The following is a 140,290-nucleotide window of genomic DNA, read 5'->3' as shown; positions in this document are numbered from 1 at the left end:
GGGACCTAATTTCACAAAGCGGAGAAAAAAAAATAAAGAAGAAATATAATGTTTCTTCTTATAGGAGATCCCATCAAGCTACCCTAAAAACAAGATACAATCTTGTTATCGATGCGCAGACATCCGTCTGCCATACACATACCCAAGAAGCATTATCATTAGTAAAAGGTTTATTCCCATTCTGGAACTGTGGCCCTCACGCCCACACATTAGGTCGAAGAACCAGCCACACTTTTTCTGTACTTATGCATGCCACCAGCACATGTAAGAGAAAGGAATACAGGAGCCCATATTGAGGACATAGAGTTGATCTTGTAAGGAGTGCGAGCTGGTCCCCTTTAGCGCGTACTATTGTAAATCGAGCAAAGAAAGTCTCAATGATGCTCGCAGTATGGGGCATTCGTAGGGTCTGGAGTATGCAATACATGAAGGGAGCTAGGTGACGCCTGCAGGTCTCTTCGATCCCTAATATACCGGATAATGCTTGACCTTAGCTTTTCTTCTCGTATTTTCAATTTTCTTTCTCTAAACCTCTTCCGAAAGAGCAATGTGGTTTCTTTCGGACATTAGAAAAATTTAATGAAAAAAAAAAAAAAAAAAAAAAAAAAAAAAAAAAAAAAAAATATATGATTTTATTAAATGATGTAACAATTACTGAATAGCTCGTTGTTAATTGGATATGTTCGATTCATGAGAAAATTTTGTTATCAATTATAAATCATTTCATACTCACATTTGGGACAAAAGCGCATACTTAATTATTATATAAAAAAAAAAAAAAAAAAAATATGTTTGATATTATTTTAATAATTAATTTATTGTCTACCTATTCTGTGTAACTACTCTGTTTATAACATTGGTCGTGCGATCCTTTAATATGGTTTATTCTTAACAATAAGCAACTGACAATATTATCTTGTATAAGTTTTTGGTATTATCATTTTGTTTGTTTGTTTTTTTTTTTTTTTTTTTTTTTTTTTTTTTTTTTTTTTTTTGTTTGTTTGTTTTAGTTTACCTTTGTCTAGAAATTGAAAAAATTTTTTTTTTTTTTTAATGTTATTTTAATTATTTATTTAGATCATTACATTTATTACGAAACCACATTATATCTTATCTTTTTTACGGTATTGTAATTCTGCATGCAATTGGCTGCAAATATTTCTTCCGAAATACGTCGGACCATACGCTGTTAGATTGTATCAAGCGAAAATCAGAATAGACATTAACGGTTATAACGGACAGAAAGTCTTTTTTGGGATAAATGTAGTAAATTATTTTAGGGTATCGTAATGTTTTAAATGTAATAATTTTTTTTTTTTTTTTTTTTAAATATTTAAATAAACAAGAAGAAATTATAGAAGTAGGTCAGACCTATATTTAATTTTGTACATTTGTTATACTTTAAATAGTTTTTCTTCCAAAATTTTTAGTATTATGCACTTACTTCTCAAACGATATGCCTATTCCTATTAACTCGTACATCATCTATTAATTTATTTAAGTCTAGTTAAATCATATCCGTGGGAGCCATATTCATGTTTCATAACCGATACTTAGTATTTTTCTATTTATTTTGTCAGCTATCATTAAAAGCATATTCAAAAATACGGGTCAGAGTATTTTATTCAATATAATGTCTGTGAGTGTTTCTTTTTTTTTTTAAATTCGACCGCATCCTTTTGTTTAAAGTAAAGTTATATGCATGATTGTGGGTATGCCCAGATATGGATGACAACATACATAACCGACATATATACTTTATTTTGATCATTTCTGGTTTCTTTCAATCACAATTTGCCTTCTTTACACTAATAATATTTGGTCTTGGATATAGAAAAAGGTTTCACCTTCGAAGAATACATTCATGGTTATAGTGGTGTTCAACCCTTGGTAAAATGTGATCTTGTGCAGAAGGTTTAGATGAATACACTATACGCGTCATTTGACAGGTCCTTTTAAAAATTTAATATAACTTTTTTTAAAGTCCATAATAAATAAACACCGGGTTTTTTATGCTTGATAAATTAAGGTATAACATCTCTATTGGGATTTTCTAGGGTTAGTCTGTGGTTCCACTATGTAGGTTCAGTATCTTATTAATGGTGGCAATTTTTATATATAATTATGTTTTAAATACTTCCAGTAAGAAATATTAAACAAAAAAAAAAAAAAAAAAAAAAAAATAAAATAGTAAAAAAATCGTAAGACCTTCTGAATCGTTTAAAAAGACAATAATATTTTTTAAATATGTTATATAAAATAAAGATTTTTTTTTTTTTTTTTTTTTTTTTTTTTTTTTTTTTTTTTTTTTCAGAAATTATTAGGGATATTATATTATGTATTTAAAAAAAAAAAAAAAATTAATAATTATAATAAAATATAGTTTTTTTATGTTTTTTATATATTATCTCTATTGTTATATCTCTATAATATTATTATACAGGTATTTAAGTTTTAAAAAAAAAAAAAAAAAAAAAAAAAAAAAAAAAAATTTATTTACCTTTTTTTTTTTTTTTTTTTTTTTTTTTTTTTTTTTGTTAATAATATTATAATGATATTTTTCATCGTTGTCATAAATTAATTAATCCTCATTATAAATAAAGTTTATTCCTATCAATCAAATTTCCTCTTATTTTAACTTATCTTTCTTTTATAGGCTGGAAAATATTCTACCCTTATTATTTCGTCTTTTCCAAATTTGTCGTTTGTTCTTTATTGTATTAGTAATATCCTATCCGATTATCAGAAACGTCAAATTATATTTATGGACCCATTCGCTTAATTTTATTAATATAAGATTTGTATTTGTATTAATATTTTTTTGATTTTAGAAGAAAAAGTGTTATTTGTGATTATCGAGTTAAATTATACAGAAAATATTTAATTACTGTATTATCTCGTGTTTGTTTTGTTATAAAGTGAAACTTTTAATTCATTCTCTTAACAGTAGATTTTGTCAGGAGTATTATGCAAAATCAAAAGTCACGTTTCTTATTTTTTTTATTTTATAAAGTATATTGCAGTAAAAGCAATATTATTTACTTATTTTAATACTACTAAATAACTCATCATTTAAGTTACAATGAAATAATGTACATAATCCTATATAATCTCTCTCTTTGATATTAATTCTTTTAACTCTTCTATTTATTTTCTTACTACTATATTATCACAATTTGCCAGCCTCGGAGCATTCATCTTTAGAAATGTAACAATTTTAATTGTTTTAACTTTTGTGCAAAAAAAAAAAAAAAAAACCAAATTATTTTTTTTATATTCATAATTTTTTTTTGTTTAAAGTTTATTATATAATCACACACTAAGTCTATCATGATAAGCCAGCTAAACCAAAGTTCTGAATAAGCCAAGAGTCTAAATATAAAAAATTTAGAAGGACTTATATTCACGTTATTTAAATAGGATTCTATACTATAAATTATAATGGACTTCTATTATTTTGTTGTTAATAATCGTTGTTCTTTATTATCTCAACAATTGTACAATTCAGCTCTATAAAGAAAATTGATTATAATATAAAGGTAGAATTTTAAAAATAATCTGGTTGGTTAAAAATAAATTTATAAGGATTGCAAGCTGCTGCACTACAATACACAACCAAACACTTTGTCAAGCCAGGAACAACGACACGAAAACCAATAGACATTTTAACAATATATTATTTTTTTACTTTTATTTATAATATATATGATAATTATATGATTATTTTTGATATTTTCGATTAAAAACAATGTAAATAAATATATGTTTGTTTTATCACCACCACGCCAATGTTTGACAAATCTCAAGAGATCTTTAGACAAAAGTATTCATATTTGGAGTGCAGATTAGATATAATTTAAAAAAAAAAAAAAAAAAAAAAAAAAAAAAAAAAAAAAAAAATTAATAAAATTCAAAAAGATTGAACGCAATGAATATGAGTATGACCACCATAATCAGAATTTCAGAGTATATTTGATATTTTTCTATATCGAATATAAAATAACATTAAATCAACCTTACCACCGAGGGTGCCATATAGCTTTACCCATAAATCAAAAAAAAGCCATTAGTAAATAATGTAATATCACTTGAGGTTGATTTACATCTATTTGGGGACAGTAGAATAATCGACAACCGAAATAACTAAATGAAATGACATCAAAATATATCAATCCTAAATCTTTTATTCATCGAAGGGCAATTAAATCTAACATTAAACCACGGAGAACGGGCTGCGGTTAAATGGATTGTTTTATCAGAAAAGAAAAAAATAATAACAAGTTTAAAGGCCGCAGACCACCACTCTTGAGATACAAAACTACCTCTATAAAAGATAAAAATAAATTATAGGGAAATAAAAGAGGAGATCACTTATTCCAATATTTGTACATCTGACATTTCAAAATCATATAAGATGAACCATGCTGGGGCTTTTTATTTCAATTTTAACGCAATAAAATTTTTAAATTTTTTTTAGAAAAAAACATAATTGACATCTCTATTTATGTATTACGTACCTTTATTGTGCCCCCCTTTCTTGAGTTGTAACTCATCATACAGTATACAGTCTCAGGGATTTTGGCGTTTTTCCACTTTCCTCACAGAGTCTGCATTCGCTGTTGTTTCTTAGTTTCAATCTTACTACTTACTTGATTCAAGGACAATCTGTGATTTTTCCAGGTCGTATTGATCCGGTCATATTGAGCAACTTTGCCAACTTTGGGACACTGTGTATACATTTAAAATAATAATTTTAGAATAAACTTTAGTAATTTTAACAAATAACTTTCAAGGTAAATTGTTATTTTAACTGTAATTATTTTAATTATTATGTATATGCTATGATAATGATTAATAGGACAATTTTAGAAGATAAAATATTGTTAGTGTATTATTATAAATATTTTTTATGAGCATTTGAAAAAGTCTTTTAATGGAATAAATTTCTATTTTCAATCTCTTATAATTTTTTTATAACCAAGAAAGCTCAAAATTTTAAGTACAGGGTGTTCCATTTTCGTGTGTTTTATGAGATTTCTCGTTAATGAGTAGAGATACAAAGATGCGGTTTTCACATCACTATATGCTATTTTTTTATGAAACTAAAGATGCTACACAGAACCTTGTCCTAGCCTTTTTGGATCCTGAATTTCGGGGCGAATTTTAAAATGTTGCAGGTTTGAGCCTCTTTGTAACTTGGTTATCTTATACCTTATCAAAAAAGGGTGAAAGAGTAGAGTTTTTCACGTAGAATCTAGACTGTAATAAATTTAAGAATAGTTAATATCATTTGTTCTTCGTAAATACTCTTCTATTAGCTCGTTCGTTAGTGTCATTTTACAGTTATTATACAGGTTGAGTCTTAAATAAGTGCAAATCTCTTAAGGAGTAGTATATTTCGACACCAGAAAACACGTCTAGGAGATTTTAACGAAAACATTTTTTGAAAAAAATTTTTGGATTTTTTTAAAATTTTTAGTTAAAAACATATTTATCGATAATATGAGAACATAGGTAATAGATTAAATTTACAAGAAACAAAACATTTTTTTTAATTTTGAAAATAAAATAACTCGGTTATTTTGGACTAATTTCAAAAACGGAGAAAAATAAATAAAGAAAAATATGATGTTTCTTTTATCGAGATCTACCAGCCCTAAAAATATTTGTACGTGTAAGACTCACCCTATATAGCATTTTATTATTAAATTTATTCCATCTGACTGGCTCACCCCCTATAACTTTTTTATTTTTTCAGATAAAAAAAAACGAGATTTGGTATGTTATATGACATAAATTATTAGGATTGATTGACGTATTCAATTTTTTTGTCACTTCCTGTTTCACCGGAAATGACTACAACTTTTGATTTTTCAATGGCACCCTCGGTATTTTTTTACTGTATTAGATAGAAAATGACACTCTGAATAGAATGGCATATCACATGTCAACTTTTGGCATATTCGCTTAAAAAAATTGTATTTAAAATTTCAATCTAGAGTGCCATGGCTATGTTAAAAACACTAATTTTTAATCAAGGACTCTTGGAAAAATAGATTTGATCGTCTAGTGTTTTTCGTGCCTTGTCCTGGGGCGGGTTAAAAGATTCCCAAATCTAATATTTAATCATATCTCAATTTTATCAAATGGAACAATGTAGAGCTCATTAGCATATTTGGAAAAAGCATTTTTTTACGAATAATTTGGTACCACACACTTGGTATTTTCTAATGACATTGTCGTTATGATCCGCATGTTACAATTCCAAATATCCCATAGGAGAAAATGTCAAAAGTTGACATATGATATGTTATTCTGCTGAGTGTCATTTTCTAACCAATCAAGTAAAAAAATACAGAGGGTTTAAAAATCAAAAGTTGTTGTCATTACCGGTAAAACAGGAAGTGATAAACAAAATTGAATACGTCAATCAATCCTAATTTATGTCATATACTAACATACCAAATCTCGTTTTTTATCTGAATTTTGAGACGCATCCGGTATAAAATAAAATTAATAATAAAAAATTATTTTTTGATATAGCTGCCGTTAGTTATTTCTTCTCTCTTGGCATCAAAACTTTTTCTTTTTGGCCGCGTGAAACTGACGGTACTACTTTCGGACGTTTCGGGTGGTACCGTTAAAAAATGGAACCGCACACCGGACAAAATAGAAAGCGACGAATTTCGTGGCCAAAAAAACCATTTCGTTAACCTTGAAAGTGAAATGTGCGTCTGTCGAAGATTAATTGGAAATTTAAAAAAAACGTGACATGTAAATCGTTGACCTAGAATTCGATGGTACCTATTTAGGTAGTACTTTGAGAAAAAAAATATTGTTGATATTATTAATGAGATGAGAAGTAATTTTGTCAAAATGAACACAATTACTGTTAACAAAATATTATTCTTAAAATAGTTTTTTTTATTGCCAATGTCTAAAAATGTAAAGACCATAATATTAATTTTTCCCATAGCAACTGATGTATTATAGTACATAGTAGTAGTACTGTATTCGTCAGTTTCTATTTCCAAATCAGATATATTTGATATATCATCTGGTTCTGATTATGAAGGATGGACGTCTACCTCCACGAGTTCTGGTGGTTCTGGAGGAATTTCATGTTGTTGAATATCATGCTCCATATCCACTTTTTGTTTTTGTAGTAATCATTTATTGTTATGAGCTACGAACATTATTTTACCGGCTTTTTGTGCAGTTAAACGATTCCTTTTTTAGTATGGATTAGTAGTGGGAACTATCGAATGAATACTATCGAAACATTCGATAGTTGCAATTCATTCGAATAATTCGATAGCTGGTAAGAAAACATTCGTTGAAAACTATTCGAATAAAAATTATCGAATAGATGCGTCATCTGCCTTGAAATATTGTATTCTAGTAATGCGGCAGCAAAAACCATTCATTTATAAAATTCATTCATTTATGAAATTCATTTATTCGTCAGGATCGATTATAATAAAATATTAACTGGATTTTAGTTGTCGCCCGGCGACGTAGGTTTCTTGCCGAGAAACCCGACAGCGGTCGGTGGCAATGCCACAGGCAATGCTATGAAAGAAGCCGGCATCTTTGATTTTTTGCGGAGTCATATAAAGATAAGGACACATTATTTTTTTTATTGAGGTGCTAGTATTTACACCGAAAATACATTATGAAGGGCGCTGTTGCCATATATTGGTATTAGTTGATATTAGCAAAAAATATTATTGTTTGGCTTTAGTTAGTTAGGGATAGTATGTCTATATATTTTGCATTTTTTTTATTAATATTCTGTTGTTACACTGCAATAATACTTGTTATTTTGGATGTAGGAAAATGATTTTTAATGTTTTTAAGCAAAGACTGGTATAATAAAAATAATAATAACAGTAATAATTTGTTATACCTATTGTTAAGGTCAAGGTGTATTACTGGTTGCATAACTGCATTACTGCTACATGCAACCAGAAAGTAAAAGAAAATTACAGAATTCTTTAGAAAATTCCAGAAACCATCGCCAGGGGTATATAAGGCCCGCGCTTTGACAGTTGGACAAGTCTGAAGATAGTCTGAAGTCTGAAGTTTGATAATACCGCGAAATACCGTTAGAGTAATAGTAGTTGCATAATTTGTGTTGTAAATAGTATAAGTTGTGTGTACACAGTGAGACAACAACACTATTAACATTTTTTTTACGTAGTAGCAAAATATAAACAACAAATTAGATGTCAAAATTATTTATATTAGATCCTATTTAAAAATAATATAGTCTTTAAATTTTTTGGCAACGTTGGTTTATTAAATAATAATAATTACAGAACTAATTTGTTATATTAACAACAAACAAATTGGAATTTAAAATCATGAAATATAAATATTTATTAATTTTCTAAGCATGCAGTGTAATGGAAGGAAAATATAAATAAAAAATTAGAAATCAAAATTATTTATATTAGGTACTTTATATTACTTTTTAACAATAATATTTACTTTTACTGGCATTTACTTTAAAAAATAAATGAAATATTTCTTTGCAAAAAACTACATGCAAGAGAATTAGCATAAACAAAATACAAACATCGTTAACTTTTTTTTTAAATTGGAACGTGTAAAACTTTCAATTTAATTTTTTCACCCCATAGTTTGAGTTCGATAACCATTTACTTAACCACATTACTTAAATATAATATTAAGTTCAACTAATTCATATTATTAAAACATCTAAAATACAAATATGTATTTTTAAAATTAATTCATCTCATCTCTCTTAAAAATTGCTGCTTTTAAAAATTTCCCATTAAAAAATAGACCATATACCATATAAAATAAAATAATTGAAAGATCGGGCTCCGGAAAATCACACAAATTTTCGGAAAAATTTTGACACCTGCACACGCACACAATCGTCAATTAAAAAAAAACTACTATTTTAGTATTTTAAATATTTTAATAAATGCAAAAATAGCACAGTATTTATAAGGCGAAGTTATAAAAATTTGGAAGAACTAATAATGCACTGACGCACACAAAAATCAAACGAATACTAAATTTACTAAATTTCATTTATCAAAAGCATTCGATAGTCGTGGCTCAACGATAACCATTTAGTCGCACGGCGAGGTTGTCACATATGCTTTAGTATACAAATGAATGAATGATTTTATTCGAATAAAACCATTCGATAGATGAAATCATTCATTCAGTAACCATGCGATAGTCTAATTCATTCGATAGTTCCCATCGTTAGTATGGATAAAACTGTAAGTACTGAAACTTCTCTCTGTGGCTGCAGATGACGTTGGTAAAGACAGCAGAGCAACAGCTAAATATTTCAACTGAGTATTTTTACACATTGCTTGCCACCAACATATGGGAGGGGGTTAAAAATTTAAAAAATCGTAACTACAAAATTACAGTAGCTAGCGAAACGCGGTTTTCAATTTAAGATTAGGAATAATATTGGCAATAAAATTTGTAATAACATCAAAATCAGTCAAAGTCGCAGTTTTTGAGATAAAAAAATTGAAAAAATTCCTTTGCTTTGAAACTAAAAGAACTGCCTACCAACTTTTTGTTAACATATTTTAGTATGGGCGGCTATACGTGCCTTCCGGCGCCAGGAAACAGGGGTCCAAGAGATTCGCGGCAAAGTGCATTGGTTGTGATTAGAGCTATAGGTTTTTTATTTTGGAAGGCGGAGAAGCATTCTTTTTCTTCTGACTTAAGAATCGGCATACTTGATACACTTTCGTTAAATTTTTGCTCAATGTCTTGAATTTTGAAAAGAAATTTCTTGCAAAATTCGGATTTTTGCGAATATTCGCGATTTTGGGATCGAATATTTCGGAAATTTCTGAAATTTCCTGCAAAATTCGAATGGAAATATTCGCTACCAACATCACTATATATACTACATATACATTTGTATATATTTATTTGTACAATATTTTTTCTGCTCGTAATAAATTCCTTGAAATATTAATTTCTGAATATTTTTTAAAACGTAACTCGCTATGGAAAAAATATTGTTATATACACGACGATAAAATTGCATTATCGTCTCTCGATATTATATTAGATTATATATAATCTTTTCGGTCGACGATGAAATACCATTTTATCGTCTATAAATAACCTAAATACAAAATATTTTCATGGTGTCTGTCTGTCTGTCCGTCTGTAACACGATAACTCAAAAACCGCTAAACCGATTTTAACCAAATTTGACTCAAAAATACTGTGGCACCCGAGAATCTGGCCATTACTTTTTGGTGGGAGTGGGGGATTAGTAAGGGGGTATGGGAGGGCGTTAAAAATTTTAAAAAATCGTAACTACAAAATTACAGTAGCTAGCGAAACGCGGTTTTCAATTTAAGATTAGGAATAATATTTGCAACAAAATTTGTAATAACATCAAAATCGGTCAAAGTCGCAGTTTTTGAGATAAAAAAATTGAAAAAATTCCTTTGCTTTGAAACTAAAAGTATTAATGACATATTTTAGTATGGGCGGCCATACGTGCCTCCCGGCGCCAATTTTTTCTTCTAAAATGCAATTACTAAAATCGAAGTGTATTGCAGAAAAGTTATATAAATAAAACATCTAAAAAAAGTCTTTAAAAGACTAAATTAAATATTTGAAAAGGAATCTTGTTTTAAGCTGAAATAATTAAGTAATTTAAAAAACGACTCCAGTCGAATTGTTTGACTAGATTTCAAGGTCTGGGCAAATATATTTTTTCTAGATTTATTTTTTAACAAATAAAAAAAAATCTGTAAAGGTCAATACTTATTGTTTGGTTAACAGATATTACGTATTATTTTTGTAAAAGTATTTTTTGTGAAATCAGTTTTATAAAGGAGGAGACAGGGTGACGCGATATCCCCAAAGCTGTTTACAGCAACATTGGAAGAAATTTTCCGTCAACTGCACTGGGCCAACAAAGCATCAAAGCATTAAAGCAATAAAACACTAAATAGGTAAATTTCTGAAATGACAACTTCATTTGACAGTTATCTTTTACCTTGACTGGTAAGTAAATACAGGGCCATAAGGAAGGAAAAATATTTAAAAAGAAATCGGCGATAATTCGTAAACGAGCTAATCAAAAATATCTAAAGTTATTCTTTTGAATGTGGGTTTTAGTGCTCTTCAATAAACCTAAATAGAATTATTCTCTAAAATTCGACGATGCAACACCCGGTATAACTTGGTAATATTTGAGGGGTAGTTTTATCTCGTTGAAATTTGACTTTCGAAAAATCTGTTTGCCAAAAATAAGCTTTTTACGTCAAGCAGTTTAAGCAGGATCGTGATTAATCAATGACCAGATTTTTCGAAGAACCCTTTATACATTTTTAAAAAATCTTAAAATATGTAAAAAAAACAAAATAAAATATACGTGTTTAAGCGTTTTTTCGGAAACTTGACCGTTTTTTAAATAAGAAATATTGTGATATTTGAGGGGTGGTTTCACCCCCTTGGAACTGGAGATTCGAAAAATCCCTTCTTATCGAACCTCTGCACCCTAGAATCAACCTGTCTGCCAAAATTGAGCTTCTTACGTTGAGTGATTTGAGCAGGATCGTGATTCATCAGTGAGTCAGTCACTTAAGGATTTAGGATTTTATATATTAGTATAAATTTAGCAGCTGAAAAGCCTACTGTAACACTGTTTTTTATTCCATCACATGATACGTTATTTTTAGACCCCTACATATCCTGATGAACTACTATTTTTGTTTATCGTTCTTATGTTTCGAGAATTGTACTATTTGTTTGTCTTCTTTCAAAACGAGTCTAACCCAATCAAATATTTGACGAAATAATAGCAAATCCGTCCTGTTTTCCAAAAATTCAGAAATTACGAGATTATTTTAGCTGGCTAGATTTAAGTAGATTTCAAGGTGTACAAACATTCGTTTTATTTTTATACTTATTACATATTGAGAAAATTCGCTGTAGAGGTCAATGCCTATTGTTTGATCTACAGAGGTGCTATGTTTGTTTTTTTCTCAACAATTGTGAGAAATATTTTGAGAAATAGGGTTAAAGTAAATTTATAGGTATTTCGACATGTTCCACAGTAAATTTGTATCAAAGCCCCACCCAATGATTTTTCTCTCGTATTTTACCGTTGAGAGAGCAATATGAAATAATACCGCGAGTATCTGCGAAACCGTTAAAAATTTTGAAATACTCTAAATACAAAAAATGTTCATTTTTTATTTATCTATCTATTAAAAAAATAATATACAGGGTGTCCCATTTAAAAAAAAACGAAGAAAAATTATTTTATATTTTAGAAAATTTGACGTAGAATTTTGAACACCCTGTATGATTTAAGATTACGATATTTATACAAAGTAAGTACAGATCATCCTTACTAGCCTTACATCTATGGAAAAGAAAATGTAACGGAATGGGTATAGAACTAAATGACATATGCCTATACACCTTCCAATTTGCAGATGACCAGGCCTTAATTGCAAACGACAAAGATGACATGGAATATATGGTGCCGAAAATAATTGAAGAATATGCTAAATGGGGTCTCACAGTAAATACAGAAAAAAACGAAATACCTTCCAATTGGAGCTAATACAGAAAATCTTATTTTAGACAATAATATGGAAATTAGGGCATGTGAAGATTACAGGTACCTGGGATCGATATTTACAGGAGATGGAACGGACGATAGAGAAATAAACAACAGAGTAATGCAGGCACGAACAGTTATCAGATGCATAAATGGCATTCTATGGAGCACTGAAATTACAAAAAACAGGAAATATAATATATACGAGACACTAGTTAAAAGCATATTACTCTATGGATGTGAAACATGGCGACTCACTGAAAGGAATAAAAGGAAATTAGAGACAACAGAAATGGACGCGATTAGAAGAGCAATGAGAATTTCAAGGAGGGATAAGATCAGAAATGAAGACATTAGACAACAGATGGGAATAGAGAGAGCAATAGTAAATGATATAGAACAAAAATAATTAATATGGTACGGCCACGTTCAGAGAATGCACAATGAAAGAATTCCAAAACAAGTCATTCATTAGATACCACCTGGTAAACGAAAGAGAGGACGTCCCAAGAAAACATGGATGGAAGGAATAAGAAGGTCGATGAGCGAGAAAAATCTGACCGAAGATCGATGGGAAAATCGCACAGGGTGGAAGTTAGGCATCGGACAACGTCGTAGGACGTTCTGACCCGAATTTATATATATAAGTACAGATCATCTAAAGTAAATAATAAATAAAAAAATAACCCTTTATTGTACAAAAAGCCAAAATAGCTTCATTGACAAAGCATTTAAAAAACAAACAAAAGCACAACAAATCGAAGTTATCGAAGTCGAAGTATTTCAAAAAGTTCAATTTTGGCCCCAAAATGATTTTGAAATCTTGCTTTTTAAAACTCTTTTTCAAATTTTTAAATCTACTTCCATTGACTGAAACTAATTATGTATGTTTTGATAGAGGGTTTATGGCGCTCTTCTGTGGCGGTTTTTTATTTCTTAATAATTATATATGGGGTGTTTTAGAACTCGAACCAAAGTCGAAATTTTGCAAAATCTGAAAAAAGAAAATCTCTCGAAAATAATAAATAGTGAAATGACATTTACCCTCTATAGATAGAACCCTACCTACTGTCCCATATAAACTGTATTACTAAAATAAATAGCTTTGACATATAACATTTTTAATTGTCGCTTTTCTTGATATACTCTCCTGATTTTATTTTATTTTTCCAGAGCACTAATACTCTCTTTATATGTTATTTTTTATTCCTATAGAAGGATGATTTGAAGAAGAAATATTTTGTTCATATTATTAAATAAACCCTTGTATAAAATGTTATACTTCTAAATGTTATAGTAATGCATTTTCGTACAGCAAACTTTTATTCCCTATTCTACTCCCTAAGGGTATGAATTTCATAAATTCCTATATCCAAATAATTAACTCATGATCCTTTGTGCAAATTTTTATGTGTATAATCCAGAGGTCACGAAGGTTTATATCATTTTTTACTAACATTACCCATTTGGTTGATGAATTTAAAAAATCTCTTCTTATTCTTTCTGTAGAATTTCATTCTTCTAGACCAGATAGTAAAGGATTTTCATACAACAAATCGTTCGACATAATTTTACACTCTAAGAGGACGAATTTTCTAAAATCGCTTTGCATAACTAATTCACTAATCACTAATGTCCTTTAAACGAACCTTTGTGCTGATATTGATGTATCTAACGCCCTAAAATATCTAAAAACTTGATATATAATCTAACTGACACACCACTGACAATGACAAATAATTGATTTCTGGAGGTATTGTATGTAGGCGTTTTTCAGGTATGTTTTAATATTTATTCGTTTTACATAAAGAAATAGCGATTAAACGATATAAAAATACTTCATAACAAATCTAGACATATATACCTTTCATTTAAAAAAAGAATCATCAAGATTGGTGAGGCGGTTTCGGCGGGATGGATGTAACAAAAAAAAACCTTTGAGCTTTTATATATGTATGGATTAAAAAAAAAACATGAAAATATAGCCCTAAAAACGCGTTTCTATTGTAATATAATTTCGTTTGAATTCTATGATACATTGTTATTGATAGAATTTTAATTAACGTCATATTTTTTGTTGTTTTAAAATTTTAATGAAGCACAAAATTTATTTAGTTCAATGCTACGGAAAGGGTGATAATAGTTAGCGGGAAATATGATACTTTAACAACAGCAAAAAATATGACGTTAATCATAATTAACAATAACCATCTATTAAAGAATGAAATCGAAATGATATTACCATAGAAACGCCTTTTGATTTTTAAGACTTGTTTTTTTAATTTTCTCTAAAACGGTGCGGAAATTTGGAAAAGAACAAACAGGATTAACCATTTTAGAACAAGCAATTTTTTTTATGAAGAATGCATTTTCGTCAAAATTTCAATAATAAAAAATATTTTCCTCCTGTAAAAAAAATCCGGGGACATATACTGTAAATCCACTTTTTTATAAAATTTTAATGAAACATTTTATTTAATTTATATTTTTATAGACTGTTTTGATGTGGATTGTATAAAAATAGAAGACCCAAACGAAAACAAACAAATACTAATTATGTATACAATTTTTCTAATAATAAACGTTTAATTACTAAATGTTGCTATAAAAATTTTAATTAATTTTATAGTAGTGAATTAAAACGTGTAATGCGTACCCGCACGAAAGCAATGTTTATGATTTTTTTATTAATAATTCTATTTATAATTATAAAGTTTGTATTGCAGTGCACAAACCTAGGGATATTTTAATTTTATTTACAAATTAAATAATAATTTAGTGTGTGACAATAATCAATTAAAGTACTGTTATCTAGCTTATTTTAATAATATTGTTTTTTATACAAAAATGCATTTTTTAATTAATATATTTTTAGTAATTATTTACTTAATTGAGGGCATTAATACAGGGCATTTAAACTCACGATAAAAACCAAACTAAACAAAAACAAAACATGTTTCTTCATTCGTTTTTTTATACAAATAACTGTGGAGTAACAGTTTCTGTTTACCCTGTTCAATGATAACAAATTCGACTTCCATTCTACGTGTTTATGCTGGATGATGATAGGCACAATAAATAACATTTTCCAAAAATTGGCAGGGATGACAATGCCAATAGCCTGACAATGATAATGAGATAAAATTTATTGTATTTTTCGGGCAAGTTTTTGGTTCGCTAAAATGTTCTTAGAGAAATTATGATTTCGGGAAATTTTCCATTAGGGCAATTTTAGTTTCGTTGTTTTGCTTTCGATCAAAATTTTCCTTTTATTCGGGCATTTATTCTCGGACAATCTTTTGCATACCCGATACAGCTATGTGCAAAGTCTAGAATGAGCTAGACTTGGTACAATGGTTTTTGGCAAAAAACAGACTCTAAAATCACACTGTAAAAGAGAGCTGCTGCCATGATAGAAGTTTTATTTTGTCCCAAGCAATCGTTAGAAAATAATTAGATAGAATGGTGTGATTTTCTTTAGCATGCATTTTCATAACTTGTCAAACAATTGTCAAACAAAGATTTTTTTGTCGTTGAAAAAAAATGTTTAATAGGCATTTAATATTTATTTTGTTATTATCTTTTGTTTTACGTATTTTTTTATATTTATTTCATACTAATTCCTTAGCAACTGTTAAAATTGCCTATTTATATATTATTATCTATCAAAAATAGTAGATAAAATAGTACTTTAACCGCAAAGGTCGACGATATAATACCATTTTATCGTCTTGTATAAAAAATAACTAAAAGTGCTTAAAATAAATAAAAATCCGTTGATGTAAATCACGATTTAAATCCTCATTTAAATCATTGCACTCTGCTTAAAATGCTTTAAGTTAATCCTATAAAATATTATGTTCTAATGAATTAAGATTTTTTTTAGTTAATCATAATATGTTGACAACTTAAAATGTGTTGGCATTTGCCTTGATTTGCATTGTTGCCTGTTTTAATTTAAAATGATTTGTATTAAAATTGGTTTGTCCAAAATTGTTCAAATTTGGCATGTGTATTCAGTATATGCAGATCTTTAAAAAACCTATTCACGACTTTGCTGTAAAACCCACAAAAAAGCCAATATTTTGACAGTTCAAAATTTGGGACACCATGGATATACCTAATAATTTTTATTTTTTTTTATTTAAGTATTTGATATTATTTTCTATAATTTTTCAGTTTATTTTTTTTATTTATTAGAATTTTTAATGTACTTTTTACGAAATTGAAAACAAAAATTCAGTTTCAAAAAATTGAAAGTACTTTAAATATACACAAACCTGATATAGTAATCTAGAAAAAAAATGAACCACACAATTTTCAACAACACTGATTTAAACTAATTAAAAATACACTTTTTAAAATTTTCAATATTTTTTTTCGAAAATAAAAATGATTCAACTGAAAAACGAACCCCGAAAAACAAGCCCGGTACTGATCGACGCCGTTTTTTTTTTTTCAAATCACCGCTATCTGAAAAATTCGGAAAACGGTTCAGTACCTTGCAATCGGAACCCGTCAGCGCGACTGAACCCCGTGCCGTAGTACTCCTACCAGACGTTTCTTTCAGCAGTCCCGCATGGTTCCTCAAGGCTATCAGTCAGTGAGGCAAAGGCCGACTACCTTTTTGTTTTGGTGGTACCCGATTCGACCGGAGTAGTAGTAGTACTATATCTTCTGCATGTAGCAAGTACCATACAAAAAAAGTGAAATGGACGTGGTTGCGGCGGTAATTTTAACGTCTGTCTTTTGATTCTCTATATTGTGATTTTTATTTTCTGTCCACCAGTTCGTTGTGCATTATTTTAGTTTTTGCTAAATTTATTTTGAGACTTACTTTATTGCTGGTTGAAATTAGTTCGTTAATTTGTGCTTATAGTCCTTCAGGACTACTGGGAATTAGGCACAGAATAAATTTTAATAACGCCAAAATTATAATGAACGAAGCGATAGTTTCTAAAAGAAAAATAAAAGAGGCTTTTTTAATTTAGTCTAATAAAAATAAACGTATTGCTCATGCGTCTGTAGATGTTCGTAATGTACGGCAATCGCTTCTTTGATTTTAAAGAACATAACATAAATAAACATAACATACGTAAAAATTAAAAATAATCATACAGAAAGTTTGGGGCTTTTTGGTTTTACCTTATTACGTAATTGTTATCAGCTGGTAATTGTTAATTTTGAAGTTTACTTGATATAATGTCATTTTAACAGAACGTCAACGGTTTTCTTGTAGACGTATCTGTTTTAAATAAAAAATCGGTAAAAAAACTTTTAAGTTAAACGGTTTTATCTTATGTGCACTGAAAACTAGAAAATAATAATAACAATTAGGTGTTTTGAACTTCTAGTTCAGAAATATTTTAGCACTAGGCAGAATAGCTTTTAGGCATATTAGACTAAAATAAAAACGTGGGGCTCATTAACTATTGCTGTAATACTTTCTTCTATACTAAGTGTGGATTGCATCGACTTACTATAATCGTAACTGGAGATTTTGACAATCAATAACCAGCCGTGGCGGCTTCACCAGCGAACGCCGAGCTCATGATCTACCAAAGTATAAAGTTATGCTTTGCCATAGGTAGGATTTCAGAGGGGCCCCACGTTTTTATTTTAGTCTAATATGCCTAAAAGCTATTCTGCCTAGTACTAAAATATTTCTGAACTAGAAGTTCAAAATACCTAATTGTTATTATTATTTTCTAGTTTTCAGTGCATATAAGATAAAACCGTTTAACTTAAAAGTTTTTTTACCGATTTTTTATTTTCTAGTTTTTAGTATTTAACGGAAATGCCTACCGAATATTCCTCATTCTATTTAATTCATTTAGTGCATCATTATTACATGGTTTTTTACCTGATAATTTATTACAATCTGACGCTCAGGTGTTTCTGACGCTAACAACTCTCTTTGTCTCTCTCGTTGTGATGCCAGCCTAGACTCATGACGCTCAGGTGTTTCTGCCGCTAACAACTCTCTCTGTCTGTCACGTTGTGATGCTAGCCTGGACTCATGACGCTCAGGTGTTTCTGACCCTACCAGCTGCCTTTGTCTCTCACGTTGTGCTATTAACCTGGCATCATGTTGCTCAGGTGTTTCTGTTGCTAACCGTTCTCTTCGTTTCTGTAGTCGACTATAGGTTTCATTTTCATTTTCTTTTGCACGTTTCGTTCTATACTTTTCTTTCGCCTTTTCGAGCCTTCTTTTTCGTTGTGTAGCAGTTTCGTTTTTATTCTTGTTTGTTTTTTTTATTTATTGTTTCCATGTTGTTCCCACGAGTAATGGACATTTTAACGGTCGACCCCCACAGAGGTCCAGTAGAGGGGCAAGGCTATAATATACAAGAGGCGCCCAATCTTGAGGGGAAAACGCTTGCGACATTACATTTTTAGCCACCCTAATGCCATACAGTCCTCAGCACGTTTTAACCTATTACCTTAACTTGGGTGGTAAAGCTACCGCTAACTACGTAGGTACATCTAATCACCTTTTTTTTTATCTGTCCTTCTAACGTCACACAATCTTGGACACAACTGTTCTGGACACGACTACTCATGCCCTCACCTAATACGCCATTTTGTAACGACGTCCATCTTGGATTTTAAATTTTGTCATAATCACAGTATTCTACTAGTGTAGCCCTTTTTCATTTGATACCCATATTGAGGGGGTTGTGGAAAAATATGAAATCCGCCATTTTGTACCGGCGGCCATCTTAGATTTACAATGTTATTGATATTACTATATTGTATTGTCATCGGAACTAAAGGTGTGTACCAAATTTCAGATCAATCTGACAACAGGAAGGTACTTAAATTTCAATTTCTAATTTTGACCCAAATAAACAAACAAATAAATAAATACCGTACGGGTCGAGCTAAATAAAACCGTTTAAAAATGTTCGTATTTTCTTTTCTCAAAAAAACCTTATGGGCGTATTTCTGGGGTCGAACAATTCTACCAATTAAAATACTTGCACTTATTTCTGGTACACTCTGTATATTCCTCCTCTTTCTTATTTTTTTCTGATATCCTTGTCTCCCCGAAATATATTTTTTTGATATGTTAGTCTAAACACAGAAAAATAGAACCATAATTCGTCGGCTTTATGATGAAAAGGCGTATCTCGATTTTTGGCGATTTTGAGATATCAACGTCATGACATGCCCAATGGGTCATATTTTAACATAGCGAATTTGCGCATCTCAATATTGGACCTTTTTCATTTTTGTTTAAAAATTTGCCCCATCTCAAATACTACAATTCTTCGTTATGACGAAGAGACGTATGTTGAGATAGGGCTCTTTGTTATATCAATTATTGTTATACCAATTGTTATACTACAAGAAAGATGGAATTTGAGATAGGTTCTTTTGTTTTAAGTTATGAAAATGCATGCGAAAGAAAATCAGACCATTCTATCTAATTATTTTCTAACGATTGCTTGGGACAAAATAAAACTTCTATCATGGCAGCAGCTCTCTTTTACAGTGTGATTTTAGAGTCCGTTTTTTGCCAAAAACCATTGTTAGAATGAGCTAGACTCTGCACATAGCTGTATAGGGTATGCAAAAGATTGTCCGAGAATAAATGACCGAATAAAAGGAAAATTTTGATCGAAAGCAAAACAACGAAACTAAAATTGCCCTAATGGAAAATTTCCCCAAATCATAATTTCTCTAAGAACATTTTAGCGAACCAAAAACTTGCCCGAAAAATACAATAATTTTTATCTCATTATCATTGTCAGGCTATTGGCATTGTCATCCCTGCCAATTTTTGGAAAATTTTATTTATTGTGCCTATCATCATCCAGCATAAACGCGTAGAATGGAAGTCGAATTTGTTATCATTGAACAGGGAAAACAGAAACTGTTACTCCACAGTTATTTGTATAAAAAAAACGAATGAAGAAACATGTTTTGTTTTTGTTTAGTTTGGTTTTTATCGTGAGTTTAAATGCCCTGTATTAATGCCCTCAATTAAGTAAATAATTACTAAAAATATATTAATTAAAAAATGCATTTTTGTATAAAAAACAATATTATTAAAATAAGCTAGATAACAGTACTTTAATTGATTATTGTCTTTACTTCTGGAATGAAAATTGTCTTTGTTTTCAGTTGATCTAATCCAACGCGGATAGAAGTATTTAAAAATATTTGTTTCTGATTTTTTGGTGATTTTCAGATTTTTTCTTGTATGATTTGTATTTTCTTGTAAGTATTCCATAATGTGAAAATATTGTATTATTTTTTTTCTTATTAAGAACACTTTACCGTCATTTTTAAATTGATTTTACATGGGCGTATGTATACTATTCGTTCGGAAATAAATTTATTATCATAACAAAAAGGTCTATCTCTATTAAACAACTAAAAATAAATTATTTATTAGAATTTACGCTCAATTTATCTTCAGAGCGTTTCCTCAATGTCTCCGTTTAAGTGTTAATACAAAAACACTATTAAAAAATTAAAGACTTTACATTTATTGGCCAAATATAGTAAGTGATTTTCTTTAAATTGCTCTCCTGAAAAGTAGCAAAAATCGAGATACGCCTTTTCGTCATAAAGCCGACGAAATAACAAAAAACTAATAATTGAATTTAACTAATTTGGCAAAAAAATAATTATTAATTTTTCTATAATTAATTATATCGAACCGTGACACCGTATTAAATAAAAACAGTCGAAAAAATGGAAGAGCATTGACCTAGAAATGATTAGTACTGTTTTAATCGCTAGTACTACTCTAAACTAGGCAAAAACGAAACTAATAAGGTACGATTTCCCTAATTATTAGAAAAAATCCACGTCACATAATTTACTGTTTAAATTAATAAAGCGAGCGGACTTTCTATAATTATGTTTTAATATAAAAAAAGGTAAATTTGGGTTATTAAGACGTAAACGTTTTTGTTCGTGTGCGTTTTTTCTCTGGAATTGTACAAATCGGTTTGTTATTTGATATTAGTCTGTTAATTGTATTATAATTTATTTGATTTTGTTCGATGCATTAAATCATAGATTCCGTTCGAATAATTTTGATTACACGTGTTTTTGAAATGAATTTTATTATAATTAATAATTAAATTTAGAAATGTTCCGGCACAAAATTCCGCCACCCTAAAATTTTGACTAAGTTTGATAATAATAATAATAATAAATAAATAATGTTTATTCAAACTGATCCAATTACAAAGTATATACAAGACTTATACATAACTTACGAATACAAAATAGTGAATTGAATAAACATAATATCCTCTTAAGGTAGAACCTTTTCTGAGGAATTTCATTTCTACAATAATAACTACAATATTTTATTCTAAATTCTTAAACTATATCTAAATATATCAAATTAATTTATTTCATTCAACAACACTTAAGCACGCTAAAAAACAAGTTATTACACAGTGGTCAGATATTGACATAGGGTAAATTGTAAGTTCTAAAGGTGCGTATTCATTATCCGAACGAACGAACGAACGAATGTTCGCTAGTGGTATGGACGGGGACCGTACGATAGAGCCGCACGAGAAGACCGGAGGCATTTGTTGGCGAACGCCTTTGATGTACCGACTCGAAACGGATGGTCGAGCGAACGAACGAACGAACGGCCGCATGCGTTCGGTCCCCGTCTAAATATACCGCACTTCCATTCGTTCGTTTGCCTTAAGGTGCGTATTCATTATCCGAACGAACGAACGAACGAATGTTCGCTAGTGGTATGGACGGACCGTACGATAGAGCCGCACGAGAAGACCGGAGGCATTTGTTGGCGAACGCCTTTGATGTACCGACTCGAAACGGATGGTCGAGCGAACGAACGAACGAACGGCCGCATGCGTTCGGTCCCCGTCTAAATATACCGCACTTCCATTCGTTCGTTTGTCTTAAGGTGCGTATTCATTATCCGAACGAACGAACGAACGAATGTTTGCTAGTGATATGGACGGGGACCGTACGATAGAGCCGCACGAGAAGACCGGAGGCATTTGTTGGCGAACGCCTTTGATGTACCGACTCGAAACGGATGGTCGAGCGAACGAACGAACCAACGGCCGCATGCGTTCGGTCCCCGTAGATGGGTGCGTGGACGTACTGGGATGAGTACGAGGACAGTTAAGGAACCCTTTTCCATGGAGTAACATGCGTTGAGACGCCATCTTGTCTTGGAAGGTCCTCATGGTGGGAATGTATTTTACTATGTCCAAACTAGAACGTGTCACTAAAATAGATCACATTTTAGGGTTCTTGTTCCTTGGCTATTACTCCTTAGTGATGATTACGGTTTAGCTTAAGATTTTTATCAATTTTTTTTGTACTGGATTTGGTACTGCAACTAATGCCATTGTGACGTGAATGCCACTGTGACGAGGAATGCCACTGGGATACTGAAGACCAGACACCTGGATTTTCTCATGGACTGACTGGAACGACCACTGGACGACAGATAAGACTTTAATCATCTCTTATTTTATTGCGTTTATGATTGATTAAAATTTATTACATTAAATATACGATCGTATGTGAACTTGGTATACCAGGGGATTTTTACCTCTAAATTTCATTTTATTCTTTACAGTCATTTAATCATAATCACAAATACGCATCAGGGTTGTTCACAGTTTAGTCACAACAATATTTTGTGATACTATTCATGATTTAATTTATTTTACGGATAGTTCATTTTACTAGTATATATATATTTCATTATTTCGTATTTAAATATTTGCTACATTTTATGATAGATCTTGGTAATTTGTTGTAACTTTAAATTTAATATTTATTAAACGAATCCAGTACATTTTAGACTTTTCAATCAGTACACTTTTTCCATACACCTCTCTTTTGATATCTCTTGTTCTGTGCATATATATTTTACTTAATTATTTACTGAGCTAGCTGGAACCTATTTGTAACGGAACCTGGTGAATCTGAGTTCCCATTATAAACTTTTTCACCCAAGGAGGCGTTATACTGTGCTGAATTTCAGAGTCGATATTGGCCGTTTCCGAATTCAAACTGCCGATGCCGAGATAATTGAATTCCGCTACATATTCCAATAGTTCTCCGATTTTTCTAGCATTGTTGTGATCTTCCGGGGAGTGCACATAAGTGAGTCTCAGATACTGGATTTTTCTTGGCCCTTCCAATTATTTAAATATACTGATAAGCATGTGAAAAATGGCAATTGTTTATATTTGATTCAAATCAAAATGATTTTATTTATCAACCTAATATAATGCTAACAGGTAGGAGTCATCGATGCGTCAGTTTTAGAGGATTTTCATTGAAATGGTACAAGATTGTAGGTGTTTTTACAACTAAAAATATACGGGAAATATTACTGAAAGGACATGAAACATGACAATAAATAAATTGACATAAAATTTGAAGAAAAATCGAAGACATTGGCCTACAATAGTTGAACGTTTTATGTACATATTTAGAGGAGTTAATGTTATTATTTTTGATAAAAGTGTTTGAAGGCAATTGAAAAATCCATCTAGTCAAGGAACGAACAATGAACAGTCGTTATTTTCTTTAAAAAAAATAGTTAAAAAAATATTTTTTTGAAAATACCACTGGTTTAGAATTTTTTAGAATTTAGAATGAGTGGGAGGGGGGTTAATCACTTCGACCTTACAGATCCATTGTGTCCCCCTTTCTTGAATCATAACTCATCATACAGTCCCAGGGCTTTGACAAAAGCCAGTATCTGGGACGGTTTTATAGAGGGTAGTTCTCCATCTCCAATATCAGTCGTACCAAAATTCATGGCACGAATGGTTGTCGTCTCGGCGCACTCAGTGATGAGGTGTACTGGTGTTTCCCCATCTTCCCCACAGAATCTGCATTCGCCGTTTCTTCTTAGTTTCAATCTACTAAGGTGTTCATTGAGGAGACAGTGTCCTGTTAAAAACCCCGTGACAATCCGAAGATTGTTCTTACTCAGACCCAGGAAGATCTGTGATTTTTCTTGATCATAAGCCCTCAGAAACTTCTTCGAGTGTCTTAGACCATTGCAAGATTTCCATTCCAGGTTGCGGATGGAATCTTCCAAGTTCTTGAGTTCCGCCTTGAGTTGGTTACCACTTGGAAAGCAGAACGGTTCTGATCCAGTTAGTGGAGTGTTCGCTCCTTTCCTAGCTAGATTATTTGCTTTTTCATTGCCTTCTATCCCTTGGTGAGCAGGCACCCAGTGTAGAAGGACTTTGTTTTCTTTGCCTAATTTATTCAGCTTCTCTATGCATTTTTTGACCAATTTCGAATTGATTGATACTGAGTTGATCGCCTTTAACGCTGCTTGACTATCAGATAAGATGGCTATTTCTTGTTTCCGATAGTTCCTATCTAAGATAAGTTGTACGCATCTCTCGATAGCGTAGATTTCTGCCTGTAGGATACTAGGGTAAGTGCCCATTGGTTCGGAGTAATTAGCTCTCGGCCCAAACACTCCGATCCCTGTTCCCGTATTGGTTTTGGAAGCATCAGTATACCAAGTTATGGTATGGTCTTTTAACTGCTGGGCAAGCGTTTCATACCACTGGTTCTTTTCTGAGTTTTCCGTCTTCTAAATTTAATCTACTACCTATGTTGCCATATCATCAAGATATTATATTTTTTACCTAAACATTTTTTTAACAAAAATTTCCAAAAAAAAAATCAAAAAATTCCGAATTTTCGATTTTTTTTATAAAACAAAACTCATAGACGTGTTTCTGGGATCGAAATATAATACCCCTAAAATATTTGAACTTATTTAAGACTCCTGTATAATTGCTTACAAGGTGATACTTTTAACTCTTTTTATGTTATTTGCAACGTTTGAAATTGTTTAAAAAATGATTTGCTCGATTATTTATAACGTTTGAAAAAAATGCGAAGTAAAAATGACTTTCTTTTCCAGGACAAATTTTTACAAAATTTTACAAATTTTTTCGTTAAAGTTAAGTTACTTTTTGCACTATATTGTAAAAAATTTGACTTTTAATACAGTAGATAGTGTAAAAAATAGTTACTTTTTGCATGATCGTATTAAAAAGTCATTTTTACTCCGAATAGAACATGCTATTTTTTTCAAAAGCCACAAATAAATTTTTTAAGCAGTTTCAAACATTCCAAATAATATAAAATGGTGTAAAAGTAATACCTTGTCTGTAATTATGTATCGAGAAACTATGGTTACGCTCGTTGAATTTGACACTTTATATCAGTTTAATAATATATTTTTGTACTTTTGTGCCTAGGAAATGTGCTTTACTTTTATGCTTAGGCGTTAAAATGATGTTTTTGTATTGTCAATCACGTCGCAAAAATTAATACTTCTGTGACGTTTGAAAAAAAATTATTTGTTTATTAAGTACCAAAAATAATTTTATTAAGTTACAGTACTTAACAAATAATTCGAAAAAAAAATCACACTAATTTAAATTTAGCAATTTGGCAAGGTATAATATAATTTTATTATTATTAATTACAATTAATATACTGGAACAAATTAAATGGTTTAGTTTTTTAATTTGTATTTGTATGATTTGTGGTCGTAGAAAAAGGTACAATGTACAACACGTGCGTTGATTCTTTTGTATATCGGTACCACATTCGTAAAACAAATTTTTTAACTTAATTTTCATAAATTTGCTACATTATAGTTATTATTTTTTGACACTAAACCACTAAGGGTTTTTATAAACGCTCGTAGTTACTTTTTGACATTTCTTTAAGTCCTAACTAATATTTCGACAAATTAAGATAATTTTAATAGTAGGTAGGTATAATTTACACACAGGGTGTAAAAAATAGAGTGTCAAACTTATCTGGGTGATAAATAAGAGAGAAGGTTCCTATGAAAATATATACAGGGTTGTTCACCTCATACGATACGGAGTATTGTAGCTAAACGATTAGATTTTTACAAATTGTAAGTTTTGGGTTCGTTGAAGGACTATTAGAGCTACAATTTAAAAATATTTTTACAAGATACAGAGTGTCCCAAATAAGTAAAAAATATTATAGTTGAATTTTTTTAAATGGAAAACACTGTGTATTATTCTATTTTTAGATTCTACGTTTGAAATAAAGGTAAATTTGATTAAGGTATATCACACTTAAACCTTACGGTTTTTGAAATATTTTCATTTTTATGAAATTGCAGTAAAAATGTTAAGGCTTCATTTCTCCAAGGGTATCAAAGTTTTTAATACTAATTATTTACTGAAGTTTATTTATTGATCAGTTATTGTGTTGCAATAATAAAAATAATACTACCTTATACAGAGTGTCTAAAAATTTATTTTATATTATTTCTAGCTTTAAACGGCAATAACTTGTTTAATTTAAATGGAACACCCTGTATATTTTAGGAGAATCAGATGCACAATATAATTGTCTATTAAATTGTATTATACCATTTTTTACCTATCCGTTCAAGTTTTCGTAGAAAATGCATTTTCTTATAATTTAGACCTCATTTATCAATATATCCATGGAATATTGACATTTTAGATTGTTTTTAAAGCAACAAATGTACAAAATGTACAGACTAGTAATATTATCGTTTTTAGCAAAACGATAATATTACTAGCCCATTTGTATGCAAAAAGAAAACTATTTAAATCTTTATCAAAGAGTATACCATTAATTAAATATAACACCATTATTTCCGCCCATATACTAATTAATTACATACTTAATTGTGTTCGTTAATAAATTATTATAAATAAATGTGGATTTGAGTCAGAAATCAATATAATAATAAGTTATCAAATTAAAGTCTCTGTTGTTATAAATAAGCATTTATTAAAAAATGAAATATCATTTTTAAGGTGTTACTTTTTATCACACTGTCTAATGCCCATACAAAATTCAGTTTTTTAGTATTTGGAGCAATTATTATTAATCAACGCAAACAGTCGGTTAATGTAGTAATACAGGTAATACAGGAATCATATTAATTGGTCCTCTTTAACAAATATTTAAACAGTTTTTTTTTATTTTTTAATGAAATAAACGAATTATATCGACAATATTAGTATCTGTACTCTTTAAAAATTTGGTACATCTTTAAAAATAATCTAAAATGTCAATATTCCATGGGTATATTGATAAATAAGTTCTAAATTACAAGAAAATGCATTTTCTACGGAAACTTAAAGAAATAGGTAAAAAATGGTATAATATAATTTGATAGACAATTAAATTGTGCATCTGATTCTCGTAAAATATACAGGGTGTTCCATTTAAATTAAACAAGTTATTGCCGTTTGAAGCTAATAATTATTTAAAATAAATTTTTAGACACTCTTGTATAAGATAGTATAATTTTTATTATTGCAACACAATATCTGATCAATAAATAATCTTCAGTAAATATTTAGTATTAAAAATTTGATACCCTTGGAGAAATGAAGCCTAAAATTTTTTACTGCAATTTCACAAAATTGAAAATATTTCAAAAACGGTAAGATTTAGGTGTGACACACCTTAGTCAAATTTTCCTTTATTTCAATCGTAGAATCTAAAAATAGAATAATATACAGGATGTTCCATTTAAAAAAATACAACTATAATATTTTTTTAATTTATTTGGGACACTCTGTACTCTGTATCTTGTAAAAGTATACTCTCTATAAAACCGTCTCAGATACTGGGCATTTGTCAAAGCCCCGAGACTGTATGATGAGTTATAACTCAAGAAAAGGGGACACAATAGATCTGTAAGGTCCCTCACATTCAATCTACATTCTAGACCCTGTATACTATCCGTTCAACAAATTTAAAAAATAAATTTTTGTCTGTATATTTCTAAGTGGAACATTATGTCTGTGTTTATTTTAAATTAAATCCAACGAAATACTAAAATCGCACTTAAATATGCACACTAAAAAGCCAAAATTTCCAAATAGTCACTTGCAATATGTGTAGAGACGAAAAAAATGCAATTAAGGACTGGGGATTTGTAAATGTATGCGCACACATATATAATAAATATTAGCAACATTAATAAACCGGTTATATATGTGTTTGGCAGCCCCCAGTAATCATTATGAAACAATACTTCTAAAATCATTATAAATTGGTTTATTTTTCGTCACCAACACAATGGAAAAAAATGCAAAAATCTTTATTGAATACTTAATTAATATAGGCTCTTGTGGGGAGATTCCTGATGTAAAAATAAGATTTATTTTTCATCTCAACGTAGATCCGATTCTGCTTTGTTTCGTAGCTACAGGGTGTTAAGTTACTAAGTCTTAATAATCTTTCGATTTATTATAATTTTCTTCCAAGTAGTTTTAGTGATTTGAATGAAATTTTGGGGGTAAAAGTTACTAAAAGTGCTACGTATTTTAATGCCAAAAAAGTGTAGATAAATTAATCAGGGACGTGCCAATGGGTTATCACTGGAATATTTTTCAAAGAAAATACATGTGCGCTACTGGCTTTCATTATTATTTTATTAATATTTTTTTTAGATATTTTTAGAAGCGTAATTCCGATTTGAATTAGTTTTTGGGTATCTATTTTTTGCTAATTGCTTTAACCGTATTTGACTTTCACAAAAATTAAGAAAACGTACGGGAAGGATGAAAACTACCCCCACCCCGAGGGGCAAGCCGCTGGTGGTATTTATTGTACAGGGTGGGTCAAATTCGACGCTTTTAAATGGAAACACCCTTTTCTATAGGAGATAGACGAAAACTAATATCGGTGTCTGGAGCTCAATTTTCATCAAAAACATGATGGTATGTTACCGTTTCGGAGTTACGGGGTGTTTTTCAAAAATGTGTATTTTTAACAAATCGCTGTAACTTTTTTGCTATGGGAAGTTTTGTATTTCTATGAAAACATTTCCAACGCACCTTTTTACGTAGAATTTAATGGTTTAAGTATACTTTTTTTAAAATTAATAATTTAAGAGTTATCAACAGAAAAATTGATTCTTTATTTGGGACACCCTCTATATTTTTAATTAACTGAAAAGAATTTAAAATTGCCTTTCCAAAAATATAGCACGCTTGATATTTTGTTATAATCCCCTTCGAAATGCAGAATGTTTATAAGTTCGCCACTTTTAACTAGTAGGCTTTGGACCCCTTATTGATGATATGCCCTTAATGGAACGCGAAAACATATTTTTCAGCAAGACGACGCACCGCCTCTGAACGCTGAAGTTATCAGCAAATTTTTCCAGCCAATTTCAAGAATAATTGAATAGCTAACCAAGATCCCAGCCGTTGGCCGTCGAGGCCGCCTGACTTAGTGCTTATGGATTTAATCCTATGGATATATTTGCCGGAGAATAAAGGTTCCTTATTCTTCCGTATAATCTAAACAAGAATTAGAAATACTTAGCAGTTATGAGAAGGTATCTTTCACCTCCATTGAGATGAATTCCGCGAGAAATGTTCAAAAACTGCTCCGTCTGTCCATTACAGAAGACGGTCGTTATGTCGAACATCTGTATGTAGCAAAATCTCATGTCTTGGTTTGCTATTTATTCTTATTGTTATTAGATATACGAGGCATGTTTTTTAAGTAAGTACCGTTTTGGAATTTAAAAAAAACGTGCAAAGATATCGCAATAATTTTATTTTTACATGAAAGCCTGTACCTTAATCTACTTTTCTACATAATTTCCGTGAATATTGAGGCACTTGTCATAACGTGGCACCAGTTTTTCAATACCCTCCTCATAAAATTCTGCCGCCTGACTGGTTAACCACTGTATCACAACTGTTTTGACTTCGTTATCGTCTTGAAGACGCTGACCGCCCAGGTGTTTCTTCAAGTGCAGGAATAAATGGTAGTCACTGGGCGCCAGATCAGGGCTGTATGGAGGATGATCTAGAGTTTCCCATTTAAAAGATTTGATGAGATCTTTGGTCCGATTAGCCACATGTGGACGGGCATTGTCATGCAGCAAAACAATACCCTTACTCAACTTGCCACGTCTTTTGTTTTGGATTGCACGGCGCAGATTGTTCAATGTCTCAAATAAGATGCTGCATTGATTGTCTCATTCGAGGCAGAAACTCCACTAGCAATACTCCTTTTCTGTCCCAAAAAACTGTGCACAATGTTTTCCCGGCAGAAATTGTTTGCTTAAACTTCACTGTTTTGGGTGATGATGAATGTCGCCATTCCTTGGACTGTTGTTTCGATTCTGGTGTGACGTAGGCCACCCATGTTTCGTCACCAGTAACAATTTTGTCTAAAAAATCTTCACCTTCATTGTGGTACTGCTCAAGGAAAGTCAATGCACTGCCTAAACGTTGGGTTTTGTGCAAATCCGTCAACATTTTCGGAACCCAACGTGAACACAATTTCCAGTAATTCAAGTTCTCGGTCACAATGCGATACAAAACACTACGAGAACATTGAGGAAAGTAGTCGCACAATGATGAAATTGTAAAGCGTCTGTTTTCTTTCACCTTTTCGTCCACTTTCTGCACCAAATCTTCATTAACGACCGAAGGACGCCCACTCCGTTCTTCATCATGCACATTTGTGCGGCCATCTTTAAATGCTCTCACCCATTTCCTTACCATTCCATCACTCATAATGTTTTGTCCGTAAACTTCACAGAGCTCACGATGAATATCGATCGGTTTTACGCCTTTAGCACTAAGAAATTGTATGACAGCCCGTACTTCACAATCGGCGGGGCTCACGATTGTCGGAGGCATCTTAAACACTCAATAAACAACGTATACAATGAAGAATCAGACTGTACTGGCGTCTGTGCATAGACAAGAGATGTAGGTAACCAGCGCGCATGCGCGGAACGCCGACCGTAGCGCTGCGGCGGCGGAATCGCAAAACGGTACTTACTTAAAAAACATGCCTCGTAGTTTAAATGTGTTGATGTTGGTTATATATATATTAAATTGTTATAAAATTCTGCATCTCTCATAGCAAATATTATTTTCGTTTTAACTGATGCTCACAGCTAGAATTTTTTTTCATTACAGCCGGTGCCGTTCAAAGCCTACTTATTTAAAGCTGGCGAATTTTTATATACTCTATATTTCGAAGAGGAATCGAGCAAAATATCAAGTGTGTTATATTTTTGAAAAGGTAATTTTAAATTATTTTCAATAAATTAAAAATATACAGGGTATCCCATATAAAAAAATCAAATTTTCTGTTGATAATTCTTAAATTATTAATTTTAAAAAAATTATACTTAAACCATCAAATTCTACGTAAAAAGGTGCTTTGGAAATGTTTTCATGGAAATACAAAATTTTCCATAGTAAAAAAGTTACAGTGATCTGTTAAAAATGCACATTTTTGAGAAACACCCCGTAACTCCGAAATGGTAACAGATATTAATGTGCGGTTTTCACCATCATGTTTTTGATAAAAATTGAGCTCCAGACACCGATATTAGTTTTCGCCTATCTCCTATAGAAAAGGGTGTGTCTACTAAAAGGGTGTTCGTTTCCATTTAAAAGCGTGGAATTTGGCCCACCCTGTACACCATTTTTGGCAGCGGTTTGCCCCTCGCCCCACCCCCACATAAATATATGTATATGATCTAGATTTTGATATAAAATCACACTGTATAATTACTTAAAACACAAAATTACTTAAAGTAAAAAATATTCTACCAATCCTGTTAAAGTAATTACATATTAAGTAATTGAATGAGATCATAATATCTAATTATAACAACAGAAATAAGTATCTATGTCACAATCCTGATTTTTTTCTGATAGGACTAAGTACTATCTATAGTTAAATACAACGCGCAGTCAAACTATATTACAGTATATGCATCGTTCAAAAAAATTACCGACATATTAGCCATTTACAGTAATATATGTTAAATATGGCACACGTATGGAGCGGTACCTTTTTGCGGACTTTCATTTTGAAATCATTAACGCTGGTTCCAATTTTTTTAGAGACATATTCGTACAAGTGAAATTATTCAAATTTTCAAAACTTGTTTTTTGGTCAATATGCTAAATTATTCGTTAGTCAACGATAGTAAATAAAAATGGCTTTTACTCTTGTTTAGGTATTTGATATGAAAGTGTGCCTATTATAAGACTTTTTTATAAAAATATAATAACATTATTCAATGAATATTTTGGGATGTAAAATGTGTGGAAGGAGGGTTGATCACCGCGACTATAAAAATCTATTGTGTCTCCCTTTACATCATACATGGGGATCTTCCTGTTATAGGGTGTACAGGGTATTTCCCATCTTCCTCAGGCAATAGCTGCTCGTCCTCCGGGGAGTGGACATCTACCTCCTACGAGGATATACACCCTTTCACGGTTGGGGTTTTGCTCTCCGTGTCTTTCACAGTCGGGGATCTTGTCTTCGGCCGGGGTACTTTTGAGGTGGAGACTGGAAGATCTGTCTCCATTTTTTCCACCTCTTTAACTTGGTCTCTCCCTAGACCCGATATCGGTTTTGTCCCGGATCTATAATAGAGGAGATAATCTTTCTTTCTCTATTGCCTCCTTGCATTTCATGTCTTTTTTACTGTTTCTTTTGCTGTTTTTGTTATCTGTTTTACTGTTTTTATGCTGTCAACTTTTATTCTCCTATAAATAGAGACAAAACAGTAAAACAGATAGTAAAAACAACAAAAGAAACAGTAAAACGGACATCAAAAAATGTGAAACGGTCAGTAAAAACAGTAAAAGTTTCCAAAAGTCAGCTTTTTACGTCAAGGGCTTTAAGCAGGATCGTGATTAATTAATGATCAGATTTTTCGAAACACCCTGTATACATTTTTAAAAAATCTTAAAATATGTAAATGAACAAAATAAAATATACGTGTTTAAGCGTTTTTTCGGAAACTTGATCGTTTTTTAAATAAAAAATATTGTAATATTTGAGGGGTGGTTTCACCCTCTTGGAACTGGAATTTCGAAAAAACCCTTCTTGTCGAACCTCTACACCCTAGAATCAATCTGTATGCCAAAATTGAGCTTCTTACGTTGAGTGGTTTGTGCAGGATCGTGATTAATCAGTATGTCGGATTTTATATAGATATCTGCATATTATTGTCATGAAATTTTTGTAATACCTATTAATAAATTATTGTTTTCTTTGTTGTTATAATAATATGCGCTGTTAGAATAAACCACAAATATTTTTATATACTTGTTTACAGATGTTTTTCGAATTCTGCGACAAGTGCGTTTGACACTAAATCACTTTTATGCATAATAACTAACAGCAATATGTTCAAACGTATATGGAGAAAATCATACTAGGCCAAAATAAAAATAAAAATTTTGAACATATATGTATACCGAGAGAATTTGTAGATTTTTATTTTGTTTCAAATTTGAGTGCCAAAGAGAATATACAGAGTGATCAACAATGATTGGAATTGTTGGATATTCATATAGTTTATTAGTAACTGAAGCAGAAATATGCGTGGGTACAGATGGTTATTTTGAAAGAAATGAGACTATATGTAATGAACACCTTCTTTAAAAAACATCCAAATCGAAAATGGACCTGGGCAAGTCCGGACAGAATTACCAAGAACAAGATAGATTTCATCATGACTGATAAAAAATGGATAATTAGAGATGTACAAGTATTGGGCGAATTCTCCATAGGAAGTGACCACCGAATAGTTCGAACTAGAATTGAATTCAACCTTAAATCTGAACGACGAAAAATGATAAGGAAGAGGACCATGAGAAAATGGGTAACACTAGAAAAGCCAGAAGAATATAGAGCAATGGCAGCTGAAAATTTAGGAAATCTGGAAAGAATGGAAAATATGGAAATTGAAGATATAAATAATCACATTGTAACTATTTTAACGCAAGCTATTAAAGAAAATTGTCCTAAAAAGGATAATCAGGGAAACACAAAACTAACCCAAAACACTAAAGATCTGATAAAGCAACGTAGAGTTATGATAAACAAACTCTCAGATGATTATAGGAAACTTAACAAGAAGATATCAAAAGAGATAAGGAAAGACATCAGAACCCACAAAACCAACAAAATAACGCAACTCATTGAGAGAAATCAAGGATTAAAAGTTTTCAAAAAAGAGGCAAGCATAGGGAGAGCACTAATTCATAAATTGCAAAATGCAGAAGGACAGATAACATCAAATAGAGCAGATATTCTGCGTGTTACGGAAAATTTCTACCAGCAGTTATATGACAACCCAAACCCTAGAAACTCGTATAGTACATACCAACTGTGATGAATCAAGGCTCAGAAGAAATCCCAGATATTACTTTAGATGAAATATCGGCGGCATTAAACTTTATGAAAAATAATAGGTCTCCCGGTGACGACAATATAGCTATTGAAGCCATTAAAGAAGGAGGAGAAAAGGTTCTCAAGGCTTTGCAAATATTATTCAACAAATGTCTTGTCGAAGGAAGAACGCCATCAGAATGGGATAATGCCAATATAATCCTATTACATAAAAAAGGGGACAAAACAAACCTTACCAACTATCGGCCTATTAGTTTACTGAGCCACACATACAAATTATTCACAAAAATCCTCACAAATCGTCTCTCCCTAAAACTAGAACAATATCAACCAAGAGAACAGGCTGGATTTAGATCGAACTTCGGTACAAATGACCATCTGTTGGTGGTGAAGTCCCTAATAGAAAAATGTGTTGAGTATAATAAACCCCTCATTTTAATATTTGTCGACTACGAAAAGGCATTCGACTCTATCGATCAACACAAATTATTCAAGGCCCTAGCCGAATGTCGTATAGACACCCGTTATACTAACCTTTTAAAATATATATACGACCATGCAACAGCATCTGTATCGCTACACGAAAACACAAATAAATTCCGTATTAAAAGAGGAGTACGGCAAGGCGATACAATTTCCCCCAAATTGTTCATAGCACTATTAGAATATATGTTCAAAAGACTAAACTGGGAGGAAATGGGCATTAATGTTAACGGGGAAATGCTCAATAACCTGCGTTTTGCTGATGACTTGGTGCTGATTACAGACAAAATACACGAAGCTCAAAATATGCTAAAAACACTTAAACGGGCGTCAGATAAATTGGACTACGCATAAATTATTCAAAAACCAAACTAATGACTAATCTTGTTATTAGTGGAAATGTCTCGGTAGACGGAGCAAATATAGAACAAGTATATTCATATAAATATCTGGGGCACGAAATAACAATTGGCCGCGATAACCAGACGCACGAGATACAAAGAAGAGTAGGACTAACATGGGCAGCATTCGGCAAACTAAGATATGTGTTAAAATCAGATCTACCAATGTGCTTAAAGAGGAAGGTGTTCCATCAGTGCGTTATGCCAGTACTTACATATGGCGCAGAGACACTTACACTGACGAAAAAGTCCATAGAAAAAATCCGTGTAGCCCAACGAGCTATGGAAAGAGCAATGCTTGGTGTATCTCTAAGAGACAAGATACCCAGTACAGTTATAAAACAGCGTACACGAATAACAGATGCTATATATCTGCTTAAAAAACTCAAATGGAACTGGGCTGGGCATATTGCCAGAAGAACGGATGATAGATGGACCAAGCTAATACTAGAATGGCGGCCAAGACAAGATGCTCTCAGAAACAGAGGCAGACCTCCGACAAGATGGTCAGATGACTTGAAGAGATTTAGGGGAAACTGGATCCAAGTGGCACAGGACCGAGAAGAGTGGAAGGATTTGAGGGAGGCCTACGTCCAGCAGTGGACACTTCAGGCTGGTTGATGATGATAATGATGATTAGTAACTATTTATTAACTATAAAGTACACAAATTTCCATGTAATGTACAAATTTTTCATGTATTTTAAAATTTTATATATTGTGTTCTAGTAGACACATTTTGATGATTCTTCAAGCAATTTGTAGCTAAGTTTCATTATAAGTTCATTTGACACTGACATAAGATATTATCAGAAACAAGTCTGGCTGATTTACGAAATTGGCAAATGAGTCTGACGGTATCTTGAAAATTATAAAAATTGGGGGGGGACGGATTTTTTTGAAAATAAAATTCATTTTCAAAAAAATCCGTTTTTTCCAAAAAAACTCAGCAATCCTTGAAATTTTTAAAACTTTTTTGATGGCATCTTGGTAAACATCCCAAAGGCGCAACTCGTTCGTATCTATTACGGTTACCGAGATACCAATGCTGGTACCTCGAATTGGTAGCATTGAGTATAGTTAGTTCAATCACTGTTTTCGTCTTGTTTTTCAGCACATTGTACTGAATATTCGGCCTTAGAAACGAATTCTCTCTTTACGTGGTAAACAGATATTGCACATTAATTTACTGTGTCCTATACCCATTTACATAATACCATTATAAAATTGTAGTAGGAATGTGAATGTGAACGAGACTTGTTTAACAAACGCACGGCGATTTTTTTTCTATGGGACTTTATTTACGAACCAATGCCAACCGAGAGTGACTGATATTTATGTAATTGGTAAATTTTTCGAAAAATTGTGAATTATTCAAAACGTGTTTTTTACAGAAACTTTCCATGCGCAAGTTTGGTGACAAAGAAAACAAATAAATAATTCATTTGAGATATAAATTATTTAGTTTTATACCTAATTTCAATAATCAGCTACATTTTTCTTCTCTACTATTTTACTTATTATACAGGGTGGTCCAAAAACACACCCATTAGGTTTTTTGCGAAAAAAATATTTAAAAATTCTATATTTTTTCTTGATATTTTCCGGAAAATATTGAAAAACTTTTGAGTGCCGCTTGTCCAGTTTCCGGAAATTTGTTTATAGTGCATTCGAGGGAATGCAATGATGCCAGCTCCTACGTTATCCACATTCTTTATGTTTATAAGTTTACAAGTTCACATTTTTAAATTTCTATAAAAATATACTTAAACTAGCGTGTACCAGCGACTTCGCTCGCGTCGAATTAATCTTAATCATTTGTAATGGTGATAATAAAGCAAAGCAAGAATTTCCATTAACATAAAAACTGGATAAAATTTTCTCACATTTATGTCAGCATGAGAAAAAACAATATGGCGATATTATTATATAACTTGGTAATATTTGAGGGGTAGTTTCATCTCGTTGGAATGTGACTTTCGAAAAATCCGTTTACCAAAATTAAGCTTTTTACGTCAAGCAGTTTAACACCCTGTATGATTTTTTAAAAAATTTCAAAATATGTAAAAAAACCAAATAAATTATGCTTGTCCAAGCGTTTTTCCGAAAGACTAACCGTTTTTTAAATAAAAAATATTGTAATATTTGAGGGGCGTTTTCACCCTCTTGGAATTTGAGATTTGAGAAACCCCTCCTTATCGAACCTCTACACCCCACAGTCAGTCCGTTTGCCAAAAATCAGCTTTAAACGTCAAGCAGTTTAGGCAGAATCGTGATTACTCAATGGTCATATTTTATAAAACACCCTGTATAAATTTATAAAAAATCTTAAAATATGTAAAACAACAAAATAAAATATACGTGTTTAAGAGTTTTTCAGAAACACTCACCGGTTTTTGAATAAAAAAATATTTTAATATTTGAGGGATAGTTTCACCCCCTTAGAATTCGAGTTTCGAAAAATGCCTTCTTATCGAACCTCTACATCGTAAAGTCAATCTGTTTTCCAAAAATCAGCTTTTTACGTCAAGTGCTTTAAGCAGGATCGCGATTAATCAATGACCAGATACATTTTTAAAAAATCTTAAAATATGTGGAAAAAGAAAATAAAATATACTTGTTTAAGCGTTTTTTTTGGAAACTTGACCGTTTTTTAAATAAAAAATATTGTAATATTTGAGGGGTGGTTTCACCCTCTTGGAACTGGAATTTCGAAAAATCCCTTCTTATCGAACCTCTACACCCTAGAATCAACCAGTATGCCAAAATTGAGCTTCTTACGTTGAGTGGTTTGAGCAGGATCGTGATTAATCAGTATTTTATATATTAGTATAGATTTTACACAAAATTAATACGACACAACACTTTCTATAATTTTGGAAATACATCTAGTTCTAACACGCATGCCTATAATGCCTCGGGACAGGACAAATCTCAAAATAAAACACTAAATCCCCACAATACACCAAAACACTTTTACTTTTGCACTGAATAAAAGTGTTTTGGTGTATTGAGGTGATTTAGTGTTTTATTTTGCTGTTGTAACACACCCTAGGTTATAACCCCACTGTAATAAGGACAAATCTATCGAATGCATCATAATGAGCATATCGTGATGATGAAGACAAATTTATTCGATAACATTGAACATTATGAACTAATTTGAGCATAAATATCTTTAACAAGATCTATATACATAAAGTAAAGCAATTACATCTATTGTTTTGCGGGAATCTTCGATGTTGACAAAATTGTTTATTGTTTATGTCACTGACGTTTGTTTAAAATTGCCGTTCTCATTTGTTATTCTAATTTATTCTCGAACAATACCGGTTAACTTTGTTGTTTCCGCACTGGTTTATGAATGTATAATTTAATTTATAATGTTCGCGTTATGTTTGGTCAGTGATGTTGTAGACAAATAATCAGATTATTATCAAAATCTTGGAATTAAGTATATAATGCTATCCATGTATTCATGCATCAGAGACAGACCATCCCCCATTTTTGACAGTTTCGTATTTGACATTTGAATTTGATTTGAAATTTTGTTGAATTCTACAATTGTCTTTTTAGAGTTAGTTAATCTAAAAGGATCATTTTTCATATTATTGCGGTCAAATTTAGAATTTTTAGAATTTAGAATGAGTGTGAGGGGGGTTAATCACTTCGACCTTACAGATCCATTGTGTCCCCCTTTCTCGAATCATAACTCATCATACAGTCCCAGGGCTTTGACAAAAGCCAGTATCTGGGACGGTTTTATAGAGGGTAGTTCTCCATCTCCAATATCAGTCGTACCAAAATTCATGGCACGAATGGTTGTCGTCTCGGCGCACTCAGTGATGAGGTGTACTGGTGTTTCCCCATCTTCCCCACAGAATCTGCATTCGCCGTTTCTTCTTAGTTTCAATCTACTGAGGTGTTCATTGAGGAGACAGTGTCCTGTTAAAAACCCCGTGACAATCCGAAGATTGTTCTTACTCAGACCCACGAAGATCTGTGATTTTTCTTGGTCATAAGCCCTCAGAAACTTCTTCGAGTGTCTTAGACCATTGCAAGATTTCCATTCCAGGTTGCGGATGGAATCTTCCAAGTTCTTGAGTTCCGCCTTGAGTTGGTTACCACTTGGAAAGCAGAACGGTTCTGGTCCAGTTAGTGGAGTGTTCGCTCCTTTCCTAGCTAGATTATTTGCTTTCATTGCCTTCTATCCCTTGGTGAGCAGGCACCCAGATTAGGAGGACTTTGTTTTCTTTGCCTAATTTATTCAGCTTCTCTATGCATTCTTTGACCAATTTCGAATTGATTGATACTGAGTTGATCGCTTTTAACGCTACTTGGCTATCAGACAAGATGGCTATTTCTTGTTTCGGATAGTTCCTATCTAATATAAGTTGTACGCATCTTTCGATAGCGTAGATTTCTGCCTGTAGGATACTAGGGTAAGTGCCCATTGGTTCGGAGTATTTAGCTCTCGGCCCAAACACTCCGATCCCTGTTCCCGTATTGGTTTAGGAAGCATCAGTATACCAAGTTATGGTATGGTCTTTTAACTGCTGGGCAAGCGTTTTGCTCTTCCAATCCTTTTTATTGCCCAATACTACATTGAGATGTTTCTCAAAGTTGTAGGTTCTTGGCATATCGTCCACTGGGAGTTGCAGGAGTGGTATTTCCTTTATGAGGGTGTTCCAAGCCCCTGATCTGACAATTCTCCCAGTACTAATTCCGTTAGTGACCATTCTAATCATTGTCGCATTGGCATATATGCAATGACAATGTGCAGTGGTGTTAGATCTAGAATGACCTCCATTGCTGCTGTTGGACAGGTTCTCATGGCTCCTGTGATGCAAACGCATGCTAGTCTCTGGACTTTGCATAAGTTTAGCCTTGCCGTCCGTTGCTCTAGTTTTGTGTACCAGGCAACTGCTCCAGAAGTAATCATGGGTCTTACTATCATGGTATACATCCAGCGCAAAATGTTAGGGGAGCAGCCCCATCTATTTCCGGCCAGTCTTCTGCATATCATGAGAGCCTTTATGGCTTTGCTGGTGGTGTTCTTAATATGCCTGTTCCACAGGAGTTACTGTCCAGGGTTATTCCCAGGTATTTAACTTCCTGTGTTGGCAGTATTTCCTTTCCATCTAGTTGGATTCTTTTCAAGTTTTTCAGACTTCGCCTTCTGGTGAATGGCACAATCGCGGTTTTGTCTGAGTTGATACTCAGCCCGACAGTCCTACACCATCTCTCAGTGATACGGAGTCCTCTTTGGATAATATCATGCGGTCAAATAAAAATTGCTTATTTTTATTTGACTTTTGGGTCTTTCAACAAGCCCATGGCCAGCAGCTTCACCAGACTTTAGTCCCATTGAAAACATATGAGGAATAATGAAGACTGAAAAAAATGAGCAGCTCCGTGAAATAAACAAGATTTGATTCGCTCAGTTTTACAGGCCTGGACTGCCGCCACTGAACATTATGGTGTGGACCTAGTTTCGGGTGTACCGTGTACCGGGGTAGGACGTTTAGTTAAGTGTTTGGAGTTAAATGGAGGTTGTATAAGTAAATAAAATTAATAATTTGTTATAATTTTTTTTTGTCCCAAAAATATATATCGATAATTGTAATTTTGCTTTCTTTTTTCCAGATATTTTCTAGACGGACTATACATTTTTTATTCGTTAATATCTCTGAAATTAGCGAAATATATTTACTCATATCTTAGGATTACGTAAAGTGATATCAAAGGAAGCTAAAAATGCAATAATATACAGGGTGTTCCACCTGAAATACATCCTCGTACATACTTTAGGTTTGTACTTAAACAAAATTCCCAAGTTTTTTATTCTAGTGAGCTACAGAGGCCCGACGCACTTTTGCCGGACCCTGTATAATCTTTTAAAGTCTCTATTAGTTGGCAAGATTTTTAATGCCATATTCTTTCAAAGCGGTTACGCTTTCCTCTTTCAATATTTGAGCAAAAAAATCCCAATTAGAGATAATTATATCTTCGTTCTGTATATGGCGCTGTAATTTGGCAATATGAATGATTATTAATACTTCTTAATATTTCTTATTTCTCTTATTAGCCAAATTATACAATGGCAACAGTTTTTTGCTAATATATAAAAAATTATAATAGGTTTAGCAGTCTAGACGTGTTCAAGTCTAAAAATAAAACGCAAATTCGAATTATTTTGTTTTGTTACTTTATTTTTTTTGTACTTTTAGTTATTTTTTTTTTAATTTTTATTTCGTATATTTGTTGGTCACTATACTTCTTTTGTTTGTGTTGTAATTTCGTTTATATGCACCCACGCGACGCGCTACAGTGGTTTTAATAAGAAAATAGTAATCAAAACGTAGAATAACAACACACAGTGGCGGTCCACACTAATCAAAACGTACAGGGTGAGTCAATGATAGAGTAAAGTCGATTATCTCGAGGTTTACAAAAAATGTTAAATACAAAATTTATAGGAACGGTTAAGATACACATTTTAAAATTATTATGGAGTGTACAGGGTGCTGCAAAAAAGTGTGGCGAGTATAACATATTTTTTTTTAAATACGACACTCTCTCTCTCTTTTTAAATACGACACTATTTTTTATTTTATCTTTAGATTCTGCGTAAAATTTCATAACTTTTTTTATATACAGGGTTGTTCACCACATACGACACGGAGTATTGTAGCTAAACGATCAGATTTTTACAAATTGTAAGTTGGGGTTCGTTGAAGGACTATTAGAGCTACAATTTAAAAATATTTTTACAAGATACAGAGTGTCCCAAATAAATAAAAAATACCAAAGTTGTATTTTTTTAAATGGAACACCCTGTATATTATTACATTTTTAGTTTTTACGATTAAAATAAAGGTAAATTTGATTAAGGTTTATTATACTTAAACCTTACCGTTTTTGAAATATTTTCAATTCCAAGGGTATCAATGTTTTTAATACTAAATATTTAATGAAGTTTATTTATTGATCAGTTATTGTGTTGCAATAATAAAAATAATACTACCTTATACAGAGTATCTAAAAATTTATTTTAAATAATTATTAGCTTCAAACGGCAATAACTTCTTTAATTTAAATGGAATGCCCTGTATATTTTAGGAGAATCAGATGCACAATTAAATTGTCTATCAAATTGTATTATACCATTTTTTACCTATCCCTTCAAGTTTTCGCAGAAAATGCATTTTCTTATAATTTAGACCTCATTTATCAATATATCCATGGAATATTGACATTTTAGATTGTTTTTAAAACAACAAATGTACAAAATGTACAGACTAGTAATATTATCGTTTTAGCAAAACGATAATATTACTAGCCCATTTGTATGCAAAAAAGAAAACTATTTAAATCTTTATAAAAGAGTATACCATTAATTAAATATAACACCATTATTTCCGCCCATATACTAATTAATGACATACTTAATTGTGTTCGTTAATAAATTATTATAAATAAATGTGGATTTTTGAGTCAGAAATCAATATAATAATAAGTTATCAAATTAAAGTCTTTGTTGTTATAAATAAGCATTTATTAAAAAATGAAATATCATTTTTAAGGTGTTACTTTTTATCACACTGTCTAATGCCCATACAAAATTCAGTTTTTTGGTATTTGGAGCAATTATTATTAATCAACGCAAACAGTCAGTTAATGTAGTTTGAATACTGGAATCATATTAATTGGTCCTCTTTAACAAATATTTAAACAGTTTTTTTTTATTTTTTAATGAAATAAACGAATTATATCGACAACATTAGTATCTGTACTCTTTAAAAATTTGGTACATCTTTAAAAATAATCTAAAATGTCAATAGTCCATGGGTATATTGATAAATAAGTTCTAAATTACAAGAAAATGCATTTTCTACGGAAACTTAAAGAGATAGGTAAAAAATGGTATAATATAATTTGATAGACAATTAAATTAAACTAAAAATATACAGGGTGTTCCATTTAAATTAAACAAGTTATTGCCGTTTGAAGCTAATAATTATTTAAAATAAATTTTTAGACACTCTGTATAAGGTAGTATTATTTTTATTATTGCAGCACAATAACTGATCAGTAGATAAACTTCAGTAAATATTTAGTATTAAAAACTTTGATACCCTTGGAGAAATGAAGCCTTAAAATTTTTACTGCAATTTCACAAAATTGAAGATATTTCAAAAACGGTAAGGTTTAAGTATAATAAATCTTAATCAAATTTACCTTTATTTTAATCGTAGAAACTAAAAATGTAATAATATACAGGGTGTTCCATTTAAAAAAATACAACTTTGATATTTTTTACTTATTTGGGACACGCTGTATCTTGTAAAATTATTTTTAAATTGTAGCTTTAATAGTCCTTCATCGAACCCAAAACTTACAATTTGTAAAAATCTCATCGTTTAGCTACAATACTCCGTGTCGTATGTGGTGAACAACCCTGTATATTCTTCTGCTATTTTCAGTGTTTTGTTATACTCCCTAAATTATTTTGTCTTGAAATAAAATAACTCCATTAAGTTTTTTTGAGTATTATACAGTTTATTTTTCATAATATTTTAAAGCAATAATTTGTCATTAAAATTTTTTATTTATTAATTTCCCGTTTTGTATTCAAATTGTTCCATTTCCTTTCTTTGTTAGTAACATATCTACTTTGAAATTAAAAGGACATAAGAAAATAAGATCCTTTAATTTGAATCCTTAGATCAAATTATTGAACCATGCACGCGGCGCCACTGATAACAAACATATACAGGGCACGTGCTAACTATTATTTTGGTAATTTAAATATCTAAATAAAGTTCGGAGACCACACGCTTAGACACTGTGTCGCTTAGAAGCATGATACTAGTCATTTGAATAGCTCATTAACACTATTAAATCAGTCGATATTTAAGCACAACGTAGCTTGTGTTGTTTTTGCAATATTTTTGTAATAACTTCTGAAGACATTTAGGAATTTCGGGTTGAAATAAATAAATTTCATTGTTCTAATGACCTTAACTAGCTAGATTTAGCAATTTTTGGTTCTCTAAATAGTATAATGATGTTTTAACTATTGTTCAAGTCATTATTTTATTTGGTGTAATAAATATAAAGCTACTAGCGTGTACCCGTTTAGACAGCAATAATTATTCCTCTGCATAAAGGAGGAGATAAAGATCAAGCTTCGAACTATCGCCCAATTGCTCTCCAGCCCACATTATCTAAGATCATTGAATGATTGGTTAAAAAAAGGCTTCTATCTTTTCTCCTTAAATATAAAGTACTTTCTACCCATCAATTTGGATTTCTAAGTAACAGTTGCACAAATGATGCTATGTTCGACGTTTTTTAATAATGTATACTCTAGCCTGAATAACCATCACTCTACAGCTACAATTTTCTGTGATTTCTCTAAGGCTTTCGACTGTGTAAATCATAATATCTTAATTAACAAATTGCAAAACTATGGATTCAGGGGAGTGCCGCTCGAATGGCTTAAGTCGTATCTTGGCAACAGACGGCAGCTTGTGAGGATTGATACGTCTATGTCTTCTTGTAAGCCTATAGAATGTGGTGTCCCTCAGGGTTCAGTACTTGGCCCTATTTTATTTCTGGTGTTTATCAACGACATTGCAAATCTAGACATTAGCGGTAAAATCTGCCTCTTTGCGGACGATACTAGTTTCACTTGGAGCGGCCCAGATGTTACGGCACTATATGATACTATATCCAGTGATTTACGCACCATTAAATCTTGGTGCGATTCTAATCTCCTATGCCTCAACCTTTCAAAAACTAAAGTTTTGTCATATAAAAGTACTATACAACCTTTTGTACTTAATAACACCACTATTGACGTCGTGGACTGTTGTGGACAACTCTTTAAAATGGGACTTGCACATCGAAGCCTTATCAAAGAAACTAAGCTCTGCCTGTTTTGCGCTAAGATCAGTGTCTAAGGAACTTAACTCATCAACCTCTAGAATGGTATATTATGCCCTTTTTGAGTCGCATCTTCGTTATTCCCTTCCATTCTGGGGTACTTGCTGCGCGACAAAATTTGATCGTATTTTCAAACTTCAAAAGAGAGCAGTTCGATACTTATTGGGACTAAACAGTAGAACTCACTGCCAGAATTTCTTTAAAAATTTCAAAATACTGACTCTTCCTTCCTTATTCATTTTTGAATCCGTTTGCTTAATCTGCAAGCACATATTCTCTATTCCGGAAAGGCCTTCTCACAACTATCCACTTAGGAATGCGGAGCACGATATTTATCTGCCAACCCCGAGCTCAGAACTAGTTAAGGGCTCAATACTGTACAATGCCAAGAAAATGTACAATCATTTGCCTTCGAATATCAAGTCACTTTCAATCTTTCCCGCATTTCGCAAAGCTCTGAAATCATACTTACTGGAGAGAGCCCTATATGCGGTCAACGACTTTTTGTTGATGTTTAATCATGAACAATTTAGAATTTTAATTTTAATATTTTGATACTCTCACACACTGGTTAAAGGTCTAGTATTTAATATTTTATAACTCTTGTTTTTATGTTATTATAACATGATTTTATCCATTTACAGTTTTTGCTTTTGTAAAATTTTCTAGATACGCCTGTGTTCTGCAATGTCCATATATGTTTTATTTGTAATTTTATGACGTAATTTTTTTTTGAATTGATTTGTATTGTATGACATTTTTTGTATTATTTGTATATTTGTTTTTGTGCTTTTTTTGTTTTGCTTTGTCAATGAAGCTGTTTTGGCTTTTTGTACAATAAACGTTTGTTTTTTTTTTACCCGCGACTTCGTTCGCGTCGAATTAATCATTTCTGATGATGATGATAAAGCAAAGCAAGAATTTCCATTAACATACAAACTGGATAAAATTTTCTCACATTTATGTCAGCATGAGAAAAAACAATATGGCGATATTATTATATAATTTGGTAATATTTGAGGGGTAGTTTCATCTCGTTGAAATTTGACTTTCGAATAATCCGTTTGCCAAAAATAAGCTTTTTACATCAAGCAGTTTAAGCAGAATCGTGGTTAATCAATTACCCAACTTTTTGGAACTTAATGGTAATATTTGAGGGTTAGTTTCATCTCGTTGGAATGTGACTTTCGAAAAACCCGTTTACCAAAATTAAGCTTTTTACGTCAAGCAGTTTAACACCCTGTATGATTTTTTAAAAAAATTCAAAATATGTAAAAAAATCAAATAAATTATGTTTGTTCAAGCGTTTTCCTGAAAGACTAACCGTTTTTAAAATAACAAATATTGTAATATATGAGGGGCGTTTTCACCCTCTTGGAATTTGAGATTCGAGAAACCCCTACCTCTACACCCCACAGTCAATCCGTTCGCCAAAAATCAGCTTTAAACGTCAAGCAGTTTAAGCAGAATCGTGATTACTCAATGGTCATATTTTATGAAACACCCTAAATAAATTTTAAAATATGTAAAAAAACAAAATAAGATATACGTGTTTAAGCGTTTTTTTGGAAACTTGGCCGTTTTTTAAATACAAAATATTGTAATATTTGAGGGGTGGTTTCACCCCCTTGGAACTGGAATTTCGAAAAATCCCTTCTTATCGAACCTCTACACCCTAGGATCAACCTGTATGCCAAAATTGAGCTTCTTACGTTGAGTGGTTTGAGCAAGATCGTGATTAATCAGTATTGATTTTATATATTAGTATAGATTAGTATAGATACTACGAGTCCTAACACCTATATATTGGGACAAGGTCTTTTTTGCAATAAAAATAGTAATTTGTTAAAACGACTCAATCTATTTTGTTTATTATTCTAAATTCAAACATTACAATATGATCTAGACAATTTTACTATATTTTTATAACTTTGCAAACAAATCACTTTTGATAATAGCTTATTTTGCCAGAATCAAGCCAAATTTCCTGACAACTATATATTGGGACAGCACAACAAGAAATTTGTTTAATACGGAGTTACATCACCTTTCGCCTTAACAACTGCCTGAACTCTTAATGGCATTGTATTTACCAAAGATTGGCACATTTGAGGAGAAAAATTATCAGAAATTTCCTGCAGTTTTGTCCGCAAATCAAAAATTGTTCGTTGAGGGTGGTTTCTTAAATATTGCTTCATTTTATGGCCACACAGTTTCTATAACATTGAGGTCCGCACTACTTGCAGGATAGGATAGAACTTTTATATTATTATTACCGAACCAATTTTTAGTTGATTTTGCTGAATGGCACGATGCTCCATCTTGTTGAAAAGTATTGTCTTCGTTTGGAAAGAATTCTTGAACACTAGGCAAAAGTGAGGTCTCAAGTATATGTTGATATTTTTGGGCGTTAACAGTGCCATCTATAAAATTTAATTTGCCCAAACCTCTTGCTGACATGGAACCCCAAACCATAATCCTCTTAGGAAATTTAACAACCATTAAGCAATCTTTATGAAAGGCTTCTGCTTTATTTCGTATTATTCTTTTTCGATGATCTCCAACGCAAACATCAAATTTAGACTCATCGCTAAATATGACCTTATTCCAATCATTTTGTGTCCACGATAATTTAGATTTTGCCCAATTGTAGCGATTTTTCTTCTGAATTTCTGTCAGTAGCGGTTTTCTTTGACCTAAATAAGAATTTGTATCAATAATCTTCAGGTAATTAATTATCCACACAAAATAAAGTTTACCTTGTAAAACCCCAGACCGCATTTATGGATATATTTTCGGCAACATTCTCTTGATATATTTAATCCAGTTACAGTATTCCATTTAACTGTTACTTCGCGAAGAGTACTTCTTCTCGCAGACTTGCAAATTTTTACTAAATTTCGTAAATCTCTCTGAGATACAACTTTTGGCCTTTCCGAACTTTTACCTCTAACGCCTACATTGGCAGATTCGCCGTATTTTTTTATTATATTAAAGACCGTGGTTCTTGGAATACTTAAATCATCAGAAATTTTTCGAATTGTTTTTCCCGTACAGTATTGACGAATGATAATTTCGCGTAGTTTTTGATTTGTAGCTTTTCCACGGACCATTACTTTGGATTATGTTAACAAAATTGAAAATTAAAAAAAATAAAATTACTTACAGTAAGTCTCGCTACTCAAAGTATCGAGTCACTTACAAGCTGTCAATGCTGAAGTAAACAGTTTGCGACATTTGTGACGTTTATAACAAAGCCGCCTATGATATTAATTAATTAAAAATACTTGTCCCAACATTTAGTTGTCAGGCAAATTTGTCCTTTTATTAACAAAATCCGCTACTGTAAATATGGATTGATTTACAAATTCATAAAAATATTGTCAAGTTGTTTAGGATATATGGCTATGTTTATATTTAAAAAATGAAACATATATTTTTTAGTCGTTTTGAAAAACCAGGGCAATAATTCCAAAATATGACCTTGTCCCAACATATTATAGTTGTTAGGGCTCGTACAATCAGCATATAAATTTAAATCAAGTATTTCACAAAAAAATATTTAAATAAACTATCACAAGAATATTAATATTGTTGCTATGTTTCTCATGATGATTAGTTTAAGAAATAAGGTTAAAACTATCGTTCTTATTCAAGTGTGATCAAAAATGGTACTTTTGCAGAATACTAACCTAACGTTTAGCGACAATAAGTACTAGGAGAACCATTAATTTTCTAATGACGTAGAAAAATCAACGCGTGATTATACAAGGACTATTGTTACATTGACATAATTAAGGAAGAAGAATATAACAATAAAATTATTGATATTTGAACAAAGGAGGAATAATTACAACTGATATTGTACGACCGAAACTATCAAAGCGAATGTAAACGTAAATAAATAGCCATATCTATCGTAGCGTTATTAACAAAATAATGCAAACAGCAAAACCAAACAAAATGTTTTAAAATAGATTAATTAAAATGATATTTACGCCAACACAGGGCTTAAAATACACACAGAACATTGCATATCGACTCGAAAATCCCCAAAAATATTGTAATTAAAAATAAATTAATTCTACATAAAGTGTTTAATGGTAGGTCATAATAATATGACGTAATAAATAAAAACTTCTTAACGCGCGCTGGGAGTAACAAATTAAGGCCTTGACACACGAGCTAGCGAGACGAAAAGTGGTAAGGATCGCACAAAAAATACTTGATTTAAAGCTAAGAAAATCTATACTAATACAGGCAGTCCTCGTACTTACGGCAGGTTAGGTTCTTCAAAACAGCGCCTTCAGTCGAAACGACGTAAGTCGAATCTTATTTTGTGATAAGATCCTATAGAAAATTGGGAAGTTACGTACGGTACGACCCGTACGGTATTTATTTATTTGTTTGTTTATTTGGGTCAAAATTAGAAATTGAAATTTAAGTACCTTCCTGTTGTCAGATTGATCTGAAATTTGGTACACACCTTTAGTTCCGATGACAATACAATATAGTGATATCAATAACATTGTAAATCTAGGATGGCCGCCGGTACAAAATGGCGGATTTCATATTTTTCCACAACCCCCTCAATATGGGTATCAAATGAAAGGGCTACACTAGTAGAATACTGTGATTATGACAAAATTTAAAATCCAAGATGGACGTCGTTACAAAATGGCGTATTAGGTGAGGGCATGAGTAGTCGTCTCCAGAACAGTTGTATCCAAGATTGTGTGACGTTAGAAGGACAGATAAAAAATAGGTGATTAGATGTACCTACGTAGTTAGCGGTAACTTTACCACCCAAGTTAAGGTAATAGGTTAAAAACGATGCTGAGAGGACTGCCGCTGGCATTAGGGTGGCTAAATGTAATGTCGCAAGCGTTTTCCCCTCAAGATTGGGCGCCTCTTGTTGTATATTATAGCCTTGCCCTCTACTACTGAACCTCTGGGGGGGGTCGACCGTTAAAATGTCCATTACTCGTGGGAACAACTTGGAAACAATAAATAAAAAAAACAAACAAAAATAAAAACAGAAACTGCTACACAACGAAGAGAGCTCAAAAGGCGAAAAAGAAAAATATAGAACAAGAAACGTGCAAAGAAAGTGAAAATGAAACCTATAGTCGACTACAGAAACGAAGAGAACGGTTAGCAACAGAAACACCTACCAGAGCAACATGATGCCAGGTTAATAGCACAACGGCGTGAGAGACAAAAGGCAGCTGATAGAGTCAGAAACACCTGAAGGCGTCATGAGGTCAGGCTGGCATCACAACGAGAGAGACAAAGAGTTGTTAGCGTCAGAAACACCTGAGCGTCATGAGTCTAGGCTAGCATCAGAACGCGACAGACAGAGAGAGAGTTGTTAGCGTCAAGAAACACCTGAGCGTCAGATTGTAATAAATTATCAGGTAAAAACCATGTAATAATGATGCCACTAAATGAATTAAATAGAATGAGGAATATACGGTAGAGCATTTCCGTTAAATACTAAAAAACTAGAAAATAAAAAAATCGGCAAAAAAACTTTTTAAGTTAAACGGTTTTATCTTATGTGCACTGAAAACAAGAAAACTAATAACAATTAGGTATTTGGTTTGGTTTGGCATAGTAGACTAAAATAAAAACATGATGGGGCCCCTCTGAAATCCTACTATGGCCAAGCATATCTTTATACTTTTGGTAGATCATGAGCTCGGCGTTCGCTGGTGAAGCCGCCACGGCTGGTTATTGATTGTCAAAATCTCCAGTTACGATTATAATAAGTCGATGCAATCCGCACTTAGTATAGAAGAAGTATTACAGCAATAGTTAATGGGCCCCCACGTTTTTGCATTTTAGTCTAATATGCCTAAAAACTATTCTGCCTAGTACTAAAATATGTTCTGAGATTAGAAGTTCAAAAATACCTAATTGTTATTATTATTTTCTAGTTTTCAGTGCACATAAGATAATAAAACCGTTTGAATTTAAAAAATTTTTTTTTATTCACTATCTGATCATAAAAGTATTTTTAACTATCCATAATAGTAAACATAATACTATGTAGCAACCAAAACAAAAACAAACAAAACGTTTTAAAATAGATTAATTAAAATGATATTTACGCCAACACAGGGCTTAAAATACACACAGAACATTGCATATGGACTCGAAAATCCCCAAAAATATTGTAATTAAAAATAAATTAATTCTACATAAAGTGCTTTAATTTTAATGGTAAGTCATAATAATATGACGTAATAAATAAAAAGTTCTTAAGGCGCGCCGGGAGTAACAAATTAAGGCCTTGACACACGAGCTAGCGAGACGAAAAGTGGTAAGGATCGCACAAAAAATATTTGATTTAAAACTAAGAAAATCTATATACCAATACTAATATATAAAATCAAGTGACTGACCTACTGATTAATCACGATCCTGCTCAAACCACTCAACGTAAGAAGCTCAATTTTGACATACAGGTTGATTCTAGGATGTAGAGGTTCGATAAGAAGGGATTTTTCGAAATTCCAGTTCCCAGGGGGTGAAACCACCCCTCAAATATTACAATATTTTTTATTTAAAAAACGGTCAAGTTTCCGAAAAAACGCTTAAACACGTATATTTTATTTTGTTTTTTTACATATTTTAAGATTTTTTAAAAATGTATTTAGGATGTTTCGAAAAATCTGGTCATTGATTAATCACCATCCTGCTTAAAGCGCTTGACGTAAAAAGCTGATTTTTGGAAAACAGATTGACTTTAGGGTGTAGAGGTTCGATAAGAAGGGATTTTTCGAAACTCGAATTCTAAGGGGGTGAAACTATACTTCGAATATTTTTTTGTAATTTTAAAGACTTAAATTTTTTTGAATTGTATTATTTGTATTGTGTATTTTTTGTTGTTTGTATTTTTTTGTGATTTTGTTGTTTGTGAGTGCTTTGTCGATGAAGCTGTTTTGGCTTTTTGCACAATAAAGCGTTGTTTGTTTGTTTGTTTGTTTAATAAAATATTTTTTATTTAAAAACTGGTGAGTTTTTCGGAAAAACTCTTAAACACGTATATTTTATTTTGTTGTTTTACATATTTTAAGATTTTTTATAAATTTATAGAGGGTGTTTCATAAAATATGACCATTGAGTAATCACGATTCTGCTTAAACTGCTTGACGTTTAAAGCTGATTTTTGGCAAACGGATTGACTGTGGAATGTAGAGGTTCGATAAGGAGGGGTTTCTCGAATCTCAAATTCCAAGAGGGTGAAAACGCCCCTCAAATATTACAATATTTGTTATATTATTGTTGTTTATTTAAAAAACGGTTAGTCTTTCGGGAAAACGCTGGGACAAGCATAATTTATTTGTTTTTTACATATTTTGAAATTTTTAAAAAATCATACAGGGTGTTTCAAAAAGTTGGGAATTTCTTAACCACGATTCTGCTTAAACTGCTTGACGTAAAAAGCTTATTTTTGGCAAACGGATTTTTCGAAAATCAAATTCCAACAAGATGAAACTACCCCTCAAATATTACCAAGTTATATAATAATATCGCCATATTGTTTTTTCTCATGCTGACATAAATGTGAGAAAATTTTATCCAGTTTGTATGTTAATAGAAATTCTTGCTTTGCTTTATCATCACCATTACAAATTATTAATTCGGCGCGAACGAAGTGGCTGGTACACGCTAGTTGAAAATAATATTAATATTAAAACGGCATTATATGTCACTTTTTCAAACATGTTCTGCAAATCTTTCAAATTAATAGCTCTTATTAAGAATTACAGTTGGGGGTCCGAACCTTTGGTGTTACACAGCAAAATAAAACACTAAATCATCACAATACACCAAAAAAGAGTCTTGATTATCTGCTGATGATGCTAACATGGTTAGCGAAACGCACCTCCAGTGTAACAGTAAAAGTGTTTTGGTGTATTGTGGTGATTTAGTGTTTTATTTTGCTGTTAGTAAGAAGTTTTACTTCAAATATGCGCATATAGTGCACACACTGTTTTTTTAAATTTTAGAATACTTTTGTATGAAACTTTTTAAAGAATTCATTGATATGAAGCAAATTTCTGATATATTTACCAAACTTTTCTTTCTTATTTTATATATTTAACTATTATTATAATATAATAATAATAATAATAATATTGTATTAAACTTTTATTTTCTTATTTTATTTCTTATTTTATATATTATGTCAAATTGTAAAAATGTTTTATGGCGAATTGCATTAACATTGTTGCAAGTTTTACCGCCTTTACATGTAACGACCCGTAGCGATAACAAAGACATTAAAAACGGGAAATGAATTTCAAATTTAATACAACCGTAAGACTTGAGATTCTGATCTTTGCAACTAAAGTATTTCTTTGTATAACTTTTATTAAAGAGCGGGGAAATTTTGTTTTGTGATGTCAAAAAATCCAATAAAAAATACACAAACTTGGAGAAAAATTATATGCTAGTTACTTAGAAGTGGTGTTAATATACATTGGTGGTGCTTTTGTAGCTTACCCCTATAATTTTGTGTACCTACAGGCTGTTCTAGGCTGATCGTGCATTAGAAGTTTCTATAGAACCACAATATCTAGATTGAAGAATCTTTGCACATCATTGTTTTACAACGAGATCTATCGATTAAAAATATTTTCAATATGACCCCAAGTAGCATTTGGACGTTATCTAACGTCGGGTATACGTCGCGTTCAATAAACCCGACGTCGGGTACCAACGTCGGTCGGTTCGACCGCCTGACGACCCTTATTTGCACCTAAATGGGGAATACAGATTCGGGTCGCCTCGACGTCGGTATCTGACCTAATAGGGAATGTAATTCTACCAATAACCAACGTCATATTAAGTTGGATTTTAGTCACTTAAAATTCGTCGCTAAACACTTACGTTACGTTTGGTTTCATATTCGCTACCAAGAATACATAAAAACCTAACCAAACTACCTAATTACAAATGGATTCATAATCACTCCTCGAATATAACTATAAGTGCCTATCTAATTCATATTATAATAATTCTGAATCATTAATCCAGACATCAGTTTTGTCAACGGAAGTCACTTTCTTGATATATCTGACTAAAATACTCCGGAAAACAACGAGCGCCTTCAAAATTAGGTAGATTTATGAAATAAAAATATCTATAAAAAAGTAACTCGCAAAATATTTTTTTTTAATTTTCTAGCTGGTTTAATCATAAAACTGTACTGTGGTTCCCCCCAAACTGAACCTTATCAATATTATTCTACTAGAAATCGAAATGTGAATATAAATTTTAAAAACAAAAAACGATTTTAAAATGGCTGACAATCGGATATGTGTTAAGAATGGCGGATTTCTGTGTCCGACTTAATATGAACTACCAATATACCAATTCCGACCGGGTCTCCAACATTAGTCGTCTCACACGACCGAAGTCATCAAACCGGACGACCGGCAATCATATTATGACTTATATAATTCCAACGTACGCCACGTAACCTCACTTTGCGTATCAGTGATTAGTGGAACTATATTTTAGTTTTTGTTTTCTCCTTAAAAAAATGGGCAGCCACTTTTTTAAGCCTAACCTCACATGTCGGAGGAGGATGGGGTCTGCTAGTTTCCTAAGCTAAAAAATGAAATTAAGATGCACCAGTGTAATGCAGCATCTCTTCCGGATAAAAAGCATTTACGGGTGGAGGCAAGACATCACTACTACTATTATTATTTTGCAAAAGCCTCGACCTCTTTCTGTAAATGTAGATGAATGTCTAAATGCCTTTTTAGTGTTTTTTAGGCATAATAAAAAAATTAAGTTTGTTTACAAAAACTTTTTATTAGGTTATGTTCATGATGTTCATTAGGTCGCAAATGCTACTTAATGGGTTGTATTTACTGACGTAAATAGAGATACGTAAATTAGGTTATAAATATGAACATAAAATACAACAAAATATAATTGGACGTTACTTTAGGGATTATCAGTGAGACGTATCCTATTCGGACAACGGGTAGACGTCGGGCTAGTTCAAGTATATGTACGTCGTGCAAGGCAACGTGGGAACGACGTTGGGAAATTAATAAAAATGGTACGTTGTTATTTTGTACGTCGACAGATCGTTGGATTTACCGACTCGGATCCAACGACGTCGCTTTTAATAGGTAAGCGACGTCACCGGTCGTATCACCAGCACCTGACCTAAATTTGCACAAAGTCTGACGTCGCTTCAGGTCAGATTTAGTTCGAAGTCAGATAGCTTTTTGCAACCACCAGTTATCCTTTAGTTGGCGCAGGTTTCTTCGGAGCGTGTTGTTGGCTGCCTTGTCTTGGATTGTGTGGATTTGCAGTGACGGCCTGATGTGCTCTATGCTTTTGTTCCAACAAAGCCTGTATATGCGGTTGATTTTCGTTAAACCAGTCTGGTTGTTTCTTTTTGTTGGATTTTCCCAGTACTGCTTCGCTGGTTTTGTGAATCGCATCTCTTAGTTGTGTCCAGCCATGTTCAGCATCCACGATTGAGATTGAAGTTATCGGTGGAAGTGATTCTTTGATGGCTTCCCGGAAGGCGTCGGCGGTATCGTTGTTCTCTGTCGAAAATATGTGTATAGCCTAAACGTCAAATTTAGTAATACCATAGTTTAAGGAAAAGAGTAGTAGCACTCTCGCAAATATTTTCTGCCAGTTTTTGCAAGCTGTCGAATATCGGCAGGTTGCAAAGCGTTTCAGTTGAATTCGGTCCGTCGAGCTGTGAGGTTCGAGCGTTGCGTCCGAGCACAGGGACGGATTGACAAAAAATGAGTGCCTTACTGTGCGCTGCTATTAATTGTGGAAATAATTCAAAAAATTGTTCTTTGAGTTGTTTTAGATTTCCATCGGATGTAAATCGGCAAGCTGATAGTAATTATCAATTAACATTTAATTATATTTGTTTATTTTAGAAGCTGAGATATTATGTAATTAATTAAATGTTATTATTTTTTTCAGCATGTGTGCAGATTTTAAAAATAGTTTTTTAGATATACAGGTTGTCTCAAATATGCGCATGAAAATATTTTTTGGTCAGGGGATTTTCCATAAAATTTTCATTCCAATAATAATTTACGAGATAATTTATATAAATCGGTTTTTGAAACAATTTTAGAGTAAATATTTTGTACATCTAAAGTGTCCGCAAATTATTCATATTTTTTAATTGAAAGAATTTTATAATAGCATAATCTCTTATAAATTTAGTGTATTTTTTATGTTTTTTTATTTATTTTTTATTATAAGTGCTCGTAATATACGTAAATATACAGGGTGGCCCATTAGTGCGAGGAAGTCCAATATCGTCGTCGTTGTCGAAGATGTGAAAAAGTTTTATTCATATGTTTCAAGGTTTATAAAGGGGTGTATCCTAAACTATTTTGTTATATACAGGGTGTCACAAAAAAAGTTATGGTAAAGTTAGTTTGATTTTTTTTATTATTTTACATCATTCTATATACATTATTGTCTATTGGGTATTTTTTATGGCGTCACCAAAATCGCAATATTTAAAATGGTATATCTCAACTTTTTTAAATGCGACATTCTGTATATTATTTTTCTGTCAGATGCAGAATTAAAAAGTGAACATTTTTTTATTAATTTAAAGTATTTCTAAATCTTTACCGCTGTCGCAGATATTCGCAGTATTATATTACATATGACTCTTTCAACAGTAAATTTTTTTCAAAGCCACCTAATATGATCTTTGTCTGTCTTGTCTTGTCAAAAAATGTTCACCTTTTAATTCTACATCTGAAAGAAAAATAATATACAATGTTGCATTTAAAAAAAATGAGATACAACATTTTTTTAATATTTCGATTTTGGTGACGCCATAAAAAATATCCTGTATACGATAAAGTAAATTTTTCTACACGAATTTATTCCGATATCCTTCATGTTTAAGAAAACATAGCAAAGTATTAATAAAGTTATATTCACTCTAGTTTTTTACCACCTTTCGTATATAATGTTTTTAACCAAAGTTTTAGTAAATAACAAATAGATTGGCAACACCGCAGTGTCCTTTAAATAAAGACAGTGTACTATAGCATAATTTTATGCCGAATCCAGTTATCTACAGAAAACTAAACTTGCTTTAAATCTATAATATAATATTTCTTCCCATCAGAAGATTTTCAGATACAGAAGAATTGTTACCTACACGAAATGTGAAAATATTCTGTTTTCAAGCAAGTTTTTACTCGATGATAATTTTTTTTATTTTATTTTATTGTGAACTCATATTTTCCTAAATACATATCTGTGAAACTATGGCGAGTGCCACGTCTATACTTTGCCTAGTTAATAGACCACGACTATACAGCTACGTCGTCAGCTACGCAGGCGAGAACAAGGTCATATAAAGTGGCAGAAAAAGAACAAAGGATTTGACAAGGAGTAAAACTACTAGTTTCCTTATTCTATGGTAATACCACAGCCACTGTGCCATCAAGCAAGACATGCGGCTATCTATTACAAAAATTAAATTGTTCGAATGTCATATAATAATGGCCGCAGCTGTCATGGAATTGAGCGAATAAAATTTTTTTATAAATAATTTTTTTTTACATCGAACCCACTTTTTTATTTCACTAATGAAAAGGCTTTTCAATTTGTTTCTTTTTAACTAGGTATATATCTTCCTATACTTAAAATAAATCGTTTTTAAGTTATTTAAGATTTAGTTTGAAAATCTCTTTGGAAATTGTATATTTTTCTTGATTTTAACCAGTAGCCTATGATTGTAAACGTCAAGTGATGTAAAACAATAGATCTGGCCATGTCATACTAGAAAAAAATTATTTATGATAATTTTTTAATCGATCAGTTCCATATGACAGCTACGGCCAATATTATTTGACATTCCAACAATTTAATTAATGAAATAGATAGCCACATGTCTTTTCTTTATACACACCCTGTATAATAAGTCATATTTTTCCTTAACTTTCAAACAGATTGAATAGGTTTATTTTGTTTAGTTGAGGTCTGGTCAGACCATCTATTAGCATGGAAAATTTTTATACGACATACATTTCAAATATGTAGTACTAAACTACTAGAGTACATTTTATATTGTTATTTAATCATAGTACTCTCGTTTTCTAATGACCTAGCCCAACCTTTGGAGAACGAAGGCAAATCAATTAATCAATTTGTTTGTTTCATTCAAGTGCTTACGTTAATGAAATCTTTCCTTTAATACATTGCATAGGATTACTTTGTATTTCACAGAAAGTGGGTCAAATTCAAAGTATTGTTTTCTTTTAAACGTTTTTAATTTTTTACTTGAACTTTTCAGTACTTAAAGTTATAGCTATACTAACTTTAACGCTTTACATTGTGTACCAAGATGCTAACAGTTTTTTTATAGCTTTATAACACTTAAGAAAATAATTTCTGTATTTTCTCCATACTGATATCTCAAAAAAAAACCGAACATATGCGAGTCGGACTCGACTATACCGAGGGTTTCGTATAAATACTATATTTTTATGATTTCCTTACAAAAAATGTACAGGGTGGCGCCTCTTATACGCCGCGGAGGTTCCAAGGAGAACGACAATTTGTATTGAAATGAAATTTTGTAAGCGTATGTAGATTAATACATAGCACTTTTTAAAAATATAGAGAGTTTATCAGGGTGTCCCCAAAAAAAGTTACATATCAAAGTTGTATTTTTAGAAATGAGCACCCTGTATTTATAAAGTATATGACTAAAATGTTTTTGACATGCACACACCGGAAAAATCTAGGGATATCATTTTATTAAAGTTAAAAATAGATGTTATGAAAAAACAACCACATATTTGTAGGCCGATTCTTTCTACTTCGATTGAAACGAAGTAGTCACACTAGTTATTTCTAAATTTGGGATATTTGCAGAAGTGTTTGTGCATTTTTTGTCAAATGTATAAAAAGCACCTAGCATCAATTGTTCGAATTTAACCTGTACTGGCTATGTTTTTATGATAACTGGCCAGAATTCATTCAAATAACTCTGTTTAGTATTAAACGACATTATGGAGCGTAGACATCTTAACAGAGACGAAATGCTAAGGGCCATGGGTATGCTCGAAGCTGGAATGCGCCAAATCGACGTAGCTAGAGCATTAAATACAACGCAAAGTGTAATATCGCGATTAAGTGCACGCTACCGTGAAAGTGGTGATGTTGCTGAAAGGCACACAGGGCGACATCGCATTACTACCCCTCAGCAAGATCATTTTTTACAATTAAATGCTCGACGCCGACCGACTCTTACAGCACAAGAGCTTAGTTTAATTCTCCAGGAAACACATAATGTAACCGTTAGTCCTGACACTGTTCGCAATAGATTAAGAGAGGTCAACTTAAGAAGCAGACGTCCCTGGAGAGCTCACCTCTTAACGAGGGGAAATCGAGAGGTACGATATTTGTGGGCTCAAGATCATGTTCAGTGGTCGAATGAACAATGGGCCACTGTTCTCTTCACGGATGAGTCACGCTTTGGAACTCATCCGGATTCGAGAAGGCTTAGGGTATGGAGAGAACCGGAAAATCTTATTCGGTTGGATTATGTTCAGGAAGTGCACCCTTATCAAGGTGGAACAGTTATGGTCTGGGGAGGAGTCAGTTAGGCCGAAAAACAGATCTCGTTTTTCTTGAAAGGTTTCTAACATTAATCATATATCGTGATTTAATTCTTGAGCCTATCGTGTTACCATATTTATGCCAATGATTTTGGGAGAAACTTCATTCTCATGCATGACAATTCACGGCCTCATACAGCCAGAGTGGTAAGTGAGTTTATCAATGCTCATCAATTAAATATCTTACCCTGGCCGGCACAATCTCCTGACCTCAACCCCATCGAGCACGTATGGGACGCGGTCCAAAGAAGAATTTTGAGAATAGGTAGGCCTCGTGAAACTCGTAGGGATCTGGTTCGGGCCGTGAATGCAGCGTGGCAGGCTGTACCTCAAGAAGAGATCGACAACCTGATCAGGAGCATGGAGAGACGATGTATGGCTGTAATGAACAGTAGAGGAGGCTATACCCTTTATTAAGTAAAATTGGTTTTATCTTTTTTTTTAATTCACTGATGTTTAGAATAAAAAAAAATGTGTGTATTTTTTTGAGTTCAATAAAAATCAAGGTAAATTTGAAAAATTCTGTAAATTTCGCATTTTTATTTCCAATACGTCCTGTAAACTATTTGTTTATTTTAATTTTATTATATCAGAAATGCAAATAATAAAATTACTGACGATGGCTGGATAAAATTGTAATATCCCTAGACTTTTCCGGTGTGTGTATTGAATATTTTCTAGAAATAAAGAACAATTTTTAAATTACAACAAAAGCTACCTAAATTGGAATTTACCCGGTATAGCCTAATATGTAGTTAAATTAACTATTGACTTTAAATCAAATTAAAACTTGATCCAGAAAGTTATACAGGGTGAGACAAAATTAATATTGAACATTGGCCACCTTTAAAAGCATGTTAATGTTTTATTTTAAATGGAACACCCAGTATATTATTCCGATATTCAATGGAGAATTCATATCTCTTCAAAATATTATTAAGGTTCCCTACCCCTCAAACAAAGATTTTCCTAGATATTTTCATTTACATGATTTGATCTGGGTAGATCTTTATTATTTGATCAAATCTAGGTGGCTGTGATTTGGTCTGACGTTACTTCAACATGGCTGTCTAATTAGTTCAACGTTAACAACTATAGTACAATTCTTTTAAAAGTTCCTCAATATGGCCGACCTAGTTACGAAAATTGGTAATTTTTTTTTAATGAAAAATAAGTTGGCGTTAGCAAATTCAGAAATTTATTACTCTTTGGTTAACAATAACATTTTTCGATTGTCAAGTTGACGTTAAAGTTAGGTTATTAGGTAGTTGTCATAAATCGTAAATAAAAACATAGATTATTGAAATTATTTAATAAAGGTATTTACCGCAGATCCGAAAAGATTTTACTTAAAGGTATTTTATAAACTTTCTCATTGAGAATATGAACTGCCCTGTGTGTGTGTGTTTCTTATATTTTAGTTAAGGGACGTAAGAACTATAAGAAGTGAATTTTTGTTTTCATGTTTTGTCGATATCTGAGAGTTCCTAGAATTATCAAGATTATTGAATAATTATAGTTGTTTAATAAGTGAAATTAATAGAAGACTTGGAATAGGATGATGCGTTTCATGTTATAGTTGATAGATCACCCCATTTCTCTTAATTTGTTTTTATTTCAGTACAGTTAATCACAAATTGAATTGATGTGTGCAAAAACAGCTATATATTTTCAAACATCTTATTTAAACAGTTCTTTTATATACTGCTAAACTGTATCAACTACAAAGTCTTTAGCAAAAAGTTATAAGGTAATAAATTTTGTAGATATAATTTATGAAAATATACATATTACCAACCCGCAAATTAGAGACCTTTTTACAAACCTCTAGACTAACTTATTTTCACGAATTTGTGGACGAGTCAATGCTTTCTAATACGTTTTTAAGCGTTTTACACATTTTGAATATCTTCCAGCCTATTCCTCAGTTTTTGATAGGTGAAAAGATTATTTATAACTATATAATTAGTACTGTAGGCTGCTGGTTAAATAAAAGAACAAAATCAAGTAGAATTTGTAAATAAAAACTCAAAAAATAATGAAAATATTTAGAAAAAGGAAAAGTAAACGTCAGACGGCAGTCAGCCAAGTGTCAGAGTTCAATTAGATTTACCACAGATTATCAATTTGAACCTTAGATTTGAACGATTTGAACTACAGTCGATTCCAGTTTAGAGATTTTCGTTTTTTAAGCCTCCCATACTGAAGTCCGCCATATTGGGAAGTTTTAAATGAATACAAGTATAGGTAGTTATCGTTTTGTGTCGGTTAAATAATATACAGGGGGTTCCATTTAAAAAAATGAAACTTTGATGTGCCACGACTTTATGACCGACCTGTATACTTAAATTTATTACCCGCTAATAGATATTTATAAATCCTATATAACTTTTATATTTAACTTTTTGCGGTACCTCCTGTACAGGGTTGTTCACCACATACGACACGGAGTATTGTAGCTAAACGATGAGATTTTTACAAATTGTAAGTTTGGGGTTCGTTGAAGAACTATTAGAGCTACAATTTAAAAATATTTTTACAATATACAGAGTGTCCCAAATAAATAAAAATATCAAAGTTGTATTTTTTTTAAATGGAACACCCTGTATATTATTACATTTTTAGTTTCTACGATTAAAATAAAGGTAAATTTGATTAAGGTTTATTATACTTAAACCTTACCGTTTTTGAAATATTTTCAATTTTGTGAAATTGTAGTAAAAATTTTAAAGCTTCATTTCTCCAAGGGTATCAATGTTTTTAATGCTAAATATTTAATGAAGTTTATTTATTGATCAGTTATTGTGTTGCAATAATAAAAATGATACTACCTTATACAGAGTGTCTAAAAATTTATTTTAAATAATTATTAGCCTCAAACGACAGTCACTTCTTTAATTTAAATGGAATGCCCTGTATATTTTAGGAGAATCAGATGCACAATTAAATTGTCTATCAAATTGTATTATACCTTTTTTTACCTATCCCTTCAAGTTTTCGTAGAAAATGCATTTTCTTATAATTTAGACCTCATTTATCAATATATCCATGGAATATTGACATTTATATTGTTTTTAAAGCAACAAATGTACAAAATGTACAGTATGCAAAAAGAAAACTATTCAAATCTTTATAAAAGAGTATACCATTAATTAAATATAACACCATTATTTACGCCCATATACTAATTAATGACATACTTAATTGTGTTCGTTAATAAATTATTATAAATAAATGTGGATTTTTGAGTCAGAAATCAATATAATAATAAGTTATCAAGTTAAAGTCTTTGTTGTTATAAATAAGCATTTATTAAAAAATGAAATATCATTTTTAAGGTGTTACTTTTTATCACACTGTCTAATGCCCATACAAAATTCAGTTTTTTAGTATTTGGAGCAATTATTATTAATCAACGCAACAGCCAATTAATGTAGTTTGAATACTGGAATCATATTAATTGATCCTTTTTAACAAATATTTAAACAGTTTTTTTTTATTTTTTAATGAAATAAACGAATTATATCGACAATATTAGTATCTGTGCTCTTTAAAAATTTGGTCCATCTTTAAAAATAATCTAAAATGTCAATAGTCCATGGGTATATTGATAAATAAGTCCCTAAATTACAAGAAAATGCATTTTCTACGGAAACTTAAAGAGATAGGTAAAAAATGGTATAATATAATTCGATAGACAATTAAACTGTGCATCTGATTCTCGTAAAATATACAGGGCGTTCCATTTAAATTAAACAAGTTATTGCCGTTTGAAGCTAATAATTATTTAAAATAAATTTTTAGACACTCTGTATAAGGTAGTATCATTTTTATTATTGCAACACAATAACTGATCAATAAATAAACTTCATTAAATATTTAGCATTAAAAACATTGATACCCTTGGAGAAATGAAGCTTTAAAATTTTTACTACAATTTCACAAAATTGAAAATATTTCAAAAACGGTAAGGTTTAAGTATAATAAACCTTAATCAAATTTACCTTTATTTTAATCGTAGAAACTAAAAATGTAATAATATACAGGGTGTTCCGTTTAAAAAAAATACAACTTTGATATTTTTTACTTATTTGGGACACTCTGTATCTTGTAAAATTATTTTTAAATTGTACCTCTAATAATCCTTCATCGAACCCAAAACTTACAATTTGTAAAAATCTCATCGTTTAGCTACAATACTCCGTGTCGTATGTGGTGAACAACCCTTTATTTTACCCAATAATCGACCGTTTCCATACATAAAAGCGACCCTGTAGATCGTAGATCTTAAATTTTAATGTTACAAGAAGTTAAAATACTAACAATGGATGTATCTATTAAAAGGAAAACTGCACATAAACAATGATTAATTTGCCGGTATAAACCTTGTTCTGCCCATGCTAGTGTAACAGATGGTTTTCGGTTTTATAAGGTTGTTAATAATGACCTGAAACGTATACGTTTATAAATAGAAAAGAACAGATATTAACAATAAAAACTATTCCAAATCATTAATACGATTATTTCTCGTATTGGAATATACAGGCTGTCAAATTTGGAATTTTTTGAAAAAAATTTTGGAAATTTTTTAGTTTTAAGTAGTAGTGGGAACTATCGAATGAATACTATCGAAACATTCGATAGTTGCAATTCATTCGAATAATTCGATAGTTAGTAAGAAAACATTCGTTGAAAACTATTCGAATAAAAATTATCGAATAGATCCGTCATCTGCCTTGAAATATTGTATTCTAGAAATTCGGCTGCAAAAACCATTCATTTATAAAATTCATTCATTTATGAAATTCATTCATTCGTCAGGATCGATTATAATAAAATATTAACTGAATTTTAGTTGTCGCCCGGCGACGTAGGTTTCCAAACCCGACAGCGGTCGGTGGCAATGCTATGAAAGAAGCCGGCATCTTTGATTTTTTGCGGAGTCAGATATAGATAACGACACATTATTTTTTTTATTGAGGTGCTAGTATTTACACAGAAAATACATTATGAAGGGCGCTGTTGCCATATTTTGGTATTAGTTGATATTAGCAAAGAATATTATTGTTTGGCTTTAGTTAGTTAGGGATAGTATGTCTATATATTCTGAATTTTTTTTTATTAATATCCTGTTGTTACACTGCAATAATACTTGTTATTTTGGATGTAAGAAAATGATTTTTAATGTTTTTAAGCAAAGACTGGTTTAATAAATAATAATAACAGTAATAATTTGTTATACCTATTAACAACAAAATTTAAAATGATTTAATATAAATATTTTTTTTAAGTATTAGCAAAATATAAACAACAAATTAGATGTCAAAATTATTTATATTAGATCCTATTTAAAAATAATATAGTCTCTAAATTTTTTGACAACGTTGGTTTATTAAATAATAATAATTACAGAACTAATTTGTTATATTAACAACAAATTTTAAAACCATGAAATATAAACATTTATTAATTTTCTAAGCATGCAGTGTAATGGAAGGAAAATATAAATAAAAAATTAGAAATCAAAATTATTTATATTAGGTGCTTCATATTACTATTTAAAAATTATATTTACTTTTACTGGCATTTACTTTAAAAAATAAATGAAATATTTTTTCTTCGCAAAAAACTACATGTAAGAGAATTAGCATAAACAAAATACAAACATCCTTAACTTTTTTTTTTAAATTGGCACGTGTAAAACTTTCATTTTAATTTTCTCACCCCATAGTTTCAGTTCGATAACCATTTACTTAAATATGATTATGCAACCACATTACTTAAATATGATTATTAAGTTCAACTAATTCATATTATTAAAACATCTACAATACAAATGTGTATTTTTAAAATTAATTGTAAGTTCATCTCATCTCTCTTAAATTTGCTACTTCTCAAAATTTCACATTAAAAAATAGACCATATACCATATAAAATTAAATAATTGAAAGATCGGACTACGGAAAACCACACAAATTTTCGGAAAAATTTTGACCACCTGCACATGCACATAATCGTCAATAAATAAAATTAAAAAATAACTACTATTTTAGTATTTTAACTATTTTAGTAAACGCAAAAATAGGACAGTATTTATACGGCGAAGTTATAAAAATTGGAAGAACTAATAATGCACTGACACATACAAAATCAAACGAATACTAAATTTCATTTATCAAAAGCATTCGATAGTCGTGACTCAACGATAACCATTTAGTCGCACGGCGAGGTTGTCACATATGCTTTAGTATACAAATGAATGAATGATTTTATTCGAATAAAACCATTCGATAGTTGAAATCATTCATTCATTAACCATTCGATAGTCTAATTCATTCGATAGTTCCCATCGCTAGTTTTAAGTTAAAAAACATAATTTCTTGATAATATAGCAACATAGGTGGTAGATTAAATTTACATTAAAGAAAATCCAGAAAAGAAACCTCAAAATTTAAGCAAAAAAGCATTTTTTGTTTAAATTTTCAAAGTAAAATATCTCAACTGGTTTCTTTTGACCAGATCTACCACCCCTTAACATATTTGCACTTATTTCTGGGACACCCTGTATAATATACGGGGTTCTGCAATAGTGCGTCGGGCATCTGTAGCTCCTATAATATATAAAACTTGGGAATTTTATTGAGTGCAACCCTTACGTATACACTAGGATGTATTTCAGGAAAATGTTTTATCTTTTACAGGGTGACTTTAGGGGATTAAAAAGTGTGAGTGGATTGAGATGATTTTTTTAATGGAACACCCTGTTTATTATTGCATTCTTGGCATCTTTTCTAATCACTTAACATAATCCTAAGTTATTATTAAATATGTTTTGATATTTTCAGAGATATTAATAAATAAATAAAAAAAAATATTAAAAATATGAGGATTTTTTAATATAATTATATCTGAAAACCCTGCATATTAATTTGAATGTGATGCACCATCTCTGGACACTCCTTAATATTGCCTGTGCTGTCAAAAACGACTTGTTCATAGTACCATCTTATAGCGAGCTGACCTTTTCGTGTTTTCACGTTTTCTTAAAATTTTTCTTGTCATTTTCTTGAGGTACGTGAAAGAATTAAATGATACACCTATACCAATAATATACAGGGTTGTTCACCACATACGACACGGAGTATTGTAGCTAAACGATTAGATTTTTAAAAAAAAAAAAAAAAAAAAAAAAAAAAAAATATTTACATATTTACAGAGTGTCCGTCAAATAATAAAAATTATTCAAAGTTGTATTATTTTCTAAAGAGAACAACCCTGTATATTATTGGCATTTTTAGTTTCTACGATTAACATAAAGGTAAATTTGGAGATTAAGGTTTTACTATCTAATATTTCAATTTTTTAAATTTTAATCTGATTTTTTCAAGTCGTTTTTAAACCTTTCTAGTGTTTCAAAGTTTTTAATACTAAACAATACTGAGTTTATTTATGACCAGTTATTGTTCCTCTCTGCAATTAATAAAAAATTATACTACCTTATACAGAGTGTTCTAAAAAATTTATTTAAATTAATTACTAGCTTTAAACGGGCAATAACTTTATTTACTTTAAATCAGAACACACCTCTATATTTTAGAAGAATCTGATGCACATTTATGTTCTTTCAAATTGTATTATATCCACTTCTGCCTGCGTTCCTTCAAGTTTTTCCCGTTAGAAGAATGCTTCTTATTTTACACCTTCATTATATCAATATACATGAATATTGACATTTTTAGCGTTGTTTTAAGAACAACAAAATGTACAAATGTACAGGCTAGTAGTATTATAGTTTTTTAGTAAAACGATAATATTACTCTAGCCCATTTGTAGTGCAAAAAAAAGACTATTTAAATGCTTAAATAAAAGAGTTATTACCATTAATTAAATATACCACAAGTATTTCCGCCCAAATTCTTAATTAACTACATACTTAATTATGTTCGTTAATAAATTATTCTCTAAATAAATGCCTTATTTTAAATAAAAAAAAAAAAAAAAAAAAAAAAAAAAATATAATAATAAGTTATGAAATGAACGCCTCTGTTGTTATAAATAAGCATTTAGTCAAAAAAATTATGTAGTCATTTTACAACGGTGTTACTTTTTACCACACTGTCGAATACACATACAAATTCAGTTTTTTAGATTTGGAAGGCAATTATTTTTAATCAACGCAACAGTCAGTTAATGTAGCTTGAATACTGGAATCATTTTAATTGGTCCTCTTTAACAAATATTTAAACAGTTTTTTTTTTTATATTTTTTTAATGAAATAAACGAATTATATCGACATTATTAATATGTGTACTCTTAATAAAAATTGGTACACTCTTTAAAATTAATCTAAAATGTTTTTTTTTTTTTTTTTTTTTGTTTTTTATAAATTAGTTCTAAATTACAAGAAGATTCATTTTCTACGGAAAGTTAAAGAAATAGGTAAAAAATGGCTATCAATTATTAATTTGATTAGACAATTAAATTGTGCACTCTGATTTCTTCGTAAATATACATGCGTGTTTCCATTTTAAACTTATGAAAACAAGTTATATCCAGTTTGAAGCTAATAAGTTAATTATTAAATACAATTTTAGAAATACCTTGTATAAAGGAGTATTATTTATTATTGCAACACAATAACTGATCAGAAAATAAACTTCAGTAAATATTTTTAGTATTTAAAAAACTTTTGAGAACCCTTGGAGAAATGAAGCTTAAATTTTTTTACTGATTTCACATAAATTGAAAATATTTCAAAAACGGTAAGGTTTAAGCTATAATAAATCGTTAATCATAATTTACCTTTTATTTTTTATTCGTAGAATACTAATAAATGTAATAATATACGAGGTGGTCTTACCATTTAAAAAACATACAACTTTGATATATTTTATCTATTTGGAACACTCTGTATCTTTTAAATTATTTTAAATTTGTACCTCTAATAGTCCTTCATCGAAACCCTCAAAAACTTTACACATTTGTAAAATCTAGTCGTTTAGCTACTATACTCCGTGTAGTATGTTGCCTGAAACAAACCCTGATATAAGATAAACTAGAGTGACCAGCGACTTCGTTTCGCGTATCGAATTAATCATTTGTTAATGGTGAATGAGGTAAGCAAAGCAAGAATTTCCATAATCATACAAACTGGATAAAAAATTTCTCTCACATTTTATGTCAGCATGAGAAAAAACATATTGGCGATATTATTATGTAACTGGTGCGGGTATATTGGTGACGGGGTGTTTCTTGCATGCTCGTTGGATTTGACTCTTTTCGAAATTCCGTCGTTTGGGCCAAACAATAAGCTTGTGTGTGCGTCGCAAGCAGTTTAAGCAGAATTCGTTGGATTTCAAGAAATTACCCAACTTTTGAGAACACGCCTGTATGATTTTTTTAAAAAAATGTCAAATATGCTAAAAAAAACCAACATATATTCATGCTTGTCCAAGCGTTTCTCGAAAGACTAACGCGGTTTTTTGTTAATAAACAAATTATTTTTGAATTTATTGAGGAGCGTTTTCACCGCTTGGAATTTGTGATTCGAGAACCCCCTCTTTATCGAACCTCTACACCCACAGTCAATCCGTTTTGCAAAAACCAGCTTTTAACAACGTAGCAAAAGCAGTTTAAGTCATATTTTATGAACACCCCTGTAGTATAATTTATAAAAAAACATTAAAAATATTTAAAACAACAAATAAAAAAAAAAAAAAAATGTTTAAGAGTTTTTCCGAAAAATCACCGGTCTTTTAAATATTAAAAGATATTTATAATATTCTGTGGGATTAAGTTTCACCCCCTTTTAGAATATCCCGAGTTTTTCGACAAAAATGCCCTTCTTATCGTAACCTCTACACCCTTAAAAGCAATCTGTTTTCATGCCAAAGACATCAGGCTTTTGTAACGTATTCAAGCTCTGCTTTAAGCAGGATTCGTGATTAATCACATTGACCAATTTTTTCGAAACCACGCCTGTATACATTTTTAAAAAACTTTTTTTTAACAATAATTAAAAAAACAAAATAAAATATACGTGTTTTAACGCGTTTTTTCTCGGAAACTTGACGTTTTTTTAATTAAAGAAACTATGTTCACTAGTTAATATTTGAGTTGTGGTTTCACCCTCTTTGAACTGGAATCAAAAAATCCCTTTCTTATCGAACGATTCTACCACCGTTAGAGATCAACTTGTATGCCGACAAATTCAAGCTTCTTAGACCGTGAGTGGTTTGAGAGCAGGATTCTGTGATATAATTCAGGCTGCATTGTCAGTCACTTAATGATTTTGATATATTAGTATAGATTACAACACTTCTTAGAGAAATAAGTAGACCTGAAGAGTATTTTAAAAATATTTAGTTGACACAACAACCTTCGTATCTGTGTTTATATTGCTTATACCTATATAACTGTAATCTATATTACAATAAATTATACCTGTTTTTTCCAGATCCTTGTTTGTATATACTACGTTTTGCCTCAAAGTTGGAGTTTGGCAACAAAACTCAAATGGTGACGAATACAGCGCTACGATTGGTCCAGAGAATGAAGCGAGACAGCATACATTCTGGAAGAAGACCTTCTGGATTATGTGGTGCAGGTAACTGGCATATAATATATACAGGGTGTCCCAGGCTAAGCGTACATTTAAAGTTTCTCGAGAACTACTTAATATCTAGATTGAAGATCAACCTTTTCACTTGTTTTTGTATGGAGAATATGTTGTCAAAGTTTTCTCATTGCAATTCGGACCACCCTGTATATAAATTTACGACGATAGTCAATTAATATGTTTAATATGTTTTCCCTTTGTTCAGATTCTGATAACAAGACGAATTTTTCTATAGTGAAAGTGTATCGTCCTCGACCACTCAAGGTTTTTCCATATTAACAAATTTAATATACAAGAAACGGAAATATATCTTAATATCTGTTTTCGGTTGTTTCGTAGGAAGTACGCTGGTACTTCCTGACGAGTACTTCTGTTAAGGTCAGAAGAAACCCATGCAAAGGTCAATAAACTAAATACATCCAGCAATAAAATAGGTCTAAATATAATTTTTATTTTTATTTTGCTTCTTAAATGCTTTATAGTCTTCTTATTTTGTTTTAATTTCATATTAAAAAAAAAAAAAATTCTATTATTTTTTTTATAACCGTAGCTTAACTTATTTTAGAATTTTCGACAAAAGTTAAATGTATAAATTAATTTTATGTGTAACCGTATGACAGCGGTGTGTTCACCACATCACGACACGGACGTATTGTACGGCTAAACGCACTTGAGATTTTTACAAAATTGTGTTTGCGTCGATGTAAGGACTATTAGAGGTACAATCTTTAAGAATTAACTTTACAGATACAGAGTTGTCCCAAATAAATAAAAAATATCAAGTGTATTTTTTTTAAATGGACCCCTGTTATATTATTCACATTCTTTAGTCTTCTACGATTAAAATCTTAAGGTAAATTTGATTCTAACAGATTTTATTATACTTAACCTTACGTTATTTTGAATATTTTTTCAATTTTGTTAAATTGCAGAGTAAAAATTTTAAGCTTCATTTCTCCCGGGTGATCAAAGCTTTTAATTACCTAAAAAGTTTACGCTTGAAGTCTCATATTAGCCTGATCAGGTTTATCTGAATGTATGCAATTAATAAACATTAATACATACCCCCTTCATTACAGAAGCTGATTTCTAAAAAATTTGATTTTAAACATATTTATTAATTTTTTTTTTTTTTTTTTTTTTAACTGTTTAATTTATAATGGAACACCCTGTATATATTTACTCGAGAAGTCAGATTGCACAATTTAATGTCTCATCATATATGAGTACCATTTTCATTCATTATCTCTTTAAGTTTCCGTTTAGAAAAATGCATTTATCCTTGTAATTAGAACTTATTTATCAATATATCCATTGACTATTGACATTTTAGATTATTTTTTAAGATGTACCAAATTTTTAAAGAGTACAGTTATTAATATTGTCGATATAATTCCGTTTCTATTTCATAAAAAATATCAAAAAAGTTTTTTTATATTTTTTTGTTTAAGAGGACCAATTAATATTTTGATTCCAGTATATCCAAACTACATTAACTGAACTGTTTGCGTTGCATTAATAATAATTTGCTCCAAATACTAAAAAACTGAATTTTGTAAAAATTTTCCAAAAAAAAAAAAAAAAAAAAAAAAAAAAACACCTTAAAAATGATATTTCCTTTTTTTTAATAAAGTGCTTTATTTATAACAACAGAGACATTTTGTAATATGATAACTTATTATTATATTTGATTTTTTTTTTTTTTTTTTTTTTTTTTTATATTAATAGATTTATTAACGAACCACAGCATAAGTATTCATAATTAGTATATGGGCAAGGGAAATAATGGGTTTTTAGTTATTTAATTAATGTGATTATACTCTTTTTAATAAGAAGCATTATAAATTTAGTTTTCTTTTTTGCATACAAATGGGCTAGTAAATTATTATCGTGTTTTGCTAAAAACGGATTAATATTTGACTAGCCTGACATTTTGTAATTTGTTGCCTTTTAAAAACAAATCTAAAATGTCAATATTCCATGGGTATATTGAGGATATATTGATAAATGAGGTCTAAATATATAGGGGTATAATACAATTTTAAAAAAAAAAAAAAAAAAAAAAAAAAAAAAAAAATACAATTTGATAGACAATTTAATGTGCATTCTGATTCTCCTAAATATACAGGGCATTCCATTTAAACTTAAAGAAGTTATGCCGTTTGAAGCTAATAATTATTTTAAAATAGAATTTTTAGACACTCTGTATAACGGTAGTATTATTTTTTTATTTTATTCGCAACACAATAAGCTGATCCATATAAATAGAACTTCATTAAAATATTTAGTATAAAACATTGAATACCTCGAAACTGTTTGTTCACCTATTGAAATGAAGCTTTAAAATGTTTAATATAAAAAAAAAAAAAAAAAAAAAATATTTTCAAAATACGTTATAGGGTGTTTATGTTTTTGAATTATACACACCTGCTTCTCAACAAATTTAGCCTTTAGTTTAATCGTTTAAAACTAAAACATGTAGTGTGTGTGAGTTACAGGTGTTTTTCCATAAATAATTAATATAATAAATTAATTTAATTTTTTTTTTTTTTTTTTTTTTTTTTTTTTTTTTTTTTTTTTTTTTTTTTTTTTTTTAAAAATATTTTTAAATTGTAGCTCTAATAGTCCTTCAACGAACCCCAAACTTACAATTTGTAAAAATCTCATCGTTTAGCTAGTTACTAACATCATCAGGAGATACCAAGAATTAGAGTTAAAATATCGGTAAATGCACACCCCATATTTTAACTCTAATTCTTGGTATCTCCTGATGATGTTAGTAACCACTATACACCATCAAGCACACTATAAAGGCTTTAATGAATAAATAAGTGTCATTGAATGAAAATAGACCGAAATAACCTGAGATTTTATCCTTACTTAATTATTTATACATATTGTTTTGTTTTTATTTTCAGCTTTACTTATAGCTTCACGTCTTCACGAGTTCAGTAGGTCGATAGGAGACATTGTCAAAGTTGTCAAAGTACACGAATCGACTATGAGAAAAATAATTATAAATAAAAAAAAAAAAAAAAAAAAAAAAAAAAAAAAAAAAAAAATACAATACAAATAATTGTATTTTATTTTATTTTAATTAGCCCACCTTGAACTTAAAAATATTAAAACTATTTAAATTATTATATTATTTTTTTTTTTTTTTTTTTTTTTCATTATATAGTAGAATTTGTATATGCCTGTATTGAAAATCTTATCCTATATTAATAATTGAAAACCAACAAAAATATATGACTTTTAAAGCGTACTTCTTTTGCGATTAGAAGCACTATCATCGTGCAGCCATCTTGTTTCTGTGTGTTCTAGTGTTAGGGCCTCCTCCATCATTTCTCCATCTCGATTTTGGCTGGTCATCTATATATCCTTTAATTCCGTTATGCAACTCCTTTTACAATCATCGGTCCTCTAGCGTTGTTCCGGTCTGTCCTTGGCTAATTGTTTGTAATCTGCGTGACTTCTCCTCTTCTGTAGTTCGCCTTTCTAACAATCTTCTAGTTCACCTGTCTTTAGATGTTGACATGACCTGCCCATCTCCATTACATTCGAGTTACGTGTTCACTTTATGGTGTCTTTTAATTTTTTGGTTTTTTTGCTGAATAGTGTTTAGAATTTTGTCTCTTTTAGTGATTCCAAGCATGGCTCTCTCCATTGGCTCTCATGGGCTTCTCCCCTTAAATTTTCGTGCTGACTTTTCGTTGAATTGTTAGAGTTTTCCGGCTCCATATGTAATTACCGGCAAGACGTATTGTTCATAAACTTTCCTCTTCAAGCATATGTGTATATCACTTTTAAAGGTCCCCCGCAGTTTGCCAAAAGCAGCCCAACCCAAACCTATTCTGCGCTGTATCTCGTGTGTTTGTTGTTCTTTCCGATTTTTGTATTTGTTTTCTCCTGATATATTTTAATATATATTTTTTTTTTTTTTTTTTTTTTTTTTGTTTTTATTTCAAATACTACAAACGTGTTTGTCATTATTTGCGTTTGACTCGTTTTTATCCGGAGACCGACTTTTAATGAGGCCTGCACTAATTCTTCGAGCATCTGCTTTGAATCTCCGATGTTATCTGAGACAAGGACGATGTCATCTGCGAATCTGAGATGTGTCAACCTTTCACCATCGATATTTATATCCCTATTCTCCCAAGAGAGTGATTTTATTGCGTATTCAAGGACAGCTGTAAAAAGTTTAGGCGAAATAGTATCCCCTTGTCGAACTCCTCTGCCTACCTCAATTTTATCTGTTGTTTCGTTTTACAGTTGTGGTGGCATTACTATATATGTATTATATAAGTCTTTATTTACCATTATAATCTACTCTTTCCTGCTCCAATGCTGCTATAATTGATGATATGTGTTGTGCACCAATGTCTTAATTGTGGATATTCATTTACCGTATATCTATCTCATTGTCTAATGTGAGCCGTGTATTCCTTTTATATCATTGGATGTGTTCTATCCTTGACTTAATGATAGAATGTAGATGTAGAATGTTTACGAGAGGAGTTAATCACCGCGACCTTTATAGATCTATTGTGCTGTCTCCCCTTTTCTTGAGTTATAACGAGTTATAACTCATCATACAGTCTCAGGCTTTAAGAAAAGCCTCAGTAGCTGAGGACGGCTCCACAGAGGCCAGCTCTCTCCTTTATTCTCTCCTCTGCTACATCCTATGAATTTCTTTGTCCCTATATGGTTCTTTTTGTCTAAATTCGTATTATGGTCCGTCTGTCTCGGCTGATCTCTTTGTGATAATATAAGTTTCTTTGTGTTGTCCTCCCTTCTTCTGTCCTAATCTTAGATCCGTCTCTATCTCTGCTCCTATGTGTGTTCATGTTGCTCTTGTATGTTGGTGTTTCTTTGAGGTAGTAATTATGTGTCTGTAGTAATTATTTTTGGTTTGATATCCCTCTGTTAATGCTTAATGTGATTGTGTTGTGTGTTATGCTCTTGTTTAAGATATAGCAATGTGGAAATACTCCTTGATTCCTTCCCTGTGCTATAAAGTTCTTTTAGTTGGTATATATCTCTTTTCGTAGGTTGTCTTAAGGACCGTTGGAGGACACCCCCTTCCAAGTTTGCGGATGGAGTCTTCCAGGTTTTTTAGTTCCGCTTTCAGTTTGTTCCTTTTGGAGAACAGAACGGTTCTGTTCTGGTCCAGTTAGAGAGTGTTCGCTCCTTCTCTAGCAAAATCGTTTGCTTTTCCATAGCTTTCTATCCCTTTGACGTTCGGGCAGGGCACCAGAGTAGAGACTCTTATTTTCTTTGCCCTCAGATTTTGTCTAGTTTCTCTAGGCATTTTTTTGACCAACTTCGAATGAATTGGTTACTGAGTTTGATCGCGTTAAGTGTCTTGACTATCGGAACATATGGATGGGCAATTTCTGGTTGTTTTCGATAGTTCCAATCCAAGATAATTTACGATTCTTTCCCGGATACGTCTTCCTAAAATTTCTGATCCCTGCAAGGGATACGCGGGTGCAATAGGTGCCCACCTCTGGTTTGCGGAAAGTATTCAGTTCTGTATCGGGCCCAACCATACTCCTTTATCCCTGTCCCTGCCTTTTGTTGTGGATAGTTTACTTCTCATTTTATGTTGGGTTTTTTATTCACTGAGTCGTGTAATGTCTGTAATCTGTTATTGTGTTATGTTTGTTTCTTTCTCCCAAATCTCTTATTCTACCTCTCTCGGTCCCTTCGAGAAATATGTGCTCGTAGCCTGCGTGTGTGAATATATGTGTCTTTGCCTCGGTGCTGTCCCACTCAAGGTGGATCCATTCTTGGTGTTTTATGTCGACTCCACTTGCGGAGCTTGGATAAGGTGCGAACTTCTTTCCTTTTGAGGTGGTAGTTCACAGACCCCCGTTCTGCATCCCTTGACAAATTCTCTCCCAAGTACATGTGTTCGTCACATGACCATGTCTTAATCATTGGTCGCAATTGCCATAAACTACCACTCGACACCATACTGCAGTGTGTTTAGGTCTAGAATGACCTCCATTGTGCTTGCTGCTTGGACATTTCTTCTGGCACTGTGATGCAGACTAATTGCAGGTCATCTCTGCTCTTTTTTAAGTAAAACAATCTTCGATTTGTCACGGGGTTTCTAACAGGACCTCTCCTCAACGAACACCTCAACAGGCTGAAGCTGAGAAACAACAGCAAATGCAAATTCTTTCGGCAAAATTGGAAAATACCAGAACACCCGCCTTATCACCCAAGTGCGCCAGAGACGGCGACCATTTTATTGCCATGAACTTTGATACGGCTGATGTCGGGGATGACTGGCCTCTGTGGAGCCGTCTCAGATACGGCTTTTTGTTAAAGCCCTATGGGGAGACTGTATGATGAAGTTTAACTTATTTATAACTCAAAAGAAGATACTCATGCCAAGATATGTAAGGTCGCTTGGTGATTAACTCCCCTCCTAAACATTCTACATTCTACACGTAAATAGTTTGACATTAAAAGAATAATTTAGAATTTGAATAAAATAGGCAAGTTTACTTCCAATTAATCCGGCCCCGTATTTCTTCTTGTTTCCGATATCCCCATGATGAAACTTGAAGTTTGACACCCGTGCCTCATCATATTTAATAAATCAATATTTTTGAAATGTTTGAATTTATTATTAAATTTTTTCTATTATTTGCTATTACAAAACCTTTGCTACTCATTATTTTCTCTCACCAGGACGAGTAAACAGAATAAACAATAAACCAGTGAACTTTAGTCCAAGACTAATTATTCTAACTACCTAATTAGCTTTACACGACAAATCAAAGCCAAGGAAGTGAAACTTCGAACTAGATATAGGGTTTTGATACGGCTAATGAATGTGTATATCCAAACAGCAGCTATGTGGAATATATTATATTTACAGGAAACTCAGCTGAATATGGTTATAAGTTAAAACAACTTGAGTTAGTCTAGGATGGAGGTACCTAAGAGGTAGTAAAGTTAGAAGATGTAATACAAAATATCTGGTCGTGGTTTTGATAACTTTATAGTGTGATTGGTTTGTAAGTAATAGTAATATGAAGTAAGACCTAGTAGTATTATTATGAGTTTTAATAAAAAATAATTATTTTAATTAATATATATATATATATATATATATATATATATATATATATATATATATATATATATATCTTTCTCTCTGCTATATATATAAATTAGTTATTATTATTTAGAGAGTTCTGATATAAAATAAGAAGGTACTAAAATATCAGAATGTTGAGACTCGATTAACACAATACCAGAAAAAAATCAACGAAGATATACCGGGTGCGTCTCAAATGTGGCTCACCCCCATAGCACTGTATTTTTTCAGATAAAAACGAGATATGGTATGTTAGATGTTGGTATATGAAATAAATTAGGATTCATTGACGGTATTCTATTGTTTTTGATCACTTCCTGTTTCACCGGAAATGACTAGAACTTTTGATTTTTAAATAACAACTTCGGTATTTTTTTACTTCATTCGATAGAAAATGTCACTCTGAATAGAATGGTACTCGAGTAACACTTTCACATATGGTTTATTTGAAACATTTTCACATATGGTTTATTTGAAATTATAACTTGCGGTTCGTAACTAAAATCTTACTCGAAAGTGCGTGGTATCAAATTATTCGTAAAAACATGCTTTTTCCAAATATGCCAATGAGCCATCGTCGCGCGTCGTTTCATTTCAAAAAATTGAGAAATGATTCGGGCTTCTTTTAACCGGCCAGGACAAGAGATTAAAAAATGAAACGATCAAATCTATTTTTCCAAGGCTCCTTGATTAAGAATTCGTGTTTTTAACATAGCCTTATTAAACGTGACTGTCAAAAGTGGACATGTGATATGTCATTCTATTCAAAATGTCACTTTCTATCGAATAAAGTAAAAAAATGCCGAGGGTGCCATTTAAAAATCAAAAGTTGTAGTCATTTCTGGTGAAACAGGAAGTGACCGAAAACAATTAATTGAATACGTCAGTCAATCCTAATTTATGTCATATATTAATATACCAAATCTCGTTTTTTTTATCTGAAAAAATAAAAAAGTTATTCGGTAAGCCACTTTTAAGACGCATCCGGTATATTTAAATATTGAAAAAACAAAATATGTTCAAAATATTTGGAAACATATGGAAAAAAAATGTTTATTTAATGCTTTAATTTTTTTTGGAATATACAGGGTTGTTCACCACATACGACGCGGAGTATTATAGCCAAACTATTAGATTTTTGCAAATTGTAAGTTTTGGGTTTATTGAAGGACTATTAGAGCTACAATTTAAAAATATTTTTACAAGATACAGGAGTGTCCTAAATAAATAAAAAATATCAAAGTTGTATTTTTTTTAAATCGAACGCCCTGTATATTATTACATTTAGTTTCTACGATTAAAATAAACGAAAATTTGATTAAGGTTTACCGCATTTTAATGTTACCGTTTTTGAGATATTTAGGTTTTTGTCAAAATACAGTAATAATTTTAATGCTTTATTTTTCTAGGCGTAGGTATTTAGTTTTGTATTAAGTCTTTAAAACCAAATATTGTACTGAATTATTTCTATTTACTAAATTTGTGTTGCTGTATAATAAAAATCATATACTACCTTATAAAGAGTGTCTAAAATTTATTTTTAAATAATAACGAGCTTTAAACGGCAATAACTTCTTTAGTTTAAATGGAACATTCAGTATATTTTATGAGAATCAGATGCACAATTTAATTGTCTATCAAATTGTATTAAATCATTTTTTACCTATGTCTTCAGGTTTTCGTAGAAAATGCATTTTCTTATAATTTAGACCTCAATTATCAATATACCCAATTAAAAATTTCAAGTTAACATCTCCTTTTTGCTGCCAGGACTAATCTGGACGGGGTCTACTTTGTTTACGCGGAATGCGAACCGCGGTCCTCGTCCATATCATGGTCAATGGCCTACCAACTTGGCAAGTGTCTAAATCGACTCTTACTCACGAGATATCCGATCTCATCCGGCCTCGAACCGGCGTGAATGAGCAGTGTGTGTCAATAGATTTTACACTTTTGCCTTGGGCAACAGCACGATACAGAGTTGCGAATCGGTCACCCGTCCATCCACTAGCATCGCCTTAAGTCGTTTAACTTCGGTGTTCTAATGGGAACCGGTGTTTCGACGTAGCTAGGCCGTTGCCCTTCCTTGGAAAAATAGATTGGATTTTTTAATATCCTTAGTTCTGATAGTGTCACTAATAATTATTAAGACCAAGTCTGTATCGTTAGTTTTTAACATTTTTTTAATTTTAATATAGAGTTCTAATCAGTCTCAATATGACATTACGGTAATAGTCACCAAACCCCCACATCTTGATATTAAAAAATAACATCATAAAGTAATACAAGTAATAATAGATGAATAAATTACAAATTGTTGGTTGCAAGTTTCTTTCGCTCTTAAAAATTAATAGTCTAAGAGCTAGCAACGTTTTCGAGAAAGTATTTTAAGACGTCTGGCACTTTGATATATCTTTTACTATGCTCTCTGGAACAGCATGCGGCCTGTCTTGCTGCCGATACCCGTTGCGCTCACTACGGCGCATCGAAAGAAGATCCTATATTTTTTATTAATTTAGTCCTATAAATTCTAGTCATCATCATCATCATCATCATGTAGCCATCGTTGTCCACTGCTGAACGTAGGCCCCTCCATATTTCTCCATGTCTCTCGATTTTGGGGCCGTCATCATCCAATTTCCAGCAATCCTCTTTACATCATCGGTCCAGCGATGTCGGTGGTCTGCCTCTGCTACGTTTATCTGCTCGAGGTAGCCATTCTAACAATCTTCTAGTCCACCTGTCTTTAGATGTTCTCGCCACATGAGCCTGCCCATCTCCATTTCATTCGAGTTACGTGTTCCACTATGTCTTTAATTTTGGTTTTTGGTCTGGGTCTGATAGTGTTAACAGGAATTTTGTCTCTTTAGTTATTCCAAGCAAAGGCTCTCTCCATGGCTCTCAGGGCTACTCTTAAATTTTCTGCTGACTTTTTCGTTAATGTTAGAGTTTCCGCTCCATATGTAATTACCGGCAAGACGCATTGTTCATAAACTTTCCTCTTCAAGCATATGGGTATATCACTTTTAAAAGGTCTCCCGCAGTTTGCCAAAAAGCAGCCCAAACCTAAACCTATTCTGCACTGTATCTCGTGTGTTTGGTTGTTCTTTCCGATTTGTATTTCATCAGGCTCGAGATATTTGTATGCCTTGTGTTTTTTATGTCGGCGTCACCTATTCTGATGTTCTGTATCAGCACTAAGTTTGTCATTATTTGCGTTTACTGTATTTATTCGGAGACCGACTTTAATGAGGCCTGCACTAATTCTTCGAGCATCTACTGTGAATCTCCGATGTTATCTGAGAACAAGGACGATGTCATCTGCGAATCTGAGATGTGTCAACCTTTCACCATCACGATATTTTATGCCCCTATTCTCCCAAGAGAGTGATTTTCATTGCGTATTCAAGGACAGCTGTAAAAAGTTTAGGCGAAATAGTATCCCCTTGTCGAACTCCTCTGCCTACCTCAATTTTATCTGTTGTTTCGTGAAGTTTTACAGTTGTAGTAGCATTACTATATATGTATTATATAAGCCTTGTATACCTATAATCTACTCTTCCTAACTTTCAATGCTGCTATTATTGATGTTAATTCTACTGTGTCAAATGCTTTCTGAAATCAACGAACACACCAATGCTAGGGGCCTGTTATATTCCACACATAAATTCTAGTATTGAATATAAATCGAAGCATGTCTCCCATAGCGCAAGTGCGTAGAGTTTCCGACCACAAACCGATTCAAAGTTCGAAATCCGGGTCGGGTCAAAAGACTTTTTATTTATTTTCGTTTATATTCTGATCTGAAGTATTAAATAATTCTGGTAATTAAAAAAAATATTTAATACTTTTACTATCAGGAATATAAACGAAATAAAAAATAAAAAGTTTTTGACCTCACCCGACCTCGAACTCTGAGTCAGTCGGTTCGTGATCGGACTCTACATACTGCGCTATGGAGACATGTCTGATTAATATTCAATACCTAGAATTTAAACGACAATAAAAAATATAGGATCTTCTTTCAATGCACAGTAGAGAACGCTACGTTTACCGGCAGCCAGACGGGCCGCATGCTGTTCTAGAGAGCATAGTAAAAGATATATCAAAGAGCCAGACGTCTTAAAATACTTGTTTTTCCGACGTTGCTAGCTCTCGTACTGTAAGCAAGGCATGTGTTGACATGAGCCAAAAAACAAAATGCTCATGAGATATGGTTCTAACAAAAAAAATAATGTTTTAGGTAAAGTTACTCACAAAATTATTGCACAGGGTGTTTTAAAGTTAGGGTAAAAAACAACCCTTCAATTAAGCCTGTACAATAAGACCAAAAACTAAAGTTTGAATTTGAATTAAAGTTAATGCATTTATACAGTATGCTCAAAAAATGAACATCGATCACAAAAATAGAGCTAAAAGTAAGAAAAATATAACACTTTAAACTTGACGAAAAAAATTTCTGTTGCGTTTCTTTTTTAATCTGAGTGTACGAACGACAAGAAAATCAAACCAAACAAAAATCTTATAAAAATATTAGGTATCTTCCTCTAATTTAATAACAAATACGACAAAACACCATAGGATCGAAATAAACGGCGTCAAAGACGGCTCGGAATGACAATCGATGATAATTTCAAATCCTAGAGGTCAAGCCCTAGATGTGATTTACTTGGCCCGTACTCTTCATTATTTTTTAATGGCGCTTACTGCCAGCTGGCTTTAAGAAAGTTATATTTTGTTTTTATACTAAGTAAAAATGATTTTTAAAGGGTATAGCTTAAAATTCGAGAAAAGTTTTTTTTTGAAAATGGATTCGTATCTCTGAAAACATTCTATCCTTTTTAATCTTTCAGTAATTAGTGTTAATTATTGACAAATTTTATGTCAATTATAGTAAATGACGCTTAGAGATTGACCTCTTTGATGCCGTTTTTTTCTATCATATGGTATATTAGCGTTAAAACGCTAAAAGATTAATTATATGCTTTCTGAATTTGTCAGGAATATATAAATGATTTATTTATTTACAAAAGTTAAACGTTCCTAAAAAATGTGTATAACTACAATAAAAGATATATGTCAAAAGTTTAGGTTCTATAAAAAAACCTTGCGGGAAAAACCGAAACAGCAAATATTGCGACAACAAATTTATTGCTGACAAAGTTGAAAAATTATGCGGCACATCCAAGTTTTATAAAGCGGAAATAAAAACTTTCCTGTGAATTCACGGTGATGTAGTTAGGTTGCCCAAAACAAAATAAAATATTTAAATATTGCATTTCGTGACCATAAAATACTGTACAAAATGTTGCCTTAATTATGTTAACCTTTTTAAACGGTTACGGTATTATATTTTTAGAGAGTAAGTATAATATAAAAAATATCAACATTAAAGAGCTCAGTAGATATTTAGTTATATAAAAGAAAATAAAAAATGGTGTATCATAAAACGGAATATTATGAATTGAATTGGCAGCATTATATTATATTCGTATAAATGTATGTCCTAAAATGCTTAGTTTTGGAGATACAGGGTGTAAAATTTCAATTTAACTTTTTTTCAAACAATTTCTGAATTATAGTCGATATTGGGGTGAAAATTGGTGACTGGGTTTTTATTGACATGAAAAATATGATTTCGATGTCAATATAAATCTGTCTGTACCTATAAAACACCAAAAAATATACATTTTCTATACATATACAAAAGGCTCTTGGTAAAAATCACTACACGCAAGGGCTCTCAATTTTTTTGGAATGGAAGCAGTACATGTCAATATTGACAAAAATTAAACATGTTGATTACATAGTTATCTGACTAATGGTAAATTTGAAAACTTTTATTTTTTTTAATCAATGCTTAATTTTTTCTAGAAAAATAAATATTATAAGACAGTTTCTGTTTAACCTTTGGCATAAAACGTTTCAAATTTATTATTTTAGTCTAATATCTTGATTTGCCGAGTATCTTGAGAACTATTAAACGTTGCGATCGTTTACGTATAATACCGGGAAAAATATATATTTTTTACGCAGTAATGTAATACAGGTACAGACAAAATGCTTTTGCTCTTCAAACAGTGAAAAAATATGTAGGTGACTCTCGGCCTGGTAGGAGTCATTCTAGTATCATACTAATCATACCTATCCAAATCGAATTTCTCATGTCCAAAAACTTCCCAAACACAGAAATTTTCATCCAAGTATAGACGTTAGTTCCAGAAATTATTTAGAAAAAAACGAAATAAATATAAAGCTTCTACAATCTCCAAAACAAGCATTTTTAGGACATTATTTTATACAAAATGTTTATCTTATTATAATCTGCAGAATATGCTACCGGATGCTATTTTCGGGAATACAGTTCGGATTACCTTGTATAGTAGTGGTAGCTTTGTTTTCTTACACCTTCATAAAGTAATGGTGTATCACAGTAAAAGAGAATTATGAAACTGTATAAATGTTAAATTATTATACCTTTCTTTGAAAGTGTTAGTAGTGATGATGAATTTTGAAATAAATGTCTTCTTAAACTCTTCTTATTATTATAAAATAACATTTAAATGTAATGTGAAAAAAAATTAAAAACGTTGTCTATTTCAATATCAAAGCTTTACCGTTTATATATGCTGTATCTAAAATATTGAATTTATAATGTAATCACTTTTGTATAATGGGAATTTTATTACTGTAATGTTTTAATTATTGCTAAATGTGCAACAATTATCAAATGGAAGACTGAATAACTAGCTCATAGCGAGTCGGTTTCGCCACAATTACAGTTCCGTGCCTATATTACCCCCAAATGCAGTCAATAAACCAAATCATATTTAAATGTATTCCAGTTGTAGCTATTTGAAAGTATATAATTTGATGTGGGCAAATATTATTAAAATAATATAAAATTCATAAAAAAAAAAAAAAAACTTTAGTTTTAAAATTAAGTTATGAAAATTATACAAAAAAATTAATAGTACTATAACTTTCGTTATATCGGGTGCGTCTCAAAAGCGGCTCAACCCTATAATTTTGTTATTTTTTCAGTTAAAAAAAACGAGATTTGGTATGTTAGTATATGACATAAGTGGGATTGAGTGACGTATTCACTTGTTTTTAGTCACTTCCTGTTTCACCGGAAATGACTACAACTTTTGATTTTTTAAATGGCACCCTCTGTATTTTTAATTTATTCGATAGAAAATGACATTCTGAATAAGTATGAAATATCCATATGTCAATTTTGACATTTTTATAGTTTATTTGAAATTATAGTATTGTAGTGAGCTGACCAAGAAATACCAAGTGTGTGGTACCAAATTATTCGTAGTTGTTAAATGCTTTTCCAAATATGCTAATGAGCTACCCTCGTTACATTTGAAAAAAGTGAGATACGATTAAAAATACGATTTGAGCATTTTCTGACTGGCCAGGACAGGCCACTAAAAAGCATTAGACGATCAAATCTATTTTCTCAAAGGCTCCTTGATTAGAGGTAGTGATTTAACATAGCCATGGCACTTTAGATTGAATTTTAAAAATACAATAATTTTTGATATACTTGAGAATGTCAAAAATTGACATATGACATGTCGTCTATTCAGAATGTCATTTTTCTATCGAAATAAAAAATACCCAAGGTTGCCATTTAAAAAATCAAAAGTTGTAATAATTTCCGGTAAAACAGGAAGTGACCAAAACAATTTGAATACCTCAATCAATCTAATTTATCTCATATACTAATATACCAAATCTCGTTTTTCATCTGAAAAAATTAAAAAGTTATAGGGGGGTGAGCCACTTTTGGAAACACCGGGTCCCGGTATGTACCATACACCATATAGTACGGGAGCTAGCAACGTCGCACAAAGGAGTATTTTTCATATCTAACTGGCCAAAAGTGATTTCCGAAAATCACGCGTAGATAAAAAGATACGGTTCTCAAGCAATGCCAGAGAGACCCCCGCTCCGAACCTAGTGTTTATGGTGTCCCACTCCACCATAAAATGGAATGCATCAATCGGTTTTCGGATGTTTAAAAGCAGTAATTGTTTAGAACTGTTTTCTGTGTGAAAAATGTGACTTTTAGAAGTGTTGTATTTTTGGTGCTTTATTCTCAATACTAAAATCTCTTGGATTCCGAAATGGCAGGTAATTTTACCTTTATTTCCATATTAGAGTTTTTGTTTATTATCGGTTCCTTATGCGTTTATTCCATTATGTTAAAAAATCCTGTACTTTTGTCGGTGTTATGAAAAGATATTATAACTGAAAGTGTTTTGTTGTACTTCAGGGTTCGTCCGGGTAGTGATTTTTGTAGAGATGATAAATGAACAGTATTCCCTTCGTAAAAATCATATATTCAAGGCCCACTATGCTCCACCTATTGATTAATTAAATATTTAAAGCTTTTTTTTTTTTTTTTAATAAAAAATAATATAACGGAGGTACCTATCTCCTGCTGATCTGCTGATACTTTTTATGGTCTGTGACATTCAAGTTATTAGTAATTTTGCATTTTCCTTTACTTTAGGACCATCTGGCATTAGGGCAATGACACGTAGAGAAATATTTGACTTGATGAGTCCACAAAATCGCCTCGATATTAACGAGAAGTTAGAACTTGTCGAAAATCATTTGGCAACATTGGAGCCTTATAGCGACGAACAAATTAAGGAAATAAAGCATAAATTTACATATGTGAAGTCCGAAATAAAGCGTCGCTGGATTGCAGCAAAACAACGACCAGACCTATTCGGAAAAAATCAGACGGCTTCAAAGAGTGTTTGAGTTGCCAAAGGTACAGACAAAGCCAGGACGAGCGAAAAGTTATTTGAAGAGGCTAGCGAACGAACTAAAAGACGCAAGACTGAAGAACTTCGATTGTCTGATAGTCCCTAATAAAATTATTTATGCATTTATCTTAGTACCTACCAAAATTATATTCTGTAAAGTAATAATATGACACATTTTTTTTAATATACATAGATTGAACCAAAAGATAGTATTTTGAAAAGATTTTCAGTGATAAATAATTTTGGCCAGGTAAAACCAGCCAATACCCCTCTGTGCGTCGGTAAAACAAGTATTTTAGGACGTCTGGCTCATTGATATATATTTTGCTATGCTCTCTAGATGCGGCTCGTCTAGCTGCCGGTAAACGTTGAGTTCTCTACTGCGCATTGAAAGAAGATCCTATATTTTTATTAGTCCTTATTAGTATTTGTTTTTTAATCACCAGAAGAATTATTTAATACTTTACTATCCAAATATAAACGAAAATAAAAATAAAGTCTTTGCCCTGACCCGGATTCGAACTCTGAATCATAGGTTCGTGGTTGGAAACTCTACGCACTGCGCTATGGAACATGTTCGATTTATATTCAATACTAGAATTTACATGACTAAATTAATAAAAATATAGGATCTTCTTCGATGCACGTAGTGAACGCAACGGGTATCGGCAACCAGACGGGCCGCATACTGTTCCAGAGAGCATAGTAAAATATATCAAAGAGCCAGACGTCTTAAATACTTTCTCGAAAACGTTGCTAGCTCTTAGACTAACCACAATAGCAACATTAACCCAATACGGCAAGTTGTAAATTCTTGGTATGTCATCCACCGGGAGTTGGAGAAGTGGAATTTTCCTTTTGAGGGTGTTCCAAGCCCCTGAATTCCTGAAAATTCTCCCAGTACTGCTTCCAAATTATCTGCTGACTTTGAATCATTGTCGCATTGGCATAACTACTGACGACAATATGCAGTGGTGTTAGGTCTAAAATGACCTCCATTGCTGCTGCTGGACATGTTCTCATGGCACCTGTGATGCAGATACATGCCAGTCTCTGTACTTTCCACAGGTTTTGCCTTGCTCTACGTTGCTCTAGTTTTGTATACCAAGCAACTGCTCCATATGTAATCATGGGTCTTACCATCATGGTATACATCCAGCGAAAAATGTTAGGGGCGCAGCCCACCTATTTCCCGCCAGCCTTCTGTACAAGAGAGCCTTTGTGGCTTTGTTGGTAATGTTCTTTAATATGCCTGTTCCAGAGAAGTTTACTATCCAGGGTTATTCTGGATATTTATTCCCAGATGGCAGTATTTCCTTTCCATCTAGATGGATTTTTTTCAAGTTTTTCAAACTTCGCTTTCTGGTGAATGGCACTACTGCGGTTTTACCTGAGTTAATACTCAGCCCGACAGTCATGCACCATCTCTCAGCGATGCGGAATCCTCTTTGGATAATATCACACAGGGTGCCTCATGTTTCTGTGCAATGATGATCTGCGTTCATTCCCGTGCATATTCTATGCAGTGTATTCCCGCTAGAGTTAATTCTTCCAGAAGTTCATCCACTACCAAGCTCCACAGTAGGGGGGAGGTCACTCCACCTTGTGGAGTTCCTTGCGTTGTTTTGACAACTACAGTTTTGGTACCTATCTCAGCCTCTGCTGTTCGTGTTGAGAGCATTTCCCAAAACCAGCGAATTATCGTACTGTTCGCCCCTCTTGTTTCAAGAGATCGCTTGACCACCTTGTGAGGTATATTATCAGGACTTTAATTACTTGAAGATGATCGTTTGTTCCATAACCTTTCCTAAAGCCTGCTTGTTCTCTTGGTTGATAAAAATCTAGTTTACATTCGAGACGTTTGGCAATGATTTTGGTAAACAGCTTATATAAGTGACAAAGAAGGCTTATCGGTCTATAATTTTCAAGCTCGGTGATATCGCCCTTTTTATGGAGAAGTATCGTTATGGCGTTGTTCCATTGAGACGGGATTATTCCTTTTTCAAGGCATAGATTAAATAAGTCTTTAATCCATTTTAATAGTGTTCCTCCTCCGAGTTTTACAGCCTCAATCACTACAGCCAGAAGCACTGAATAATAAAAAAATAGTAAATAGGAAAATAAAGAAGTAAATTAAATTAATTATGAGAAGTAATAATGGTTAATTAAGGTACCTTTTACATCATGTGTGTCACGAAAATTGTATTATCGTTTTTTTTTCTCAGACTGATGGAATTTGGTGATACGCCCAGCAGTGCTCTGAGCCTTGAAGAATTCATGACAGTTGATCTGGAGGAGGAACAGGATCCTCCATGTTTTAAAGCTGCAAGAAAAAAAGATAAGGAGAGGTTGCAAAAGGTTAGATCAGTTTCTTTTTATTAGAGTTTCTATGTTTTAATTATGATTATGTATAATAAAATATACAATATAACAAAAAAATAGAGGATACCATCAAAGATACTTTGAAAAAAAATAGAAAATTTTACCACCCTGTACCTGAAAAGTTAAGAGGTTTAGGACATATATTCATCAAAATAAAATTACACTAAATCATCACAATACACCAAAACACTTTTACTTTTACACTGGACGCGCGTTTCGCTAACCATGTTAGCATTATCAGCAGATGATTATAAACTGAGTTTATAATCATCGTAATTTTATTTTGCTGTGTAACACCAAAGGTTCCAACCTTAAACTGTAATCTTCGATGGCTTCACCGTCAACGGAACTGAATCTTTATCGTAAGTTTAGTACTAAGATTAGGTTATTAGGAGCAGATATTTGGTTTCTTAAATCATGCAAAGCCAATTCAGTTATCCTGTTTTATTAAAGTTTATATTCCAAAAGTAACGTTAGTGATAAGGTAGAGAAAAAATTGCAAAACAAAAAAAAAAAAAAAATTTAAAATTCAAATTTGCTGTATAATAAACGAAGTATGCTTGAAATTGAAGCCTATGGACTTTACAAAAAACTTACTTCTAAGCTAACTAATGTAGAGTAAGAATGTTGGTGTCTCTTTCAGAGAAAAATGTTTGTGGTTATCAATTCAAAATTTGTTAAGAAAATTGTCCATTTTGAATAATAAGTTTTTAAAAAATTAAAAAAGCTTTTTTTTTTTTTTTTTTTTTTAATTAAACATTAAACTGTAGAGAATCTTTCTTCGCGGACTTTTGATAAACAAGAGCTCAGTTTATTAAACCAAGGTTTAAAGTTTGCATTGCCCAACTCCGGTAGCGCTTTGGAGGAAACCGTCGTTGGTGTTGAAACTGCTATTCAGCACTGGCCCGAGGCTTCTAAAGTATTTACAAGAGAGGTTTGTAGAAATCAGTTATCAAAAAATATCGTTTCAAGTAAATCATTAAAATCTAACAAGGAGCACAATATTTGTCAGGGTTTGCGTAACTAGATTGTTTCTACCGTTAAAAGCTGATAGGAAAAATAAAGTTGTTATATTAGATAAAAAAGACTATTACGATAGGGTTAACAACTTAATCGATAATGGCTCCTACATAAATTTGAAAAGGAATCCTTTGTCTAAGATGGTAGCGGACGTTAAAAAAACTCTAAAAGAATGCTGTAACACCCTTATTGATCTCTCTTTAAAGAGGAAATTGCAAGTTTTCCAATCCCTCATTACCAAAATTATATGCTTTGCCAAAAATTCAAAAACCGGACAAGTCTATGCGCCCAATTGTTTCGGCTGTAGATTCTCCGACTTATAATTTGCAAAATGGTATCAACGGGAGTTCGAAATTTACCTAATCATGAACCTTCTTTCTCAGTTAAAAATTATATTGAATTCATTAACAAGATTAAAGATATAACATTGCTTGAAGGTGAAATTTTGGTCACCTTTGATGTATCTTCGTTGTTCCCAAGTGTTCCAAATTCCACATACTTTAGGTTACTTAAAGGAATTACTGAACGCAAATGGTCTGGACAACAAAACTGTGATGAAATATTGAGCTTACTCGTTATGTATGAAACCAAAATTGTTTTCAATTATAACAACTTTTTGAACAGCGGGAAGGTACAGCAATGGGTAATCCATTGTCTCCATTTTTGGCTTATTTATTCATGAGCAGGTTTGAAGTGGAAGCTAAGAATCAGTTTGAGTATTCCCAAGAGTATGGTTTAGGTATGTGGATGATATTTTTGCCGTTTTTGACACACATTCAGACACCATAGATAATTTTATTTCTAAGTAAATAATCGTTTTCCTTCCATTAAATTTACGCATGAAATTGAAAACAACGACAGATTACCATTTCTAGATGTATAGTTATAGAAATACTTAATAATTGCCTGGGGAAATTTGATATCTATAGGAAAAATACCACCACACGCAGATATATTCCTAATGAATCACATCATAGTGTTGAACATAAAATGGCTAGTTTAAATTTCTTAGTTCATAGATTACTTAGTTTCCCACTTTCCAACGAAAGATTACATTAGGAATGTAGCTGAGTGTAATGGATATTCTCCTTCACTAGTTGATAAATTAATTGAGTTTATAATCATCTGCTGATGATGCTAACATGGTTAGCGAAACGCGCGTCCAGTGTAAAAGTAAAAGTGTTTTGGTGTATTGTGGTGATTTAGTGTAATTTTATTTTGCTGTGTAACACCAAAGGTTCCAACCCTCAACTGTAACATATATTCATATGAAGTTTTTTTTCTTAGAATTATGGAACACCCTGTATAAACACAAATCACCGAACGTTCCGACAAATCGGTCGAAATAAAATAATGATTTAAAAATAACTTGACGGATCACCATTTTGTCAGCTCTACACCTAACCTAACCTAACAAAACTAGACCATAGACGGTAGTCAACATAGAAGCTGTCATGTCATCTTCATTTAGAAACCTGTACTTTAATGTCTTTAGCGCCGTCTGGCGATGCGAAAGAAACTAAATTTGTACTTCTATAAAATTACTACTGTGTTCAGGGCCTGATGTCATTTAAATTCACAGATAAATTTTATTTGCCGTCATTTTTTAATCGAAATCTTCCCTGACTTGTTGAACATCCTTTAGACAACAATATTACTGCCACTTATGTCTAGAAGTGGTTATTTGACTCTCAGTAAAAATAACAACATTAATGAAATATCTGATATCAATTAAAACTGTTTTAACGAAAATTTTTACAAAAAGATTTTCACGTTTTACACACTTAAAAATGTGGCAAATACCTATGTAAATTTAATTGACATCCCGTATAAACAAAAACCCTATCACACACCAGCTTTCAAAAATATAATTAATTTTTTGCCTGTAACTTTTTAAGAGAATTGTAAAACTTTAAACTAATTCCCGCCTTATTGCAGATAAATTAAAGAAAACTAGACGGATTAAATACTTCAAACGGTTGGTAAAAAATGTAATTAATTTCTTATCAAAGTAATTTTGCAGAGGATGTAACCTGAAATTTGTTTAATTTATGCTGTACTAATTAAAATAATATAGTTTTTCTCGAACTTTTAACTGTGTTTCGAGATTATGTAGAAAAGTTGTTTGAAATCGATCTAAAGTAATTTAAATAATTTATTTTAGCTTTTATTGTATTTAGAATTAGTTTTGTGTTGAATTTTTTTGATTTATGCTAAATTAAAAATGAAGAGGCATAGTGATGTTTTAGTGTGTATTATCATATTGTATCAACGAATTTTTTCTCTGCGTATGTACAGGGTGTCCCATTTTAGTTGAAATCATACGGTATTTCCGTTATTCGTGAAGATAGAAGGGTGCGGTTTGCACAAACCTGTCCCACTTTTTTGTCAAATGGAAGATGCTGTCAACAAAATTTTCATAGTCCTCTTCGTTTTTGAGCTACAGGGTCTTTTCGAAAATTTTGCAATTTGGGACAGCCCCCGTATCTCCGTTATTGTGAAAGATATCGAGAAGGTGAAAACTGATTCTTGTAGAAATTTTTACGTAGAATACAGTGGCGTAGTCTATTTTTCTACAAAAAAAATAATTTTGAAAACATGAACTAAAGTTATGTTTTTTCAAATGCGCAATATTTTTGTGCTAACACCCTGTAGCTAAAGGAATATTTAAAAGTTCCGATACGCTAGCTTCCAAGATTTAGAAATAGCGGTAGAGAGTTAAGTTTCCCTAATATATAACCCAAGTAGCAAAAAGAAATTCTAAAAGGATTGAATTATTTTATAACAGTCGAATAGCGTTGTTTTAAGGACTGCTTGATTTTATTAAGCGTTTGGTTTCGACCATTCTGTTTTTTAATAAAAGTTGTCATATTAAACTATTTTCTAGTGGTTTTTACAACGTATCCTATAACGCATTAAACGATAATTTCTTTTAGTATGATATAACACTTAATAAGACAATGTTATATGATAAAAAACATATTATTTTATTAGACTCTTATACCCACCATGTAAGAGTTCTATAATATTCATATAACTAGTAGTCACAAGATCATATAATAGTTACTTAAATTTGTCTTATTAAAGTTGTATTCCGTTGTATAATAGAATGTTTTATTGCATTAAACTACGGTGCTGTATACAACACTAGTTATATAGCCTTATATGATAAAATTGTGATTAACAAAATAAATTCGCTGTAATATCTGCATTATAAAACTGGTAATGTATAATATAACCTCATATTAAATTAAATGGTATACCGAGTTATTTATTTTGTTATTGTTGTTGTTGCAAAAGTAATATCTACGTAGAAGTATAATCACAGCTATTATGAATCCTGTTCAAAGTTGGAAAAAAGTTAACAAACGCAGTGGTAGTTATAAAGAGCATGTAAGAAAAAACTCCTCGAAATTACCTCGAGAATTCCCTGGGTTCCCAAAAGCCAAAATCTCTCGGGTTGTCTGGCTTCTTCAAAGCATTGTTGCCACGTTGATATAAAAGTTTTACTGTAGTGATGTCTGTATTGTTGTTTTTCCAAGTCCTTAGGTTGCCGCTCAGTCGTCGGGCATGAAATGCATTGCGTGCATGAATCCATGAAAATCTGATCATGTTTGTTAGTTTAAATACTAACCAAATGAGATTTGGCAACATCTATTTGTCACAAATCTCAATATGTCAAAAATAGTTCTATAGTGCCTGGAAATTCTGCGTAATGATAGATATTTATTCTATACCGTTTTGTTTTAGAACAAAGACTTATTTAAGGGATTCATTTATAATAAAATGGTTGCATTATAATTCGCCATGTTTAAGGCAGAATTTTTGTATGGCCTATGGCCGCCATTATAAGAAGCAAAATTAAAAACATCAAAATAAATTGTAAAATGTTATTTTTGAGAACTATTTTGTGATAAGATTTCCACATACAGTAATAATCTGTTTAATTAAATTAAAAACAAGAGTTTTTGAAAATTTTATTTTATTTTATTGTTTAAATTTATACGTAAACCTTAATCGAAATTAAAGCGCTTTAATTTTTTGCCAAATATATACCTATAATCTACCAGTAAAATTTTCGGCGCAACAAAAATTGTCCCTACTTTTCAAACCCTATTAAAGATTTTTTATATTACATATTTGTTGTACCTTCTGGCTCTACCCGCCATTTTCATTGTCGAGTAAAGTCTCCTTTTTAACAATCCACATCCTCCAGATTCATTTTACGACACGCTGAAATTATAATTTGCTCCTGATATTCTTCGGTAAAAAATAAAATACTCTTTTACCTCGCTAAATGATCAAATGTTTTTATTGTTCTGTTTCTTAGATGTGACCACGTAATACACAATAAAACTAGTTTTTTAATAGTTATATAACGCTGTGTAAAATAGTTGCATAAGAGTTGTATACCCTTTTTATAGAACTTCTATACTACTAAACGGTTGTATAAAAATGGGCCTTTTTTGGTTGTAAAGCTATCATATTACGGTCTTATAGCACGTTATACGAATTAAGTTATCCTATAAAGATGATCATATAGCTGTTTATACAGCCTTTATAAAATAAAATTTGCTACTTGGGAAAGAATTTATTAGTAGCTTTCAAAATGAAACAAGAAACAGATAGCAGTATACTTTTAATAATTCTTTAATTTCACAATAAACAGTTTTCACCGTCTCACCAATACACTATAACTTTTTATTAGATCATACATATTCATAATTATTTTAAAACTATTTCTTCTTAAAGGATATTTTACATCCTTTCTGAAAGTTTATAGTTTTAAAGAAGCCTCAAGGGTGTAGCTTTTAATAGCCGGATTTAGCCTTTACTACCCAGACTCGCCTATTTCAAGCCAGTAAAAAATTAATTGCCATATATCTTTCTAGTCGTTAATTCGAATCAATCAACTATACAATCCACAGTTACCTTTGTTATCTGTGTTAAATACCTTAGTTAAAACAGTCTTAAAATTAAATCTGGGTAACCCTGTTTTAGTTTATTTCATGCTAAATATTTTGTTGTTTATGCTCAGGTAAATCGATTGGTTCTGGAATTTGAACATAACGCAATAAATTAACACTTTTAATAGGTTTAGTAGATGAGAGAATTGAACAGAAAACATCGAAAATCAATTCAATTTGTTACGACTTTAAATCGGCTACAGAACTATTACTGAGAAATATAAATAACTGTAAGAAAAAAATAAAGATGAAAAAGGAAGCAAAAAATGCAATAATATACGGGGTATTCCGTTTAAAAAAAAACATCCCGATCCAGTCACACTTTTTTGAACCACCCTGTAGAAGGTATTTTCCTGAAATATGTCTAATATATAGAGTGTCCCAGAAAAATAAGTGCAGGTATTTTAACTAGTAGTATAGTTCGACCCGTGAAACACGCCGATGAGGTTTTTTTGCAAAAAAAAATGTTTAAAATTTTCTATTTTTCTTGACATTTTCCGGAAAATATTGAAAAACTTTTGAGTACCACTTGTTCAATTTCCAGAAATTTGTTTATAGTACTTCCTACTTTATCCACATTCTGTATGTTTAATAGTTATAAGTTCATATTTTCATATTTCCAGGAAATATAGTTAAATCATTTTTATTCAGTGTAGATTTTTTAATCATTGAAAATTACTATTAAGTATAGTGTAACGTCCACACTATGTCCCCGGATTACAGTTGAGGGTTGGAACCTTTGGTATTACACAGCGAAATAAAAACACTAAATCACCACAATACACCAAAACACTTTTACTTTTACACTGGACGCGCGTTTCGCTAACCATGTCAGCATCATCAGCAGATGATTATAAACTGAATTACAAAATTTTCGTTTAACATTTGAATTCTTCAATTTATGTACATTGTGTATTAGGATTATTGCTTAAAATTGAAGGAAGAAAATTGAAATATGCAATAATATACAGTATCACAGTTTCGTCAGAATGGCATCATTAAATGAAACTGAACATATCGAAATTAATTAAATCAAACTGTTTAAGTGATATGTTCAAAAGTCAATAACTCGCAAACGGTTGGTTTGAGATACATTGTGTGTATTTTGAGTTTTGCTTAGAATTGAAGGAATAATTGAAATGTGCAATAATATACAGGGGGTTATATTTAAAAAAGTTAATCTTTGATGTGCCACGACTTTATGACCAACCCTGTATACATAAATTCATTACTCGCTAATAGACAATTAAAAACCTTATAACTTTTGTATTTAACTTTTTGCGGTACCTTGTATATTTTACGTAATAATCGACCGTTTCCATACATAACAGCGACCCTGTATAATTCCAAATGATTTTTCTTGCTTCAGTTGTTAGAAGATGAAGCAGAAACAGTGACCGATCTTCAGAAGCAGATTGATGTTGAACTGGAACAGTCAAATAAGAAATATAAAGGAAGCGATAGAAAAAAAAGTAAGTACATAGCACTAATTTTGACGTTTTGAATTAGTGTGGTAAATGGAAATATTGGAAATTTCCAAACGTGTCTCGGAAATATTGGAAATATTTTTAAAAATACTTAAATCTTGTCATTAACGATTCAGACCCGATGTTTATTAATACATCTTTCATATTTTTTAACCCTATAAACATTAAACTTACTATAGAACAGTTTTACAAACATATAATATGGTGAATACATAGACTTAAAATAAAATATAGACTACACTATTTACATCTCAACGCGGACAAACAACCTTTTTTGTACACATGTTTACTTCTGGGTACAGTCGACCGAGCCTTCCTCATCCAGCCTATGTTGTCACGTCTTTAATATTATCAATATTTTTTTTCTTGTTATACACATATATTGAGATTCACGGAATAATAAAAATTCTGTAAAGACGTTCTTAAGGCACTTTTCCAGTGGCATAGTGAGTTTTTTTCTATGCTTGCCCTGTTTGTTAGATATAATAAAAATATAATTTTTTTAAATGGAAATCATACTTGGTATACGTTATAATACGATATAACGATATAAAGTTATGGGTACCTATTTCTAAGAATGAGGAAATATTAGGTTTTTCATCTTTGTATCGAAGTGTGCCTTGATTTTGTATTGACCTAATTGTCTAATTTTTTTTTATCGCAATTTAATATTCTATATTATTATTTATCTGCATAATTAGAGACTTTTGAAAAGATAAATTAATATTATATATTAGTTTTAGTAATTACAATTGAAATCGATACAATAAACAAAGAGCAAAGCTAAAAAAACATATTTTTTGAGTGACGAATATAGTTTTCTAAAAAAAATCATCAGATGTTCAAACTGAGCACCTCCTTGTTGAATACATAATAAACATCTTTTGCGCACAGAGTTACAGCCATTTATTAGGCCAAAGTCCAAATAAGTCCAAAAGCTTGCCTAGTAGCCTTCTGCAATTGTTCTCTCGTCTCAATGCAATGGTTCCTCCTTTATATATAAGGTATTTTAATTTTCCCCATAAAAAATTCGAAAGAAGTTATGCGGTCCCTTGTTTCAATCCGATTCTCTCTAAATTCTCCATTTAATGACGTTTTAATTGTAATTGGTAAAACTAATATAGAATGTTGATTTATCTTTTCAAAAGTTTTTAATTTTGCAGATAAATTATAATATAGAATATTAAATTGCGATAAAAATAATTAGGCAACTAGGTCAACACAAAATAAAAGCCCGCTTCGATACAAAGATAAAAACCCTAATATTTCTCTCATTGTTAGAAATAAATACCCATAACTTTATATCGTTGCAAAGGGTTAAACATCAGCATTTTTTTAAGTTCATAGCCAACTATGATTTTCATTTAAATAATTATATTTTTTATTATTTCTGACAAAAAGAGCAACTATAGAAAAAAAACTGACTACGCCACTGGATTGTGCTTAAAAAAGTGCCTTAAGAACGTCTTTACAGAATTTTATTATTCCGCGAATTAAAAAAATTATGGTCAATTTTCAAAATGGTAAAAAAATCAAAAGGACCCCGTATCTCAGTTGGCAGTGAAAATATCAACAGGCGGTTTACGCCATTAAACGTGTCTCAGAAATTGAGCCCATGACATCTACGTCGGTTTTGCTGTATCTAGTCAGGAAATAGGTTTTCTCTGTTAAAACAGACCAATTTCGACCACCCTGTACATCTTACAACGCCATAAGTGGTAATAAGAAGTAAGAGGGTGCTATTAATGCACAAACTCATAATCACAGAATTTAATAGAAACTAACTTTGAAAGTGGTATAATGTGCTTATCAATCAAACTTACTTCTCTGACTGCAGTCAAGGGTAATAAGGCCCGCCGCAAATTGAACCCAGCCCACGCACAGCACACGCCCAACCCATGCGTGGGGAATATTGTAAAACACACAGGAAAGAAGGGAGTACCGCAAATTAAACACACTCCACGCCTAGCACAGTCTTTTCGTGGATCTAGTTGGTGTTCAGACAGTTTTCTTGGGTCGTGGGTTCCTTCCCCTTCTCTACTTTGCGACAAACAGCTAGTTTTTCTTCACTTCCAATAGGTTTTTGGGCGTTGCATTCCTTACCGGCAATGTCTGTTTTATTAGTTCATACACTTCAAAGAACTGTCTCCTGTTTAATCGAAAAAGACTCTTTAAATAGACTGTCTAGAACTTCGCGAGACAATCTAAACTCTCAGTGGCTTGCTTTTTTCGCAAATATGCGTTTCTTTTACTTTTTTTCTCTATTTATTAAGCAAATGAATTAAAACAATTCCTTCGTTCTCGAATCTTGATTCTAAATCAAGAAGTTGCTTGTATTCAAACATTATCGAAAGTAAAAACTTGGGTCTGGGCTGTGTTCAATATGCGGTGCTAAGGAAAACGTGTGCGTGGAATCAAGAATGGGTTGAGCGTGTGCTGTGCGTGAGCTGGGTTCAATTAGGGGCGGGCCTAAAGGACCTTTATTGTCACGTTCTCGTTCAAAATAGTTTAAAAAACAGGGGAAGCTACAATCTCTTTTGCTTCGACTGTTTAAATGCTTCGGTATATTTTCAACACACAAATTTCCAAAAATGCAATACAAAAACTCGAAAATTTAGTTCTTTAAAAGAACTGTTTGTGCTTAAAGTACAATTTTTAAAAAAAAAGACTATGAAAATAGGCAAAAAAAACAAGAATTACTCACATAGATTCAACAACACGATATTATACAAAATAATGACTGACACTTGGATAATTGTCAAATAATAAAGGATAACATTGCTGAAAACGGCGCAATGTGACCAACATAGCGATAATAAATTTCGGTTTAAACTAATTTTTGCAGCTTTAATCTAAATAAAATATCTGTTACAATCATTTGCTTTATAAAGTAAAATAAAAAAGAGCTGCTCGGTATCTTAAATTATACAACAAATTTAAACATTTTTGCCAAAATTTCATTTAGTTTGGTTTTTGGTTTATAGATTTTATTGTCAATGTAGATATGATTGATGACGTGCATCGGAAAATGTTTTGCAATTACAATATAGGGATAACTAAATTCTCTTCATTTTTATTAAAAACATGTCAGGAAGAAAATCTGACACTGACTTGATCAATCGTCTGAGTCTTTACAAGAGAAAAAAACTTTTTTATTATTGACATTTAGAGGAAAATGCATTCTTCATAAAAATTTTTGCTTGTTTTAAAATGGTTAATTCCGTTCATACATTTTCAAATTTCCATACCGTTTTAGGGAAAATTAAAAAACATGACCTAATCGACTGTCATTCCCCAGCTGTTTTTTGACGCCGTTTTTTTTCCTTTATATGGTATTTTTCAGAAAAAAAAACATAATCAAGATAAAAACGGATACAGCCTCTGCAGGATATCTAATATATTGAAAAAGGAAAAAGTTAATCAGCTAAGCAAAAGTCAATCAGTGTCAAAACAAAAACTTCCTGGTTCAGAACGCCCGGAAACTTAATACAGCAACGTCCAAATCAAAATGACATTTATCAACCTAATTACCTGTGTTTCTTTACCATCCCACGCTAGTAAAGTTATTAATAACAACGTTATTGAACGAGCTGCACAAATGACTTTATTTACTAAATCTTTTGGGAAGTGCTTTAAACTTTTGACACTCTTTGACAAATTCTATCAAAACTTAGAAGACTTTGTCTATTAGAGAACTCTTTCTAAAGACGGAAAATCCAAAATTATAATCGACTGAACGGACAGAATTGCAGCAACGGACACAGTTTCAGCAACCACGGAAAAATGAATTATATATTCTAAAGGCACTTTTCTGTGTAGAATGAAAAAAAAACATAATCAAGATAAAAACGGATACAGCCTCTGCAGGATATCTAATATTGAAAATGGAAAAAATTAATCAACTGTCAATCAATGTCAAAACAAACTTCCTGCTTCAGAACTGCCGGAAACTTGAATAAAGCAAATTCCAAATCAAAATGACATTTATCAACCTAATTACCTATGTTTCTTTACCATCCCACGCTAGTAAAGTTATTAATAACAACGTTATTGAACGAACTGCACAAATGACTTTATTTACTAAATCTTTTGGGAAGTGCTTTAAACTTTTGACACTCTTTGACAAATTCTATCAAAACTTAGAAGACTCTGTCTATTAGAGAACTCTTTCTAAAGGCGGAAAATCCAGAATTATAATCGACTGAACGGACAGAATTGTATTTTTATCGATTTGAAAACTGAAGGCGAGAAACTTTTGAAAAGATCTACCCAAACAATTTGAAGAAAGTGGATGCTCGAGAAGTTTATAAAGTTATTTACAAACTTTTGAAAGGTTTATCTTTTTTTATGGGTTGGTGTAATGTTCAGTCAATCTCAAGAATTAACATAAAAACAAAGTATACGGGGTTGCAACGAAATCCTTGCTCTAGCACTATACAGGGTCCGGCAAAAGTGCGTCGGGTATCTGTAGCTCCTATCATAATAAAATTAGAAATTTTGTTTAATCTGCAACCTAAAGTATGTACTGGGTGGACCATTTTGGTTGTTTCTATAGGGTATCTAGGAAACGGTGAAAAATATTCAAATTTTGATACTGCAGTCTCGGGTTCTTTTTTTGAAAAAATTACAATAGCGCAAACGGATCGTGGCTATCTTGATCGGTTTCGAAGCTACAGGGGGATTCTCAAATTTTGTACTTTTTGAAGATGTTCGATAGTTTGTTTATTTCAGCAACCACGGAAAAATGGATCATACATTCTAAAGGCACTTTTCTGTGTAGAATGAAAAAAAACATAATCAAGATAAAAACGGATACAGCCTCTGCAGGATATCTAATATTGAAAAAGGAAAAAGTTAATCAACTGTCAATCAATGTCAAAATAAACTTCCTGGTTCAGAACTGCCGGAAACTTGAATAAAGCAAATTCCAAATCAAAATGACATTTATCAACCTAATTACCTATGTTTCTTTACCATCCCACGCTAGTAAAGTTATTAATAACAACGTTATTGAACGAACTGCTCAAATGACTTTATTTACTAAATCTTTTGGGAAGTGCTTTAAACTTTTGACACTCTTTGACAAATTCTATCAAAACTTAGAAGACTTTGTCTATTAGAGAACTCTTTCTAAAGACGGAAAATCCAAAATTATAATCGACTGAACGGACAGAATTGTATTTTTATCGATTTGAAAGCTGAAGGCGAGAAACTTTTGAAAAGATCTACCCAAACAATTTGAAGAAAGTGGATGCTCGAGAAGTTTATAAAGTTATTTACAAACTTTTGATCGGTTTATCTTTTTTTATGGGTTGGTGTAATGTTCAGTCAATCTCAAGAATTAACATAAAAACAAAGTATACGGGGTTTTCAAGATGGAGAGTCCAGTATCGTTTGTTAAAGTCCAACTCGCACGTCTCTGTTTTTCGTTTTTTTTGTGTTTGTAATTATTTTTTTTGTATGTTACTTTCAGGTCCAGATATAGCTAGTATTGGTTTGCCAGCTTCCTTAGATGACACCAGCAATGCACCCCAGCCTGACTCCAAAGGAATCACTTTTGATTTGAACTTCGATGACGTAGACGACGAAGAACTGGACTCCTACATAATGTCAGACAGCGAATTTCAAGTCAAGCACGAGCTGTGGCACGAACTCAACGCCGAGTACCTGAAAAAACAGAAAGGTATCTATTTTCAAATAATTTTATTCCTATTCTATCTACAATAAAATTAGATAATATATTATAACTTCAATAGTCCGGAGAGTCTCTAGACCTGGGCCCGTATTCTGTAATTTATTATTATTATTATATTATTCTATTTGACTCGTTTGCACATCGTCATAAAAAACAATTTTCTTATTACGAATTAGGGACAAGATTTTTATCTGTATACTTATGGGATACCTAATCTGTGGTAATAGTCCATAGTTGATAACTGACGGATGTAACAATGAAAAATGTCAATGTTACGTGAATTTCGTAACCTATTTTTGAGTTATGTCAAGCTATTTTTCTATGGATATGTCATTATTCTTATTATACGAGCCCAAGTAGCAAATTTTATTTTATAAAGGTTGTATAAACAGCTATGTGATAATTTTTATAGGATACCTCAATTCATATAACGTGCTATATGACCGTAATATGATAGCTTTACAACCAAAAAAGGCCCATTTTTATACAACCGTTTAGTAGTATAGAAGTTCTATAAAAAGGGTATACAACTCTTATGCAACTATTTTACATAGCGTTATATATCTATTATAAAACTAGTTTTATTGTGTATTACGTGGTCACATCTAAGAAACAGAACAATAAAAACATTTGATCATTTAGCGAGGTAAAAGAGTATTTTATTTTTTACCGATGAATATTAGGAGCAAATTATATTTTAAGCGTGTCGTAAAATGAATCTAGAGGATGTGGATTGTTAAAAAGGAGACTTTACTCGACGGTGAAAATGGCGGGTAGAGCCAAAAGGTACAACAAATATGTAATATAAAAAATCATTAATAGGGTTTGAAAAGTAGGGAAAATTTTTGTTGCGCCGAAAATTTTACTGGTAGATTAGGTATGTATTTGGCAAAAAATTAAAGCGCTTTAATTTCGATTTAGGTTTACGTATAAATTTAAACAATAAAATAAAATAAAATTTTCAAAAATTCTTGTTTTTAATTTAATTAAACAGTTTATTACTGTATGTGGGAATCTTATCACAAAATAGTTCTCAAAAAAAACATTTTACAATTTATTTTGATGTTTTTAATTTTGCTTCATATAATGGCGGCCATAGGCCATACAAAAATTCTGCCTTAAACATGGCGAATTATAATGCAACCATTTTATTATAAATGAATCCCTTAAATAAGTCTTTGTGGTAAAATAAAACGGTATAAGATAAATATCTATCATTACGCAGAATTTCCAGGCACTATAGAACTATTTTTGACATATTGAGATTTGTGACAAATGGATGTTGGCAAATCTCATTTGATTAGTATTTAAACTAACAAACATGATCAGGTTTTCATGGATTTATGCACGCAATGCATTTCATGCATGCCCGACGAGTGAGCGGCAACCTAAGGACTTGGAAAAACAACAATAAAACAATACAAACATTACTACAGTAAAACTTTTACATCAACGTGGCAACAATGCTTTGAAGAAGCCAGACAACCCGAGAGGTTTTGGCTTTTGGGAACCCAGGGAATTCTCGGGATTATTTGCCGTAATTTCGATGAGTTTTTTCTTACATGCTCTTTATAACTACCACTGCGTATGTTAACTTTTTTCCAACTTTGTCCAGAATTCATAATAGCTGTGATTGATTATACTCGTACGTAGATATTACTTTTGCAACAACAACAATAACAAAATAAATAACTACGTATACCATTTAATTTAAAATGAGGTTATATTATACATTACCAGTTTTATAATGCAGATATTACAGCGAATTTATTTTGTTAATCACAATTTTATCATATAAGGCTATATAACTAGTGTTGTATACAGCACCGTAGTTAACGCAAGAAAACATTCTATCATACAACGTAATACAACTTTAATAAGACAAGTTTAAGTAACTATTATATGATCTTGTGACTACTAGTTATATGAATATTATAGAACTCTTACATGGTGGGTATAAGAGTCTAATAAAATAATGTTTGTTATCATATAGCATTGTCTTATTAAGTGTTATATCATACTAAAAGAAATTATTTATTACTTTGATTATGTTCAGTCAAGAGAAATTGTGGTTAGAAATCTAAAATTGATTAAACAAAGTACAAAATAAAGCAAAGACACTGAATTTCTTAAAATATCTACATGTTCTAAATTGCAGAAAAAGAAGAACAGTTAAAAAAAGAACGCGAGGAAGGTAAGCCGGAAAAAAAGCGAAAACGTCACTCGAAGAGACAGACTATAGGGCCGAGTAATTCCGCCGGAGAAGCTATAGAAAAAATTATACAGGAAAAGAAGATATCGACGAAAATTAACTACGAGGTGTTGAAGAGTTTGAAGAGCGGAGCTGTTCTAAACGAAACGTCTGACGTAACTAGTACGTCTACGGAGGATAATCCGGATGCAAAGAGGTACGTGCGTTGGGTCACCCTGTGTATTAAATGTATATTAAAAGTAAGAAATTATTTTCGACTCGTTAAAAACTATTTTTTACACATAAAAAACTATTATTGGTTTTCAATTCTTCCAGATTAAAATCAACGCCTGTAATAATAGACTCGCCTCCGAAGAAGCAAGGCAAATCGAGGAAAATAGTGGATGTTGGTTTGCCATTTCTTGAAGATACTCCTGCCGTTGTTTCCAAGAAGAAGGATAGAAAAGAAACTGTTACAGAAGAAAGCTCTAAAAATGATAAAATTCCTGGTGAGTTAAATATCAAAAAGGGACCGTATGTTCGAAAAAAAACCCAAGTTAGTTTAATAATAAATTTACACTTTTACACTATTGGCTACATGCTTATATCGTACCATTACCAAATAGAGATTATAAGGTATACAGTCGAGGAAAGAAAATCATCAGAAAATCTCTTTTATACTCCTTTACACTCAGGATTTTTTTAGAATTTTTTGAAGTGGTGGAACACTATGAAAAAAATTAAAAACTATTTTTTTCTAAAATATTTTGTTTTAACTAGCTTATATTTTTGTTTAGTATAAAAAAGTGAGTAGAAAACATTTTTTCTTATATTATTACAGTTGAGGGTTGGAACCTTTGGTGTTACACAGCAAAATAAAAACACTAAATCACCACAATACACCAAAACACTTTGACTTTTATACTGCGCGTTTCGCTAACCTTGTTAGCATCATCAGCAGATGATTATAAACTAAAGTACAATCTACAAGTTGAGCGTTTATATACTCGCCCAGTGGGCACCGAGTGGGCGTGGCAAAATCTAGCCAACCGAGTCAGAGCCCACTGAGCGTAACAGTTAGATTTCCGCCACTAGAGTAGTAGGAACAAAGAACTTGAAGGAATTGGACCGTTGTCTCTGTTCATACTATCTTTACATTTATTAATTCTGATGCTTTCATATGCATCTAATTGCCTGTAATTTGAGACTTGTTTAATTAATTTTAAATTATTAAGATCTATACAATGTTCTTTATGAACAATATGTTCGGCAACGCAAGATTTATCCGGTTTACCATATCTTATCTGAGCTAAATGTTCTTTAAATCTAGTTAATATTGATTTTCTAGTTTGCCCAACATATTTCTGATTACAATCTTTACAAGAAATTTCATAAATACCCGACCTTTCCAGTGGAGGTGTTTTATCCTTTGGATTACCTAATAATTGTTGTAATTTATTATTAGCACTATACACAAGTTTATAATTTACATTCTTCAAAATTCCTTTTAGACCACGGGATAACTCTCTATCAAACGGCATCGAAAAATATTTAGACGTGTCTTTCTCCACTTGAAAAGTCGAATTTTCAGAAATCATTAACCTATACCTACGTTTTCTAATTAATTTATCAACTAGTGAAGGAGAATATCCATTACACTCAGCTACATTCCTAATGTAATCTCTTTCTATTTCATATCTTTCGTTGGAAAGTGGGAAACTAAGTAATCTATGAACTAAGAAATTTAAACTAGCGATTTTATGTTCAACACTATGATGTGATTCAATAGGAATATATCTGCGTGCGGTCATATTTTTTCTATAAATATCAAATTCCAGGCAATTATTAGCATTTCTAATAACTAATACATCTAGAAATGGTAATCTGTCGTTGTTCTCAATTTCATGCGTAAATTTAATGGAAGGAAAACGATTATTTTATTTATTATTATCTTATTATACAGGGTGTTTCAAAACAAATGCGAAAAACTTCAGGGGGTGATCCCTTGTTCAAAATAAAGGGTAGTTTGCTTCATAAACGTTGGGTCAAAAGTCAACCATTAGGGAGATATCGCGGTACAAAGATGGCGGAAAAATAATGTTTTTATTTTTTATCTTGAAAACGGAAAGAGATAGATTAATGAAATTTTATGGAAGCATTACTGTTATGAAAACACACTTTCTGGTAATTTTTTCACTTTTTTAAAATGAGTGGAAGGGGTTGAAATAAACTACCCCTATTATTCTTGTTAACGAAATTTAAAGAAAAATCTTATCAAACACATGCAAAAAAAATAATTTGGATAGTTTAGTTTGTTTAGAAACTTTTTTATCTCCTGTATTTTTTTTATAAAACTCACCGATTTGAAATTAAAAAAAAAAATAAAATGTAAAGCATTACATGTCAGGACAAAAAACATTTTCTGATCAAGAATCTAGTGGGCTGCTGAATTTTTTAGGAAAAAATCTTGTCGACCGCTGTTACTTTTTAGGATGTTCCTAATATTATTTTATTTGACATTACTCTACTGCAATACGTTATTATCTAGATGATTATTATTATCGTTATTATCACTAGATTCTTAATCTAAAAATGTTTTTTGTCCTGACATGTAATGCTTTACATTTTATTTTTTAATTTCAAATCGGTGAGTTTTATCAAAAGAACACTAGAGATAAAAACGTTTCTAAACAAACTAAACTATCCAAATTAATTTTTTTGCATGTGTTTGATAATATTTTTCTTTTAATTTCGTTAACAAGAATGATAGGGGCAGTTTATTTCAACCCCTTCCACTCATTTTAAAAAAATGAAAAAAATACCAAAAAGTGTGTTTTCATAACAGTAATGCTTCCATAAAATTTCATTAGTCTATCTCTTTTCGTTTTCAAGATAAAAAATAAAAACATTATTTTTCTGCCATCTTTTTACCGCGATATCTCCCTAATGGTTCACTTTTGACCCAACGTTTATAAAGCAAACTACCCTTTATTTTGAACAAGGAATCACCCTCTGAAGTTTTTCGCATTTGTTTTGAAACACCCTGTATATTGCTGTAGGATATACAGTAATTAATTAAAAACATGTTTAACTAATTAACTTTTTCAACTAAGTAACACGTCTTTAACACCGTTTTTTTCATACAGTATCGTACAGTTTTTATTACATTTGTGTGTCTACGTGTTGTGCGAAATATTAAAATAATAATATAAATAATAATATACCGCGTACTATGATTGAAAAAAAAAAATAGCGTCAGCGATGACTATGAAATGAAGATCGCTGTCATTTTATATGGGAAATGTCCTCAATCGTCATTTCCCAGCCAACTGGACGCCGTTTTTTCGATCATACGGTATATATTAACAAAAAAACACTGAAAAGCACATACCTATTTGTTTTCTACTGAAAATAATTCCAAAATAACTCGCAATCTGGCAACATCAAAGATGTGCGCATGCGTAGTGTCTGTGACTATATGCAGCAAAAACTCGTTTCAAGGTCAGCCACCGGATCCACACCATTACCTGATTTGTTAACAACAGTCAAATGTGAACGTAGTTTTTTACGGTTATTTTTATTAAATAACTTTTTTTACACTCTAAATCGTAAATTTACACACTTATATCTACTCTTTGCTTATAGCTTATAGCTTTGTTCTTTGTTGTTTAGATGAATTGCCATGTTTTGTGGATCATAAAAATATACAGGGTGTCTCCAATGTTCCGTGAACATAGAGCCTCCATAGCTTAATGTGACAAAAAACATCTTTTGGAAATCAGCTTCGGAAAAATATTTTTTTTCTCAAAAAATATGCGCGGTGGTTTTTTTTTACAAAAGACAAAAAATGTAGGAAATACTAGAAGGACCATTTTATAAGAAAAAATCGGTCGTCGGTTGAGTTGGAAATTAATTATTATACTAAAATTTATGTAGGGGTGGGGGTAGTTTTTACCCTTCCCGTACTTTTTCTTGATATTTGTCAATAATAATGATAATAATTAATATTTGTGAATAAATAATTGATAATGTGAATAATGTTTTGACGTTTGGTGCCCTCTAACGGACAAACGAAGCACTTTTGTACAGAGGTAAATTGTGTCCAATGAACTTATTTTGATTCCAAAAATACGTAGTAGTTCCACGGAATATTGGGACACCCTGTATAAGGCGAGTTTGAAAATCATTGTTTGTGTAAGAAAACCTTCTTAAATCTAACCAGGGCGTATCCTGTATAGCAATCCTTTTCGGCGAAAGCTTATAGCAAATAAGAGCTGAAATACTTTTCTTGGACTTTTTCCATACATCATGGAAAATACCAGAGTCCGCTTTAACGTGCGCGCTGTGTCCACTCGAGAAAAATTGAATGTCGTTCAGATGCAGAGAACGCTGTTCCTGGTCGTTTTTTTTCGCTTTTATTCCCATTATTTGTATTCTTTTCTCGACTGTATGAGATAATAGAAATATAATTTTTGAACACTAAGCCGGATTTTTTAGTGTTTGCTGGCTGGATTTTTATGTTTGTACATTTTTTTTTAAACAAAAGTATTTAAAATTTAAAGCGTCAGTATAGTCTCAATAACAACTTGACAGTGATAGATGAATCTGTCAAGCAGGAAATTACTATACCGGGAGCTCACCCCTATAATTTTTTTTTAATTTTTCCAATAACGCAACGAGCTTTGGTATGTTAGTAGGTATATAACATAAATTAGGATTGATTGGACATATTCAGTTGTTTTTGGTCACTTCCTGTTTCACCGGAAATAACTACAACTTTTGATTTTTCAATGGTACCCTCGGTATTTTTTTACTTTATTTGATAAAAAATGACATTCTGAATAGAATGACATATCAAATGTCAACTTTTCACATTTTCGCTTTAAAAAATCGCATTTTAAATTTCAATGTAGAGTGTCATGGCTGTGTTAAAAACACTAATTTTTAATCAAGGAGCCTTGGAAGAATAGACTTAATCGTCTAATGTTTTTCGTGTCTTATCCTGAGGGGTTAAAAATGCCCAAATAGTATTTTTAATCATATCTCAGTTTTTTCAAATGGAACAAGGGTGGCTCATTAGCATATTTGAAAAAGGCATTTTTTAATGAATAATTTGGTACCACACACTTGGTATTTCGAGTCAAATTGTCAAAAGTTGACATTCTATTCAGAGTGCCATTTTAAAATTCCAACAAAGTAAAAATATACCGAGAGTGTTATTTGAAAATCAAAAGTTGTAATCATTTCCGGTGAAGTGACCAAAACAATTGAATATGTCAATGAATCCTAATTTATGTCATAAACAAACATACCAAATCTCGTTTTGTTATCTGAGCTACTTTTGTACGCAGCCGGTATTTAAAATGTTAGTGACAAATGATTATTTCAAAATATTATAAAAAACTGTATAAAACTGAAAAATTCCAATCGAGTTATTGGGGAAAATCTATTTTACTGACCAGCATAATTTACTGAGCAGCTTATATACGTTATTACTACCTAAATACATACAACTACCACCTTAATTTTGCTACTACCACCCAAAAATAGACTATTACCACCTTAATTTTGCTACTACCACCCAAAAATAAACTACTACCACCTTAATTTTACTACTACCACCCAAAAATAAACTACTACCACCTTAATTTTACTACTACCACCCAAAAATAAACTACTACCACCTTAATTTTACTACTACCACCCAAAAATAAACTACTACCACCTTAACTTTGCTACTACCACCCAAAAATAAACTACTACCCCTGTAATTTTATTTAAATCTACGAAAATATATTATTATTTCATACTTGACTGATTAAATGGCTAGAAACATTGATTTATTTACTTACTTAAAATAAAACTAGTAATAAAATTATGTATAACATTTATTATTTTAATATTTGATCTTTGACACAACATAACAGTCAAAAACAAAATGTACAAATTATTACTATATAAATGTGATAATATTTTTGTAAAGCTTAAGTACTGACAATTTATCTACAGATCCCGATTAAGGTGGTAGTAATTTATTTTTGGGTGGTAGTAGCAAAGTTAAGGTGATAGTAGTCTATCTTTGGGTGGTACTAGTAACGTTAAGGTGGTAGTAGTTTATTTTTGGGTGCTAGTAGCAAAATTAAGGTGGTAGTCTATTTTTGCGTGGTAGTAGCAAAACTAAGGTGGTAGTAGTTTATTTTTGGGTGATAGTAGCAAAATTAAGGTGGTAGTAGTTTATTTTTGAGTGGTAGTAGCTAAGGTAAGGTGGTAGTAGTCTATTTTTGGGTGGTAATAGCAAAAAGTGGTAGTAGTCTATTTTTGGGTGGTAGTAGCAAAGTTAAGGTTGTAGTAGTCTATTTTTGGGTAGTAGTAGCAAAATTAAAATGGTAGTAGTTTATTTTTGGGTGGTAGTGGCAAAATTAAAGTGGTAGTAGTTTATTTTTTGGTGGTAGTAGCAAATTTAAAGTGGTAGTAGTTGATTTTTGGGTGGTAGTAGAAAAATGAAAGTGGTAGTAGTGTATTTTTGGGTGGTAGTAGCAAAATTAAAATGGTAGTAGTTTATTTTTGGGTGGTAGTGGCAAAATTAAAGTGGTAGTAGTTTATTTTTTGGTGGTAGTAGCAAATTTAAAGTGGTAGTAGTGTATTTTTGGGTGGTAGTAGCAAAATTAAGGTGGTAGTACTCTATTTTTGGGTGGTAGTAGCAAAATTAATGTAGTAGTTTATTTTTTGGTGGTAGTAGCAAATTTAAAGTGGTAGTAGTTTATTTTTGGGTGGTAGTAGAAAAATTAAGGTGGTAGTAGTTTATTTTTAGGTGGTAGTAGCAAAATTAAGGTGGTATTACTTTCAACTAATCTCAAAAAGGAAATTTTAATTTGTTCAGTAAAATAGGCACCCCCGAGTTATTGCATTTCGAAAAACGTAAAATCGTAGACTGGCACTTAATTTTTCCTCGATTTTCCTCGATTTAACTTTAAAAATACAAAACAAACGTAATAACAAGAACCGAAACGCAAAATAACGCAGAACGTTAGGTTATTTGACTTAATTTGACGCAAATTATAACCTATAATTTGGCAACAGTTTGACAAGTCTCAAAAATCTCTGAAGTCGTCCGTGCGTTCTGTCACTCCAATCATGTTGAAATACGAGCTGTCATTTTTGAAATAACCCAATAAAACTGGTTAAAAATATTCGTATAAAACGTATGTCCAAAAATGCTAAGTTTCGGAGATACAGGGTGTAGAAGTTTCATTTTTATTTCGATTTTTTCCAAATAATTTATGAAGTAACGTCAATATTTTGATGAAAATTGGTGTCTGGGAGTTTTTTGACATGTGAAATTTGATTTTGATGTCAATATGCCTCCTCCTTGTAAAGAGCGCCACCTACATATTTTTAACTGGTTTGAAGAGTAATAACTTTTCGTCCCTACCTGTATAAAAACTACTGAGTGAAAATAATCGCTCCGAAATTTACTCTTGAAATACTCACGACATGTATAAAATTGTCAGATGAACTGTCAACTAATAACAATTTTCTGTTGCAGCTGTGGAAGAGGAAGAGGCAGAAGAAGATGCGGATGATTACTATGAAGAAGAGCAGCCCCAAGATGATACAGCTAACGAGATGGGTGTCTTGACGATGTTGAACCAGCATCACCAGGAAATGGGCGAAGACCAGTATGGTTACGACGATGACGGCTACGAAGATGACTATTAGGAATATTTTGTATAGGAAATACTATTAAATAAATAACTTATTTATATTTAATAAACGGCTTACAAGAATTCATTTAGTTTTATTTCAATGAGGAGACACTTACACATACATGGTCATAAAACAAAAAGAACAGACAAGATAACAAGATAAGAAACAAAAAGAACAGAACAAAATAAAACAAAAAAATACATGGGATAAATAAGACAATATGTTATATTGTAAAATAAGAAAAAGAAAATTGATTTATACTACCGTATGATAAAAAAACGGCGTCAAAGACGGCTGGGGAATGAGAATAGACGATATTTTTAGCGAAGTCAATCTTTAGATGTAGGTGCCCGGTGGCGTAGAGGTACGTCTCTCGTCTACCAATCTCAAGGTTTGGTAGACTATTTTTATTAAAATAAAAATAGTTTGGGTACCTAGATCAACTCAGCCTTAATTGAGTACTTGGGATTCACAATCCTGAGGTAATAATAGGCGGTTGAAGCGTAGAGCTAGCCACATTACCTTCCTTGTATACCGAATGGCTCTAGTATGGCAAGCTGTACCTTGCTACTCCCAAGGCGTTAAACGCTATACCGTGCTGGCAACTGTTACTCTTGGGTCGGTGTTTACATGTGTGGAAGTCAATCGCATAAGGATCTTATTAAGTCGGAGTGAGAGAAATGCGACGGTGTGCTGTTGCGGCGTTGCCGGTACGCCTTTGCCGATCAAGTAAAGTATAATAACGATCGCAAACCAACAATAAATCAATAAATTGATAAATCAATAAATCAATAGATCAATAAATTGATAAATTGATAAATTGATAAATTTATAAATCAATAAATCAATAAATCAATAAATCAATAAATCAATGAGTCAATGAGTCAATAAATCAATAAGTCAATAAATCGATAAATCAATAAATCAATAAATCCATAAATCAATAAATCCATAAATCGATAAATCAATAAATCCAAAAAAAAATTCTGATAATTTCTGCCATTGATTTGCTGCCGCTGGCCATTAATAAACGAGTTCTCCCACTTCGTTTTCGATAAAACGTCGATTAACAAAAGAACCGACCGACAAGTCGAAACTCTGCGGGAAATTTATTGTGCGTTTGATGTTAAGGAAAATTGGAAAATGTTTTCTTTATTCTTTCTGTGGCTTTTCGGTATATTATTTTCGCTCCGGCTTAATGAAATTAAGGTTTGATGAGGGAGATGAATGGATATTTGCACGTTAATCCTATTTTTCTTGAAAAAAGTTAGTTTTTTTGTTGCTGGAAAAAAATCTACAAAATAAAGAAGTTATTTTAATATATTTTTTTTTGTGACCCCAATTTTGCAATTTGATACAGTTTTATAGTTGCTTATAGACCAGTAAAATTTTTTTTAACCAGACAATAAATCAATAAGTCAATAAATAAATAAATCAATAAATCAATAAATCGATAAATCGATAAATCAATAAATCAATGAGTCAATGACTCAATAAATCAATAAATCGATAAATCAGTAAATCGATAAATCGATAAATCAATAAATCAATAAATCAGTGAGTCAATGAGTCAATGAGTCAATAAATCAATAAATCGATAAATCAATATATCAATAAATCGATAAATCAATAAATCAACGAGTCAATGAGTCAATGAGTCAATAAATCAATATATCAATAAATCAATAAATCAATAAATCAATAAATCGATAAATCAATAAGTCAATAAATCGATAAATAAATAAATCGATAAATCAATAAATCAATAAATCGATAAATCAATGAGTCAATAAATCAATAAATCAATAAAAAAAATAAATCAATAAATCCATAAATCCATAAATTAATAAATCAATAAATCGATAAATCAATATATAAATATATCAATAAATCAATAAATTAATAAATCAATAATATAAATCAATAAATCGATAAATCAATATATCAATATATCAATATATCAATATATCAATATATCAATAAATCAATAAATTAATAAATCAATAATATAAATCAATAAATCAATAAATCGATAAATCAAAAAATCGATAAATCAATATATCAATATATCAATATATCAATATATCAATATATCAATATATCAATATATCAATATATCAATAAATCAATAAATCAATAAATCAATAATATAAATCAATAAATCGATAAATCAATAAATCGATAAATCAATAAATCGATAAATCGATAAATCATTAAATCAATAAATCGATAAATCAATAAATCGATAAATCAATAAATCGATAAATCAATAATATGACTCAATAAATCGATAAATCAATAAATCGATAAATCGATAAATCAATATATCAATATATCAATTATCAATATATCAATATATCAATATATCAATATATCAATATATCAATATATCAATATATCAATATATCAATAAATCAATAAATCGATAAATCGATAAATCAATAAATCAATAGATCAGTGAGTCAATGAGTCAATGAGTCAATAAATCAATAAATCGATAAATCAATAAATCAATAAATGGATAAATCAATAAATCAACGAGTCAATGAGTCAATAAATCAATAAATCGATAAATCAATAAGTCAATAAATCGATAAATCAATAAATCGATAAAAGTTATTTTAATATATTTTCCAATTTTGTAATTTTATACAGTTTTATAGTTGCTTATAGACCAGTAAAAATTATATATATAGTATTTATAGTTGCTTATAGACCAGTCAATAAATCGATAAATCAATAAATCAATAAATCAATAAATCAATAAATCAATAAATCAATAAATCAATAAATCAATAAGTCAATAAATCAATAAATCAATAAATCAATAAATCAATAAATCAATAAATCGATAAATCAATAAATCAATGAGTCAATAAATCAATGAGTCAATAAATCGATAAATCAATAAATCAATAAATCACTAAATCAATGAGTCAATAAATCAATGAGTCAATGAGTCAATAAATCAATAAATCAGTGAGTCAATGAGTCAATAAATCAATATATCGATAAATCAATAAATCAATAAATCAACGAGTCAATAAGTCAATAAATCAATAAATCGCAAAATCAATAAATCAATAAATCGATAAATCAATAAATCAATAAATCGATAAATCATTAAATCGATAAATCAATAAATCAATAAATCGATAAATCAATGAGTCAATGAGTCAATAAATCAATAAAAGTTATTTTAATATATTTCTTTTTGTGACCCCAATTTTGCAATTATATACTAACTATACTTTAATAATTTTTTATAGTTGCTTATAGACCAGTAAAATTTTTTTTAACCAGACAATAAATCGATAAATCAATAAATCAATAAATCGATAAATCGATAAATCGATAAATCAATAAATCAATAAATCAATAAGGGGAAGAGGAAGAGGAAGAGACCAGTAAAATTTTTTTCAACCAAACAATAAATCAATAACATAAATCAATAAATCAATAAATCAATAAATCAATAAATCGATAAATCAATAAATCGATAAATCAATAAATCAATAAATCGATAAATCGATAAATCGATAAATCAATAAATCGATAAATCGATAAATCAATAAATCAATAAATCGATAAATAAATATATCAATAAATCAATAAATCGATAAATCAATAAATCAATAAATCAATAAATCAATAAATCAATAAATCAATAAATCAATAAATCAATAAATCAATAAATCAATGAGTCAATGAGTCAATAAATCAATAAATCCATAAATCGATAAATCAATAAATCAGTGAGTCTATGAGTCAATAAATCGATAAATCAATAAATCGATAAATCGATAAATCAATAAATCGATAAATCGATAAATCGATAAATCAATAAATCGATAAATCAATAAATCAATAAATCGATAAATCAATAAATTAGTAAATCAGTAAATCAATAAATCAATAAATCAATAAGGGAAAGAGGAAGAGGAAGAGGAAGAGGAAGAGACCAGTAAAAAATTTTTTAACCAAACAATAAATCAATAACATAAATCAATAAATCAATAAATCGATAAATCGATAAATCGAGTTAAGATGGAAGTAGTTTATTTTTGGGTGGTAGTAGCAAAATTAAGGTGGTAGTAGTCTATTTTAGGGTGGTAGTAGCAAAATTAAGGTGGTAGTAGTTTATTTTTGGGCGGTAGTAGCAAAATTAAGGTGGTAGTAGCTTATTTTTGGGTGATAGTAACAAAGTTAAGGTGGTAGTAGTATATCTTTGGGTGGTAGTAGCAAAGTTAAGGGGGTAGTAGTCTATTTTTGTTTGGTAGTAGCAAAGTTAAGGCGAAAGTAGTTTATTTTTGGGTGGTAGTAACAAAATTAAGGTGGTAGTAATTTATTTTTGGGTGGTAGTAGCAAAATTAAGGTGGTAGTAGTTTATTTTTGGGTGGTAGTAGCAAAGTTAAGGGGGTAGTAGTCTATTTTTGGTTGGTAGTAGCAAAGTTAAGGTGAAAGTAGTTTATTTTTGGGTGGTAGTAACAAAATTAAGGTGGTTGTAATTTATTTTTGGGTGGTAGTAGCAAAATTAAGGTGGTAGTAGTCTATTTTTGGTTGGTAGTAGCAAAGTTAAGATGGAAGTAGTTTATTTTTGGGTGGTAGTAGCAAAATTAAGGTGGTAGTAGTCTATTTTAGGGTGGTAGTAGCAAAATTAAGGTGGTAGTAGTTTATTTTTGGGTGGTAGTAGCAAAATTAAGGTGGTAGTAGCTTATTTTTGGGTGGTAGTAACAAAGTTAAGGTGGTAGTAGTATATCTTTGGGTGGTAGTAGTTTATTTTTGGGTGGTAGTAGCAAAATTAAGGTGGTATTACTTTCAACTAATCTCAAAAAGGAAATTTTAAATTTGTTCAGTAAAATAGGCACCCCCGACTTATTGCATTTCAAAAAACTAAAATCGTAGACTGTGCTCTGGGTGTACACTTAATTTTTCCTCGATTTTCCTCCATTTAACTTTAAAAATACAAAACAAACGTAATAACAAGAACCAAAACGCAAAAGCAATTCGCAAATGTTTATGATTTTCCAGAACGCAGGTTTGGTTTGGTTTGGTTTGGTAAATCGATAAATCAATATTTTAATAAATCAATAAATCAATAAATCAATAAATCGATAAATCAATAAATCAATGAGTCAATGAGTCAATGAGCCAATAAATCAATAAATCAATAAATCGATAAATCAATAAATCGATAAATCAATAAATCAATAAATCAATAAATCAATAAATCAATGAGTCAATAAATCAATAAGTCAATAAATCAATAAATCGATAAATCAATAAATTAATAAATCAATAAATCAATAAATCGATAAATCAATAAATCAATAAATCGATAAATCAATAAATCGATAAATCGATAAATCGATAAATCAATGAGTCAATGAGTCAATGAGTCAATGAGTCAATGAGTCAATAAATCGATAAATCGATAAATCAATAAATCAATAAATCAATAAATCAATAAATCAATAAATCAGTAAATCAATAAATCAATAAATCAATAAGTCAATAAATCGATAAATCGATAAATCAATGAGTCAATGAGTCAATAAATCAATGAGTCGATGAGTCAATAAATCAATAAATCAATAAATCAATAAATCAATAAATCGATAAATCAATAAATCAATTAATCGATAAATCGATAAATCAATGAGTTAATGAGTCAATAGATCAATAAATCAATAAATCATTAAATCAATAAATCGATAAAACAATAAATAAATAAATCGATAAATCAATGGGTCAATAAATCAATAAATCAATAAATCAATAAATCAATAAATCAATAAATCAATAAATCAATAAATCAATAAATCAATAAATCAATAAATCAATAAATCAATAAATCAATGAGTCAATAAATCAATAAATCAATAAAACGATAAATCGATAAATCAATAAATCAATGAGTCAATGACTCAATAAATCGATAAATCGATAAATCAATAAATCGATAAATCGATAAATCGATAAATCGATAAATCAATAAATCAATGAGTCAATGAGTAAATGAGTCAATAAATCGATAAATCGATAAATCGATAAATAAATGAATCAATGAATCAATAAATCAATAAGTCAGTAAATTAATAAATCAATAAATCGATAAATCAATGAGTCAATGAGTAAATAAATCAATAAATCGATAAATCGATAAATCGATAAATCAATAAATCAATAAATCGATAAATCGATAAATCAATGAGTCAATGAGTCAATAAATCAATAAATCAATAAATCGATAAATCAATGAATCAAATGTTTTATGAACATCTTCTAAAATTATGTCCTTTAAAAATTTCGTTATAGCCAAAATAGCCCCAATTATGACCCCACTAGCAAAATCGGTGCGTAAAGCTATGCTCGCTACCGTAGCTAAACTCATCTAAATTTTTTTTTTAGTTGGAATAATAAATTATAATACAAGTTAGAGACCTGAAGATATCAAAATATTTACTTTTTTATTTTTATTTTTAGAATTTTCACAAATTATACTTCCTAACACTTTTAAAATAATTATATAATAAATTTTTCGTATACTCTCTATTTAAACCCCTGTATTTGTATATACCAGTTGTCTACGATATTATCCGATAGTGACAGCACCGGCAGAGAATAAATAATATAGTAAACGCGACGAATGTTTGGGAGTGATTCATCGCTTGATGAAGTTAGAATCGACACGCGCGCTATCATTTTTACATTAAAAACGTAAATTTTTCTTTGATTGATTCGTTTTTATGCGTCAGTCCATTGGTGTGCTTGCAGTGCGACCAATGGGGCATTCCATTTTATATTTATAACCAAATATATGTTTTGACAAGACTTTGACAGTTAAAACAACAAATTACAACAGATTATATATTGATTATTATATGACTTGAAACACCACGGCACTGGAATTAAGTTTTATGTGACCTTGAACCGATTAGTTCACATGGTAGCGACCAATGAATCACTCCCAAACATTCGTGGCGTTTACTATACAGGGTGTCCCAGAAGTGAGTGCAGATATTTTAAGGGGTGGTAGATCTGGTCAAAATAAACATATTTTCTCTTTACCATTTTTAAAATAAATTGAAAATAACCGAGTTATTTAACTTTGAAAATTTAAAAAAATAATCGCAACATTTTGAGAACCGCCGGCAGATATCGCCAACTACATCCAATTGCCCGGATCAAGCCCGAATTTCAGTTAATTCGACGCACTGTGTTGCCATAGGGACAAGAAAGTGTATGTTAAAAGTAAGTCATAAAATCACAACACCTGACGAGTTTGCAGAGATTCATTACATTTTTAAGATTGTGATATTATTACATAAAATAAATTAAAAGTTAAATGTTTAATAATGTGTTAAAAAATGTGTTAAAAAAGTTAAATTAAAAAACTTACCCAACATTAAAAAAGATACTTATGACAGATTGTAACTGTGACAATTCTCTTTTTCGATATACACTTAACTAAAATACACTTCACTGTGCTGCTTTACTTGTACATGCTGTAGTTATTATAATAACTACTAAAATAACAGTGTCCCCATTTTTAACACATTATTTTCATATAGGCCTCATCACAATTTGAATCACTGATTTACAAAACTCCTTGAAAAGCACACATTACTTTGAATACCTTTCTGAATGAATAAATGTTGAGAATTATTGTCTCTCACCGCCACTTTACGAACTACTTTCAATCTAAGGAAATACATGTTTCACTCAACAATTTTAAATACATATTTTGTTTTTTCGCTATTTTTTCTATGTATTTCAACAATTCCATCGACAGCCCAATCGTCGCGTCGGCCACCGGCCAAGAGAGCGGCGCATCACTGGTAACTGCTCCTTTGTCGCGCCGCCGTGTCGAGCTTGCGTCATGCGAGGTTGCCGTAGTTTCAACAATTTCAAATTCAAGACACTCGAAGCAATCAAATTCTTATTAAATTTTAAAAATAAAACAGAACACATGAAAGGAAACAAACAAAACACAAATGAATTGGTTACTGATAGGGTCACAAAAAAGAAATTTCTAAAATGTTTATCGTAATTCAGAATTCAATACATCAAAAACAGCCCGACGAATAATCAATTCATTTTTGTTTTGTTTATTTCCTTTCATGTTTCTCTGTTTTATTTTTAAAATTTAATACGAATTTGATTGCTTCGAATGTCTTGAATTTGAAATTGTTGTAACTACGGCAACGTTGCTTACATCGTCGTCTGACGCAAGCCCGCCACGACGGCGCGGCGACCGGCGACTCAAAGGACCAGTCACACACGCGGCGGTTCTTGGCTGACGGTTAGGCCAGAGAAAAGAACGACCGGTTAGGCTGTCGATGGAATTGTCGAAATACATCGAAAAAATAGCGAAAAAACAAAATACGTTGTCAATAATTGTTGAGTGAAACATGTATGATTGTGAATAATATGAATTATTTTATTAAATTTATTCCAAAATAAAGTTATTTTGCAGCATAACAAAGATTTTCGTAAACGTCATAAACGTAATGTTTTAGTTAATTTTCGGTGGTTTTTGTTAAGTTTTCATTGAAAGGGTAAGTAATAAAAATAATTAATGTGTTTTTTTTTCTATAATTATTAATAATGAGCACTGATAAAAGATTAAATTTAACATTCCTAATTTTTTGAGTAGAAATTTGTCTATGAATTTATAAATGTAGAACTATGTTCCGCCGAACTATGTAGAATGTGGATAACATAGGAGGTTGCAACACTGCAAAGTTTAGATACACCGTAGGGAAATTTCAGGTGAATAAACAAGTGGCACTAAAAAGTTCTTTCAAATTTTCCGGAAAATGTCAAGAAAAATTTTAAATTTTCAACATTTTTTTTTCGCAAAAAAAACCTCATATGCGTGTTTCTGGGGTTGACCTATACTACCAGTTAAAATATTTGCACTTATTTCTGGGACACCCTGTATAATAAATTTATTAACTAATGGGGAAATATAGCCATTCAACTCAGCTACACCCTTAATGTAATTTCTTTGTATTTCCTAATGTCGCGACCTAGCCTTAGGTTAAAAATGAAAACCTTTCGTTAAAAATGAAAAGAATAAAGAAAAACAAGTTAAATTTCAGAACAGTAATTGCTGCTAGAGGTTTTTCGTCCTTCAGACATTCTTGAAAATATAGGTTTTCTGAACACGCATTTGGTGCAAGTGCAATAAAGAACATTTCTTCCATTAAAAACATAATTTTTCTAGAGTTTAGCTTGGGGTGTCTAAACTGGATTTAGAAATGAATCGATTTCTTGTGGCCGAGTTAAGGACAAACTCGCAGAAAGAAACGCGTTTAAGAACTACCAAAAACGTTTATTGATGATGACATTTAGAACAAAGAAAAATTAAGTCTTGTGAAAAGCTGTTTTCAACACTATTTTCTGTAATGATCTCATTATGTTTGTTGTATAAATTGGTTTGATTTTGAGCTCTTTTTATTTAATCAATGCAAGATTTCTAACATTCTTTATAATTTGGCCATTCAGACGATAATTACATAGGATGATAATTTCATTCATCATTTCTATAATTGTAATATCATAATTCTGAGGTATATGATTTACACTTTTTGATTTTTTTATTATTTTATTTATGTTATTTTTTTATTTTACTTATGTCATTTTAATATGTAATGTTTCTAGGCAAATTCGTACGTACATATTCTAAGACCAAGTAAAAAATATTTTCACAATTGTGAGGTTTGTGATTTACACTTCTTTGTTTATTGTAACTCGTAATAAGTAAAATAAAATTACACTAAATCACCACAATACACCAAAACACTTTTACTTTTACACTGGACGCGCGTTTCGCTAACCATGTTAGCATCATCAGCAGATGATTATAAACTAAAATACAATCTACAAGTTGAGCGTTTATATACTCGCCTAGTGGGCGTGGCAAAATCTAGCCAACCGAGTCAGAGCCCACTGAGCGTAACAGTTAATTTCCGCCACTAGAGTAGTAGGAACAAAGAACTTGAAGGAATTGGACCGTTGACTCTGTTCATACTATCTTTACATTTATTAATTCTGATGCTTTCATATGCATCTAATTGCCTGTAATTTGAGACTTGTTTAATTAATTTTAAATTATTAAGATCTATACAATGTTCATTATCAACAATATGTTCGGCAACGCAAGATTTATCCGGTCTACCATATCTTATCTGAGCTAAATGTTCTTTAAATCTAGTTAATATTGATCTTCTAGTTTGCCCAACATATTTCTGATTACAATCTTTACAAGAAATTTCATAAATACCCGACCTTTCCAGTGGAGGTGTTTTATCCTTTGGATTACCTAGTAATTGTTGTAATTTATTATTAGCACTATACACAAGTTTATAATTGACATTCTTAAAAATTCCTTTTAGACCACGGAATAACTCTCTATCAAACGGTATTGAAAAATATTTAGACGTATCTTTCTCCACTTGAAAAGTCGAATTTTCAGAAAATTAGAAATCATTTAACCTATACCTACGGTTAATGATTTCTGAAAATTCGACTTTTCAAGTGGAGAAAGATAAAGTGGGCTCTGACTCGGTTGGCTAGATTTTGCCACGCCCACTCGGTACCTACCGGGCGAGTATATAAACGCTCAACTTGTAGATTGTACTTTAGTAGGATAATTATTAGGGTACGCACGGACATGTAATTTTTAGTCGGCCGACTATTTAGTTGCAAAAGTGAAAACAATACATTCTTATGGAGCCGATCGGTTCAACATATGATTATATCGTAGCGTTAGGCTATGCGCTGACAGGCAATTTTTAATCGGTCGACTATTTAGTTGCATATTTGTAACCAATATATCCTTATGGCGGCCGATCGACTTCATAATTATGTATTGTTTTCGCTTTTACTGACTGAACTACTTCTATTTTTTAGAAAAAAAAACTACTATTTTTTAGAAAATATGTGATAATTGTTTTCAGTAGTTTATTTCAGATTATAAAAAATATTTTTCAATATTAATTTATTTATGTTCCTCTTCTTTTATTGCTTGTGTCTCCTTAATATCTTCTTAAATTTTCAACTACACTTTATTTGGATCTTAGTAGATCTCTGTAATCCCGTACTGCTCTTTCCTGCTTATGAGTTTCAACAGACCCCGGACGCATCATTCTTATATTCGTTATGGCGCGATCCGGTGCCATATCCATGAACCTAACGAAGTAACAAGCTACCATGACGCCTGTTCTGCCTCTGCCGGCTCTACAATGAACTGCCACAGCCTAAAAGAAACAGAAATTACTACAACACAATTTTTTAACAGTAGTAAAAGCTTGTAAAAATTAAAAACTTACTTCGTTATTTTCTTTAGCTTCTTGACATATTTTGATAAAATTCGTCATATCTTCTAAGGTAGGCGGTTCGAATTCTTCTATAGGAATGTACGACCATTTAATACCATTAAAATGTCTAATTGGAGGAATGTATTCCGGTGATAAGGTTACTAAGTGCCGTATACCTAAAATTTAATTAATATACAGGGTGGTCCGAACTGTATTCCGGAAACTTCAGCGACATATTCTGCAGATAAAAATAAGCAAAAAAAGTTCGTATAAATGTATGTCCTAAAGTGCTTAATTTCGGAGATACAGAGTGTAGAAGTTTCATTTTTATATCGAATTTTTCGAAATATTTTCTAAAGTAACATCAATATTTGGATGAAAATTGGTATGTGGGAGTTTTTTGACATGCGAAATTTGATTTTGATGTTAATATGACTCCTAGTTGTAGGGGGCGCTACCTATATGTGTTTTAACTGTTTTGGAGAGTAATAACTTTTCGTGCGTACCTGTATAAAGCTGCTGAGTGAAGAAATATACATTTTCGTGACTTTTTACGTAAAAAATGTTTCTTGGCAAAAATCGCTACCAGCAACCGTTCACAAGATATTTAGAATGGAAATAGTCAATACCTTGACTAAAATAATAAATTTGGGATTTTTTTTTTTAATTAATCATACATTTTCTGAGAAAAAATGATGATAAAACAGTTTCTGTTGAACTTTTGACACAAAAAAATTTCAAATTTATCAATTCAGTCTAATAACTAATTGGTCAGCATGTTTAATTTATGTCAATGATGACAGGTATTGTCGATTTCAAACATCACGAGTACCATTACTCGTAGGAATTTTTACCACGGGATAGAAATGAAACTTCTACACCCTGTATCTCCGAAACTAATCAATTTAGGACATACATTTATACGAACATGTTTACTTATTTTTATCGACAGATTATGCTGCTGAACTTTTCGAAATACAGTTCGGACCACCCTGAATGGCTCTAACTAAATACAATAATGGAAAATAAATTTCTTGCAGTTTTTAGGTATATAATAAAATTATATAAGAGTTTCTTGCCTTGAACTGCTAATATAGAAATTAATTCCACGCTGTGTTCATCATAATGTGGATCAACCTGCTCTCACTACCGGTTTCGGGGCCCTACCCCATCATCAGGTGAGCTTGGGTATTTCCACAAAACGACGAGCACAGCGCAGAATATAGAGGGTTGTTCACCACATACAACACGGAGTATTGTAGCTAAACGATGAGATTTTTACAAATTGTAAGTTTGGGGTTTGTTGAAGGACTATTAGAGCTACAATTTAAAAATATTTTTACAAGATACAGAGTGTCCCAAATAAATAAAAAACATCAAAGTTGTATTTTTTAAATGGAACACCCTGTATATTATTACATTTTTAGTTTATACGATTAAAATAAAGGTAAATTTGATTAAGGTTTATTATACTTAAACATTACGTTTTTGAAATATTTTCAATTTTGTGAAATTGCAGTAAAAATTTTAAAGCTTTATTTCTCCAAGGGTATCAATGTTTTTAATACTAAATATTTAATGAAGTTTATTTATTGATCAGTTATTGTGTTGCAATAATAAAAATAATACTACTTTATAGAGAGTGTCTAAAAATTTACTTTAAATAATTATTAACTTCAAACGGCAACAACTTCTTTAATTTAAATAGAATGCCCTGTATATTTTAGGAGAATCAGATGCACAATTAAATTGTCTATCAAATTTATTATACCATTTTTTACCTATCCCTTCAAGTTTTCGTATAAAATGCATTTTCTTATAATTTAGACCTCATTTATCAATATATCAATGGAATATTGACATTTTAGATTGTTTTTAAAGCAACAAATGTACAAAATGTACAGACTAGTAATATTATCGTTTTTAGCAAAACGATAATATTACTAGCCCATTTGTATGCAAAAAGAAAACTATTTAAATCTTTATAAAAGAGTATACCATTAATTAAATATAACACCATTATTTGCGCCCATATACTAATTAATTACATACTTAATTGTGTTCGTTATTAAATTATTATAAATAAATGTGGATTTGAGTCAGAAATCAATATAATAATAAGTTATCAAATTAAAGTCTCTGTAGTTATAAATAAGCATTTATTAAAAAATGAAATATCATTTTTAAGGTGTTACTTTTTATCACACTGTCTAATGCCCATACAAAATTCAGTTTTTTAGTATTTGGAGCAATTATTATTAATCAACGCAAACAGTCAGTTAATGTAGTTTGAATACTGAAATCATATTAATTGGTCCTCTTTAACAAATATTTAAACAGTTTTTTTTTATTTTTTAATAAAATAAACAAATTATATCGACAATATTAGTATCTGTACTCTTTAAAAATGTGGTACATCTTTAAAAATAATCTAAAATGTCAATAGTCCATGGGTATATTGATAAATAAGTTCTAAATTACAAGAAAATGTATTTTCCACAGAAACTTAAAGAGATAGGTAAAAAATGGTATAATATAATTTGATAGACAATTAAATTGTGCATCTGATTCTCGTAAAATATACAGGGTGTTCCATTTAAATAAAACAAGTTATTGCCGTTTGAAGCTAATAATTATTTAAAATAAATTTTTAGACACTCTGTATAAGGTAGTATTATTTTTATAATTGCAACACAATAACTGATCAGTAAATAAACTTCAGTAAATATTTAGTATTAAAAACTTTGATACCTTTGGAGAAATGAAGCCTTAAAATTTTTACTGCAATTTCACAAAATTGAAAATATTTCAAAAACGGTAAGGTTTAAGTATAATAAATCTTAATCAAATTTACCTTTATTTTAATCGTAGAAACTAAAAATGTAATAATATACAGGGTAACCCATTAAAAAAAATACAACTTTGATATTTTTTATTTATTTGGGACACTCTGTATCTTGTAAAAATATTTTTAAATTGTAGTTCTAATAGTCCTGCAACGAACCCGAAACTTACAATTTGCAAAAATCTAATAGTTTAGCTACAATACTCCGCGTCGTATGTGGTGAACAACTCTGTATAATTTTATTATATACCTAAAAACTGCAAGAAATGTATTTTCCATTATTAATTTTGGGCTAGCCGAAAAAAGCCTTTATTTACTATCGATAGTTGTGCCTCGGTGGTACGGAAGTACTACCATTGCACGCAGGCTGCTATCTCGCGATGCGGGACTTAATATCTTACCGCTACTTTACGAGAAGTCGTATTTATATATTCTGCGCTGTGCTCGTCGTTTTGTGGAAACGACCCAAGCTCACCTGATGATGGGGTAGGGCCCCGAAACCGGTAGTGAGAGCAGGTTGATCCACATTATGACGAACACAGCGTGGAATTAATTTCTATATTAGCAGTTCAAGGCAAGAAACTCTTATATAATTTTACTAAATACAATTAGATATTTTTATTGAGTGTGAAAAATGCAAGTGTTCTGACTTTTTTATAAATTATAAAATATCCTAGATATGAATGAATCATTATGGTTACCTTCTGATTTTAAAAATTCTAGATCATCTAATGTCTGAGGACATGACGTGGCTGCTAATTCGTTGGGCAACACCCATGAAAAATTCCATGGAGCACTATACCCATTTGACATTTTTCCTAACTGAAAATAAAAGTGGTAAGGATTAGTTACAGTTAATATTTTATAAAAAAATAGTATTTTTTGTAGCAAACACGTCAAATCTTTTCTGAAAACGAATTTCAGTATCTAAATTACAAAACAAAACTCACGCAAAACCAACAATATAAAAAAATTAAATGTTTAACTCTATTCAGCGTTCAGTTAAAATCCTCTGCGTACTTTTAACTGTTCATCGGGGAAATATTTCGGCACTCCTGTATCGTAATAAAGATAATGGAATAAATAAAGGGCATACTTTTAGCCCGTGCCATATTAAAATAATTGGGTTAATATGTATTTATATTGTGGAGTTAATGTAAACCTGAGAAACGTCTTTAAACATCGCCATTGTTTCATATTAAGACTATGAATTGTTGAGGGTATATAGTTGAAATCCTAAATAAGCGTTAGAGTTGATATAAATATTATTAAATAATAATAATAATAGCTCCCGTATACAGGGGTTGTTCACCACATACGACGCGGAGTATTGTAGCTAAACGATGAGATTTTTACAAATTGTAAGTTTGGGGTTCGTTGAAGGACTATTAGAGCTACAATTTAAAGATATTTTTACAATATACAGAGTGTCCCAAATAAATAAAAAATATCAAAGTTGTATTTTTTTAAATGGAACACCCAGTATATTATTACATTTTTAGTTTCTACGATTAAAATAAAGGTAAATTTGATTAAGGTTTATTATACTTAAACCTTACCGTTTTTGAAATATTTTCAATTTTGTGAAACTGCAGTAAAAATTTTAAAGCTTCATTTCTCCAAGGGTATCAATGTTTTTAATACTAAATATTTAATGAAGTTTATTTATTGATCAGTTATTGTGTTGCAATAATAAAAATAATACTACCTTATACAGAGTGTCTAAAAAAAATCTACAAAATGCTGCGTTAACAGTGGTTTACTAACAAACAAATTTGCCAAATGGACAAAAAAATGCTTAACGTTTCGGGAAATATATTATTCTTTCATTATAATTTATATACTTCTAATTTTATACTTCTTTAATTATAACTTTTTTTTTAAATTATAATGAAAGAAGGATAGCCTCTAAATGAAAAATAAAAGAGAATTTTTTAATACAATTTAATAAAAATAAATAATATATTGTTCATGCATCTGTAGATGTTAGTAATGTATAGCAATCGCCCTTCTTTAATTTTAAAGAACATAACATAAATAAACATAACATAAATAAAAATTAAAAACAAATTAAAAATAATCATACAGAAAGTTTGAAGCTTTTTGGTTTTACCTTATTAAGTAATTGTTATCAGGTAGTAATTGTTAATTTTGAAGATTAACTAGATATAATGTCATTTTAAGAGAACGTCAAATTTTTTTATGAAAAATTTGGTACCACACACTTGGTATTTCGAGTCAAATTGTCGTTATGAACCGCATGTTACAATTTCAGATAAACCATAATATGCAAAAAAATCAAAAGTTGACATATAATATGTCATTCTATCCAAAGTGTTATTTTCTATCGAATAAAGTAAAAAAATACCGAGGGTGCCATTAAAAAATAAAAAGTTACAGTCATTTCCGGTGAAAGGAAGTGACCGAAAACAGTTGAATACATCAATCAATCCTAATTTATGTCATATACTAACATACCAAATCTCGTTTTTTTTTTATCTAAAAAAAATAAAAAGTTATAGAGATGAACCACTTTTGAAATGCATCCGGTATAGCAGATATTCCTATTTAAAATAAGCAAATTGGTGAGTTATATTCGGTTAAACCAGAGATGCCAGAATGTGTAAAATATTTAAAACAAACAAACTTCTTGAACCATTCAATTTTGTGTCAAATTTAGATACCAAAAAATCTCCTAATGAACGCGTGAAACACTATGTAATAGACATACCTACATCAAAATTTTCTAAAAATGTTAGAAATGTATTTACTAGAACCAGCACAAACTTAGCCAACATTGCGCAACCTTCAATCTAAACGGTCTTCACAGATTTCTGCTATTTATTAAAGCATCCGAAAGGTTTACAAATACTAAATATACGCTATTTAATCTAAATAATAAAAAATAACTAAAAAATATATGAAAACTACTTACTTTTTGTTAACTTTTAGTTCGCACTGAAATATCAACGTAAATCTACTTGAAAAAACCAGAAATATAATGAAAAGGAAAACGAAAAACGTATGATTGTAAGGTTAGGAAATAGATTGCCAAGAATTTGACTTGCGTAACTGGTTACGTTTCTCTAGGCGTATTTAATTCCTAGAAATATTGATAATTTTGATTGGTGTTATGCTAACATAAACATCAGTGGCAAAATATGTCTTTTTGCGGACGACACTAGCTTCACTTGGAGCAACAAGGACATCACGGCACTTCATAGAATAATATCAAATGACTTTATCACCATTAAATCTTGGTGCGATTCGAACCTCCTGAGTCTCAACATTTCTAAAACTAAAGCTTTGTCGTATAAGAACTCGTTGCAGCCTTTTGTACTTAACAACACCACCATTGACGTCGTCAAGTCTGTAAAATTCTTAGGGCTTGTTGTGGACAATTCTCTGAAATGGGACATACATATCGAAGCTTTGTCGAAAAAATTGAGCTCTGCCTGTTTTGCATTAAGGTCTGTTTCTAAGGAGCTTAACTTGTCAGTGGCTAGAACTGTTTATTATGCACTTTTTGAGTCGCACCTCAGGTATGCCCTTCCATTCTGGGGTACGTGTTGTGCGGCTCAATTTGACCGCATTTTCAAGCTCCAGAAGAGAGCTGTTCGATATTCACTGGGACTAAACAGCAGAACTCATTGCCGGGGCTTTTTTAGAGAATTAAAAATATTGACTCTTCCTTCCTTATTTATATTTGAATCCGTTTGCCTAATACGTAAACATGTATCAGCTTCTCAAGAAAGGCCATCTCACACTTATCCACTCAGGAACGCGGAGCAAGATCTTTATCTACCTACCCCACGCTCAGAGTTAGTTAAAAGTTCAATATTATACAACTCGAAAAAAATGCACAATCACCTGCCATTTGAAATCAAATCCATAACATCATTTTTTTCATTTCGCAAAGCATTGAACTCTTATTCACTGGTCTAATGTTTGCTATTGCTATAATTACTAATGACATCGAAATGAATTTATTTAGAGGTCATTGATATTTTACTATAAACTAGCTAAATATTTTTGAATATTATTTTTATTTTTTGTTCTTTGACATTATAAACATTTAGAAATGTCTATTTTAACAATAAGACTGACAATATTATTTGTATAATGTTTTGTATTATCTTTTGTTTGTTTGTTTGTGTACCTTGTTTTTTTACTTTGTTTGTTAGTTTGCCTTTGTCTACAAATTGAAAAATTTTTTGACAATAAAGGCATTTATTTATTTATTTATTTATTTAGAATAATTAAATTCATATATTCAATTTAACGGCATGTTCTTAATGAGCCTTATCCATATTTAATATCCATAATTGGTAAAAAAATAATACAGGGTGGTCTGAACTGTATTCCGGAAACTTGGGCAGCATATTCTGCAAATAAAAATAAGTAAAAAAGTTGTTATACTCTGTTGTGTTTCGACAGACGATGACAGAAGAAAAGCAGATGACGTCCCATACCAATTTTACTAAAAAAAGTTTCTAATAATTTTTAAGTTATCTATGGATGGGTTTAAATATAAATCCGTCATACGTCGTGTCTTGTTGTTTTTAACCAGTTTTATTGGTTTATTTAAAAAATGACAGATCGTATTTCAATTTTATTGGTTTGACGGAACGATGAACGACAAACGGACGCCGATGCGTATGAACTCGCCTTTAGATTTTTGTCATTTTTGACGCTTGTCAAAGTCTTAAAAAAATTATAACCTATAATTTGGCAAATTATAGGTTATAATTTTGTGTCAACTTTTGTTAAATACCCTGCGTTTTGGAAGATGATGCATTTTGATTCGTATTATTACGTGTGTTTTGTGTCTTTTGAAGTCAAGTGGAGGAAAAATCGAGTGAAAATTAACTGTAGACCCAGAGCACAGTTTATGGTTAATACTCGCTGCCCAGGCAGAAAGTCTTATACACCAAATGAAGTTGCCATCGATAAAATTTGTATACCATTTCGTCGTAGATAAGTGCATCTCGTATATGGTAGAAGGATCAAACTAAACACATACTAAAAACTGAGTAGTTGTAAAATATCGACATCACACGATAGGTAAATAATGGATTTTAGTACTGCAGAAAAATAATGTCAAAAGGTACTGGTTTAAAAAAATTAAGATTAAAGTTAATTAATCAACCTTTTAAGGTATAAAATTTGGTAGGTGTTATTATTAATAAAATAGTTTGTTTTATTTACCTATGTTGTTTTATTTATTCCTGTGGAATATTACAAATTTGTATTTGTACATAAGTTATATTGATAAATATAATCATAAATGCGGGTAGTTTCATAAAGCTTGAAAGTAAATAATAGTTCTTTTTTATATTTTTTGGTATGTAGTGTCTTGTTCTTGTTTGTTTTGTATTAACACATACCGTTTTTATTAAATAAAATAACTCGATTACATTTTTTCAGTTTTATACAGTTTTTTTCACAATATTTTGAAGTAATCACTTGTCATCTTGTCAATCAAATTTTAAATATATCCTGCTATGCGTTCCAGTTGTACCAACATATTTCTTTGTAAAATAAAATAAACTACTTTGAAATTGAAATGACAGACACATCTATCACTGTCAAGGATCTTCTCGTTGGACAGACTATATAAATGTATGCCCTAAAATGCTTAGTTTCGGAGATACAGGGTGTAGAAATTTCATTTTTATTTCGATTTTTTCCAAATAATTTCCGAGGTAACGTCAATATTTGGATGAAAATTGGTGTCTGGGAGTTTTTTGACATGAGAAATTTTATTTTGATGTCGATATGACTCCTATTTGTAGGGGGCGCTACCTACATGTGTTTAAACTGTATTGAAGAGTAATAACTGTTCCTCCTTACCCGTATAAAACTATTAATAATAATAATAATAAGAAAATTTATTGTAATTTGTGTACATAGATTAGATACAACCAAAAGAATTATAAAACACAATAAACAAAAATATAAAGAAAAGAAAAATATACAAAATTACAAAAAGACTGGAAATACAGCATAACTGATCAAGTTCCAGCCTTGTTTAATGCATTAACATGTAAATAGCAATAATATAAAAAAAAGAAAATATAAAAAATAAATACAGGGTTTGCTTAACAAATTAAAAATTTAAAAAGGAAAAAGAAGAAACTTAAAAATAGAAATTATATGTAAAATTGTTTAGAAAAACACTAAAAGGAAAGAAACGCTATATATTGAGTGAAAAAAATGTACATTTCCGTGATTTTTTACGTAAAAAATGTCTCTTGGTAAAAATCGTTACAAGGAACCGTTCTTAATATATTTAGAATGGAAATAGTCAATACTTAATTAATCCAAATTAATAAATTAATAATATATAATTAATTAATTATTCCAAAAAATCCTATATGGGTATTTCGCAAAGACATTATAAAGATAGACCGAACATCTCATTCATAAGTACTCGTTGGTAGTGTATCAAACATTCCAATGTGTCAAACAAGGACAGAAGAGACAGAGAAGTCTAAAATTTCCGACCCCGGCAACTAGGCCCATTTGGATTGTTCTAATGGCCAGTGGCGTATCGTTTTTTGGAACGAATTTAATTAGTAAAGTTAAAGTAAAGTAATTAGTAAAATTTTTACTCCATATTAATATACTACATTAACACTTTTTCGTCAGATGAGTTTTGTTATAAGGTCTAATATAATAATACAATTAATATCCCACATATACTTATGTTGAACCGTTAGTAGTTTTCGAAAATCGCTCCAACGTCGATTTTCGATTTAAACTTTCAGTTACTTTTGAATATTTACAGGGTGACTCAGGCTTCCGAAACAGTTCTATATTAGGTTTGTGGTTGGTGACTTTTCTTTCAATTTTTTTTCAGAATATGGAGGCATTTAGGCACATTTTAGACATTTTTGTAAACATAGGTGGCCGGAACATATTTTCAAACCAAAGTTGTAGATTTGCCATTAAATTTCCATTCCAGAAATACCTAGGGTTGCCACTTGTCCTTTTTTGGAATAACTTGCCCTTTTGACTTTTATTGACTTAAAAAGTCAATTTTATTTACGCATTTTCCCTGTGAAAATTACTTACAGCAAACAGAAATATTCTTTTCGCCCAAATTTAATTAGGAATGTTATAAAACTTAACTTATAAATACATTTTTCTTGTTTAGAATAGGCAACATTATTTAGAACTTCCCGTTTAATCTCAAATGATCGTTTAGGTTTTAGTTTTACCTTTTTTTATCTTAAAAAGAACTTTTCAAAATTAGTACTAATTAGTAACGATTTAGTTAGTTCGCAATCGATAGCTTCCTGTGAAGTACTGTGTAATAGTTGTTTAATCTTGTATTATTAATAACTTCCTATACCTAAAATCAATATTTAATGAGAAAATTGTGTTTTTTTTTGAAAAATAAGACAAGATTTGACTTTCGGTCTTCTTCTTATATTATGATGGCTCTGATACGAGGCAATTGCCTTTTAGTCTCGCAATAGAAGGCATTTATCATTAAAAGTATCAAATCTGTGTGCTACAGTATGGGATTTCTGTCGCATAATAATAAGTACCTATTACGTTTATTTACAAATCCTTTACTTTTAAAGGTAGCTTCATCAGATAATCAAATTTTAGTTAAATGTCCTAATCTTCATGAACTGTATTAAGCATATGTATTGCGGTTTGAATCACCCTGTATGTTGACAAAAATATTTTGAAAATGTGCGTTACAATGGCCCCCATCTTATGTAAAAAAAAGAAATAAAAATCAAAAACCAAAAACGTAATAGGTAAAAAGCTTTTTTGGAGGCCTGGGTCACTCTCTATATAGGTATGTATAAAACTAGTAGCCTAAGAATTATTTACAGTTCGTCCCATTCTAAAAAAAGTTAAACACACCGTACAAATAACTCTAGGAAGATGTATTTGTACGGTGGTAAAAATTGTCTAAACAAGGCCGAAGGGGCAGATATAATAAAGCAATAAAATGTAAGAAAGGTCGGGTAAAACACATTTGTTTATTTGTTGAGCAAAATTCCTTTAGAATATCGTATATAATGACCAAAATAAGACGCAATTTTAAGAAAAAAAATGTCACTTTCTGGCTTATAATAAAATTTCAAATGTAACGTTTATATTCAAATTTGTTATGATCTACAACAGTTAGGTAGTAATTGAGACGAACTATAATTCAATTACCGGCTACTACATTCTTGTTTTAATAGATCAAAATTCAACAAAATAATTAGAAATTATTTTAATTGATGAGAGGCTCCCTTGTGGGACGCCTATGTACGATTACGGCGCGGCGGAAACAATACCTACCTGTGAAAAGACAAATTCGGGTAATTTGCGCTTATTTGTCCACACATTTGACACTGTCGTACCATATTGAAAATTCGCAGATTCAAAAGTACATTAAACAAAAACAAAAACTACTGAAAAACACTGAAAAGTTCACTTCGGACTTGATTCCGACTTCAAACACACCGTAAGCTAAACGTAGTACGCTATAACGGACCAAGGGCCGTCGCGAGGGGTGGTGGGACGGACGGCTCATTTCATTCTGGAAGACTAGGAGCGACGTTGCCAATAGTTCTAGACGTTTCAGCACATTAAACAGTAAACATGTCCTTTAATAGTAACGCATATATCCTCTGGTTAATAACATATTATTACGCATGCTTCTTTAAAAATAAACTATTCATTTAATTAAGAAATTGAGATTTATTGATATCCGGTAAAGGTTTTAAAGTCACCTTTTCTGCAAATCAAATTAAGTAGATAGGCGCAAATTTGATATGTGGCAATGTCGCCTTCTCTATTTCAGTTGGTTTTTACAGTACGTAGTCAACCTCCGAATGTTTGATCGGGTTAAAATGCATAATGTGATATCTGTTCTTCCTAAATCTATGGTATTTCGCCACTGCACTGCAAGAAAATCTACAAAATAAAATAGTTATTTATTGTAAACACTTGTGCGTTAAACCCGAACGAAAACTACTTGTCAGAAGTTATGTTTACAGTTATACAAATTTGCCTAACAAAGAAAAAAATGCTTAACGTTTTTTTCGCTGTCATTTAATATGTAAATTTATATGGGAAATGTTATCGATCGTCATTTCCCAGCCAACTGGACGCCGCTTTTTTTGATCATACGGTATTTCAAGTGATTTAATGCAAACAATACTTTCTAAATAAAATTTACTTTTTATTTAATAAATTATAGAGGGAGGAGTAACTAAAAAAATTGCGATATATTTTTTTAATTACTATAATCAAAATCGTGAAACAATGTGCAAGACCGGAAGACCGCAAGAGTCTTGCATGCTGAGTCTTGGTCCTGCTCTTAGCTATGCCTATGTCCTCGCACTAGTAGGTCTTAGTCTTCTAACAGTAGTCTCGGTCTTGTTTTTTTTTTGTTTAAAACAGAACTTTTTTTTTGTTGTTATTAAAGAACATAAAGGTTATTTAAGAAAGGGAGATTTTCACAAATCTCAGATTTGTCAGCTTTCATGGGACACAGGGCACAGAATAAATTTTAATAACGCCAAAATTATAATGAAAGAAGCGATATAGCCTCTAAAAGAAAAATAAAAGAAAATGCTTTTTTAATACAATCTAATAAAAATAAATGTATTGCTCATGCATCTGTAGATGTTAGTAATGTATGGCAATCGCTTCTTTGATTTTAAAGAACATAACACAAATAAACAAAACATACGTAAAATTTAAAAATAATCATACAGAAAGTTTGGGGCTTTTTGGTTTTACCTTATTAAGTAATTGTTATCAGGTAGTAATTGTTAATTTTGAAGTTTAACTGGATATAATGTCATTTTAACAGAACGTCAACGGTTTTTGTAGATGTATCTGTTTTAAAAAACTAAAGTGTTCTCGAATAGCCGAATTTAAATATTTTAAATAGTTTTTTTCTTTATTCTTTTTATATAGATAGACACAAGGTAAAATCTGAAGAAAAATCAAATTTCTCTGTCAACGGCATAAGCCAAGAAATTTTGGGTATTTTCACATTTTTTATCTCTTTGTCATCTGATACGGAACGTAAAAAATGTTTGCCCATATTTACATACTCAATTTTTATTAGAAAGTTTTAGGCATGACGGAAAATCTTTTATTACTTCCTCAATTCCCGGTGACGGGTTATTTCATCGGAAAATTGCGAGGAAAAAAAGGTTTTTCTTGTGGGAAAACCGTGAAAATCAAGCGTCTTTTAACATTTTTCATATACGATGCAAGATGGCAGCTATCGGTAACTCTATGGGCGGTTTTCCTTTTATACATGAAGAGAAAAATGTTCTCAAAGAAAAATATTAAGACAATACGAAATATAAAAAATGTTTATTACTTCCGGTAACGAAGAATTAATTAATACTTAGGTAATTGTTCAGTGATACATACACAGAAATAAGCAACATAATACTACCACTATCAGCTGAGTTACTATAGCTTCAAGAGATGCAGGATCGGTTAAATGGAGGCAAAGTTTTTTGATACTCAATAAAATGCCGTATTGCATTTTTATCTATACTGATATATGTATAAAATCCTTAAGTTACTGATATACTGATTAAGTACGATCCTGCTCAAACCACTCAACGTAAGAAGCTCAATTTTGGCATACAGGTTGATTCTAAGGTGTATAGGTTCGATATGAAAGGATTTTTCGAAATTCCAGTTCCGAGGGGGTGAAACCACCCCTCAAATATTACAATATTTTTTATTTAAAAAAGTGTCAAGTTTCCGAAAAAAACGCTTAAACACGTATATTTTATTTTTTTTTTTACATATATTTTAAGATTTTTTAAAAATGTATACAGGGTGTTTCCGAAAATCTGGTCATTGATTTATCACGATCCTGCTTAAAGCGCTTGACGTAAAAAGCTGATTTTTGGAAAACGGATTGACTTTAGGGTGTAGAGGTTCGATAAGAAAGGATCTTTCGAAACTCGAATTTTAAGGGGGTGAAACGACCCCTAAAATATTAGAATATTTTTTATTTAAAAACCGGTGAGTTTTTCGGAAAAACTCTTAAACACGTATATTTTATTTTGTTGTTTTAGATATTCAAAGATTTTTTAAAAATTTATACAGGGTGTTATATAAAATATAACCGTTGAGTAATCACGATTCTGCCTAAACTGCTTTACGTTTAAAGCTGATTTGGCAAACGGATTGACTGTAAGGTTTAGAGGTTCGATAAGGAGGGGTTTTCGAATCTCAAATTCCAAGAGGGTGAAAACGCCCCTCAAATATTACAATATTTGTTATTTAAAAAACAGTTAGTATTTCGGGAAAACGCTGGGACACGCACAATTTATTTTGTTTTTTTACATATTTTGAAATTTTTTAAAAAATCATACGGAGTGTTCCAAAAAGTTGGGTAATTGATTAACCACGATTCTGCTTTAAACTGCTTGACGTTAAAAGCTTATTTTTGGCAAACGGATTTTTCGAAAGTCAAATTCCAACGAGTTGAAACTACCCCTCAAATATTACCAAGTTATATAATAATATCGCCATATTTTTTTTTCTCGTGCTGACATAAATGTGAGAAAAGTTTATGTATGTTAATGGAAATTCTTGCTTTGCTTTATCATCACCATTACAAATGATTAATTCGACGCGAAGTCGCGGGTACACGCTAGTTACAAATAAACAAATTCAGAGATCACAAAATAAGTAATTATAATAAAAGCTAGAAAACAAAGCATATACAAAAGTAAAAACAAACTGATAGATCAGATCAACAAAAACAACATCAAAAGGGATACAATGTAAATACCAACGTTTTAAAACAGCATTTAAAAAAGAAATAATAAAATTGGTAAATATTTACAGTACTACACGTTTTTTTTTGTTAATTTAACACCCTGTAAATTTTAAATCAAGTAACAATTTGGGACAGGTGTTTATATAAACATTTCTACCGAAACTATTTTTTTTTCGTAGCCTGTTAAATTTAATTTTGTTATTACATCAAAAAACTATATAAAATAATTTAGATTTAAAGTAAATAAACAAGTCATGATAAATTAGTAAAACATAGTTCACGAAAAATGCAAATTACCAAAATTTATTCTGTAGCCTATATATTTTGATGGAATTTTAAAGTAAGTATAACTAAATACACTAAAGTTTACTATATTATGGAATTTTGTACAATTAGAATACTTGATCCAGTTGATTGCGAAGAATAAGGTTCTGCTCTAGATCATATTACTACATAGATTAATCCAATGACTTTCCAACTGTGATGTCAACACATCAAAGCTCATCAGTATTATTCATAGACCCGGAACCCTTCTGTGGCTCTGCAAAAGCAGTTAGAAGAATGGCCACAAAACAACAAATCTCTAAAATGGTCGAAAAATTCACCAAGAGAGAGATAAGCAAAAAAAATTCATAGTAGAACATTTGCCAGAATTCACGGCAGACGTTCCCCAAGTAGCATTTGGACGTTATCTAACGTTGGGTATACGTCGCGTTCAATAAACCCGACGTCGGGTACCAACGTCGGTTCGACCGCCTGACGACCCTTATTTGCACCTAAATGGGGAATACAGATTCGGGTCGCCTCGACGTCGGTATCTGACCTAATAGTGAATGTAATTCTACCAATTACCAACGTCATATTAAGTTGGATTTTAGTCACTTAAAATTCGTCGCTGGGCACTTACGTTACGTTTGGTTTCATATTCGCTACCAAGAATACATAAAAACCTAACCAAACTACCTAATTACAAATGGATTCATAATCACTCCTCGAATATAACTATAAGTGCCTATCTAATTTCATATTATAGTAATTCTGAATCATTAATCCAGACATCAATTTTTTTCAACGGAAGTCACTTGTTTGATATATCTGATTAAAATATTCGGGAAAACAACGAGCGCCTTCAAAATTAGGTAGATTTATGAAATAAAAATATCTATAAAAAAGTAACTTGCAAAATATTTTTTTAATTTTCTAGCTGGTTTAATCATAAAACTGTACTGTGGTTCCCCCCAAACTCAACCTTATCAATATTATTCTACTAGAAATCGAAATGTGAATATAAATTTTAAAAACAAAAAACGATTTTAAAATGGCTGACAATCGGATACTTGTTAAGAATGGCGGATTTCTGTGTCCGACTTAATATGAACTACCAATATACCAATTCCGACCGGGTCTCCAGCATTAGTCGTCTCACACGACCGAAGTCATCAAACCGGACGACCGGCAATCGTATTATGACGTATATAATTCCAAAGTACGCCACGTAACCTCACTTTGCGTATCAGTGATTTGTGCAACTATATTTTAGTTTTTGTTTTCTCCTTAAAAAAAATGGACAGCCACTTTTTTAAGCCTAACCTCACATGTGGGAGGAGGATGGGGTCTGCTGGTTTCCTAAGCTAAAAATGAAATTAAGATGCACCAGTGTAATGCAGCATCTCTTCCTGATAAAAAGCATTTATGGGTGGAGACAAGACATCACTACTACTATTATTATTTTGCAAAAGCCTCGACCTCTTTCTGTAAAATGTAGATGAATGTCTAAATGCCTTTTAGTGTTTTTAGGCATAATAAAAAATTAAGTTACGCAAATGCTACTTAATGGGTTGTATTTACGGACGTAAATAGAGATACGTAAATTAGGTTATAAATATGAACATAAAATACAACAAAATATAATTGGACGTTACTTTAGGGATTATCAGTGAGACGTATCCTATTCGGACAACGGGTAGACGTCGGGCTAGTTCAAGTATATGTACAACGTCGTGCAAGCCAACGTGGGAACGACGTT

The 140,290-nt window shown here is 31.1% G+C and overlaps 2 protein-coding genes across 2 annotated transcripts; one reads left to right on the top strand and one right to left on the bottom strand.

Moving 5' to 3' along the window:
- The first annotated feature begins 35,697 nt into the window (after positions 1-35,697).
- Positions 35,698-112,378, top strand: LOC115876213 (transcription factor IIIB 90 kDa subunit-like). The gene is made up of 10 exons (XM_030891912.1): positions 35,698-36,070; positions 70,791-70,940; positions 73,871-73,962; positions 89,088-89,222; positions 96,603-96,701; positions 96,743-96,746; positions 102,194-102,403; positions 104,574-104,823; positions 104,943-105,115; positions 112,153-112,378. Exons 1-10 carry the CDS (start codon positions 35,698-35,700, stop codon positions 112,323-112,325), a joined length of 1,659 nt encoding a protein of 552 aa, XP_030747772.1. The 3' UTR covers positions 112,326-112,378.
- A 10,905-nt stretch (positions 112,379-123,283) lies between these two features.
- On the bottom strand, positions 123,284-129,508 carry LOC115876221 (dual specificity protein phosphatase 23-like). Its single transcript, XM_030891921.1, has 4 exons — positions 129,421-129,508; positions 127,187-127,307; positions 123,653-123,816; positions 123,284-123,580 (listed from the first exon to the last, which is right to left on the bottom strand). Exons 2-4 carry the CDS (start codon positions 127,296-127,298, stop codon positions 123,389-123,391), a joined length of 468 nt encoding a protein of 155 aa, XP_030747781.1. The 5' UTR covers positions 127,299-127,307; positions 129,421-129,508; the 3' UTR covers positions 123,284-123,388.
- Between the last annotated feature and the right edge of the window lie 10,782 nt (positions 129,509-140,290).

This window comes from Sitophilus oryzae, unplaced genomic scaffold (genome assembly GCF_002938485.1).
Source record: "Sitophilus oryzae breed Bouriz unplaced genomic scaffold, Soryzae_2.0 scaffold_1420_pilon_pilon, whole genome shotgun sequence".
Taxonomy (NCBI): domain Eukaryota; kingdom Metazoa; phylum Arthropoda; class Insecta; order Coleoptera; family Curculionidae; genus Sitophilus; species Sitophilus oryzae.
Note: the sequence above shows the minus strand (reverse complement) of the source record. Positions and strands in the feature narration are given on the sequence as shown.

Excerpts from the sequence above, each read along its gene's own strand:
- LOC115876213 (XM_030891912.1), top strand. The coding sequence starts at position 35,698 with ATGACTAATCTTGTTATTAGTGGAAATGTCTCGGTAGACGGAGCAAAT. Across the intron at positions 36,071-70,790 it reads CAGTACAGTTATAAAACAGC|ATCCTTGTTTGTATATACTA; the intron begins GTACACGAATAA and ends TGTTTTTTCCAG. Across the intron at positions 102,404-104,573 it reads GTACCTGAAAAAACAGAAAG|AAAAAGAAGAACAGTTAAAA; the intron begins GTATCTATTTTC and ends TCTAAATTGCAG.
- LOC115876221 (XM_030891921.1), bottom strand. The coding sequence starts at position 127,298 with ATGTCAAATGGGTATAGTGCTCCATGGAATTTTTCATGGGTGTTGCCC. Across the intron at positions 123,817-127,186 it reads AGAATTTTTAAAATCAGAAG|GTATACGGCACTTAGTAACC; the intron begins GTAACCATAATG and ends ATTAAATTTTAG. Across the intron at positions 123,581-123,652 it reads AAGCTAAAGAAAATAACGAA|GCTGTGGCAGTTCATTGTAG; the intron begins GTAAGTTTTTAA and ends TGTTTCTTTTAG.